Source organism: Xiphophorus hellerii, chromosome 18 (genome assembly GCF_003331165.1).
Source record: "Xiphophorus hellerii strain 12219 chromosome 18, Xiphophorus_hellerii-4.1, whole genome shotgun sequence".
NCBI classification, from domain to species: Eukaryota; Metazoa; Chordata; class Actinopteri; order Cyprinodontiformes; family Poeciliidae; genus Xiphophorus; species Xiphophorus hellerii.
Window position 1 is genome coordinate 12,754,264 of NC_045689.1, and position 124,402 is coordinate 12,878,665.

At 38.7% G+C, this 124,402-nt stretch overlaps 8 protein-coding genes across 15 annotated transcripts; 4 read left to right on the plus strand and 4 right to left on the minus strand.

Annotated features, from left to right (window-relative positions):
• Nucleotides 1-271: 271 nt before the first annotated feature.
• Nucleotides 272-4,953, minus strand: LOC116737575 (T-box transcription factor TBX1). The gene is made up of 7 exons (XM_032590802.1): nucleotides 3,586-4,953; nucleotides 3,299-3,400; nucleotides 2,762-2,933; nucleotides 2,485-2,640; nucleotides 2,297-2,364; nucleotides 1,906-2,009; nucleotides 272-1,320 (listed from the first exon to the last, which is right to left on the minus strand). Exons 1-7 carry the CDS (start codon nucleotides 3,792-3,794, stop codon nucleotides 1,154-1,156), a joined length of 978 nt encoding a protein of 325 aa, XP_032446693.1. The 5' UTR covers nucleotides 3,795-4,953; the 3' UTR covers nucleotides 272-1,153.
• A 66-nt stretch (nucleotides 4,954-5,019) lies between these two features.
• On the minus strand, nucleotides 5,020-7,055 carry LOC116737572 (apolipoprotein A-I). The gene is made up of 4 exons (XM_032590798.1): nucleotides 6,985-7,055; nucleotides 6,319-6,370; nucleotides 6,081-6,225; nucleotides 5,020-5,988 (listed from the first exon to the last, which is right to left on the minus strand). The coding sequence occupies exons 2-4, from the start codon at nucleotides 6,359-6,361 to the stop codon at nucleotides 5,385-5,387; spliced, it is 792 nt and encodes a 263-aa protein (XP_032446689.1). The 5' UTR covers nucleotides 6,362-6,370; nucleotides 6,985-7,055; the 3' UTR covers nucleotides 5,020-5,384.
• A 7,023-nt stretch (nucleotides 7,056-14,078) lies between these two features.
• On the plus strand, nucleotides 14,079-29,971 carry cep164 (centrosomal protein 164). Of its 2 annotated transcripts, none has more exons than XM_032590788.1 (28): nucleotides 14,079-14,281; nucleotides 14,666-14,749; nucleotides 15,829-15,940; nucleotides 16,488-16,713; nucleotides 16,945-17,109; nucleotides 17,196-17,312; nucleotides 17,395-17,475; nucleotides 17,583-17,687; nucleotides 19,426-20,472; nucleotides 20,912-20,965; nucleotides 21,071-21,204; nucleotides 22,685-23,218; nucleotides 23,318-23,449; nucleotides 23,854-24,049; nucleotides 24,286-24,363; nucleotides 24,490-24,612; nucleotides 24,762-24,905; nucleotides 24,999-25,082; nucleotides 25,840-25,908; nucleotides 25,984-26,243; nucleotides 26,655-26,825; nucleotides 26,905-27,082; nucleotides 27,193-27,309; nucleotides 27,531-27,630; nucleotides 28,566-28,931; nucleotides 29,017-29,089; nucleotides 29,174-29,293; nucleotides 29,473-29,971. In XM_032590788.1, exons 2-28 carry the CDS (start codon nucleotides 14,671-14,673, stop codon nucleotides 29,564-29,566), a joined length of 4,959 nt encoding a protein of 1,652 aa, XP_032446679.1. In that variant the 5' UTR covers nucleotides 14,079-14,281; nucleotides 14,666-14,670; the 3' UTR covers nucleotides 29,567-29,971. The 2 variants fall into 2 exon arrangements, with proteins under 2 accessions (XP_032446679.1, XP_032446680.1); XM_032590789.1 differs by having other exon boundaries at nucleotides 14,107-14,290.
• A 610-nt stretch (nucleotides 29,972-30,581) lies between these two features.
• sidt2 (SID1 transmembrane family, member 2) lies at nucleotides 30,582-44,137 on the minus strand. 3 transcript variants are annotated; one of them, XM_032590790.1, is made up of 27 exons: nucleotides 43,699-44,137; nucleotides 43,487-43,608; nucleotides 42,115-42,279; nucleotides 41,962-42,007; nucleotides 40,430-40,531; nucleotides 40,039-40,122; nucleotides 39,768-39,933; nucleotides 39,445-39,538; nucleotides 38,728-38,783; nucleotides 38,544-38,570; nucleotides 36,864-36,902; nucleotides 36,707-36,784; nucleotides 36,507-36,569; nucleotides 36,105-36,220; nucleotides 35,644-35,717; nucleotides 35,185-35,251; nucleotides 35,032-35,105; nucleotides 34,829-34,952; nucleotides 34,514-34,631; nucleotides 33,973-34,109; nucleotides 33,733-33,841; nucleotides 32,756-32,832; nucleotides 32,586-32,632; nucleotides 32,399-32,504; nucleotides 32,215-32,325; nucleotides 31,424-31,537; nucleotides 30,582-31,313 (listed from the first exon to the last, which is right to left on the minus strand). In XM_032590790.1, the coding sequence occupies exons 1-27, from the start codon at nucleotides 44,017-44,019 to the stop codon at nucleotides 31,251-31,253; spliced, it is 2,700 nt and encodes an 899-aa protein (XP_032446681.1). In that variant the 5' UTR covers nucleotides 44,020-44,137; the 3' UTR covers nucleotides 30,582-31,250. The 3 variants fall into 3 exon arrangements, with proteins under 3 accessions (XP_032446681.1, XP_032446682.1, XP_032446683.1); XM_032590791.1 differs by lacking the exon at nucleotides 38,544-38,570; XM_032590792.1 differs by lacking the exon at nucleotides 36,507-36,569.
• A 1,992-nt stretch (nucleotides 44,138-46,129) lies between these two features.
• On the plus strand, nucleotides 46,130-89,122 carry sik3 (SIK family kinase 3). Of its 3 annotated transcripts, none has more exons than XM_032590363.1 (26): nucleotides 46,130-46,453; nucleotides 64,343-64,459; nucleotides 64,840-64,903; nucleotides 65,582-65,743; nucleotides 65,870-65,994; nucleotides 66,078-66,201; nucleotides 67,935-68,053; nucleotides 68,227-68,337; nucleotides 68,427-68,561; nucleotides 69,461-69,541; nucleotides 69,984-70,093; nucleotides 70,926-71,082; nucleotides 71,174-71,323; nucleotides 71,406-71,479; nucleotides 72,475-72,609; nucleotides 74,720-74,861; nucleotides 76,455-76,574; nucleotides 77,603-77,661; nucleotides 77,779-77,888; nucleotides 79,742-79,911; nucleotides 79,991-80,118; nucleotides 82,044-82,810; nucleotides 82,924-83,078; nucleotides 84,617-84,746; nucleotides 84,838-84,964; nucleotides 86,027-89,122. In XM_032590363.1, the coding sequence occupies exons 1-25, from the start codon at nucleotides 46,163-46,165 to the stop codon at nucleotides 84,957-84,959; spliced, it is 3,858 nt and encodes a 1,285-aa protein (XP_032446254.1). In that variant the 5' UTR covers nucleotides 46,130-46,162; the 3' UTR covers nucleotides 84,960-84,964; nucleotides 86,027-89,122. The 3 variants fall into 3 exon arrangements, with proteins under 3 accessions (XP_032446254.1, XP_032446255.1, XP_032446256.1); XM_032590364.1 differs by having other exon boundaries at nucleotides 46,131-46,453; nucleotides 69,464-69,541; XM_032590365.1 differs by lacking the exon at nucleotides 72,475-72,609 and having other exon boundaries at nucleotides 46,131-46,453.
• A 1,291-nt stretch (nucleotides 89,123-90,413) lies between these two features.
• On the plus strand, nucleotides 90,414-97,295 carry tmem25 (transmembrane protein 25). Of its 2 annotated transcripts, none has more exons than XM_032590368.1 (9): nucleotides 90,414-90,922; nucleotides 92,631-92,747; nucleotides 93,339-93,683; nucleotides 93,766-94,056; nucleotides 94,855-94,986; nucleotides 95,097-95,130; nucleotides 95,554-95,663; nucleotides 96,502-96,588; nucleotides 96,707-97,295. In XM_032590368.1, the coding sequence occupies exons 2-9, from the start codon at nucleotides 92,669-92,671 to the stop codon at nucleotides 96,778-96,780; spliced, it is 1,152 nt and encodes a 383-aa protein (XP_032446259.1). In that variant the 5' UTR covers nucleotides 90,414-90,922; nucleotides 92,631-92,668; the 3' UTR covers nucleotides 96,781-97,295. The 2 variants fall into 2 exon arrangements, with proteins under 2 accessions (XP_032446259.1, XP_032446257.1); XM_032590366.1 differs by having other exon boundaries at nucleotides 92,634-92,747.
• Nucleotides 97,296-97,693: 398 nt separating this feature from the next.
• On the plus strand, nucleotides 97,694-104,779 carry LOC116737301 (T-cell surface glycoprotein CD3 gamma chain). 2 transcript variants are annotated; one of them, XM_032590370.1, is made up of 8 exons: nucleotides 97,694-97,833; nucleotides 98,192-98,265; nucleotides 98,602-98,663; nucleotides 100,729-100,755; nucleotides 100,880-101,053; nucleotides 101,217-101,360; nucleotides 102,683-102,738; nucleotides 103,751-104,779. In XM_032590370.1, the coding sequence occupies exons 3-8, from the start codon at nucleotides 98,627-98,629 to the stop codon at nucleotides 103,802-103,804; spliced, it is 492 nt and encodes a 163-aa protein (XP_032446261.1). In that variant the 5' UTR covers nucleotides 97,694-97,833; nucleotides 98,192-98,265; nucleotides 98,602-98,626; the 3' UTR covers nucleotides 103,805-104,779. The 2 variants fall into 2 exon arrangements, with proteins under 2 accessions (XP_032446261.1, XP_032446260.1); XM_032590369.1 differs by having other exon boundaries at nucleotides 97,703-97,833; nucleotides 100,877-101,053.
• Nucleotides 104,780-106,386: 1,607 nt separating this feature from the next.
• Nucleotides 106,387-114,916, minus strand: LOC116707969 (uncharacterized). The gene is made up of 9 exons (XM_032545675.1): nucleotides 114,740-114,916; nucleotides 114,319-114,519; nucleotides 114,092-114,235; nucleotides 113,920-113,982; nucleotides 110,551-110,625; nucleotides 109,884-110,108; nucleotides 109,655-109,798; nucleotides 109,519-109,571; nucleotides 106,387-107,305 (listed from the first exon to the last, which is right to left on the minus strand). Exons 1-9 carry the CDS (start codon nucleotides 114,801-114,803, stop codon nucleotides 107,228-107,230), a joined length of 1,047 nt encoding a protein of 348 aa, XP_032401566.1. The 5' UTR covers nucleotides 114,804-114,916; the 3' UTR covers nucleotides 106,387-107,227.
• Nucleotides 114,917-124,402: the final 9,486 nt, after the last annotated feature.

Here is a 124,402-nt window from a genome sequence, read left to right on the forward strand (position 1 = left end):
TTGTTTTTATTACACACACATATTAATACTGATGTCTTTCTCCTCTCACAGTGATGACGAGCATAATTTAAATGAACTTGGTGTCAGCCCTTTACTGATAAATTAAACCTAAAAATAAATAAAAAATTTAATACAGTATAGTAATCCAGAATATTTATATGTTGTTATTTTGATTTAGATACACAGACTCAAGGAAAAATATGGAATTAGCAAAAATTGTAGAGAAACTGTAGAGAATGTGTCATGGGGTCCTGAAAAAACAACACAGCACTTCACCAAAATAACACTTCGCTACCCTGCGGTGAAATATGCAGGGTAGTAACATGCTCTGGTTACTTTTTATTCAGATGGAACAGAAATCTTTCATCAGGATGGATGAAAACAGTTTCAGTCAGGCTTTGGCCAAAATACTGGTCAGGTTTAGCCCAAAACCTTCAGGTGTCTGCTATAAAGCTTTAGTTTTTAGCATTGCTGTGAGCATAAACATATATCCAAATCAACAAAGTAACAATTTAGGAAAGGAAAATAAAAGCTTTGAATTGGCCTAGTCAAAGTCCAGAGTTAATTTGGACAAGAGATGACATAATGTGAAACTGAATCAAAAGGTGCTTCAGCAACAGTTCAGTTTCAGGATGTACACATTTACAACCATGATATTGTGCCTTTATTTATTTACTCATTCCTACATTTTTAATAGATTTGTTTCTTGTTTTGTTTCTTTCTCACTTAAAAAATAATAATAATAAATTAGGTGTGGAAAGGCATTTGGAATCATTTATGGCAATCCCTGTTTTTAACATAACAAAAAAGTTGTAATTTAAGAGGTGGGATACTCTTGAGAAGCACTGTATTAGCTGATTTTAATGTCTGTTTTAATGTCATTGTTATTATGAAGTAAACCTCTGTTCTGTGGCTCCTGAGTAACATGTCTCCTTTCAGTGACATCATTAATAATGTATGTCACAATGCCACCCTTGACATCCTGTTTTCAAAGGATTTAATAAGTAATTTAAAGGGTCTGTCATGGAGGCCAGTAAATACAACTACCGCAAGTATACTATATCCATAAATTTAAGAAGGAAAGAAGCCAGATGTTAAGGGGCTAATTGGAACAATTGTTTTTTGTTTGCTTGCTTTGCAACAGGTTGACTTTCTAGTGAGATGATCCAGTGCAATCCCAGTACACAGGGATATGGAGGAAATGTGCAGATGTTGTTAAACTGTTCCCATCTTTGCTCTCCATGGTGACTTCCACAGAGTCCTCCTTTTGGTAAGGCAGCTCACACTCCTGTAGCAGCACAGAGGATGAACTGGTCTGTCCTGTAAATGAAGAGAAAAATGCTTAAATGGGTTCTGTTTAGCCCTGTTTTGTTGTTCAATATTTTGTATGTTAATTACAATTCTTGAGCAAACAGACATTTATTAACAAGGCTTTATAACTTGCGATAGAAATATTCTTTATTGTCCCACAGCTGGGAAATTTCTGTGCAACAGCAGCACAGAAATTGCCAGAGGCAACCACAGCAAGTAGATTCACACAAAGATAGAAGTATGCAATGTATTAAAACAAATAAAGAAGAAAAAATGCTGTAATGTAAGGACAAAATTTCAACTTAAATACCGTGAAACTATATATTAAAAAAAAAAAATACTCTGGTCCAAAGGAATGTGCAACTGAGAAGGTAAATTTAAAAATGTACACAATGTGTATGTTCATTTGAGAATTAAAAATACAGACTCTAAACTGCAACAGCAAAGATGTTATTCAAAATCAGTAAAGTTGTGCAAACACAATAAGACTAGTAAATTATAACTAAGAGTCTTAGTACTGCTAGATGAATCATACGACTTTAAATAATTCAACTCTGCACTGAGCTGAAAAGTAATATGTTGTAAAATACTCACTGGGTGAAGGCTTTAAACGACCCTGATCTTTAGGTTTAATGACGAGGGGCTCTGTACCGCCATCTGGTGGACAGGATACTGCAAGGGAGCTTGCAGTACTTTCCCTGCATGCAAATGTAAGAACACAGCTGTTACATGCAATTACGCAGTCCTTTCTAGAAAGCTGTATACGTGCCTTTACACACATTTGTGATCAATCTACTGTATCTGAAGCAAACCCCTCCCTGACATGGGAGACTGTACGAATGAAAGACAGAACAAAGGTGAAAGATTAGCTGTGATCAGGCCTGCAGCCTTATCATTTAGCAGCTGATAACAGTGGAAAAAGACGATCATGTTAGGATTCTGCTGCTAGTCAAGGACAAAAGCTGAATTTAGGGCGGACACTCACCATGCCTGTGGGTCTGTGGTCCTGAAGCCTTTAGCAAATGGGTTGCTTGCAATTTTCAACTGAGTTATCTAAAAGAATAGAAAAATTCTAATATTGAACATTTTCTTTTCTCTTAAATCATTTACTTCATCTATATGGGAATGGTTGGGCCCATTCAGTATTTAGGCTACTGAAGGTCCAGTTCTTACCCTGTGATTCTGATAGGCGGTGACAGCCAAGAACCGTGTCTCAGGGAAGGAGAAAGAGCAAAAGTTCTTGTAGGCGTTTAAATGACTGTTGGGTGCTGGGTCCACATACACTACATGGAAGCGTGGCTGATAACGGTGCATGGAGTTCAGAATCATCTTACAAACAGAAAGCAGGAGAAAACAAAGAGTCAGTTTAAATAAACATTTCAGCGGCATGTTAATGACATTTCATGTCATTAATGCATGGAGTAAAAAGCAATAAGAACATCCAACTGACATGTCCGTTGTCATCCAGCAGGTTGTTGGTGAGCTTGAGAGTGTCAAACGACACTGTCTGCTTCATCCACTGGGCTCCGGGGGCCGGTGAGTCTGGGTGGAAATGCATCCTGCTCGGGGCTGCAACATCCGCTCGCCCTGCTACCAACCATGAGGAGTTGTGGAATGCATATCTGAAACACACACATTATTATTTCCTTTTTTCATTGATATGAATTTAAGGATGCAGATGATCAACATGTTAAGTTAGTTTTTCTGTAGTGAAATCTAGGCAAAGTTAATTTATATACCACCTTACACAGATAGAGTATAAACAGTAAAACATAATTAAATTAAAGCATAATTAAAAAGATATAGAGTACGTTAAACTATAGACCTTATTAAAAACAAACAGAAATATTATAAACAGAACATATTTGAATTAGAATGTCTTGAGCTTCTTTTTTAATTAATCAAAACTTTCAATATAGTGTAAAAATAAAGGAAGCTCAATCTGCAACAGTCTTCATATTTATGAATTAAATCAATATTGATTAACCTGTATCTCTTGTCATCGACAGGGATGAAGTCCATGAGCAGTACATACTCGGCTGAAGGATCCATTCCAGAGATTCTCACCTGAAATGTTGGAAACATCCTCCTACCGTGTTATGAATATAAAGGAACAAATAGATAAAGAAACACATTAGACAATACAAAAAAACCACAGCAAAGAGAGCTAGTGGATGAACATAGTGTAGGCTGTTTTGTAGTTAGACAGTTTCAGCTACTGGGACAGTCTAACTACAGAACACACTACAAGATGTTGTATGAAGCATTTGTCACCTTCCAGATTTTGTAACTATCATTTCTGTGCCCAGCTGGTCAAACTGCCGCCACAGTGCCTGCATCTCAAGTTGAACTCTGACCCCACAGACTTGGGGGGCCTTGGTGATGAATAGTGCCCCTCCATCTGTGCAGCCAGGCAATGAAAGTTCACAGCTCTGGGACAGTGCAAGACCTAAGAGGAAAAAAAGGCAAACATCCATGTACATTGTTACATTTTTCCAAATTCTCCAAGCAGCTCAAGGTCAGCTCCCCACTTCACCAGTTTGTCCCTGGTGAAGTGGGGAGCTGAGTGTAAAATAATGAGCACAGATCATGTCATCAGTACAATACGTAGAAAAAACTTACCGTTCATCCTTTCGGTGTCTACAAGTGTCTACTAATGTGTCTGTTCACTCCTATTAGTTTTTGCAAATCTGGCTGCTAGCTGCTGCCCAGCAGTGAGTTAAACCCACAAGTTTAGTGTGTAACATAAAAGTAGCAGCCTGTAAAAGTTTTCTCCCTCCGGTTTCTGTAGATGTGTACAATCAGGTTTTCTGAGTGGTCGTTTGTGGCTGGGGGAACAGCGTGGTTTTATAGAGCACAGAACTCTCACTGGGGACCTCAAAGCTGGCCTCATCCATTATAATACTCATAGCGGCATTGACACCAACTAATCAAAGCTGGAAGCACTTCGTTGCATTCAGCTGCAAGAGCGGTGAAGACCTGAATGCAATTCTTTGGGAAGAAGCAAAGATCTCATTGTGACTTGTAGCCTGAAGCCCAAGTTGGATTAACATTTTGCACATAACAGTTTGATGTTACTTGGTGTGAACAGATGAGAACAGAAACAATCTGTTTTTATTATTCATAGGGCCAGATTTTCAACACCATGTTAATTGGAGATTCACTTACACAAGATGTCTACCTTAAAGTTCTGGTTTTCCTTAAAGGTTGAATTCCACCATACCAGTTAGCATGACTAGAGCAAGCTTGTATTGCTAATTTAAATAAACGTCACAGAAAACGTGATAAGTAGTTTGCAGGACTTTAACAATACGATTCTGCTTGAGAGGCTTTTGCTTCCACGTTTAGCTTCATGTGGCACTTCGATGGGACGGTGTTGATTGTTCCAGCCTGAGGGATCCCAAGCTGTAAAGACTTTCCCCTAATTAATCACAGCATGATTCTGGTTTGTCAATAGGCCGGTTCCCTCTCTGAGCGACTCATTAATCATTGCTTTTAATACAGCAGACAGGAACACCTCATATGCAGCTGAATGGCAGTCTTAACTACAACTGATTGTTTTAATATTGTTCTTTTCAGGTGGTCTTGGTGATCAATGTTGACCTGTTAAAATCCTGATCTTGCCCCTTTTGCCTTGAGGGGCTGAAAAGGTTAGTGTGATGTATTTTTAACAAGCAGTTTAAAGGAAAATGACTCCAGAGAACACAGTTGTATAAACAGTCAGATGTTTATTGAGCTGTATTTTTCATCAAAGCACAGTTACCATAGTTACACAGAGATTCAAACCTGTGTGGTAATTCACAAACACTTCATACACAATATGTTAGCAAATGGCATGTAAAGATGAAGACGTGTGCTAGGTGTGTATGTGTCTTTGTGTGCATGCTTGCATTTATGCATGAAATTGCGTGCTCGGAGGGAAGGAAGTTCCGCCATTTTTGTTCATAAGTTAGACACTTGCTTCACTTCTGAGGTGGTCTGTTTGTGAGGGGGAAGAAAGAACATAGAGACAGCTTCAATATATCTAAGACAGACAGCAAGGTTAGGTTAGTTAAAAGAAAGATACAGAGGATTTAGTTTTTGTTGAAGGTGTCTTTGATGATGGTAACCATGGCATGGAGCTTCTCCTTGATTTCCTCTCCAAGAGGAGTCAGCTTCTCCCTCAGGCTAGTGATCTGCTCAGCGTTGACGCCCTGTGCCTGGCTGTAGGCCTGTCTCAGCTGCTCTTTGTATTCTTCCACATAAGGGGTAGCCATCTCCTTCAGGGCCTCCAGGCGCTCGACAAGCTTGGTGCGCACAGACTCAACAATGGGCATCAGGGCAGCTCTGGTCTCATCCACATTGGTAGCTACCTTCTGACGCAGCTCCGTCATAACGGGCTCCATCTTGGCCCTCAGAGCCTCCATCTCAGCGTTCTGCTTAGCTTGGTACTCTCTGACGTAGGGCTCCAAGTGGGTGCGGTACTCCTCCAAGTGCTTTTCGAGGACCTCCCTCAGCTTGGCACGCTTGGGCTCTAGTTCAACTCTGAGAGCCTCAATGTCAGCTGCAATAGAGGCACGCAAATCAGCAGTGGCATCAGAGATGCTGGTAACAACAGTGTCAGTCATAGGGGACACATGGGCCTGCAGCTGCTTAATGTTGTTGTGGATATCCTCCAGGCGCTGAGCCAGGGTAGCCCTGGAACAATACAAAGGTTGAAGGGCTCATGACTAAATAATTGCAGCACTGAAGGAATCGTGAGAGAGGCATCAACTAAAACATTTTCTTACTTCAGTTCCTGGTATGGAGTGTCATCAAGCTGGTCCAGAGCTTTGATGGCACTTTCCTTTGCCTGTGTCATGTAGACATCCGCAGCAGCCCTGATATGGGCGAGCTGGGAGGGGGCATCAGCCTGCAGGGAAGCGGCTTGGGAGCCTGAGGTGAGAGGTGCGAAGACAAAAAGTTGAACATGTGCAACAGATCTTCTGAGACATCACAGATTCAGGAAAGAATGTGTCTTCTACTCACCGACTGCCAGGAGAACTGCAAGAGCAAGAGCCACGAATTTCATGGTGGTGGTCTAAAGTCAAAAAACACACAGGATGTTAAAGAGGAATGGTGAAAATACACAAATGAATATGGTAATGTATCCACTACAGCAGTGTTAAATCTGCCTAAAGCAGATTTATAGGTCTCAAAATTAAGAATGCTTTGCAAAACACTCATCCCCAAACTGACCTAAATTAGCTGGCAGCCAACATATGGCTGTCTATTGGGACAACGTGTAATCTGAGTAGATTAGCAAAGCAGTTTAAGTCGATAAAATCCGAACTGTTTCATAATCTTGTTTTAGGGTTTAGCAAGTCAGCTGTCCGGGCTAGAAGACGATCTCAATCCGGATGAATAAATGAGTTTAGAGACATCTTTAAATGGAAATATCAGCTGTAATATCTCCTGAGACCCAACAGCTTCAACCTGAAGCTGTAATGACAAGAAAGAAAAGTCCTAATGCTACCATAAGAAAACACTTATCTTTCCACAATTGTATGTTTTAGCCTCTCATTCAGTAGATGAGGTCTCACAGAAAAGCAAGACTGCAAGATTTTGGAAATTTTAAAAAGTTGTGATTTTTGTTTTCTGATCCCCAGCCTGAAGACCAAATTACAGTCCTATCCCAGTTGCTGCTTGCCTTACCTGGTGGAGTTGGTGACGAGACTGAACAACTCTAGCCACAGCAGGGTTTTTATAGTCCCCGGATGAGGGACGAGTCCTTTGCAGAGGAGGGGGCAGAGAGGAGGAGTGGAGCAGTGAAGGCTGCGTGTCTCTGTGGAGGTGGACCTCACCCCTGAGCTGTCTTCCTCAGCAGGGGGATCGGGTTGAGGGTTCAACGGTCACATGCTGCTAGGAGATCAGGAACACACGTCAACAGATCTGGCAAAATATGCCCTAAATACTGTACATTATCACTGTTCCATACACATGGTAACTTTTACAGAATTTATTCTTTCCAAGAAGTTTTTTTTTTTTTTGCTGCTTTTCTTGTGTCTGAGATATCATATGAAAACAAAACTATGCAGACTAAGCCAAGAAACCTAGGATAATAAGGGAAGTGTGATTATTAAGCACTTTTAATTACATATTTTTTTAACTTTAGTAGTGGAGATGTTGGAAAGGTGAGGAGGAGGCTAGGAAAGAGTAGGGGAAAAGAGTGAATACAAAGAATTTCACACAAGCAGAAAAAGTTATTCAAATGTGTTTGCCAGAAAGCCACATTATTTTTACTCGTTGTACTTCTAAAAATGCTGCCAAGTAAAACAATGACGAGTACAGAGAGCACATGGACTTGATACCGTCAGCTTTCTGAAATGCAACAGCATTCAATAAAAAGTTGTGTGTTGAAGATACCAAACACAAAAGCACACACACCACCCCACAAACAATATCATGTATAAAGTATCAAAACAGAATTATCTCAGCATTTAGATAACAAAATTTGTCACTGGTTGAGTGCGCGGGGGTGTGTGTGGGTGTGTGCGTGTGTGTGTGTGTGTGTTTGCGTGATGATTAATAGGTCAAAGAGTTGTGTACTCTGCCCTGTTGTTTGTTGTCCTGTCACCTGTGGACTTTGTCACTCTGGCTTTATGTGATTTGTGGATTTGGAGTGTTCACATTATATAATTATACATGTACATGTGTAGTGCATTCTGATAGCTCTACCTTGTGAGGTTGAAATGAAACTTCTGGAAAAGAAAGTGAATAACAGCCAAGTGTTTTTAGCAGTGGTATCCTTGCAGAGTGGAAGCTGTAGTGTCAGCATGGCAACCAGTTGCAGGATAATCATCAATCATAAGCACTGGAACTACTTTTCATGCATAATGTCAGGCCTATATGGTCGATGCATGTCTTTGTGAATGCTGTTTCTTTCAAATCGTTTTTTCTCTGACTTCTCCCTCTGTTCTATTGCAACATCTCCACAGTATGTCTTATGCAACACTGATCGTTATAGCACAAAACTAAATACTGCTAAATACTATTTGGTTCCATTAAATAACTAGCTTTTACAAGTTGAAATAAGATTCTGTTTGGAAAATAATAATGTTGCCATTTAAATAGGTCTGAAGCCCATTTTGAGTGACATGAGTGTCACTATCTTCTACTGTAGTTTGTGAGATTAAGAAACTAAAGGTATGATGAGTTTTGATGGATTTATAACTCAGTAATGTTTCTTGCCAAACTGTTTCTCCCCAAATCTATATTTTAAATTTATTTGTTGATCATTTGCTTCTTTCCAGTAAGCTAATTGGTTAGCAGGTGTTGTTTAGACCTAATTTTAAGTCACCTTTGCAATTCATAGATTGTCTGTTCTCTGTCTTCTATCTCTTCCCCTGATTGCATTATTGAACCAACATTTCACAGAGGCCTAGCTAGTTTGATAACTAGGCCAACGAGTCGACCCCCTTTTCCCTCCCTCCCTGTCGTGAAACTTTCACCATGCTGTTATCAGCTGTGGTGATTTGTCTGAAACTGATTAACAAAATGCTCCAGACAAGCTGAAAACTGTGACAACGGTAGGTGAGGACAGATCACATGGAAACATTTGCATGGAAAGACTTAGTTTATTTATTTTTTATCTAATCAGAAATGCCGAGATGTTTCCATCTTCTTCATCTGAAAAGAAAACCACATTTTGCTATCTCTCTGTCTCTGTTGTTTTTCTGCATCTACTATAAAAAATGCCATCAGGTCTTGAAGGAGTGTAAATGCACAAAGGGACATAAGAGAAAAAATGTGGATTTTTGCACAGTCTTGAAAAACCTTTATCGGCTCATTCAAAAGTTGCTCGGGATTTCATTAACCTTTTGCAGGATCATACAATTTTTTGAGTAACTCTGAATCTTGCAAAACTTTAGCAAAGTCATACAAAAACTAATCTTAAAGATAGTCTCTTAGAAGCAACATAATGCTCTGTGACATTTTGCCAAAACATTTTCAGAATCAATCCAGCTGACTGAGAATTTTGCTAAACCCTTGTAGGTCATGCAAAAGAGATTAGAGGTCTTGTAAAAGTAACTCTGAATCTTGAGCCTTGCAAGACATTTGCAGGCTCTAACATATTGTAGATTTCACCAAAGTATCTTGGTGTCTCAGAAAGTGTTTTATTATCATCTTGGAAAACTTGTTTGGTATGTTGCAAAAGTATCATGAGTGAAACAGGCTGTGTCAGAGAGGAAACTTATCTGGAACAATAACCTTTGAGACTACTTGCATTGCTGTGCATTGATTCAGCATTCCAGGCCGATCTGTGTCTGCAGATTACTGCTGTCGGTAGTGTTGCTGGCAGAAGAGTTGCTGAACTCCTAATGTGTCAGAAGTGGAAGAAGGTTTGAAAACTTTGATCTGTTTAAAGCAATTCTTCTGTGATTTTGATTAGATCTTGTTTAGAACATACATTTTTCTCCTGATACAAACTACTTCCATGAACAGATTAAACGATTGGTTTGCTAAATATTTGATCAGAAAATCCAACATTTGATCATGTGCTAGCTGAGGGTCAAAGGTCATTGTTCCAGCTGCATCCTTGGTGGAGCGCTGCTCTCAGACCAGCAGGGGTGGTTATCTCAGCTGTAAGCAACAACTTGCTTGCACTTATTTTTCTCCAAAGCACACACCGTTGTAAATCGCTATACCCACGCCATTTTAACTGTATAGTGTGATTTTGCAATATCACATCTGCTAAGGTCACTTCTTCTTTAATACAGACATTTGTGACAAAGTCTCTCTAGCAGAGCAGCACTGTTGGTTGTAATGTCCTGAGGGCTGGAAAGCTTGACAGCAAAGCAAGACAATCCACCCTGAACTCAGATAACCGGGGCAAACAGAGTTAAGGAAACGCAAAAGAGTTGCGTCACAAATGGGTTTATGATTATTTAATCATAAACTCATTTACCCCTTCATCGCACATATTAAGCAAAATGTTTTTGTTTTTTTTCATTTCTAGAGCTTTTATTAAAAATATCCAGATATAAAAAGGTGATCTTCCATTCAGAGACTTTAGATGTGTAGTGGCCACAAAACAGTTTCATAATCTTTAACCCTTTTATATTTGTTACATTTAAAACATTAACTTTGATACATTTTAATAATGAAGTTTTGTGTGATAGATCAGCACAAAGTAGTAGTTACTTGTGCAGTTTCAGAAAATACTGTAGACACATGCTTTTATCAATAAAACCCATATATGTGACAAGTCATATCTTTTTAGTCCCTTTACTTTAATACCTCTGTACAAAATCCAGTGCAGTCACTTCCTTTTGTCCCCTATTTAATGAATGAAGTTCATATGAGTATGCATAATTTAATTATAGTATTAATTTTAATCCAGCCCAGAGGAGAAGGGAGATGGATAGGAAACAGTACATGGCAGTTAAAAGAAATCTAATAAATACAAATCTTAAAATGTGCTGTGTTTTTGGATTTCCACTCTGCCCAGGTCTAATGTCATTGGCGACCTCTCACAGGTTATCTTCTGCCCTGTATTTAGTGGCATGCATCTTCGTGTCAGTTATGACCAACTTCCATGTCTCTGCTAAGCACAGCTGCCACCTCCATGTTTCAATGTGGGGGTTTGTGGGTTCAGGGCAATCTATAGTTAATTTTATCTTGCGCTTTCCATGGAGTTACTTCTTTTGTTTGTTTACTATTTATCCCAAAATACTTTTGGCAAACAGCAAGCATGACTCTTGTGGTTTTCTTTCAACAATTGCCTCTGATCTGTATAGGAGAGATTTATGGAGTGTTTTTTTTTTTTTTTTTGTCCAGCTGAAAGATACTTCCACCTGAGCTGTTGATCTTTTAAGCTCCTCCAGAGTTACTGTCAGTCTCCTCTGTTAAGAAAAGAAACATTTCTATAATCACAAAAGCTGGCAGGACAACTTATGTCTTTAAACTTGCATCTGAACCAGATTAAATTAGTGACAATCCAATCTGGTTAGGATTTTAGTTCTTGTGTACTGAGAGTTTACTTTCTTTTTTCACATGGTGGTATGCTGACAAAAGCAATCGAAGAAAATTGAGGACATACCTGGGCAAGTTCTATGGAAAGCAGCAATCAGTGAGTTGGCTCTTTGATCAGTGATAGGGAACATTATCTTATCTGTTTATGAGTTTCTAGTGCCATTTGCTGTTCTAGATTCTGTTCCTTAGATAATCGAGTTTATTGACATGGACAGTAAACGTTGGGACTTACTGAAATGGGTACATCATAACCTCGTTAGAACATTTCACTCTTCAAAGTTTGAAGTCTTTCCTGTTCCACAGATCCAAGAGACCAGATTAAAAACATTGTCAATGACATTTTTTGTATGGAAAGAGTTACAAAGCTGTTCCTGGGGTTTTGGCAAACTACAATAAGAATGCATTATCCACAAGTGGAGAAAACATGCTTGCTGGACACTCAAAGATGTGGCCAGTCTATCACAATTGCTGAGAGAGTTCACCCAGAAAGTCATGAAAGGTCATGAAAGACCAGAGAAACATGGTTAAATCACTACATGCCTAACTGTTTTTAATTAAAATCATAGTTTGCCAGCAGCTAACACTTTTAGAAAACTATTCTGAGAACTGGAGAGACAAAAGGGAAACTTTTTGGAAAGTGCGCTTCTCACTACATGATGCATAACACCAGAACAACATTTTAGAACTGCAACAGACCTGCAGTAGAAATATGAAGGAATCGCTGGTGACTGACGACTCCGATAGAGACATTACTAAACCAGTTTTACCGTAACGTCTATCATGTAATTTGCTTAGAAATGAATGTGTTACAAAGTGCAACCTCACACTGGGATTGTGTGCTTTGCGTAGGTGTTGGTCATCAAAGTTTCAAGGCCTGTTTGTGATTCTAAAGCATTGCTCAAGATGAAGAGGCCATTCACCCTGATACTTAAATAAAACACACACGATAGGGATGATTTGCTGTCCACCCGTGCATGTGGGCAAGTTGGAGCAGATTTTTGGAAACCACTGAATTTTTTCTTGTCATTTTACATCCACTGTGATTCAGGAGGATATTTGCATTTACTGTTCACAAAAGCAGAAATAGTGTAATAAAAACAAGGAAATATATATTTTTAAATGCAATAAATCACTTGCACCCCATTAAGACAAACTAACTACCTTTTGCAGAATTACATTTACAATTTAGTTTCAGGGTCAATTATCATTTATAAAGAGCTTCAAAAACTTTTTGTTCATCCACCCACCCATCCATATTCCATTCCCATTTTATCACACTTCTGAATTTATATTCTCGGCTGCCCTCTAGTGGTCAAATCTTGGAATACCATAAAATGTTTGTACATTTGAAGCCGCAATTTTGCCATTATCTGTGGACAAGTGCTGTGCTGATAATAATGATAAAAATTATTTTGTATCAGTGGGAATCATACTGTATTCTTAAAGCCAGAAACTGACTTGATTAGAACCATTCATACCTAAGGCAAATTTAGATGTAACTCTTTTCAATCATCCAAGACGTTCTTTTCTGACAAGAAAGAAAACAAGCACCTCTCAAAAGATGAAAAAGCGATTGACTTTCTTTATTTTTATTTTATTTTTTTTCAAAATTCGTACTTCTTTTTTATAATTTATTATCTTTTGAGAGATGCCTGTCTCATTTCTTTCCAGAAACAAATGTTTCTGTATACGTTCTTCCAAATTGATTTAACTTGATTTTCTTCTGTTAATTCATATCCACAAAAATTGTTTGCATCACTTTAAATTTCATGATATTCCAGCCTACATTGCACACTATTAGAATAACAGTTATAAATAAACTGAGCTGGGAAGAGTGGCTAAAATTAAACTCAAGTATGAGCAGCACTACTTCAAAAATAACTCAAATAAAATGAAAGTATTTCACAAAAAGGCTATATTCTGAGAAACTGATCTTAATATCTGATTAAAAATTTAAAGGAGATGGAATCAGACAAGCAAAAAATGCAAAGTAATGTGCAAATTTGGTGTTTTAAAAACTAAAATTAAAACAATACAGATAAATAACATATTAACAAAATAACAAATTCAAGCAGAAGAAACATTTTTCCAAATCAAATTTTTTCAGCATAAAACCAGCAAAACTACTGCTTACAGTAGATAATGTGTATACAGTATATGCTAAAACAAGTTAACGTACTTCCAGTGGCAATATCTAGTTTTTATTGTAGCCTCTCTTTACCCCCAAATGGCACAGCAGACTAAATATCTGAACAAGGTACAAACAAAAAGTCTCACGTTAACATTTCATATTTTTGATTAAAATATGATTGAAGTTACTCACAGTGGGAAGAGCATAAACATGAATACGGGATAGAGTATCAAAATTGTACTCAAGTTAGAGTAATGGTACTTCATACTAATATTACTTTAGTAAAAGCAAAAGTACGATGCAGTAAAACTAAAAATGAATTTTTCCAAAAATGTACTAAAATAAATGTAACTCAGTAAATTACTACGCACATGTGTAAATAAATAAATAAATAAACTTCAGGTTTGAGGAATTTATCAAGACCACTTTAAAGGGTGTAAGAAAATCTACCTTCATGTTTATAAAATACAAAAAAGGATGCTTTATTCCCATAACAATTTTCTATACTTCCTATGTGACAAGTAAACGTTATTTTGCGTAATATTCTTTGATATAAATATGATTAAATTTTTTTTTAGCAGAATCTATTGTTATGTTATTCCAGTCATTGACACTGACATATGGAAATTCACAGACCTTCTTGGTGAAACCACAATATCCGAGTTTACATGAAGGCGTCACGTGGCTCAGCCAGTCGGAGCCACAGGAAACAAGAAAAGCGTCCATGGAGATGATGTTTACATCGTAACTGTTCGTCCAGTATTGCTTTCTGATAATACCACGGCTTTCACGAAGAGCTGGAAACTTCTCGGAACTGTTGAAAGTCCTGATGAAGAAGCGGTTCAGGTAAGGAAGGTGAACTGACCGCTACGAACCTGTTTTTCTTCAACTACTAAGCCTGCTGAGCTAACGTTAAGCTAACATCGAAGCTCTTCCAACACTCCAAATTCTACGCAATACAATATCTCATAAAATGTTTTCTTTCGAAGTTGCTGTTCTGTAGTTGCTAAAGCTGGCGGTTTGGACTCGGGTTGCCTATTTATATGGTGCTGGTTTTTCTATTTGCCGACATGTGAACTTATCTCATTCTGTAATCCTATTATTAGCGCAGCGGGGTGAGGGAGACTGCCTTAAAGATATTTTAGTGAGCGCGGTTCCATCTTCACCATGTTATTCTACGTTAGCATCAGATCTTTGCTCTGTGAACCAGCTTTCCTCTTCTCTCTGCAGTAACCATGACAGCGGCTGCTCTCATAGGAGACCAGCTGATCCTTGAGGAGGAGTACGATGAGAGCTACATCCCCTCTGAACAAGGTACACACTATAACCTGATTAAATTGACCGCGTTGGAGTGTTGGAAAACACAAGACTATAAAATCTGCAGCAGTTGTAATGTTTATTTGTTTGTTTAAGGATCCCCATTAGTTTCCACCGTAGTAGAGACTGTCTTCCTGTGGTCCACACCAAACGTTACTATAAAAATTATTTACAAACATTACAAAAAAGATAGAATAATAATCCTTGAGACACCAACAAAAATAAATTAAACTTAGAATTCAAATCGACTGCTTCAGTGACCTTACTCCTTCAGGACTCCATCATGTATAATTCATTCATCAAATCAGTGTATTATTTCATTGTATATCTAATGTTGTTTCTCTGGATCTCCGTCTGGTCAGTTTGGAAAATTGTCAAATTGCATGGACAGATATCACTAGAATCACTAGAATAATTTTTAAATTCACAATCCTAACAATTGAGCCAAGGAGAGTTGGGAAAAAGAATGAACTGAAAAAGGAAATAAAGTGTTGATAAATATTTGATTTATTATTATTTTATTTATATTATAAGTTATATTTCCTCTCCAACTGTCTAAAACTGATTTCCATCTGTGTACCCATTTTCCCCATAATCCATGATTCTTTTTTCCTTTCTTCCTATGTTTGTTTCTTCTTTTATCCTTCTATCATTCATCAACACCTTGCTTTTTTTTCTTCCTTCCTGATGAATGTTCAACATCTAATTGGATAAAATGTTCTCTTGATATGCTAGATATCAAGGATGACCAGATTTGTTCTCTCAGATTATCTCTGAAATCACATTTACAAAAACAAATTCATTATTAAAATGACTTGTTTGATAATTGTAGGTTTCTGAAGTTTACTTCTGCTTGATTCGTCATTCCCATGATTGATCTGGTGTTCGCAATGTGTGGATGCACATTCCTGTTCATCAAAACTCACTGTTTATCTTTTGACTATGATAGTTTATCTCGTTCAGTGATAATAAAGAAACATATAACGATGTTTATAGTCTTGTACCACAGAAATGTTTAAAAATTTGATAATCTCCTGTTCATTGTTCCCCATGTTCTTCTCACTCCCTGTGGTCAGAGTTCCATGAGTACGCGAGAGAGATTGGCATTGATCCCGACAATGAGCCTGAACTTCTGTGGCTGGCCAGAGAGGGCATAGTCGCCCCTCTGCCTCCTGAGTGGAAACCATGGTGAGTAAAGAAGAAAGATCTTCCCCATTAGGGGAAGTTCAACAGGAAGTTAGTACAGTAGTACGGGGTGTTTGTTTTTTTTTATTTGTTTGTTTGTTTATTCGGAATTGAATAAATGTTGTTAATGCGTGAAGAATAAGACAACCTTCAGTGTGTTAGTGATTGATTTATTCAACAGACTCGTGGTCCACAAAGAGATGATACACAACAACACGACATATAAAAAACAAGAAAAAATCAAATAAAATCTACATTACATTGGGTCTTTCATAGCTGAGCACACCTCTACTTTAAACCTCTCCACATTAATCAATACCATCCTGTTGTGTGTTCCTTAAGGGAACAAGTTGTGTTTGTTCACTAATTATCTAAGGGCATCAAAGTAAAGAGGGCAAAATTTAAATGCTCTCTAGACTTTACCTCATAGTTTTCCAGTACATTATGCTGGTTTACTACAACACATCCCTAGTTTAATTTGTTACTAATAGATTATGTGCTTCCAGCATTTTCAGCTCAAAGTGATTTTTCCTCTCCTCTTTCGTGGCAGCCAGGACGTGACGGGGGACATCTACTACTTCAACTTCTCTACGGGTCAGTCCACCTGGGACCACCCCTGTGATGAGCACTACCGGCGCCTGGTGGTGCAGGAGCGCAAGCGCACCCCGCTCACAGGCGCTGCTGGGGGGGGAGGAGCTAAGAAGGACAAGAAGAAGAAGAAGGAGAAGAAGGAAAAAAAAGAAAAGAGGAAGAAAGTGCCACTGAAGACTCCAGCAGTTAGTGACTCCACTGGATTTTATGTTGTGCATTTTTAACAATTAAAAGATTTATGTTTAGACATTTTTTAGGGTCTCGATAATAAGAGACTCACCATTCCTTTTCAACTAAATAAAACTTTAAAACATGAATCCTCTCATCTGATTTGATAAATCTTTGGGGGACAAGGTTTCATTTAAAACAGTGGGAAGCCTGTCGTTTCTTCACTGACTCTCCATCTTTTTCTGTAGGCAGTGAGTTCACCTGTAGGGCTGTTACCGTCCCCGCTGCGTACTCTGGCTCCTCTTAGAGGTTTAGACATCTTGGGGCAAGGCCCTCTTTCTGGGTCTGTCACATCTGCCAGGGGGTCCCTCGGCAGCTCAGGGGGGCTGGAACCTCTCAAGACGTCCCTTCCAGTAAAACCTTACCCAGAATACATCTCTGTATTTACGTGTTGACATTATGTTTGGTTTAATATAGTTTTTATGTTTTTTTTCTTCAGGGTCCTCGAAGCAGTGGGGCAGCGAGTGTTTTAGGCTCCAGGAAGGAGGAGAGAGTTTCACTGAGTTTGCACGGTTTACATTATGATGATGATAATGATAAAATTTCTGATAATGAGGTTGGTTTCATTTTTTTTCCCGATGCTTTCAGAAATTGTTTATTTTTTTCTCTATACAAACCAGACGTGGTCTTATTTCCAGCTGAGTCCCCGTGGATCAGACAGACTGCTGAAGAACCTTCATTTAGACCTGGATGCTCTTGGAGGAGGGCTGCAGTACGAGGTAGACAGCTTAAGCTTGAGTAACTCTTCAGCAAATGATGTAAAGCTTTTTAAAACTCTTTCCTGAAGTCCTCAAGCGCTTGGTTTCTGTGTGCTCATTTTGATCAGGAGAGCGAGACCAGCGGTGCGACTCCAGCTGAGGAGAGGACGGAGCCGGAGCTGCAGGATTTGGCTCTGTCTGGGGACCACAGCCCCGAACCACCGTCCCATCAGGTAAACACATCATCAAGCTTTCTGCTCCCTCCGGTTTGCTGTGAAGTGTTTTATTCATTCAGGTTGTTAGCTTAACTATGTTTAGTTGCTATTTATGCATTATAGTAATTATAATAAATGTTAACATTGAGGATTTTTTCTTGTTTGAAAATCCAAAATATTCTGACAGCACCTGAATGCTGTGCTTAGAAAACTTGTTTTTGATCATTTATCATGTTTTTTTCCCTCCATTTGTTTGAATCATGTGTCACTCCTTGTCTTTCGTCTCTATAACGTTAAAATCTCTCAACCTTTCCCGGACCCACACATGTTCCTGCAGCTGCTGTGCTGCTGGGATCTGTCCTACCAGCGCGGCTTTTACTGTGCCTTCCTCTTTGTCCTCCTGTCCTCCTACTGCCATTGTTACTGCTTTGCTGTCTGAGCCGAAGCAACCCTGGCTTGTTTGTTTTATCACCATGTATCAGAGTCATTTGTGAATATACGTTTGGCTATAATGAGCCCTATTTCCACCAATGCCATCTATATTAGAGGTGCACAATATAAGAAAACCTGATGCAACTTGGATTGATTTTATTTTATTGGCTATAATAAAGGTTTGGAAGCGAGATTGTAATGTATAAAAGCTGGCCAATGCACATTAAGCTCTTTGTGCCTCACTGAAGTAGAACTGGCAATCATAGTACACCACCAACAAGGATCATGAGTTTTGTTTACTGTTTTCTCGAAGACTCAGAATAAACATTTAAATTGAATTAAGTTGAATTCTATTCTATTCTATTCTATTCTATTCTAAAAAGGCTGTGATCAGGACATCTCTGCAACCAACATAATGAATTAGGGAGAGGTTGTGAGCAGCAGTTACACGAGGGTGATTAACAGAGCTAAAACCCACTTTTTGATTGGTTGTTTCTGACTGAGCATGTATTTCTGCAGCTTGCAGTAGGACCACTGACAGAAGGCAGAGGAGCTTGATTTTTTTCACATCATTCTGATTGTCCTGACAGAATAATATGTCTCATATTATTCTGTCAGATATTATTATGTCTCAATATGAGACAGAATAATATGTCACATATTATTCTGTCAGGACACAGTGGCAGTTTTAATAAATATGTAAAAACATATATTCTTTATAAAAGTTACATACAACAGTTTTAATAAAGTCAGATTAGGATTACTGTCCCTTCATTTCATCCGAACCGCTGTCTGAAGAAATCCCCCGCAGGCTCAATTCAGTCCTGAAATGAAAAGTTCATTCTTGTAAATGACTTACTCTGACCTTTCTTGTTTATGTGAAAAATATGTACAGCCTCAGTTAAGCCCAAAAATATTAATTCCTCCTGAAGATTTAAATTTTAAGTTATCATTTAATTTGCTCAGCATCTTTCTTCTGACTGAGTCTTAATCTAACCAAATATATGTTGTGGAATATGGAAAAAGCTCAGTTTGATTTGTTTGGCTCTAACAGTTTAAGTTTTAGATTTGAAAGAGGGTCTACTTTATTTTTTACCATGCTTTCTTTAGTTACATCAGTGTCCATGGGAATTTCTTCATGTTGAAATTGTGTCCATCAGTTTTGCATGCTGTTGTTTAAGGAACATCACAACCTGTGGGGGTCACAATCTTTTTGTCTGCCTGATTCCCTCTCCTGCCCCCGTGTCTGCCCCTTTGTGTCTCTGCATGCCTTCCTTTATGTTTTGGGATGGATGGACTGGTCTTCTTCTGCCCCTCCAACAAGGACTCTTTAAAGGGCCGCCACATCCAGCTCTCTGCCAAGACGGGCAGCAGGAGCCGAGCCAGTGAAGAGGGAACTGAACACTTAGCTGAGTGGTCAGAACAGGAGGTGGAGGAAGGGGAAGATGTCCAGAAAGTGGATGGAGATGATGGAAAAGAAGGAATAGTGAAGAAGGCAGAGGAAGACAAGGCAAGGAATGAGAATAACGAGGGAACAAAGAGAGAGAAGCAAGATAATCTAAGCCAAGAAAAGGAAAGGGAAGAAGTAGAAGAGCTTCATAGTGGAAGTAAAGAGAGAGAACGCGAGGAGTTGGAGGAGGGAGTCTGTGTGGGCAAAGATGAAGCAAAGCAAGTTTCAGAGAGCATGGGTCGCAGCAGTGGACAGGATGAAAAGAAGAGTAATGAGGCATTAGAAGGAGATGTTGAGACCCAGAATGGCGAAGGCAGGAACAGAGAGGAGAAAACTGAAAGCAATAAGAGTGAGAAGAATGTAGAGGAGGAAAATAGAGGAGAGAAAGAAGCAGAACAGCCTGAAAGTGCAGATGAAATTGTTGAAGAATGCTTCGGTGCTTTGGATGGGAATGGTAGTGGAAGCGAGAAGCTGAGGAAATCAGATGGAAATAGAGGTGAGATTGAGAGAAACATTGATGATGATGATGATGATGATGATGATGATGATGATGATGATGATGATGATGATGAATCCCAGAGTGAGTGTGAGAAGGAAGAAGAGAAGAATCACAAAAGAGGGCAGGAAGGGGATGAAGACGAGGAGGAGGATGAGGGTGAGAGTGACGGAGCTCTGGGGGGTTGCTCCATAAGCCACAGAAAACTGACAGAGACCCCGGAGGAGGAGTTAGAAATGTTTGTACAGAGCGAAGGAGAGGGAACCTCGAAGGAAGGAGTGGAGATAGAAGACGAGTCAGAGGGCCGAGCTCCAGCAAGAGCATCTGAAAGTGAGGAAGAAGTGGTTGAGGTGTTTAGAGCAGGCCCGTCTCCAGCCCAGCCGGCCGGGCGAGGACAGAAGATTCCCTCCTCCCTTCCTGCAGAGGTAGGGTTCGGTGTCGCCTCTGTCCTCCTCCAGGCTCCCAGCACTGCAAGCATGTAGCTCCCCAAGTCCAACTCCAGCACCTTAGGGGCTGAGTTGTGTTGCTGTGATTCTCTGTCTGGGTGTCATCGTGCATGCAAGGAGATTAACCTCATCAAAGGATAATCTGCTTGTGTCCTTGAAGATTGGATTAGAAAGTTTTGGTTCCTGAACCCCATTGGTGATACAGACTGCTTTTGTGAGCTGTTCAGTCAGAAATTGGACCTCCATTTCCTGCCACCACCTCCCATTTTAAAGCTTTCACTTTGCTGTTAGAAATCTTCAGAGTGCTTGCTTGCATCTTTGTCCTGCATTAGTCTTGGTTCGGTGTTTGTCTGCGTGCTTCTGTTCATGCATGCTCAGAGCCGTTGCTCTTCCACTGAGCGTGTTTGTGTTGTTGCAGGAGTCTGAGGCCAATAAGAACATGGCAGAGGTTTTTTCTTCCTTGGACCTGAAGGTAATCTGATCGCCTTCTGTAAAACTCATCACACATAAACCCAGCTGTTTGATTTCTGAAAGTCTCGGAAATGTTCTGGATTTTTTTTTTTCTTCTGTCTTTTAGCTGTCACAGAAGGTTCTAGACGTCAAAGATTTGTCTGGCACAATCGGTCTGCTGGAGAAAGATGAGAGGGAGGAAACGGGAGATGTAGAGGGGAAAGAGAGCGGAGGAAAGACAAAGACTGAGGCCACCAAGAGGTTATTTGTGAATGAAGTTTGAATATTAATGCTGATCTTAGTGAGAAGTCGCTACAAAGGTTTTTAATCTCATGCTCCCAGTATTCATGGTACAAATGATCATCACCCTCCTTATACAGAGAAGGTTGCCCCTCCTCTGCTAAAATACTTCTTAACAATTAGGCCATGACCTTAATTACACCTTCATGGGTCTGCTGTGATCCCTGACATCATGCTGTTGATATCCGTTTTCTTAAGATCATTGGTTCTGTTGGTTATTAGGTGTAGGGTGTATAAAGAGAGTAGTTTTTTTTCTTTTACATCCAGGTTAACCGCAGATTGTTAGTTGGAATAAAGTGAGAAGGAGAAGTTGATCCCAGGATTTATCTTGCAGTGAAAAATGTTTCCAATTGGGGTGTACTCAATCAGCAAAAATAAAGCATTATTAACATCAATGCCTGTTTTCCAAGCAAAACATTTAACATTTGCCTCATAGGCTATGTTCACACAGCAGGCAGATTTCACCCAAATCCGCTTTTCACTGCTGGCTCAGGCTTCTGATTACAATCTTTTTACCAAAAACAAAGTCCAATTTGTGCCACTGCCATGTGTGGTACTAATTCTGAGACATGATGGATTGTTTGTAAAGCGTCTGCCGTCTGAACAATCGCACGATCAGGGAACCAGAGTGAACATTTTTCATCCATGTTACCAGTCTCCCTTGGTCAACTTATTCAGGCTTCCTGAATGCCACAGCCTGGAAATGTCCCACAATAGTTGTGGTTGTGGAGAATCAGTCGTCATTGCTTACTAGAACAGTGTTGTCAGACAGACTTTAAAATCTTGGTACAGGTTTCTATGATCACATTGATTAAAAAATACCGCAGTATTCTTGCGTCTTAGCGCTTACACAAATTATTGCACTGAGATCATTTTCACTCTTAGCTGTTGATGGTCATAATGTTTTGGCTGGTGAGTGCATTCTTATTATGGCAAACCTTTTTTAAATATTAAGATACAAACTAGGAGTGAGCATTTATAGTATCGTTTATTATTTAGCATAAAAAATGTATCATAAGAATTTAAATTCTTATAATATGATATGATAAATTTCAGGCAACGATGTTTTAAAAAACTGAACATATTATCAAAAAATTTTAATTTGTACTATTTTCTCGCCTGTTCCACAAATATCAGCGAATTTGAAACTAAAATATGATTAAATGCAACTTCTTTAACTAAGTGGCGTCCTTTTAGAAACCTATTTCAAATGGGAATGCTTCTCAGCAGTATTTGTTTGAGGTGCTAAAAAAGTAGTAATATATTTTTTTAACCATAATTTTTATTATGATGAAATTCTAAGCCCATATCACCCACCCCAACAAAATACCAACAAAAGAAGCTGCCATTTTTGTAAAGTGAGCATAACTTTTGTTGCATCATACTTGAAAGACAAACTGTAGAATGACCGTAACTCCGTCCTCTCCTGATGTCTCTTTAGTCCGGCGCTGTCTGAAGACAAAGTTGAGCCAACAGCTCATAAAGTTGATCGGCTTGTCCTCCACCAGTCCAGCCATTCGCTATCCAGCTCCTCCGACCTTGAACTAAAATCCCCCAAACATCCCAAAACACAAAACCTCGCTGTGACTTTGGGGCTGCAGAGACCCGAAACCTCTAGAGGTCGGCCTGGCAGGACGGTAGACGCCCCGGTTGAAAATACGGAACCGTCCTCAAAAAAACAGGAAAGTTCTCTGGAAGAAGAGCCAAACTGGAAAGCACGGACGGAGAGAGGAAGAGAGGAAGAGGGGGAGAAGATGAAGACAGAGAGAGAGGAGAGGAGCATGAGGCTGAAGAGGGAGGAGATGGAGAGGGAACAGGAGAGGCTGAGAAGAGAGTTTGAACAAGGGCTGGAGGAGGAGAGGGAGCGTTTGTTGAAGGAAAAGGAGGCAAGGATGCGTCTCCTTCAGGAGGAACTGAGGAGGGAGGAGGAGGAGGAGGAAGGAAAACTGAGAGAGGAAAGCGAGAATAAACTGAGGTAGGTGTTTGTTGAATTTACCTAACAGTTTAATCACAAACTTACTTGAACTTTAAAACCTGTGTTGCTCTGCTTTTCTTTTTGTCTGTGTATTTCCAGGGAGCTGCGGCAGAATCTTCTGTCTGAGAGGAGAAAAGAGGAGGACAAGCTGAAGGAGGAGGCTGATAAAACTCTGGAGGAGCTACGAGAGTCTGTCAGGGAGGAGAGGGAGTGGCAGCAGCAGAAACTCAGGTCAGACATACATGAAGGAAATACGGAGCACTGAGGACTTCCTCACTGAATGCCATATTACAAGCAAAAAGCTTAGAATAGAATAGAAATAGCCTTTATTGTCCCACTGCAGGGAAATTCAGGTGTAAAAGCAGCATAGGTTCACACAAGTGGTTCCAAAAGTGATAATAATATAAAAAGATAAGATGAACAATAATTAAAATAATAGTAATAATATACATATGTACAATTTTATGTTACATAATGTGTTTTAGTGGAAATGATAAAGGTATAATTGTTACCTTTTAAAAAGAAAAAAATTCTCCAGAAAAACATGAAATGTTTGGTGCACAACTACAAAACCTTAGGGTTTTTGAGCATCTTTAACTCCACCGTCAACATTAAGACTAATTTCATATTTTCAGGGAAGAGAGTGAGGCGATTTTAAAGGAGACGCACGTCGCCCTCGAGGAGGAGCGAGCGGCGACACGCGACAGGCTGGAGGCGCAGAAGAAGCAGGACGTGGAGCGACTCAAGGCGGACTCAGAGGAGAAGCTGGAGGCCATGAAGAAGAGGCTGGAGCGGGAGAGAGAGGAGAAAATGAATACACTGAAAGAGGAGGTGACCGAGCATGGAGAGCAGTTTAGATAAGCTGTATTTGAAACTAGCATTACCGCACTACTAACAGATTTACTCACCATACAACTGCATGCGACAGTTTTAATGATCAAATGTCAAAAAATCTTCTTTTTTTTTATAAATCCACCGCAAAATTTCCATTTGGTCTGTTTTGGTGGATTTTTCTAGCAAAATAAAGAAAGATCAGTTTGTGTTTAAAACTTTTTGTCTGTACAAAGGTCAACAGTTCTGAGAGAAGGAGGGAGCTGATAGTAAGTCCCCGACCTGAACAGCAGCTGGCAGAGTACCACAGAGAGGTTAGGGAACACACACACACACACACACACACCCACCCACACACACACACACACACACACCTAATGTCATCAGCATAATCTAAGTAAGCTTTGTGCTGTTTGTGATCGTTTGTGCACCTGGCCCAGCTGAGCGATGTGCTGCAGGAAGTGCGGGACGAGGTGCAGCGCGAACATGAGAGGAAGCTGGAGCAGCTGAAGGACGACCACCGGAGAGAGATGAACGGCATCAGAGAGAAATATCTGGATGAGGTCAGACTTCGGAACAACTTCTGATTTAAAACAGAGGCAAATTCTGACATATAACTAAGAAATGTTTGCAAATATCCTGGAGAAAAATAAAATCCTCATGTTTGCTTCCAGATGATTCTTGATGGTACGTCTACATGCTTGTGTTGTAGGAGACCGCTCAGAGGGAGCGCTTGTTGCATACGCTACAGGAGGACAGGGCGCGCCTTCAGGCGTCACACGACCTCCAGCTGGACAGACTCCGCCTGCAGCTCGATGGACAGATACAGAAGACGCAGCTGGCTCATTCCCGCAAGGTTAGTCGAGATGCAGGCACAGGTTTCTGCCGGGATTTATCATGCTGTTCAAACGATTTCCAAACAATTCAATCATCTTATTTTCTCCTGCAGGAATCAGAGCTGAGGGATCTAGCTGATAAATTGGAGCTGAGAGAGAAAGAGCTGCAGAGCCTGGAAGTCTTGCTGCAGACTAAGGTTTTCCTCTAGTAAAACGCAGAGCTCTGCAGACACATTCAGGCCTGTTGATCTCTCCCAAAACATGCTGTGTTACTTTACAGCCACTAATGTCTTTGTGTTTTCTGTGATTTTATGTGATAAACATTGCAAAAATACAAAATCTTGCTTATTTAAATTAACTTTTCAGGATGATATAGGAGCTTGTTTTCAGTCAGTAATTCTTCTGTATTTAATTTTTGGGAAAAATCTGTTATAAAGGCAAAAATCTGCCAGTGGAGCTAGTATTTTATAAAATCAATATTCATAAATTATTTACTTAAACTCCCATTTCTTGCTGAAAAGTTACTTGTTAGTTTTGTCTCATTTTAGTGTGCTAAGATATTTGCACTAGAAACTTAACAAAAAATACTTTTGTAAGATTTTGAATTTTTCAGTGAACTAACAAAAACAGTGGATAATTGTAATATGGACAGAATATAAGACATAGCTTTCAAAAGGCTACAGATCCCCAGTTGGATTCAGATCTGGACTTTGACTAGACCATTTTAACACATGGTCTGTAAGACAACACAATTGGTTGCTTTTGTGGATAAAAATAAGCAGTCATCCTCTGAAGTTTGTTAGACTTGAAGTAAAAACCTGAAGTTGGTGGTTGTGATGACACAAAATGTTTAAAAGTTACAGGGTATGAATACTTTTGCAAAGCACTGTGTGTTCTCTTAACACAAATCCTAAATCCTAGCTACATGAGCTGATCATATCCTCCTCCTGTCAGGCTGCAGATCTTAATCGGAGGAGGAAGAAACTCGGCGAAGACGAGGAAGACTTAGACAGGCAGTTAGAGGTGCGAGTTTTTCTCACTAATTTCTTTCGCTTTTTGTGCCGTCCACCGACTTTGCATTCGCGCATGTCTTTCCAGGCTTTCCCTCGGCTGGTCCGGGAAAGAGACCAGCTGAGTGAGGAGCTGCAGAGGCTGAGGGAGGAGGTGGCACAAGCCCGAGAGCTCTCACACAGAGCCAGGGAGGAGAGGGATGAGGCCAAGGACCAGAGGGACAGGATGAGAGAAGAGCGGGACAAAGCCAGGGAGGAGAACAGGGTGGCCCGGGAGGACAGGGAGCAGCTGGAGCGCAAGGTTGTGCTGCTGCAGGAGAGATGTGACCATCTCACCTGCAGAGTCAGGTACGGTACAGATCAGGGTGTCAAACCCATTTCCATTTCAGGGCACATGAAAATGATGAATGTCCTCAAAGAGCCGTTTATGGCAGAATGTATTGATACACACGTTTTCACATCGGCGTTATTTGATACTATACAAATAAAAACTGATTTGATTTGACTGATAAAATAACATTTAAGCACATATCAGTTATCTTCAAGTTCTACTTATGCGCCCCTCTAGAGTCTTGAATGACACATAAATAGCTTTGGTGGGCCGGATTTGGTCCGCGGGCCTTGAGTTTGAGACACGTGTTGGTGCAAAACTACAACTGCTGGTTTATACGAAAGAAATTCAAAAAAATTAAAAAAACAACATCTAAAAAGTAACTCCTTAAAACAAAATCTCAACATTAAAAATGCTTTATTTTTCAGAGAGCTGGAACAAACTCAAGATAGAAGCACTTTGCCCCAATCAGAGCAGAACAGGAAGAAAGAAGAGAAAGCAACAGCGCCCTCTGATGACAGGATAGACTCATCGCTCCAGGTGGAGGAGTTGGACTCGCCTCTCTCCCCCGTAGCCGACAGCCAGTGCAGCATCAACGAGTAAGGAGGAACGAAACTCAGAGCATCAAACTGATGATTTGCTGAAAGCGTAAAACAACCGTGATCAAATTGTTCCCAGGCTGCGTCAGTACGTCTCCTCACACGGCGCCTCAATCCAGAAGACCAAGCAGTTCCTGGAGCGGGAGAGCAGCCGACTGATGGAGAGGCAGGCAGCTCTGCGGGCAGCCCAGACGAGCAGCAGCCAGGACCCCGGCTTTAGAGAACCCATTGAGGAGAGGATGAGGCGCATCCAGCAGGTGCAGGCTGGAGTGCAACCCTCCCACTCCTCTTGTAAACACCTCAAACAACGGGCTGATTTTTGAGAAATGCGCCACTGAATACCGACTGGTGTCTCTGGTTCTGTCAGGAGGCCAGAGATGTGGCGGAGCTTCAGCAGACGGTTCAGAGAGGAAACTCCCTCCTGCGGAGGAAAGAGGAGCAGCTGCAGCAGCTGCAGCAGCTGGAGAGCTCCATGGTTGACGAGGTCAGGAAAAAAAAAAAAAAACACAAAACAAATCTCCTCCTTTGCTTATTATATACATAATTCTTCTTAGCTGATTCAATGAAAGATTGAAAATGAAACATTTGGGACATAAATCTCTGTTTTTAATCTGGAAAATCTTGCACATTTTGTCATCTAGTAGCATTAGTGTGTGTCCAATTACATATTCAACAGCAGCCGTGTTTGTTGCCGTGTTCCTTCAGGCCATGTTTGAGGATTCATCTCAGCTTCCTGACAAGAAGGTGATGTTTGACGTGACCGGGTCAGACATCAGCAGCGCCGTGGAGCCACAGGATGGGACAGGTAACACACACATCGCAACACTTCACAATGACAACGCACTTCAGAATAGTTTACATCATGAAAACATAAAAACCTTATAAACACATCATACAGTCAACAATTGTGACCGTATGACCGTCGTTAAAATCATCAATGCACCTCAGGAAGGAGCGAGGCTTTGTTCTCCAGTTCAAAATCCATTAATCAATTGATCGCATAATAAAACCAGTGATGAAAAGGATGAGTGATGTCATATGAAATACTGCAGTTCTGAACTTCCAAAATTCATATTTTTTCCCTCCGTTACTCTCATTGTCTGCCTTGATTGACGGTCTTACTGCAGCATGAGCGAGACAACTTGAATTAAATCCACATGTTTCGTGTGTATGCAACTGATCCAGGCGGACAGCACATATGTATAAATATACCCATATATTAATTAGTATAATGAATATTTCCAGTAAATACAGTCGGTCTTGGTGAATTATTTTGAAAATATGGAGGCTGTGCTCGTATAACTTCCTGTTGAAGTGGTGCGATATTTGAATATCGATGTGTCCAGGACGGATCTCTGGTTTGTTCACCTCCAGGGGTGGAGCGTTAATTTGCTCTTTTCTTTATGCTTTAATATGAATCGTGAATTCTAGTAGTTTGTTTTCATGAGTTCAGTTCAGAGCGGAGGTCACCTCCGGTCGATTTAAAAGACAAACGGATTTGATTTATATATAGAAATGTATCATTTATAATTAAAACAGATTCAAATTCAGTCACTGGTGCAAAGTTTTCTGTCTAAGGAAACCCAAAAGTTTGCAACAGCCAACAGCGCTGCTGGAATAAAAAGATGTCTGAGCTAGAAAAAAACAATAACAATCAGCTTATTGTTTTATTTCTGTCCTGTGTGTTACCATGCTAATAGAGCTTCTGCTTCATCCCTTCATCTCTCCTCCCCTCATCAGGAGATCAACCCACCGTGCCAGCCAAAGTCCAGGAGTTAGCCGAGTCGCTGCAGCACATCTCAACCCAGCTGGACAGCGTTCTGACCGCTCTGGGCTCGTTGACCCAGAGGGAGAGCAGCCCACTCTACCCCTCCTTCTCCATGCCGCTGCCTCAGCGGTTTGGGACAGAGGCGTGGGGGCCCTCTCCCGCCTCAGCTCCAGTCTTCCCACAAGGGCCTGGCCTGGCCCCCAGCTCTCTAGCGCCGCCTCTATCCGAGAGGCTGTGGAGCGGCTCTGCAGCGCCCCCTCTGTTCAGCACCCCCATCAGCAGCGGGCTGATTGCCCCAGGAGACTTCATGAACAGCAGGTGGAGCCAGATATTCCCTGGTAGGTCAAAGGTCAAATTAAAAGCTGGACATCTGGGCTCGGTTCGTCCCTCCTGCTGGTTCTGAGCAGTTCTTCTGTTCTGCAGGAGCAGCTGCTGACCCGGTCCCCTCCAGCACTGTGAAAACCGTCCCGTCTTATCCATCATACACTCCCGTCAGGTAGAGAGGCCTTTTGCTTTTGGTCAAACGGTTGATTATTACTGCCTGACAGTGAGCTAAAGTGTGTGTTTCCATGTGTGTTAGTCAGCACAGCCGCAGCCATCAGGTGATGCAGAAATCAGTGGAGCTGGATGGTCAGAGGCTGCAGGGGCTGATTGACAGTAACAAGAAGTGGCTGAACATGCGGAGGAAAGACCCCAGCATGTATCCTTCCTGCAGAAAACTGAGACACAAACACTTCGCTTTTTAGTGGTCGAATATCTTTACCTGAAATCAATTTTTAAAGAGAAACAGATCAAAGAGCTTTTAACATTTTCAGATTCCCATTAAGTAAGAAAAACGTGTTATCATCTTCACCTGTTGTCTTTAACTCCGCCCTCCAGACCTCTGTTCACTCGCTATCGAGCTGCTTCCTCTAACAGACTGGTCCAGCTGGGCCTGGACGACAACAACCAGATCAGAGTCTATCACTACTGAGGTGGTAACCAGCAGTTCTCTGGACTTTGGGTCATTAATGACATTGTGACAGGTCAGCAAGTGATGTTTACAAGGACTTTTAAGCTTTCAGCATAAAGATCTTCAGGGATGCAACTCCTTCTCCGGATGGTGAAAACTCAGGCCGGTTTACTAAGTCAGGTCCAGACATGATTTCTTCTAAAACCATGTGCAGGTTACACCTGTCTTTATACCACTGGTTTTTGTAAAGCACTTATATAAAAATTTTAAGCTACATTTACTATCGCTCTTCAGTGTTTCCAGACCAGTAACTGCTGCAAACCCATATTTTGTGCACGTCTTGTTTTGTATTGCATTTTTTAATAATGTAATTTTTATACATTTTCTGTTTGCCCACGCCTATAAAAATGATTCATACTCCTTGAACGTCTTCACATTACAACTAAAAACTTCAAGAAAATGTATTGGAATAAACCCAGAAACAGCAAAAACCAGAGACGGAATGGTGTCTCTGGAGGAGCTGCCACAGGTCCATGGCTCAGGTGAGAGTCTGATAGGAGACCTATTAATGGGGCACTTAACACATTTATCCTTTGAAAAAAAACCTCAAAATTATGTTTGCGGTTCATCCAACACTTAACATGCAGCTAGAGTTGCAATGGACTGATTTAGATCAAAGTATAGTTGTATTAAAATGGCTTAGTCAAAGTCCAGAGCAATATTAAATGGGAGAGAAAATTGCTGTTATGTGATTAAATCGGACAGCTATTGCTGTTTGAAAAGAACATATTTTTCAGTCTGTATACGTGCAAAGTTGATGGACTTGAATACATAGATGCTCCACACATTTTAAGAGTTTTATCTTTAAGGCATTATGGAAATCTTGGACCATTTTCCATCTACTTATGTTCTACTTTGTGTTGCTCCATCACATAAATTCCCAATATAGTACATTAAAGTTTGTGGTTGCAATGAGAAAATATGGGTAAATTCAAAGAGAAGGAATAGTTAATTAAGGCAATAGATGAAAACAGTCCCATTTGTGAAAAAGAACCTTTTATTTAGTAACCACTCATTGCAATCCTGGACAATAAAATCTACTTTTCGTACAGAACAGTGCAAAAAACTGGCTCCGCAGTCACACATACACACAAGGGCAGTCAAATAGTAAATACAATCATTTTAAGGACGGCTAGTTTTAACAAGCTGACCAATCGGAGCACAGTGTGTGACTGACGTGATTAGAAACACGGAAGGCCACTGGCAGATTGGATGTGACTCACGCTCCCCCGGTTTGTAAACACACAACCTTGCAGAACCACACACAGCATACAAAATGCATCGATCTCTGCTGTTTTGACCATAACGAGGACCATATATAAAAAGAATGGAGAAAAGAGTTCAGTGTTTGCATTGTTGTCTTCATCAGCAGCAGTACGTAAACACGCAGAGCGACAGTAACATCGATGATAGCAGCAGGAGGACAAAACGCTTCAGGACCACTCCATGTTGACCCAGCTGTGGATTGGCACGCGAGTGTCCCCAGCCTGGCTCCGACAGGCGGAGACATGCTCACTGACCGCCTGAGGAGCATCAGGCTACCGGCTGTTTCTTTTTTCCAAACATGGACAAGATGCCAACAGAGAGAAAACAGGTGATAAGGCAGAGAGGATGAGCTGAGCTTTTCAAGGAAGACCCGACAGATTCAGAAGACGTAAATCTTGTCCCTCTGAACAGTGTCAAGGTCGTCGTCCATGGTCAGGAGGACCTACGAGGGGAAGACAAGAGGGATTCCAACTCCAAAATGTGTCGAGTGCTGCACTGGCTTTAAACAATCACCATTTTGTCCTGATTAGAAACAAGAAACAACAACCATACCAGGAAGGATCCAAACATAGCAATGGAGGACAGGAAATGCCAAATGTCGTGGTCGTCAAAGAACGACAGCAGGATGCAGTCTCTGTTGTGCTCGCGAGACTCTGCTGGAGTTTTCTGCGTCGGGAAAGAAAGGGATTTGGGTTGGTGAATCGATTATGAAAATAATTGTCAACTAAATGAGCAATCGATTAATCATTAACTGGTGAATACAGACTCAAAAAAGGCTATTGGCTGAAAAAACAACATATTCGGAGGAGAAATTAATCCAAAACTGGATTTAATATTTAAAAACTCTCCTTTGTCTGTAAATATGTTTTACTCAGAATTAAAGTAGCATAGTTTCAGTTTTATGTAGTTCGAGTTCTGTCGGAAAAAAAAAACCTTTCAGCGTTGGATATAAATTATTAATCAGTTTATCCAAACGATAGTCAACATTTCAGCTCTGCACTGTACCGATGCTGAGTTGAGCAGCATCACTACGATGATGGAAGCATTTTTCCTTTGCTACAAATAATCAAGCGTACAACAGGATTTTAGCCAATAAAATGTTATTTTTTTTATTTTCTAAAAGGAACTGAATTTTTTGTTTATTTGTATTTTTAATATATTTCTAATATTGTATAAAAAAATCTGAAGTGCTAATTTTTTTACGATTGAGAATATCTGACAGAATAATCGATTTCTAAAATAATCATTAGTCGCAGCCCTAAAAAAATTTTGACATTTATAGCCCTTTCTAGTGTACATCTTATTCAATCATACATAAATAATCTGATCAGTGTGTCGCTGACCTGCCAGGTGCTGAGTCCCTGGAAAAAGAAGTAGAGTGCAAAGCCCCAGACCACCGCCGTGAAGAGAATACACACCAATGGCAGACACTTGATTCTCTCACCACTCCGGAGCTGAAGCAACACAAAAAGGACAATAATCAAATATAATTTTGATATCTGATGCTGGTTGCGTTAATACACACACCTTCATAATGATGTAGAAGGCAAAGTAGAGCAGCAGGTTGCAAATGGCAATGGCCAGCAGGTATGAGGCAAAGTCACTGGGTCGCTCTATGAGGCCGTAGGCAGCGCTGTGGAGAGCAAACAGCCAATCCAGATGAAGCTCCAGATTATAGCGCTTAATCAAAGTCAGACACGGTGTGTTTACTTACAGAGACCAGTTGACTATATTGCCCATAACAAGTAGCACCATACGGTCCTGAAAGGCAAAGAGAGGGGGGGAAGGTGCCAACATTTATTAGTCAGTCCAGAGGTCATTAATAAATCTATCTTTAATTGTTAATGTAAATTTTTGCTGCAAAGTCTTTAGATCTCAACTCACAATGTACATGGGTCCACTGCACTGTCTGATGCAATCTGTGTAGATCACATAGACAATCCGGCGCATGACACCAGCATCTAGTGGACAAAATTACAAAAAGAGAATGAAAAAAAAAAAGGACTTTTACTGTGTTTAGTTGAGAAAAATTACTGATTACTGGGTGAGAATTTTCAATGTTTAGTTTGCTGAAGAAAAAAAACCCCAGCTGTGTATTATGCAATGCAAACACATTAGAACTAATCAAATGACCTTTGATTACTTTAACTGTCAGAATAAAACCTTTGCCCGACCTCAACGTAATCCTACATGTGGCTCACAAAGTGTGGCACAGGGACTTTGATATGGTTGGATCACAAACTTCAGTGAGATCATCGATCAGAGGCATTCAAAAGGGCAAAGGTAACTTTGGAGGAGCTGCAAAGAGCCATGGCTCAGGTAAAAAAAAAATCTGTTAGCACCTGCTAGTTGTTCACTCCACAAATCTGTTTTTTATGGAAGAGTGTAAGACAGAAAGCAAATGCTGGAAGAAAGCTACAAATCCCACTTGACACAGTGTCACAGAACTGTGTCGAGTGGCACAGGGAACATGAATGAAGATGCTGAAGTCAGATGAGAGCAAAACTGGCATGAGAAAATGGAATAGATGGATTCAAGTAAACCAGCTAGAGACTGTTAAAGACAAGTAAAACAGAGGTTCAACTTCCAACAACTGCAATCACATGAAATCTCAATAAAATGCTCTGAAGTTTATGATGGAGTGATAAAATGTGAAGTTATAGGAATAAATATTGTCATTGAAAGCAGCAGTGTCAAGCAACCCTTTACTTAAAACATTAATTCTGCTGTCGCACTTTTTACCTGAAAGTATTTAATGTTTGAACATTTTAAATAAAAATAAAACCTAAAACTGCTTGTGATTCTTTTAAACAGACTAAATTTCATTGATCTTGATTCAGTGTTTTTTGCTGTGATCCTACCGAGTCGCCATCGGCCCATGTAGTAGAGCTGTGTGCTGAGGAGCAGAGTGGCCAGAATGTGGATCACAGAAAAAACGATCCAGAACGCCATGTTTCCTCTCCCAAACACCTGCAAAACAAAAACAAAATCAATTCTACAACAACCCACAATCATCAAACAGTGCTGCACACAATTAACAAGAGCTTGACTGCAACTTGTGTGAGGTGTGTGGGGGTGTGTTGGCGTGTGTGTGAGCATACCACTCCCAGCACAGAGAAAAAGATGACAGCAGCCAGGCAGGCGTAGGCGGTGTAGGCACTGGCGTTGATGTCGGGGTGTCTCTTCTGGTAGAGCTTCAGCATGCACAGCCCAGCGATCATGTACATGAACGATGTGTCTGTAGGGCAGCAGAATGACTACAGGTATTGTTCTGGAAAATATTGACACTGTTTTGTTTTTTTTTAATCAATTAAAATACTGGAAATGGCTTAAAATGCAACTGATTGTTCAAATGTTTTCTTAAAGTAAACTGACAGACTTAATCTTCCTGATAAACTGTGACTAAACCCCAAATCAACCATTTTTTTGCCGATAAGCTGTATAAATCCATCTCACTCAGACACACACCCATGGCAAGTCAGGAATTAGAACTGGTAATGTTTCTACATCAGACTTAGTTCCACTTATTGTCAACTTTCAATGATTTGCAGCTATCGTGTGTGGCGGGATCTAGAGAAAACAAACATGACATAGCAACAAATAAATCCTCATGTGACTGGAGAGCAAAGATGCATGTCTCACCAAACTGGAAGTTAGTGTAGTTGGGACAGACATGATAGCACGCACTGAGCAAGCCCTCCATCATCAGAGCAGTTCCCATGGCATAATACACACCGAAATGCTTCGGGATGCCGCACTCCTGCAGAAGAAACAGAAAACGTGTTGAAACGACTATTTCAGCTCAGATATTACCTGTTTAATAAGAAGTGACCATAATAACATGTCACCTTTTGTGCTACAATATTAAACAGAACCTCAGGATGGAGGAATGTACAGCTTATAGCATCAACACACAGTTTCCTGCATCTAGCATCAGTTTGGGGGCAGGAGCCTCACCAGAGCGTTGAGGTCGTTGCGAATCATCGCTCGATTGTGTGTGACGTCTCTCTTGAGGACAATGAGGAGGAAGAGGAGTCCCAGCATCACGTATCCAAGGTTACTGAGGATGTTGTTGAACGCACTGCACACACAAGGTTTAACACAGCCAGCTGAGCATGTGTATTACTGCTGCAATAGCGGAAGCATGAATAAACACACACCTTAGAGCTCCCAAAGGATGAGCACACAGGAAGTTGTAGTAGCAGATGTCCTGGTTTCCTGTCACATTTACAACCTGAAGACCAAACATGAAATCGCCATGAGAATGTTTCGAAGGCCGTTTGAGCAGCCATGTTTGTTTATCACCAACGCACCGTTTGATATGTGATGACCAGCTGGATGACTGGCAGCGCGTAGAACACCGCGATAGTGGCAATATTCCTGAGGAAAGAATAATTATTAGAATGTGATGCTAATTATCAGTCTACATTTTGAGTTATAAAATGTTAATGAGGTAGCCATGGTGACCAAAGTGTCATGGATGAAATAGTTAAATAATTGTCTCTTGGGACAATTTGTTTATTGCATCTTTTAATATGTTTCTAATGTATGAGAAAGGCTTAAGTAGTGAAATGAAAAATCTGCAGAATTGGTCAATGTTTATATCAAAAAAATCAATTAATAGTCACAAAAAGTTATTACTGAAATAATTGTTAGTAATATCAACATGTGCCAGATCCTCTCTAAGGGTTCTTGCCATGTGAAAATGTCCTGAGGATGTCCATAGTGTAAGAAGCCTTTGTTTCATAACAATGAACTTCTGGTGAACTCACCAGAAGTAGATTTGGTATTTCTTGCTGAGGATCCTTTTGTCTTTGCGAGCCAGGTCAGACACACACAGGTACTTCTGTGATAAGGAGAATGAATCAGAATTCATGAGGAGGGAAAAGAGGCAACACAGAAAGATGAACTCAGCCAGATTTGATGGTGAATATCAGTTATCAGTTTTAAGTCTTACAAAGTTTTAACTGAATTCAGATCTGGGCTATGAACATGCTTTAATCTAATTAATTCAATCCATCGTTCTGTACTCCAACAAACTAGTGTAAAAGAATTGCATTCCTACTGATTATTCTTTCTTTGGTTAAATTTTAAAGGTAAATTTCTGCACTGGATTTACTTAAGAGTATTAGAGTAAAGAGGGGTTGAAATGAAAAAAATAAAGCCATGTATTTTTTTTCCTTCCACACTACTTTCTGTTGATCTACAGCATGTTCGTGTTGATGATGTGCACCTTGGTGCGGACAATGTTTTTATCCGAGTCGATATCCTCCAGAGTGTCGTAGTCGTCCTCCTCCACAGAACTTAAAGACTCCTGCCTGCTTCGTGCGACGCTGTCCAATGATCGCTCTGAACAGAAGAGTGACAGAGAGATGGCTTAGCCGATTGGATGCAGACTGTGAGCAATTTGGTGATTGGATACCTAAAGGTATCGTCAAACTGATGTATGAGTGCTTAAATGCATCACAAATTTTTCAAAAAAAGAATTTGCAACTGAATCACTTCACATTTAATTTGGGTTGCATGGCATAATATCTGGAATAAAATATGAAATCTGGTGTGCGATTAGTACAGTGCTGATTGGTTTGGAGCAAATCTGGGGAGTGATTTGGGAAACTGCGTGGCAGGGTGTCACCAATGTGGATGGCTAAGTGGTGAAGGTGATTGAGGAATGGTCGGCGTTTGAAAGGCTCCTGTCCTGATGAACAAACACAGAACAGCAGTGAGGGACCCGAGGTGCTCAGGGAAGCCGGCCACTCGGTGTGCCACAACAAAATGCTTCAGGGTGAGAATGGTGAGGTGAAAAATAACAGCTGTGTCTGTTGGAGCTCATACCCAAGTAGCCATAGTTGTTGTCCGTTGATGTGGCGCTGTCAGTGATGGCCTCGGAGCTCAGGGTGCTGCCGTTGTCAGCTGGCAGAAGAAAATGTGTTGATTAAACAACCTCCAACAAAGCTAAGAGATTAGTAACAGATATCAGCCCCCAACTCACCAAAGGAGCCATATTCATACGGAGAGGCTGGAGCTTTGCCTGTGACAAAGATAAACACATTTAAAAAGCCAGAAGAGACTATTTTAAAACAAATCTCACACATTAAACACACTGGCACTACTACGTTTCTCCATATCCCTCACTACTAAACACATGGCACATGAGCTGTTAGCCCAAAACACCCAAGATACAACAGATGTACAAACACATACAGAAGTCTGGACACAGAATTATTGTCGAGATTTGTTTAAAAGGGTCAAAAGTCTACAAATATCAGCATAGTTAAAAAAAGAAGAAGAATGCATTGCAAAGTATTTATATTGCAACCACAAAACTTTAAAGGGTTTCTTTGGGGATTTTCTGGGACACACCAACACAAAATGGCACATAATGGAGAAGAGGTAGATGAAGCAAACATGAATATAATGGTTTCTATTATTCAATATCTGAAAACATGTGGCGTGTGTCTGTCTTAAGTCACAGATTCTTAACACAGTTTAGATCTGGACGACTATGACATTCTAACACACTTTTATCTAGCCTCATGTGCCTCTTTAGACCCTCCACTGTGGCCTTCAATAACTTTGGTCATAAAATGCTGATGAATTGAACAATATTTTAAAATCTAGGTAATTTTAAAAGATGCTAACCATAGCAATTCTCCAAAGAATGACAAAAATAGTGTAAGGAATAGTGTTCTTTACAAAGTTTTGCTTTGTCTTTTGGTTTCAAACCATGTGGCTTTAATGCATTTTTCCATGAAAAATTAACTTTCCATTGAAGGAAATTAATTAATTCATTGTATATGCAAGTTTGATCATTTTCTTTAACATGACCTCAAAAACACAATAAAATTGTCGTTTCATTAGAAATAAGATAATTTGTAGCTTTTGTAGCTCTGAACAAATTCTGTTTAGCTGGACTGGGTTTCTGGGTCTTAAACCATTCAATTCTTACTCTAAAAACTGGTTTCTCCCTTCTGATTTGTGTATCATGTTGCTTTTCTTCTCCCATCTCACATTTAGGTGCGAGACTGTGTCAGTGTGTCGCATACAATTTTAATAAAATTCTCTCAAGTATCAGATTTGTGCCTGAAACATGACGTGAAAAAAATTTATGAGGTTTTGTTAAGTTCTGATTAGTGTTAGTTACTACAAACAAACTACTGGAGGGCACTTTATGTGTGACAGATGGCACAAAGAAAGTACAGTTTATGCTGTGTTGACTATGAACTGCAGGAATTGTGAGCTTTCTCATGAAAATCATGCCAGCAACACTAGTGAACCAAACAGAAACCCACTGAGAGGCAGTTCTGAACTCCAGGCATGCATCAGCGTGAATCCTTTATCTCAACTGTAGTGTCCATAAATCTGCAGCATCGTCATAATTTTAATAGCTCCTGATAATGTGCATTAGCCATCGGTCAAACCTGTAAAGCACCGAGGAGAGCTTGCATCCTTATCTGTTTGAGGTCATAAAATGAAACTCTTGGAACTGTGCTGCAGTCATGCTAATGCACAGTTCACAGAGCTCAGCAACCAATCAGGCACTTTCTTTCAATAGAGGATGCTTAAACTCTGTTGAGGTTAGGTATGCAAGCTAATGCATGCAGAGCAACTGCAGACAAGCCAAACAAGTGTGAGAAAGAGCAGCAAGTGCACAAGAAGAGTGACGTTATACCGTCGCCGTTCTTCCCAAGAAGAGAGGCTGAACCGCACAGGGAGAGAAGGTCAAAGACACAATGAGTAATAATCACATTTAGAGCTGTATTTTAAAAAAAATGTAGAAATTGGATATTCCAGATAATTATCAATTTGTAAGATAAATAAAAATAAAAAATGAAATCAGCTAGCTGCTTGGCTACCTGTCTCAGCAGGCGACATGTCAGGAGGGTTCGGAAACATTTCTCTCCTTTTCATTCTGCAGAAAAACAAAAATTATTAATTACACACATAGTTTCCTTCATTGTGTGCAGATTCACAGTCATCGATAAGTGATGACTGGAGACTTTCAGGTAATAATTCAACTCTTTGATCAGGTTTATCTCAGTGCAACAGCTAATCTCTGTATTTAGAGAGATACAACTCATGACAATTGTGAAAAAAAAACTGTACACACTTCCTGGCTATCTAGGGAAATAGAGGAGTTAGATTATTAGAGCTAAGAAAACAGACACCAAAATCTAGAAAGAAACATATAGTTGTCAGACATCACCCAGTGTTTTCTGATTTTCTTATTAAAGTCAACTAAATGAATGTTGACTTTGTTTTCCAGATGTTATTGAAAAGCAAATCTTTCAGGTAGCCTTCATTACTGCAGTTCAGCGAGTACATGCTGAGGAAGCTGAGTAATTATGATTTAGTCAGTACACTTATGTATGTTTATGCCACTTACATTCGTGAGTTAAAATAAGGCATTCAAATGTTATTAAGTAGCAATAATTAATAAACTATGAATTACTTCTTCATGGGATTGAGCCAAAAATATATTTCAAATTTAAAATGCGATTTAGATCTCCATGAACTTATCAAGCAGTTGATTAACAGATGCTTCTGGAGCTGGAACAAGTAAAAAATGTTACCGTTTGTTTTCCACGCAGGAAACCAGCAGAGTCAACACGTAGAACGACAGGAAGATCCCAAGACAGAACAGCATGCCTATCACATATTTCTCAGCTGTGAGGGAAAACACACACTCATTTTAAAGCCAATGAGGCATTTGATTTTCTTGTCACACTTCCAACTATTATTTAGCAAAGCTCAGTATTTTGTCTAACAAATATAAAAGATGAAGATCTTGAATGTAGTTTACATGATGTATCTTAATATGTTGCTGTTCCATTAAGAATGGAGCGATTGTGTGCAACAAAATCTATAAATTGCTTTATTAATATATGTGGCTTACAGTTAATGGCAGGTGAGACCACCACGTTGATGTCCTTGGTGCGGTTACCAGCATCAATTAGTTTATCAGGTTGCAGGGGGTAGAAACGCAGCGGGCCACCGCATGCCTCATCCTCCGTTTTCACCACTACTACTACATAGAAACTGTTGCTAGGAAAATCCTTTCTCTGGATTAAAAATAAAGCGACACACGGAGATATTACATGTGATCTTTGTCACAATGATTGAGGAAAAATGATGTTGAATTTAGTGTAATGTTAAAAAGCAAATACCTGCACGGTGATGGCACCTTTTTTTGTCATAGTCTGATACATCCCAATAAAGGCCACATTGTTGTCCAGGTCATAGACTGGACACTATAAGGAGAGGAATGAGAAAATAAAATGCTTCCTGCATTCAAAGTTGCATTAAAAAAAAGATAATTTCATTTAAACAACAACAAAAAAAAAACATTTTTCACTGTTTCGATAACATAAAATTAATGTTAAAACAGTGAAACAAAATTATGCAGGTGCCTCTGTGGTGACCTCAGTGGTCTAAAATGCTACAACTGTCAAAAAACACAAATGGAAAACATTGGGGGGAGGCATCTGCTGTGAAAAGGAAAATATAGAAAGGAGGTAGAGAAAATACGCAGAACGCATGGCAGCCCCAACTATATACCTGGATGTCCTGGACAGACATGACGGAGCAGGGGAAGTTCACGTCTGAGTTGACTTTGACGATGACAGTATCCACCCCGTCAGGAAAAACATATTTAAAAAACTGGGAGAAAAGAAGGAGAGGTAATCAGGAATTAGAGAGCAGATGAATGGAGTCACTCTGTGGTAATCTGATATAAGAGCTGTAGCATGATCCATGCTGGTAAGATTACATTTTATAATGTGGGACTCTGACTTTTTACAAGTGTTGCATCAATGAATAATAGACCTCCTGAATGCCATCATACAAAAACATTTTAACAGTTTTAACATGACTTTGAAAAAGAGAATAAGTCTTCTTATCCAACCATGTCTGGTTGAAGATGCAGCTTAATTATGTCTTACACTTAAACCCAGAACCTGAAATGTTCAGGTTTCAGAACAGATATTTAATTTTTAAGTTCCACTAAAGATTGGATTTTAAAATGGGAAAGTCACAGAAAACTGGTGGTTAGATTCACATGTTAGAGAACGTCAGGATTCACCTGGGAGCAAATTGCCAATTCAGGATTGACTTAAAAAAATAAAAGTCTAATGAAAATGAATAGAAATATATTTTAAATATTATGACATGTTCAAGCATTTTGCATGCATCTGTAATGTATGCTTAAATGTTGTGGAGGTTGAGACTATTCAACAAAGACATATATAATACATTTTGGTCAACAGGACAAGCAATTAAAAATGTGTAAAGCAGTGGTCCCCAACCCCCGGACCGGTACCGGTCCGTGGACCAATTGGTACCGGGCCGCGCAAGAAATAATTAAATACTTCCGTTTTATGTGTTGAGTCTGGAGGATCTTTTATTTTGAAAATCCTTCGACCGGATTCTGTCGGTTACGTCTTGTGCGCCAACATTGAGCAAACAAGCAGCAGAATGAGTTAGAAACAGCAGCAAAAGCATCGGTGTTGGTCGTCTCGACGCGCACCCCAACCCCTCCCCTCCCCCCCGGTCCCGCAAATTAGATAGATAGATAGATAAATCTTTATTGTCATTGTCACAAGGACAACGAAATTTAAAAGGTGTATTACCGAAGTATTGCGCGTACATTTTTACAGTTAACTTTAGCGACATGAGGGAGTGATGTATTGGTGACGTGTGGTTTATGTGCTCATCATTTCAGAAAAGAGTAAGGAGATATAGATTTAATTTACATTTCAGACATTTGCTTAGATAAAAAAATCACTACACTGAAGCTGCTCAGTGTTTTAGTCTTCTTAATGTATTTTTACTTCTTATGGTAGAGATTACCATTCCCCCTTGACCATAAATTTAACTTTTTCAAGTTTTTTTGTGTGCCAAAAACTCTAAATTTTTCACACACAAGGACAGACACTTACATTGGGAAATGTAAGTTCCTGTCTTTTGTTTTTATTTGTCTTACATTCACTCTACCCATGCCGATACTTTATCTGTTGAGGACATTGCTATGACTGCAATGAATATAATTTTGGAGAGCAACAGTCATTATTCCAAACGTAAAGCTGGGTTACCTGAGGTTGGGAAGGTGATGCCGTGAAGCTGAATTTCTTGTCTGTCCTGTAATCGAGTTAAATATAGCATGTCAGGCATACCAGAAGCTGTTTGTTGACACTGAGACATAAATGCCATATCCATAGAGCTAAGATCTAAGTCATATAACTTACTGCAGGGTGAAACTTTCCACACGGCTCACTCGCAACTGGTAGTTTGTCTGCTGGCTCGACAGGGTGGACACGTCCACAAAGAAGTACTGGGTCTCGGACGCGGCTCGGGTTGGAGGCTGGCACAAGGTTCTGCCCACGTGTTTGTACGGGTACTTCCTCTGATAGCTGACACACAGGAACACATGCTGATAAACACAGAGGATAACAGGGCTTCTATTTACCACAAAGTTCAGCTTTGAGGTAAATATAAATGTCTTTTATTTTACAAAATGATGAGACATTTTAAATGACGCGTAAAGAATATTTTCCAATAGTAGATCTTTAAGTTCTATAATATATGGATAAATAATTGACAACCAAAACCACCTTTGTTGCAAATTCCCATACAACACACAAACCACATTGTACAATGTGATGACAGATAGGGAAATATTCTAAAGTTTCTCATTTCCAATAACAGAGGTTCCTCATATCTGTCCTGGTGGCTCCAAAAGGAGGAACTGAAAGTTCAAGGTTTGTTAATGAACTTTCAGTTCAAGGCTCATTAACAAACCTTGTTGCGCCCTCGTGGAACTTTTCTGTCCCCGAGGGCGCAACAGCAAGAGGGCGACAAGGCAATTCTGAAGTTGCACAACCAAAAGACACAAGACAAAGATCTTGTGAACATAAAGAAACTGCTGAGGGAAGCATAAAAACTCCCCCGATTACATGAAACTACATGAGTGCCCTCTAATGTTTGTCCAAAATGTTTGACGTGGTTACACTGAAGTTCTTAAAATAAAAATCAGTGTATCCAAATGCCTTCAGAAATCACCTTACTTGTAAACAGAGTAGAGACATTTAGGAAACAAACTGCAACATGAAGACCAATAAACAGCAGACAGATCAAGGGTGACTTTGTGAATTGTTTACAGCAGAGCTATGATATGAAACAATATCCCAGAATCTGAACAACTTCAACAGGAAAATGTATGACACAACTGCAGACATCATTTGGTATGGGTTCTGGATTGATTGATATATCCAACATACAACTTTGAATGTATGTTGGATATCCAATATACAGTCAGAGTTACAATGGAATGGTCTAGATAAAAGCATATTCATACATTAGAACGGCCTAATGTACAGACCTGAATACTAAAGAGAATCGGTTATGAAGACTTTTGGAAAAACATTTATGAGAGGCACAGGTAGCGTTTACAGTGTTCTATCATATGACCTGAAGACATAATTATTTACAGAGATGATCTCTGTAAATAAAGTGGACGTCCTTAAAGAGTGCACTGTCTTTAAATCATTTTTGTTTTGGTGAAAACAAATCATCTTAGAGTTAACATTAAATAAACTTCGAAAAGTGAGAATTACTCACAGGCCTCTGAGAATGAGGGGAACTTGAAAAGACATCACAGCTTGCTTTTGCCGAATAACAAACAGAATAGGACTCTCCAGATACTGCTGCAACACATCTACGGTCACACGCACCCCCTCTGTCTGAAAGTCAAAGAAAGGAACAAGGAAACAATTAAATCACCAAATCATTACCTGGACACCATATTCTAAGATGTAAAGAAGGAAACTCACCTTATTTCTGGAGATGGTGTGATTGAACGCATAGATGGTCTGGTTTTCGCTTGTAACCGTGTCATTATAGGTCATATCAAACTCTGCATCCTTGTGTATCACAAATTTAGCCTCTTCAAGTGCCCCAGCGCCACACACTAACTGGGTCACACAGAACCAGAACAAAGCTGCCAGCCCTGGTCGGATCCAGCGAGGCGCAGGAAAACAGCTGCTTTTAAGACGACATTTCCAGTAGCTCCTTAACACCATTTTGTCTGACACCGTCTTCCTCAACCGAAAACCGACAACTAAGCTTATTGCAGCCTGTATGGCAAAGCACATAAATAACCCCACCCCATTAAGGAGCAGTTAAACCGAGATGTCCTGATGAACTGGGCCACTTCCACACTGACAAAGAGCAGAAGCACCAGCTGCTGCAAGCTACTTGACAAACTAAACACACAGCGAAATGTTCAAGCGACAGGCTTGTGCTCAGTCAGTTCGGCACCGACAACAACTTCTGAACTAGCAGCTGTACCACCAGAAACACAAAACTCAAAGACGACGACGACGACGCAACCTCCTCTATCTGGAGAGCTGTGCTAACAGCTCGCAAGTTAGGACGCCAGGATAGAATCTCCGCGGATTCCAAGTCGGTTAGAAAGAGAGTGGGAATACGGACCCGCGCATTACCGCTAACTAATTCTGCCCTCCTTCTTAACTCGTATTCACGTCCACGTTAAACGACGCCAGCACCAGGTGAAAATATTTGTCGTCTAAAAGCTGTACACACTACGAAAAATCCGTTCCATTAGCTCGCCCCCCTCCTCCACGCTCTAACAGTAAACAAAACGCCACGCGACGTAATGACGTCACTGTGGAACACCTTCACGATTGGAAATTGACATGCCAACACTTTAATTTAATTCAACTTAATTTAATTGAAGAATAAATATATTTAAGCTTATGCAAATTAAATTAAACAACGCCGAATAACAAGGCACATAAAGTAATGAATCAGGATAACCAACAACAAAAATCCACCAGTCATAAATAAACTTAAAAAATTAACACGTAAATTTGTATCTTGTTTATTTGCAGTGATGGCATCAATTCAAATTCTAGATCAAAGAATTTCATTAAACTACGAAATATGCATAGGGGGTATTCTATGATAGAAGGTCTGAATGACAAAACTGATTTAAGAAATCTGTCTGCTCCAGTTCTTTGCTTTATGCATGTGATATTCGTCTTTGTGAAAAGATTGAACGGAAAAGTGTTTCTGACTGCCAGTTGTTGTTTTGTAACAATAACTCATTAGCAGTTAGCAGCACATCCTTACATAGAAATGTCCTTGTTTAGGTTTGGTTAATGGCAAATGGCTGCTTTGTGCAGTCAAAATTGTTGCAAGAACCCATATCTACCAATAGATGGCGGTGTCTACAACTTGGTTAGGGAGTCATGAACTACAACAGGTTAAAACTGCAACAAGAAATGAATGCTTATAAATGTTATTTGTACATATAATATAAATGTATATAAATGTTGTCCTTTTATTTATTTTAATTTATTTTACATCGATGAAGTGCTTGATTTCCTGGTATCAGAATTCTTTCTTTCTTTCTTTCTTTCTTTCTTTCTTTCTTTCTTTCTTTCTTTCTTTCTTTCTTTCTTTCTATCTATCTATCTATCTATCTATCTATCTATCTATCTATCTATCTATCTATCTATCTATCTATCTATCTATCTATCTATCTATCTATCTATCTATCTATCTATCTATCTATCTATCTATCTATCTATCTATCTATCTATCTATCTATCTATCTATCTATCATCTACTAAATGCCAAAACATTCAACAAAGCACCATTGAAAAGATCCCCTCCTCTCCCTCCCCACGAATGTCAAGGCCTTCTCTTTGCACACTAGTCACGTTTGCCTCCAAAGCGAAGGTTTTGAAGATATAGTCCGCATATTCGTGGTTCTATAAGTATCAATAAAACTGTATTTGTTCCGTATTATCTAATTTATCTGTGTGTAAACGCATGGATTACTGATTTGTCCCACAATAGTCGTGTTGAACTGACCGCCTTAGTCTGTGAACACTTCCTTGTTTAAATACTTCTTTTGTCTCAATGGAGTTGAATATTTTCATTAGCAACATTGATTAATTTAGTCTTTGTGGCGTTAACATGGCGTATACCTTTAAAGCTTCAGGAAGCCCTCTGATCGCACATAGCGCAGCACTTTTGTAAGGAATCACTGAATCATGGGAACCAAAGTGATAATGCGCACTTCTCTGTCTCCACGGCAACCAAAATACGTTTTTGTGGATGAAGTCATTTGTTACGCCGATCGTTGCCATGGCTACAACCTAGAGAGGGCGCTGCGGAGGAGCCCTTCACGTAAAATGACGCAGGGCGGGGGCGTGCCCGATGCGCGCTGCGCAGGGCTGCTTGTTGTTCCCGCAGAGAGGCGAGAAGATGGCGGCCGTGTCTAGCGGAGGTGCTGCTGGGTCCGCGGCGGCTGCAATTACGCACCCTGCCCGACAGACCCAAGCAGGAATGGTCTCCCAGAACCGGGCCCCGCCGTCCTCTGGGATCAACCCCAATGGCCGTACCACCACGGCCACCGGGTGCATCACTAATCCCGGGCACACTTCGGCCACCAGGCCCCCTCCAGCCCGAGTGGGCCACTACGAAATCGAGCGGACCATCGGCAAGGGAAATTTTGCGGTTGTTAAACTAGCCACACACATCATCACTAAAGCAAAGGTAAGACGAGTCCCTTATCTACGCTATAGAAAAACAATTAGAAGTTGTCAGTGATTTATTTAAAGCTTTTCAAACATGAACTCGGAATGACGCTTGGGCCTCCATACTCCGGAGACTGAACAACCAGTGTTCGCTCTGGTGCCGCCGCAGCTCGGAGTACTGGGGGTCCGTTGGACCCGGGCATCACCTTCAGCTGATGGATATGTAGACACTCACGACCTAATATAATATCTCGAGTACGTTAATGCTTTATTTGTATTATCAACTTAGAGCCGAAAAGGCCTATGTTTTAAGAGAACAGACAGAAGGGTATTAACGAAGGAGGATAAAGAGGAGAGAGATATTTTGATGTTACTAGCTTTAGCTCAAATGCTTAATTAGCAATTTTGAAATATTTTGGATGTTAACAAAACCTAACTACAACAAGAAAGAAGGCAAATATGTATGAAAAAGTACTACTGCAGAACTATAGACTAACAATTATATTAAGTTAGTGTTGCTCAAATATGGACACCCAATCCCTGTAAGCTTTGTCGGGAAATTCAGAAAACTAAACTTCTATACCTATAGCTGAGTCAAATGTCGGGAAATTCAGAAAACTAAACTCCTATACCTATAGCTGAGTCAAATGCCGTAGACTTGTGCTGCAGATTTCTTCACTCGGTATGATTACTTGTTTTCATCCGGTGTTTCGCGTCTGGAAAGTTTCTTACGCCTTTTTTCATCGAAACGCAACCGGTTTGTCAGAGCTACTCTCCATCTCCGTGTATCAAGTTTTGTGGTATTTAGATTTCTTTGTTAATAACTGCATGGCATTTCCAATGACCCCCTCCTACTCCCCACTCGGACAAGAAAACACCGACAGTGACAAAAAAAATAGTGGTTTTCAAAAGAAACAGCATACATAGATGCTTCTGCGAATATGTGGGCGCTGCTTAGCATACTTCTTACACTGGATGATTGCCACATTGACAGAATCGTACTACTGTAAACAAATGAAAGCCATGAGAGGTAAAAAAAAAACAACAACAAAAAAACAGTCACTGCTCTGGAAGATTCCATTGAGCTTCAGATCAGCCCCCCTTTTTTAAGTGAATTGTTTTTATTTTGTGGTTCAAGGAATGTATTGATTTGAAACCAGTAATTGTTGTTTCACAAGAGGAACGTTCACAAACTCTGAAGCTTTGTTTGCCCAATTGATTATGTTGTGACCAAGCCATCTGTTTGAGTTGCAGAATCATTTAAATTTGGCACAATAAAACAGAAGCACCGATAAAATATCTTATAATAGCCACTTTAGTTTGCTGCATCTTCAAGTGTTTTTCCTTACCAAGTAAGTAAGCTTTGTTTATAGGAGTGTAATAATGAAATACAGAAGAATTTAGCAAGACGCTTGGAAAAATTTAGAAATAAACCATATATTTTTAGATTATGTGTTAAAGATCCATAATTAATGTAGAGTTCAACAAAAATCTGCTTTATTTGCATAAGTGAGGATAATCTTATAAATCCTTTATTTTTTCTTTGATTTAAAACTACTACCTCTATCAAAGATCTGGCTGCTCATGTTTTCTAGGTGTTTGAGTAAAAAAGTCTGAATCACACAAAGTGACCAGGTAAACTTAAAAGAAGGCCACTAATCTGCATCAATCACATTATCATTACATCTCGTATAAACAAAACAAAACAAAATCTGAAATACAATAGCATAAACCACAAGATGCCTGAGTGAACATGTTCGTTCTGCTTCTTGAACAAGATCATTAAATCTTAGAATGTAGGTGGAATGAATTTTGGGACTACAAACCTACAACTCTGTGCCCTTTACTCTTTATCTTTGATAACATGCCCCAAATATATTATCTCCAGGTCCTGGTGGTGACTTACTGGCCAAAACCTGAAATGTTTGATGCTGCATGACCATGCAGTGCTTTAAAAGTTTAAACTGGAACCTCAGATTCTATTCTGTCTTGTACAGGGAACCAGTGCAGAGAGTTGACATAGCTTGTAGGATCTTGTCAAAAGCTCATCAGCTGCAATTTGGAAAAGTTGCAGTTGACCCAGGGAAATGTCAATCAGACAAGTAAAGAACTACATTAATCTTTCCATTAAGTTAAGGCATGTTGATATTGGTTAAGAGCTCTCAGTTTATTTGACATTTTTATGTGTGAATCAAACAATAAAAGTCAGCAGTCTGTAGAAACCACCATAGGTTTTCAGTAATAATGAGTGACAATCTATCTTTTTGTAGCACAAAAAAAGAGGCTCAGGTTCCTCATCAGTGAACAGCCAGGATTTATTTCTGTAGAATTCAACTTTAATGATCCACAGTGTTTACATTTAGAAAACGTTGGGTATCATCAGCATAGCAGTGAGAGGATACTTATCCCAAAGGGAAATTAAATGTCGTAACTCAAGTTTTCCAAGTTTCTTCAAACAATTGTTGCAGATGCTGATAGATGTGTGCAGGGATGATGTTCTGCAGTAGTCCGTATTACTGCAGATCTGAAGTAGCTTCTGAATAAGACACTCTGTTGTTGTAATAAACTGATGAAGAGAATGCTCAGAGTTGTCTGTATTTTTTTTCCTTTTTCATTGAATGATGTGAAAAGATTATGTAAGACAAGCAAATAAATGAAAATAGTATGCTAGTATGCGTTCCGCTTGCTTATAAAAGATTCTTTTGATCAGTGTGTACGTCCCCTATCATGGCTGACCATTACAGGGGACATGGTTGACCATGTGCTTCACTGCTTCATTACCAGTCAAGCACATGGGAACAGTTGAGGTATCTTTTGTGTCTTTCTTTTATTTAAGCAATGTGGAGGCTTTTACTCAGATGGAATAAATAAAGGTGTGTTCCTGCCGCTGAGTTCGTACCTATACTTCGATGTTCCTTGTTCATATACACACAGACGGGCTGACACGGGTCATTTGGATGTTTTCCACGACACAGCTGAGAGCCTTCAGTTCAGTTTCGTGAGGCCAAAATAAACCTGGACCAGTGAGCCGTGAAGAGACTCTTAAAAGTGGAAAAAAAGACGCCGTTTGACAGACCTGGATTTGATACGACTGCGGTATAATTTAAAGCGTAGTAGGTGTGCCAGAAGGGTTCTCAAAATCCCGTAAGAGCAATCCAGTGACAGCGGTGACGTGTTCTGTTCTTGCCTGCCTTGATGTGTGCCGTCTGTGTGGATCTATGACAGGCGGAGGACAAAATGACACTGACAGAATGAAAGAGGGGCCTTGTTTGTTGATGGGTGCCACAGACGGAGCCAGTCAGCTCAGGATTTACATGAACACGCACAGGGGTTTCTGCGTCCCCAGTTTCTCATGAATATCAGAAGAATGAGTGTGCTTTTACGTGCCTGTGGATATCATGAATATGGATATGATGATCAGTCATGAGATGAGATGGAGCCTTATTTTATGGCCTAGGGTTTCTAAATGCTGACTCGTCAAAAATAGCCTAGTAGCTCTTCTCCGCTGTTGGATGGAGGTGGATAATATCCTGCAGTGCAGTCACACCGAGGAGGACCCTATGTTTATGCTTGAAGGCTTAGAGGCATATAATGGGATGGCCTGCCTTTTTCCTGCTTCCTTACATTTTTTTAGGTAAATCTATTTTTTAAAAAGTACAGTAATTAATCTCAAACGGATACAGTTGGTTTTTCAACTTGCCTTCTAAGACGACACAAATCTGACACAAAGTGTCTGAAAACTACCATTGTAATAGTGAAAGTTGATCTCATCCAGATGAAGATAAGGTACTGAAGTGAAGTCAAAACAAGAGTTTTAAAATTGTCAGGACAGATAAAGCTGTGCAGCGCCTACATGTGATCTCATTTAAATTGACATTTTAGAGCTCAGGTGATCCTTGAACATAGTTGTCAGCCAACTTAAGAAGATTTCTTTTTTAAATTGTTACAAGTCAGTAAAATTATCCTTTTTAAATCATTATCAGCATGGTAATCAGAATAGCCATGTGAATGTTTTTGATTTTATTTTTGTAACCAGTTATGAGTCAGTAACGTATTCTTAGGGTATGATAATATTTAGTATAAAATGTCATCATTTCACAGTAGAATATATGCACTTTTAATCTAAAATGTTTAATATTATTTTATTATTTCATCTTAAAACAGGAAAGCAACTATTCTTCCTACTCCTGCTAAAATATTACATGATATTAAAGTTATAATAATAATAATGTTATATATTATGATAGTTTATTTTGATTCCAAATGAGAGAATATAATCTATTTTTGCAGTACTACTCTTTACAGAGTAACAAAAGTTTAACAATTTGATTAATCAATCAGGCTATCTGCTCGTGTAGTCATCCTTCAGTCAGCTGCTTAAAGTATTATTGGAACGGTTTGATGACAATTTATTTTTAGCCTTCAAACCGTTTAAATCTAGAAATACATGGCTGATACGGTAATTGACTCAAGTTAATGTCAAATTTATTTCTATAACTTGTTCAAAAACATCCGTTGATCAAAGTTCTTTGCAGTTACATCCACAATTATTAAACGGTCAATAGAATAAAAAGAGTAAAACATGTAAATGCAATACAAAGGTAAGATTAAAAGTAAGTGTTAAGCATCTTATGTACAGTCAGTCATAGGTCAGAGAAAAGCGATGAGTTTTTACCATAGATCTAAATGATAGTAGAGTTTGAGCAGTTTGAACAGGTCAAAAAGTGGATTGCACTTCTGAAGACAAAGAAATATTGAGCTTTAAGATCGTTTCACTTTTTTTTTTAACAGTTTCTAAATGTGTATCAGAGGGCATGTGTTAGGATTTATTTTTAATGCAAACAGAAAACGGAGCTTAGATCAACAGTTGGTAAATGTTAAAATGACAATGGTTCTCCCATCTGCAGTTCACCGATGTATAGATAATGAGTCTGGGCTTTTGGGGAGTTTTTTTAAGCCACAGGCTTGTGGTGAAGTCACGTTTTGAACCAGCTTAGAAAATTCTGTAGGTTGAAATGCTGAGAAGCTGATGTGTTTACAGTGTTGATGATACGGTTGCTGTCCTTTTCCAATGGTTACATATTGATTCTATAAATATCAAGATTTTTGTTTTTTTCTATTTCTTATCTAGCATCGAAACTAAAATAGATACATTTTAACATGGATTTTGTTTCTGCCAACAAAATTTCTTGAGTTAACTGGATTTCCCATGAAGATACTGGGATGACAGTAGTTTTACCAGAGGTTTTACCAGTAGTGCTGTGTTCTCCCTCCCCTACCTGTTGCTATATGCTGCCTTTGAGCTGACAAGAGAAGACAAAATTAAAATACTAATGAATAAATCTAACACTGTAATAAGGAATATGTTTTGTTGCTTTACCAGCAGTTGGAGAGAACAACATATTTCTGTTTAAGACCCAGTGATTTTTTCTTATTTTACAATTGCCTATAAATATTGTACAACTCAAGTATTTTTACTCTTGGTTATTATGCAATTAGAATCTCCTACTGGCCTGTTCCTAGTTTTCTTCCATAAACGGTGCATCCCAGAGTTTTTTCCAAACTCTAATCCTGGAGGCACACATGCTTTAGATATACTGTATATCAGCATGAACCATTCAAATTAGTTGATCACTAACAAGCTTTTGAAGGTAACTGATTGCTTTGACTTCTGGTTCCCTTTGAAGCTCCGAAAGAATAATTTTGTCTTTCTAATCAGAATATAACTCATGATGCTGTCATATTATTATCTGATTATCTGTCATATTTTTCTTCAAATGGAAATGTTTATGAACCTAAATGGAGTTGATGTCAAATGAAGGAAAGAGAGTCATCATTAACAGTTCCTAATTTAAAATTGTAGTGAATGTAGTGTCTCTTGATGTAACGGCGGATTTGAGATAAAGATGAGAAGGCTGGATTTGTTTCACTCTTATTATTATTAAGATGTCACATTAATTGAAATAATATTAGCATTTTTTTTCTAATGCCGCCTTCTGGCTTTTTTTAAATTCAGAGTTGATAACATCAGATCCCACAAAACCTTTAATCTCCATTCGTTGCAGCTCTGACCTTTGCAGCTATATTGTCTTGGCTGGCCTCTAGGTAAAGGGTCAGTGCTTACACTCTCTGATGGAACCAAAACGTCTCAGATTTCCCTTTGCAATAAATAACATGGCTTAATCTTCTAAGTAAAGGAACATGCTCAGTAAAAATTAATGCAGCAGACTGCTCAGTGTTTGTGAATGTGTATTTGATTCCATAAGGAGCCTTCTGGCAGGTTAAAGTCAGTTTACATTGGCTGAAACTCATCCAGAGCTTCTTGGATTTAAAGGTGAAATGTGTGTTGTCAAGGCTCCTTGTCGGAGAAATGTCTCTCCATTGAAGTCTTTGCGGTTGCCATGGTTTCAGTCGTGATAGTGGGTGTGATTGACTTTAGCCAACAATTTTGAATGGAAGTTGCTTGCCATTGGCTGAGCTCGTTTTTCTATCATCTGTTTTCCTACCTTGCAGATCAAAGCGACTGCTCGGACTCGTGTGTGGTCAGTGGGACTGTTTGACACGTCCTGACCCGTGTGGTGGTAGGGAAGGTAGACCTTTCCCCTTGTTGTTCTCCCTTACGCTTCCCGTATTTTCCCTCTTCCTCCTAAGTGTTTTGGGCGAGAAAGGGAAAGGCAAGAGGAAGAGGACAGACAGGATGGTAAGCAGTGGGTAACAGGCAGAGCACACTGACTAATAACATCACTCCCTCCCTCTGACACACTCACAGGAGGCTCATAAACAGCAGCTCTTCTCTGGTTCTCAAAGACACGCACTTACTTGCACATGGCCAAATGCGATTTCATTTGAGTGAGTAATATGACAAATGTTGGGTTTCTGCTTGACATATCGCCTTGTCCTTGTCCGCTGCATCTCAGTTTCTGCAGTCCCTCGGGGTCAGAAGAAGACAGAAGTGTCTCAGTTTCTGACATGAGTTTAGTAGGCTTTGTCAAGATGGTAGAACTCATGTCAGCAGTTATATGCACGTGTGTGTGTTGTACAGATTTTTATAGAAAAACTTTCACGTCTCACTTGTCTTCTTAGTCATGAGAAAAAATACACGGGCAATCAGTGTTATTACAGTACTAACTTAGTGAAGATAAAAGGTGAAATTCCTCAAGTAGTATTTACATTTTTTAAATAGTGAACTCGGCAGAGGCCTGTTATTGATATAAGGTGTTAAAAAGTCATGCTTTTATACTGAGACATTGTGCATCATACTCATCTTATGGTTAAAAGTCATTAATGAGATGCCATAGTGTCCTCCATTGTTATGGAACATTAAGCAATTCAGCGTCAGCCCTTCCCCATTTGTCTCTGTGCACTGCAGGTCAGCTGGCTTAAAGACAGCTGCTACAAGTTTATTTTAAGTCACAAAAAATCTGACTCATATTAACTTACTTAGCTACAAGCAGGCTGACTAAATTAAACCAACTAATGTCAGTATCTCTTTTGTTTATCTAAGGAATAACCTAAGTATATATTCTGTGTACAAAGCATATATAATTGCTATTGAATATAGTTATACGTATTCAATAGAACATTGTTTGTTGTATTGATTTTATGACATGTTTGAAATAATCTAACAATGCCTCCTTTTAATAAAGAAAGGCCCCCTCTCTGATATAAGTGATGGTTTAAGCGCCCACATGAGTATTTTTTTTATTTTATCTAGCCTCCATTGTTGAATGTCGGTATAGAGAGAGCTAGCCCCTCAGAGCCAGCATGCTGATTGCTGTGACTCAGCTCTCTGATCTTGATCTTGTGAGGATTCATCTGCCTCACAGGGTAACCCCAAGTGTACAGCAGATTGCATGTCAAAGAAATGAAATATACAGCAGGTGTTTGGCAGAAGACCTGCAGAGGAAATAGACTCACTTACTCTACTCTTTCTGCTGTTATAGGAATTAAGATACATTAAATATACAACAGTGAGGTTCTACAGATCAACAGATCAAACTGAACCTTGACCAAAACTGCTTAATACAACAGGATAATAGTCTTAAGCAGTTGCAAATGTGCAACAGACTGGAAGACGAAAAGGCTTAAAATCCAGATCTTAGCACAACTAAAAGTCACTGGTGGAGATTGAAGACAAAGTAGTAATGAGACAGCATATTTTTCTCTCTCTTGTAGAACATTATGTAACACAAATTATTCATAAAAGAAGTGGCCTGAATAGATCTCCTTAGTAGAAAGGTTTGATGAAACCTTTCTTCTAAGTAGAAAGGTTTCTACTTAGTAGAAACCTTGATGAAACTTCAAGGTTTCATCAACCAGTGCAGATGTCCTGGAGACATGGATGTGAAAAACTTCAAAATGCTAAATAAATATAGAAATGCATGATAAAATTGAGCTCTCTAATGTTTTCACAGTGCTTAACAATGCATTAAACCTCTTGGTATTCATGGGAGTTAGAACCACATCAGCCCAAGAATAGCTGAAATCCTGGAATATTTGAGGCCCCCTATAAAAACACATATAACCTTCTATTCTATTTGGTTAAACACCACACATAGTTTATTACGCATTAATTCTACAGCTGGAACTTCACCATGTTAATTTTGATGAAGTAATAGATTTTAACACAATAAAAATTTTAACACAGTTAATCAAATTATTTGTTCTGGCTGGAACCTTTGTATTCAGGTGTTTCTGGTACACCAGTTGATGTGATACGCAAATGACATTTACAAACAAAACAATGGACGACAAAGCTGCTTCTGTTGGCTGTATTTCTCTTCCTTGTAGGCATGGGAAAAGTATTACCTTTATGCTCCGTACGGTATTAGAAACCTCCAGCATTTCATTGTGAACACTTAAGCCATAGAAACAGATTCAGCGGTTTGGAAACCACAACTTCTTGAAAATCTTGGTACAGCTTTATTCTGGTAACCAGCTATGCCTGTTGGGCAACAAAACTAGCAAATCAGAATGTATGTTGTCCAGTCTATTGAAAGTACATTGGTCTGCCTTCTACTTTCACTTTGAAACACTCATCCGAGTCATTCTCACCATGTGAAACACACAAGCTGAATCCCTATAAGGACTTTGACTCATTGATCACATCAACCCTCGTGCTTCCCATGGTGCAATTTTTCTTTTGCTGTTTGTATTCACCTGACACGACCTTACCACCTGCTTGATCTTTTGTTGTGTAGAAAAATACTTTCCACACATAAAAGCCCCAGTTTTAGTCTCATACAGTCAGCTAAGAGTCCTGCTGTGGAGAGTCACAACTGGGAAGGGTGCTTGTGAGCGTGTGTATGAGTCAAACCCCATCACTCGCCGGTACAGGTCAAGCCTGAGCATTACACCTTCTCAGGGCGTTGTAATCTGTGTCTTATGTTGATGAAGGTTAACCTCATCCATTATATCGCCTTACCACAGTGTGTGAACGTAGATGAGTGTGCAAAATGCACTTTCCTATCTCCCCGGCACAAACTATATGCTCGGAGTAACAAGTTGAGTCACGGATGACTGTTTTCAAAGTCCCAAAGAGGACTCGAAGGCTTTGTTGCCCATACAGGATCTTGACAAAAGTATTTATACCTCCTGAATGTTTTCAACAGTTTTGTTATGTTGCAACAACAACTTTTAATATACTTAATTGGGATTCTGTGTGATTGAAGGATTAAATAATTGTGAAATGAAGGAAACGTTCTGCAAATAAACAGCAAAAAGGTGTAGCATGCATTTATATTCAGCTCCTCCTCAATGCTTTTTAGAACCGACTTTCACTGTTACAGATGGACGTATTCTGCACATGTCTACAGGTACAGACTGAGATGTCTGCCTGTTGTTCCTTGGATAATACCTCAAGCAGGCAATTTGGATTGAGAGCATCTGTGAACATCAGTTTTTAGGTTTAGCTGTGGATAAAATCCAAGTTTTGTTGATAATTGTCCTGTTTACAGGTTCTTCTGCTCCTTCAGAATGAGCTGGCCATGTTTTAAATATGAAACCTCTGAATAATGCACTCCTCAACTGGTCTGTCAGTTTACATTGACAGATGGGTTTCAGTAAGATATAGTTACACCTGTGTGGACTTTGTTTACTCATCATGTGACCTCTGAAGGCAGTTGGTTACTCTGACGCTGGATAGGAGGATTTCAGAGTAGAGGGGGTGGAATAGAAATGCATCCCACCATTTTCAGATTTTTATCATTTTCTGCTTAAGTAATAAAATATCAGTATTAAATCCTAATGAAATAGACTCAAGTTTTTGATTGTAATGATGCAAAAACAGGAAGAAGTTCAAGTTGTACGAGTACTTTTGGAACAATACATGTTTACAAGAACACATTCATGGTAAAATAATTTGGAAAATATCAAAGCTTGTTTGTATGTAGGGCTGAAAGATTAACCGCGATTAATCGATTCTTGAAATAATTGTCAACTTATTAATCGATTAATGGTTGACTAGTGTTCACACTCAAAAAAGGCAATTTGCTGGGAAAAAAAATACTCAACAGTAGTTAAGGCAAAACTTTACAAAATCATATACATTTTCCATTTAAGATTTGTCAGTAAACCTGTTCTTTCCAGAACTCCTCAAGTGGTATCGTTTCAGCCTCAACTGGATCAAATTTTGTAAAAAGGTCAAGCAAAAAGGGCCCTGCTTTTTAGATGTTGATATTAGAAGTATTTTTATTTTTTAGCTGCAGACACATTCTTTGATACAAATGATCAAGCATACACTACTATAGTCTTCCATTTTAGGCAATGAAATGTTGGTTTTCATATTTTTAAAAAATGAAATATTTATTTGCATGTTCTAATATAAAAAAAGCCTTAAATGGTTAAATAATAAATTTGCCATTTTTAAAATTCAATTAATCATCAATATAATTGATAGAATAATCAATTACTAAAGTAATTGTTAGTTGCAGCCCTGTTTAATATTGTTTAAGAGTACAATTTTATGTTTTGGGGATCAAAACCAATTGGTTTTGGGGATCAAAACCAATTGATCAATCTCAAATATATGTGACGTATATTGAACATCATACGCATGCTTTCATTAAGCTGTAATAGGTCATTAGTAATATTTTACTTTCTACACCCCTAATCTATTATTGTGCTAATGAACCGGAGGAAGTTCTGACACACTCGTTGCGTATCTAAAAAGTCACTTGAAATGAAGATAAGGTCACACATTTTTCAACACTTTCTCCAGGGTGAAGTTGAGAGTGTTGAATTGTCCAAATGATATGTGTCAGAAGACACCGAGTGACAAATGGCGAGTGGGAATGTTAAATCGTCAGTTACAAGAAGTAACAGGATAGAATGTGTGGCCCAGAAACTGTTTACCTAAAGGACGGACTCGTATATTACTGAGGCTTTGACAGGTACGATGGTTCACACAGACTATAAATCAAACTTCCTGCAGTTAATTCAACATATGACATTTGTCAAGGGACAGACTGCTAATATTTAGAGAAGTCACTAGGAGTTGCATAATTTGGAAAAAGTAACTTTACTATGTAAATAGTTTCTTAGAAAAGAAAAGCAAGTCATAGGTCATATACCAGATCCGGTCTGCAGCTGCTGTAGATTAGAGAGAAGTGGTTTTTGTAAACAAAGGAAGAGCTAGTGTTGTTATTATTGTCTCATCCAGAGATAAATGCGTCAGAGTGTGTTGATACAGCACAATTTGTTTACTATGTTCTTGTAGAAGGACATGCAAGTGCTGCTGTGTGTCATTAACCTGCTTCTAAGCTGCTGACAAGCTCCCAGTAATCCCAGCCCTACTGGCCTCTATTCTGTTGTTGGTCACCCTGTCTTCTCTTGTAAGCTATCTGCAGTCTAACTTAGCAGTATTTCAATAAAAATTACTTCATAAAAACATGACATGGACACGATCCATTCTTTCTTAGCTACAACTCACAATCTTTCAGTGTCGAGAAGAGATGCACCACGTTTTACTAAAAAGAGGAACAACTCCAATAGAGACATGATAAATTTTGACATTTTATTACGGGCTTTATTATCTGGTACTGCCAATTTTTGTATTACAAGTCCACTTATCATCATCATCTGTCAACAAATGAGGAGTACTTCCTTAAGAATAGACACTCCTCTATGTGTAAAGCTATCAAACAGCAGTTCATTTAACTTTATAGTTTTTTTGTTGTTGTTATTTAAACCTATAATACAGCATGCATGTTGCTTTGTAATTGTGGATATTATGCAAATTATTTATTTTGTATACTAATTGAGTCTAAAAAACTTAGTCAGCAAAAATTGATCTGGCTGGACTTCCTCCTCCGGCATATTGACCAAACAAACCTGGAGTGGGAAATAACAAATTAATGAACATTATAATATGCACATATTCTAGCTAGAAGAAATACTACAGTCATAGAATCTAGTACTGGCCATCTGAATTACAGCATACAGCCATTTACAGTATGGCTAAAAATTGAAACTCAACTTTTGGGATTCAGACTGACCTAGGGCTCATAATTTATTCTGTCAGTCCTTCCCCCCCCTTCTGTCCTTCCTGCCACCCTTATTCTTTTCTTCCTTCTGTCCTCGTGTCTTACCTTCCCTTGCTTCTTGTTCTTTTTTTCCCCACTTCTGACTTTTTCTGGCCTCTCTTTTTTCCTTTGTGTGTCCTCTCTTCTTTGTCCCTGTTCCTTTTGTTACTTTTATCCCTACTTTCTTGTTTCCTTCTTTCCTTGTCTGTTTCCTTGCCTGTTCTCTGTTCCTTATTCATTTCTTTTTTTTCTGTCCCTTCCCCTTTGCGTACTACCATTTTTGCATCCCTCTCTTTTTTGTGCCCTTATTTTCTTGCTTCCCTGTACCCTTCTTTTCTATCCCATCTGTCTTTCCTTTCTTCCTGTCAGTTTTTGCTTTTCCAAATTCCACATTTAAAGCCTAACTTCTGTAGAAATGGATCTCTTGTATTACATGTATGTATTTTATATTTTAAAACCAAGGTTAAGGTTTCAGGTCTCTGCAAATAGAGGATTTACCTATAAAATGTGTTGGAACCTCACGGATGGTGTGAAGTTGTTGTTATGAATATTTAAAGCCAATGCGGGGCTTTTAATTTTCAAAAATGGTTTAAGACTTTCTCTTAAATTGTTGCTCAGAGTATTAGCAGGTATTCAATGTCTCATCTTAAGTTTTCTGGATGCAAAACTACAGCCTGGTTTCTGTCATGTTTGTGTTTTGTGGATGATCAGTCTCCACACAACTGAAACTTATTGTCTTTCAGACAACGCTTGAAATTTAGGAATCGCTGTTTCAGCAGGAAATAATATTATGCTTCAGCTTTAAAACATAAATTATGTTAAAATCCTGCCCTCCACACAATAGCATCAGGCTGCAAAAATTTAGCTGTGAAACATGCCAGTGCTTTAGTTACTCAGTTCCCCGAGATTATTCACAGGCGAGGAAGCTGAAGTGTTTTCTTCTCTAACTTTATTTCCCCATGCTGTCAATCAATAACTCTTCTGTAGATGAGCCAACGTGTTGGACGGTTGCTGCTGGTACCAGCAATATGTTGCAGTATTTGCACACCAACGTTTGCTCAATGCTGTCTTTAAATAGTGAATAGATGAACTTGAAAGTTGCTGGTAGCTTTTATTCTGTGGCAAGCAGCAAAGACAACATACGTCACAGTCAGTCCTGCGCATCAGATCGCCATGGCAACTAGTTATTTGGATAGAGTGTCATAGCATATTATTTACTCAGAACTGAACAGACAGGAGATGTCCTAGAGTCTTCCATCGCTACGCGGGACTGACCTGTTTGTGGATTACGTCAGGTGTAGCTCACTTCATTTTCCTCTCACTATGTGTTGTCACAGGCTCCCTTAGGTTTTTCCCTCTAGATATACAACCGTCATTTACCTGATTTGGATTTTTTGTGTTTTTACGTCTCCCACCATTCAGAAGAGGCACATCATGCATGTGTGTGAAGATCCGTGCTTGAGTGTTTGTTTGATCCATGTGTCTGAATATTATTTTCTAGTAGAAACACAGATAGTTGGTATCTCTATGAGCTGCTTTTCTCTCCCTCAATATGTCAGCTAAAGTTATTTCTTGTTTTTTCTGCATCCTGAACAAATGTTTTGCTCATTCTATCTGGACTCTGATCCAGAACCGCATGACATTCTGGGGATGTATACTGAGGAAAAACTGCAGCTGCACAACCTCTCATAGCCCAGCTCAGTAAGGCTGTTGGGACTAACTAACTAACTAACCAACTAACTAACTAACTAACTAACTAAATTTGGTTACCTAGCAACAATTTGTTGAGTGCGCACCTACATACTCTGGGATACTTCAGTCCTTGGAGGTCCACATGTACCCAATGCGGTCCATCAGACACATCAGCACAGAGGTCAGTTTTTACAATCTCGCATACTCCATGCACTGACTCGCATGGGAAACTGCTTGGCAGGAAATAATGTTCGCATCGAGCAGTTCTGTATGCATCACCGAACTGATAATATTGAGAGTCAATGTAACCAATGGTAAAGATGCATATTGTGACTGCCACTCTGTGCAGCAGCGACAGGTGTGGAGTGGCAGCCCTGATGGAGAAGAAACTGGACAAGGCGCCCAACTAGCTCAAACTTGCTAGTAACCTTTTGTATTGTGGGAAATTAAGGAATTTGTCATGAGAAATGTAGGAAATCGGTATGTTGATTATAAAATATCAACTGTCCACCGACAGTTCACACAAGATCTGCACATTTCATAGAATACACTAAGTACATCTGAGTATGGGAACAGTTTCACATTTTGTGAATGTGCCCCATAAATGCTTAAAAATAAAAAAAAGATTGAGGTGGAGTAAAAGGAGAAAAACAGTTCAAGAGGAAATTGTGGATAAAAGAGAAAAGGTTACATCACCAGTTTGGAAGTATTTTTGATATTTAAAACAAAAAACTAATCAATAGATATTGACAGACTGATTTGAAGCTCTTATATTGTGCTTTCAATTATAGTTATTTTCAATTGGCTGGTTTTCTGGCACGGACCCATTCTATTTTGTCAGGATGGAGATCAGGGATCAGGGAAATCCTGTAGAAAGTCTTCTAAACCAGTTTTTTGTGTTTGGGATCGTTATGCTTCCAGTTGTGCCCTTGTTTTGACCACCTGACTCAAATTGTCACCTGCAGATGAAAGAAAATAGTTTAAATGAATTTGGCAATTTGAATGAATAATGGACAACCAAATACCTTTTTTTTGCCACAGTGACAAGAAGTACCTTTGGAGGTGTCAAGGTGAAGATTTTAGAACAAGAACAATGTAATTGTTATCAAGCATGTTGGTAGCATCATGCCAAGGATTTGGTTTTGGTTCTTGTAGCCGTGATGAATTGCATGAAGAGGGTGGAATACTGAAGATAGAGGTCACAATTTTTTTGTCATTTCTTGTTTTAAAATGATTGAAATTGTTCAAATATTTTTCCTTTAGAGGAGCATGTAATTAACACATTGAAAGCCCATAATTAGCGACTTTCATGTCCAGGATACAGGCAGGCAAACTTCTGACCATATCTTTGATTTTTCTGCCATTCCTGTTCATTTTCTGAACAGATAATCAGAACAGGATCCAGTCTCGCTGCGAAACAAACTGATCAAAACCCAGACATTGTTGTTTGGACAAAGCTACGTGTGCAGAAGACATTCTCTCCACTGGGGCAGATGTTTTCCACAATTTGTACAATACCCTTGAAGGGAAACTTGCACAATGAGCCGGGGTAATGTCACTGTTACTGTTCTGTTCTCTCTCAGGAGCCCCCTGATCACTCTTCCTCACTTCCCCTTCCTGTCTCCATGGGAAGTTGGCCTTGACGGTCCCCAAATGGCCTCATCTTCTTCATGGTTTTTTTTTTTTTTTGGAAATGGAGGCCTTGGTGTGGCACCAAGCAGAACTAGAGGGGATGAGGGTGTGTGAGTGTGTAAATACTGCATGCTTTTCATGTTTTTCTGTCCTCGCCCATCTATTCTTGGCAGAAGCTTGTGTTTTGGGGCATCCCCATTACCCCTGCTTGATTAAGTCATTAAAGTCATCCACCCATTCCTAAGTGGCAGAGCAAAGCTCCTGTCACACACCATCACCGTTCACCCTGCTGGAGCTATTGTCCAGTGCTCAGCGGTTACGCAACAGTTGTGTTCGCAGGCAAAGGTCGTGCCATTGGCTGGCTCTCAGAGAAAACCTTTGCACTTAGGCCAATTATCTCCTCAGTTCTTGTTCACCCAATCAGTGGCAGGCAACGGGTCTTGTGCTAATGCATAACACGTCTTCATGTTGGTGAACAACGACTCGCACTCCTCCTGATTGTTTTATCTGGGCTGTAATACACAGGCAACAGAGATGTGTTTTGATGTTTTAAAACTATTAGATATGAATCTAAAGTGGTGCTCATAAGTTTACATACCCTGGCTGTTCTAAGTGTTTGACAGTTTTTTTTGTTTGTTTTTTTTTTTTTCAGAAAAGGTGAATATTATATAAACTTTCCAAAAGTTTATTGAACTTTGAAGTTTTGGGTTGTAATTAGTTGTGTGTGTGAATCAGAAGTCTGCATTTCAGGGCCCTAGGCAGATCCCTGCACGTATCATTCAATTCCGCACTGATGCTGATTGTTTAAGAACCAAGCAAGAAAAATTTACAAAGCATCTGCAAGAGAAAGTAGTTCAAGTTTACAATGGAGGAAAAGATAATCAGTTGTTTTCAAATGTGAATTAAGAAGTGGAAAAAGAGGGATCATGTTGAAACCAAGCCAAGGTCAGGTTGGCTTGTTTGAAAGTAAAACCAGGTAGGTTTATAAAACTTTCAGCCACAGCTGCCAGAAAAGTTGTTCAGGATGCAGAAAACCCCAGAAATAACTTTAGCCAATGCACTGAAAAAAAAAAAGAAAAAAAAAGCAGTTCATAGAGACAAGTCTAAACACTTGAGACCAAAATTGACACTATGTGGCCACAACCATCAATGCTACATTTGGAGGGAAGTCCAAAAGGTGAATGATGGAGAGCGCCTGTAAAACCCAGAGGTGGTTTGCTTATTGTCTGGGGATTTATGAGCTACAATGGCTCGGGGAGCTTGGTCTAAACCAGGGGTTAGCAACCTTTTCAATTGAAAGAGCCACTTCTGCCTCTGCTGCTACCAAATGAAATTTGTCTAGAGCCACAGAAACATTATGTAAGCAAACACATACCAAAATTACATTTGGTAGTAAACTAAAATTAAAAATTAATTTCCATTTACAAATTTCACAGCAAAATGAAAATCAAAAAAAGTCTATATTTAGCTGAGTGAGTTTTTTTTCCCCCATTACTGTGGAAAATAAAAAGTAGCCCACTTAAAAATATAACTCCTAGTTTGAAAGTAAAAATTATTTAAATTGTTAGTATTTTAAAAACCTTTTAGCATTTATGCGCTTCCATTGTAGTTAATCTGTGCAGATACTGCACAAAGCCATACCGAAGAACTTCTTGACACACTTATTATTGTCTTTATAATTTAAAAAATTGTTACAGATTAAAAAAAAAAAGATTTCCTGGAGCCAGAAGTTGCAAACTCCTGGTAACACAAATACAGCTTGTTATCAGAAATTATACTAAAGGTGGAAATACACAGTATTAAGAAGTAGGTTGTGTTTTAACTTGAGGTTCATTTTGATAGTTTGTCAATATGGCTTAAAAATATTCATACTGTGGCTTCACTCAACCACTAAACTAAAAGATAGTTTGTATTATTCGTATACTGTAAAAAATAGTTAGGTTTTGCCTGTGTATGTAAACATGTGAACTCAACTAAAGCATTTCAGAATAAGGTAGGTGTACTGTGTGGTAAATTCCTCCTCACTCTTCATCCCTCCATCTCCGTCTTGTCCGTTTCTCCAGGTGGCTATAAAAATTGTGGATAAGACCCAGCTGGATGACGAAAACCTGAAAAAGATCTTCAGAGAGGTGCAAATCATGAAGTTGCTGAAGCACCCCCACATCATCCGCCTCTATCAGGTACACACAGCTCCAAACACACTCGGCTACCATCTTACAGCTCAGACCTGTGTTCTGGCAGGAGAACCCCAGCTGCCCCAAACGTAACACAGCTGAGGTTTTATCAGTGAACTTTGTCATCGCTGCTATATTTCACCTCCAAAACCTCAGACGTTTAAAAACCTTCCAGTGTTTTTCCCTCAAAACTTGATCCTGGAGGTCTCAAACACAGATTGAACACCACAGTGCACGGCAGGTCTTTTTCTATTTTAAATCTCTTGTTTATATGCCAAACTGTGCTTACTCATACTGTTGTGTAACCGGTGAACCGCCCATCACTGGATGTTGGCCTGTCAGACGGTCTGTCGGTCCCTCTAGTTCTGATACGCTTGTATCTTTAGGTGATGGAGACGGAGAAGATGATCTATCTGGTAACAGAGTACGCCAGTGGGGGAGAGATATTCGGTAAGGGATTTCCAGTCTTAACGTTGATTGGTTTTGTTATCGTCTTTCCCTTCACTGTTTTCATTTTCCTTTTCTTTATATTCTTAGCATTTCTTTCATGAAGATGCAGTTGTTTGGTTTAAACATATTTTTTATATTAATAAAACCCCTAAGCTCTTAATAAATGTAGTACTTAATCAGGGTTGACTCAAGTTGAATAAACACAAAAAGGTCAAATTGTGCCCTCTTAATTCCTGGCGGTACATTTTACAACCTAAAAGTATTAGAATGCAACTTATGCAAAAATAGAATGCAAAAATATGTACATTGTACAGTGATGTAACCTTCCTAGATTGATGCAAAGTGTCAATTCCTTTCTTTAAATCTGTGATGAGATATTTCCTTCTTTTTATTCTGGTAGCACAGACCTGATTGCTGTAGAGCAGCATAAACAGATTTTGGCAACTAACTGTAAAGATTTCTTGTTATATGAAAGGTTCTCTTAGTTGTTGATGATCATGTAACAAAGTGCATGGATTTGTGTGATCTGGAGTAGGGTATTACTGCCCTGTTGCATAAAACCTATGAGCTAAAACACTCTGTTCTCATATTTTATTTATTTGTTTTACTTTTTCCACAACGGTAACAAATGAGTTGTCCTTATGGTGTAAATTTCCTAACTCTTTCTTGTTCTCACAGACCACCTGGTGGCCCACGGGCGCATGGCAGAAAAGGACGCCAGGAAGAAGTTTAAGCAGATTGTGGCAGCAGTCCACTTCTGTCACTGCCGCAACATCGTCCACAGAGACTTGAAAGCTGAGAATCTGTTACTGGACCACAACCTAAACATTAAAATCGCAGGTTTGTGCATTTCTGTAAAGGGGTTTGTTTGGCAGGGTCATGTTCTTTTGGATAATTTTCCTGTTTTTATGAAGTTCCTATTTTACAGTACAGTGCTATAATTTTTATTGTTCCCTGTGCGATCAGATTTTGGCTTCAGCAACATATTTTCCCGAGGTCAGCTGTTGAAGACGTGGTGTGGCAGCCCTCCCTATGCTGCTCCAGAGCTTTTTGAGGGTAAAGAGTACGATGGACCCAAAGTAGATATATGGGTAAGAGCATGAACTAAAATCTAATGTAAAAATCCAGAATCAATTGTTTGTGCTCATACTTATTTTGCGTTTATCCTGCACAGAGCTTAGGTGTGGTGTTATATGTGCTGGTGTGTGGCGCCTTACCCTTTGATGGCAGCACTCTCCAAAATTTGCGAGCGCGTGTCCTCAGTGGAAAGTTCCGCATCCCCTTCTTCATGTCCACAGGTAGGGATGCATTTCCACCTGGGGACTGAACAAATAAATAAAAGCAAACATATACAATGTTTGTTTTAACAGTGAAAGCACATCACAATGTACGACGTCCATCCAAAGTATTCAGTTTCCCTTGAACTTTCACATTATCTTCTATGTATTTTAATAGCATTTTTTGTGTTAGACAAACATAAAGCAGAGCATGACTAAGATTCAGGGACCAGGTTTATTCAAGTCCTAAAAGTAAATAATGTTTCAGCAAGTAGAAATAAAAAAAAAAAGACAAAAACTAAGATATACAATCAAATATGGAAAGAAAAGTGATTAGATATTTAACATGAAAAAAAGGTAGCTTTTTCAGTTTGTCCCGTTTACTGTGAATACACCTATATAAAATCCCTACTTTGAGCTACTGAACACAAATAGGGTGCTACTTGAGTTCAGTAGCTCGAAGTAGAATTGATGAGTATAATTTCAATTGAATTCAGATAACTTCATCATCTACCCAGTTGTCCTGCAAAAGCATCAAAAGTTTTAGAGAACAAACAGCATCATGAAGACCAGGAGACAAAGCAGAAACGTCAGGGGAAAAGTTGTGGAGAGGTTTAACCCCTTAACTGTCACATCAAATTCGAGTATATGTTACCCAACAGGTCCATGTGGATGCCAATGTCCTCATGACAGAGGCCTCAAGCAGAGTTAGGTTCCACAACATAATCTCAACCTTTAACTATCTTTCCGATTTATCATCTAAAATTCAAAGCAGTATGACAGAACTGTGAACTTACAGAGTCACATGGCTTCAGAGGTTCATGCTCACAGCACAACAATGAGCCTAAAACTACAAGGTTTAGAGGAGTCCAGTCCTCAAGAGCTACTGCCCTGCAACTTTTAAACTCACAACAAATCAAATGACTCGTTATCAGGTCACTGCAGAGCTGAATGGCGCATGATGAGGGATTTTAGCTATTTGATCCAGGTGTGTTGGAGAAGAGATGCACCTAAAAATTGTTCCCCAGCTCTGCTCCTCAGAGTTTTCTGTCCTCATGTTTTATATATTTCCCCACTCCAGCACAGCTGATTCAAATGATTACAGAAGCTGTTTAATTGCCCATTCATTTAAGCCAGGTGTGCAGCAGCAGGGAAACTCCTAAAAACTGCAGAACAGCAGGACCTGAGGAGCAGGTCAAATCATACGTGTGTGAGAGAATGGTCAAGTCAAACTTCTGCATCGCACATTTCAGAAACAAGGAAGTTCAAAGTGCTTTACGCCATAAAAAAAGAATACAGTCACCAATTATGAAACGAGAAATAAATATTGCATTTTGTCAAACACTATCATCAAAATCATCAAGGAAATACAGCTCAAATAAGTTGATCAATGTTTTACATACTATTAATCAAAGGCAACTCTAAGCAGGTTGTCTAGAGTCAAGACATAAATAAACTCCAATATCCGTTCACAGATGTTCTGATTGAGGTTGAGTCATTTGCAGAGAAAATTTGACAGAAATTTTAGTTTTTCGATGCAAGACTGGCAGAGACTTTCCCAATATGACTTAATTTTAGTGAAAGATGCAAATTATTGACTCAGGGAGGCTAAAAACCAATGAATTTCACAGTTAGACTTATCTTCTAGGTGGTTTAACAGTCATTCAATAATTCTGGAGTTGGTGTGTGTTTTGGTTTCAGCCTCTCTTGTCTCACGTTGGATGGACTCTGTTTGTTTGGTTGTGTCATTACAGACTGTGAGTACTTAATTAGACACATGTTAGTTCTGGAGCCCAGCAGACGGTTGAGTATGGAGCAGATCTGTAAGAACAAGTGGATGAGACAAGGAGACCCAGACCCAGACTTCGACAGGGTGAGATCCTTTTATGAAATATACAACCAAACTTATTACACTCAGTGTTTTCTTCTGGATCATATAAACAACCATCACCAATGATTAAACAATGTTTGTCGTAACCCAAAAACGTTTCCTTTGATCCTTCTCTGAAAGCTAATTAGCTTCACGCTGCCCGTCTCTCCTTTCAGTTGATAGCGGAGTGTGAGCAGGTGAAGACGGAGAGAGAGATAGAGCTAATCAATGAGCAGGTGCTGATGGCCATGTCTGAGACGGGCTTGGACCGAGAGCGCACAATTCAGGTTGGACAGAACTCGCTTACATTGATACATCTCAGTTTGTAGCACCAATTTCTGACAGTTAATTCTCGGACCCTATTGGTTTATTCCAGTCCCTGCAAACAGATGCATACGATCACTACAGTGCCATCTACAGCCTGCTCGCGGAACGCCTCAAGAAACACAAGACGCTGCGTGTCGCACCGCCCCCGCCACGTTCCATTAGCTACCCTCTAAATGCCGTTCAGGTGAACCATTTTCTGTCTCTCTGTTTGTGTCTATAAATGCTGATCACTCGTGATTGCACTCATCTTCCATTCCAGAGGAATCCTGAACTTCAACGGTTGTTTTAATGCTTCTGCAATTTATGCATTTGATTCTTCTTCCTCTCAAAATGGATTGAGTCACAAACAGATGTAGTGATAAAATCTGATTATCATAACACCTTTCCTTTTAGAAATGTTAATCTGCCTTTATGGAGACAATGGTGAGGTTTGACCTGCATTAATATTAAGGACAAGAAAGGAATGCTGCAGATTTTTTTGATGTTGATTATGAAACCACTTTATTGAAAATTAAATGTCAGATTTATGAATGTATTTTCTAATTATTATGTATAATAATTGAAGATTTGTATGAAATCTTCAATTTAATGAGCTGTTTTGTGAACGTGAACATAGAGTATGCAAGTCTTTAGTTTTACAAAAGTAATATTTCACTTTTACGAATAAAATGTATATTATGGTTTGACTAGAATATTGAAAGTTAACTAATTAGTAGTACCAAATAGTCTGGAGAAGAACCAATTTTTTTGGTGTCTTTTAATTATGGATATTTTGTTACTTATTACCTTTTGATGATAAATATGTGTGGGAACACAGAAAGAATATTTCTCTCGTCTTTCAGATTTTTTTTTTATTTAAGCAGAAATTGGCTTTTTGGTCATAAAATGTCTCTATGGAAGGCATCGGGGTTTCCATGACTTTGATGGGTTAATCTTATGGTAGTCATGTATGTATGTACTCCACTGAATGGAGTCCATAGGTTTTAACCCACATCTGTCAATCACACTGCTCTAAGTAGATTGCGGTGAGAGCTGCACAATGCTCCACATAACTTGTGTGTGTGTGTGTGTGTCCATGCCCAGCAGACAGACCAACCAGGTAATCCTGTTGGCATGACCGTGCCCCATGTCCAGCTCATCAACCCAGAGAACCAAATTGTAGAGGTGAGTCAATTTTGAACTCTTCGTGGGTTGTTGTCAACATATCTTTGTGAAGGAATCTGAAAGAAGTCAGAGATGAGCTACTTTCATTTTTTTTTTCTCAAAGTCAGACCTGAAGAACTATTGACTTCCTGTCGAGAATTTCTGCTACTGTTACTTTTGTTTACTATGTCTGTGTTGACTCAAACCCTCCCAGACTGTTATCGGTCACAATCACACACACATGCACACGCAGACATAACACAGAGAACGTCTGACTCACATTCGCTAAACCAAGAGTGTCAAATTACTGCATTGGAGCAGAGATTTTAATGAAAGACTCAAAGAGTTTTTATATAATTCTAGTGAAATTTATCTTAGTCTGTTTTTGTATTTTACTTGAGCCACTTAAAGTACAAGCGTGGATTCCTAATATTTAACTCTGTGTGTTTGTGTGTGTGTTTAGCCTGATGGTAACATGGCCCTAGACAGTGACGAAGGGGAGGAGCCGTCTCCAGAGGCAATGGCTCGCTACCTTTCAATGAGGCGGCACACTGTGGGAGTACCAGACCAAAGGTAACATATCAACTTTTCACTCTGATGTTGTTTTCAATCTGTTTCTCTTGTTTGTTTAAAACGTAATACTAACACTGATATGTAAAAGTTTCGATACCCCTTGAACTTTGTCCTGTTACAACCACAGACACCTACGAATTTTATGTGCAGTATAAACCTATAAAAGGGAAAGGTTATGCCTAATTTTTCAACTTATTTACAAATAAAAATCTGGCATGCCACCCTTTGAGCCACCCTTACATAGATGCATCCAAATGAAGCTGTGAAATTAAGAAAACCTGTCTTACATTAGAAAGATGTAAGAGCATCTTACATAATGATTTGGGTTAGATTAAAGAATGACCCAGTCAAAGTCCAGACCTAAATCCCTGAGATTAAAAGAGATTTCAGTTTCTAGATGTGAGAGAACTAAAGCAAAAGGTGGTTCTATAAAGCATGTCAGACTTTTCAGGTATGAGTTTGTATAGATAAAAAAAAAACTCCCAGAAATAACTTCACAATTTTACTATTTTTTTATTACATTGATGTCTTGATACAATGCATTGAAAGAAAATGTGGTGAAATGGAAGGGGTGTGAATACTTTAGTGGGATATCATATGTTTTAGATGTTAGAGTTTTTCTACCACTGTTTTTTAGATAATACTGAATGAAATTAACAAAATAATTGAAATATAAAAACCTTCAACTGTTCATTGAGGCTAATAGAAAAAAACTGTGAAAGTCCTGGATAGCAAGTGTGTTTCTGGACACATGGGGGCAGTTTGGGTTAGTGGGATGGAAACGTAAACATCTGCTAACTAACGTCTGATGATGCCCCTGCTTCCATCACAGGACAGAGATGCAGGAAGAACTCCAAAAGCTTCCACCAGGTTTCCCTCGTGGTGTGATCCCTCAACCCCCCTTCCCCCAACTTGCCCCCACTATGGCCCAAATGCACACTCTCATGCCCACACAGAGCTTGCAGCCTACACAGCAGCTGGAGTACAAGGTACCGTCACCGGGGTTACACCGGATTGTTTTTGTTTTATGTGCGGGAACCATCATGATTTATTTTCCCTGTGCGACCGCCGATGCCGCAGGAGCAATCGCTGCTGCAGCCGCCTACCCTGCAGCTGCTCAACGGCATGGGGCCCCTGGGCCGAAGAGCTTCCGATGGCGGGGCCAACATCCAGCTGCACGCTCAGCTCCTGAAGAGGCCCCGAGGGCCTTCGCCACTCGTCACCAGCCCGGTGAGGGTCTGGATCTTTTCACTTTGTGTGCTTGCCCGTGTCCCCACGTTGCTTTGACCAGTGAACTCTTTGCCTCTCTCAGCATCCTAACACCGCTGTAGCTCCGGTGGATGAGGAGGGTTCAGATGGAGAGCCAGACCAAGAGGCGGTGCAGAGGTAACCCATGGTGACGGGTTTTTGTGCTAATGGTTTTCGTTATAGAGCTGCTATCTGAACAGGGAAGTGCTGAAATCTCATGGCCTTTGAGGGAAAGTTAGAGATAGTGGATCCTTGTTAAAACAAGAATTTTGACCATTTGTAAAACATATTTAGTTTCAGTATTAGTTAAAGATGAAATAGCTGCATAGAAAGGGCTTAAAATATTGGATCCAATCTTCTTTAGGACTAAAGGCGCCCAACATACTTCATCCAAAGTGCCAAAACAGTCTCTGTGACTGAAAGATGTTTGCAAACTGCGTGTCGACTTTGGATGAAGTATGTTGGAGCCTTAATTATGAAGCAAATTGTGGGATACTAGGCTGAAAAGAGTGCGCTAAGGTGTTTCAGCTGCTCCTCTTCAGACTGCAGCTTCTATTCTCCTTGCCGGTGTCCTGGGTTGCTGGGAGTGAGTGCCTTCAGGCTGCTCTGCTTCTTTTCCCCCTCGGGAGGTGGCCACTGTGCTGTGGTGCTTATCCCATCTTTTCCTCTTTCTCCATCGCGCAAGTGCCTTCTGCCACCATCCCGAAGCGATTCTGCCATCCGTTCTCTCAAACTCTCTGAGCCAGAGCTTCTTTATCTTTCTCATCTGCGTAAGTGCCAAATGACTCTGTGGACTTCTTTCACCCTTTCTCACACAGCTTTGCTAACTCCTGAAGCTTGCCAAAGCGGCGACTGTCTAAAAGAACAAATAGCAACCAGCCCAATCCTTTAATTGGAAGCTGGGTGGTTGTTTAACTCCCATGAAGCCTTAACATCCATCTGTGGTGTCATTTTATTTGATGTTTCCTGATTGGCTAAGATGATATGAATGATGGCACCTATTGGCAGAGGAGGGAAGGGCAGGGCCTTCCCCCGCCCCCATCCCTGTTAGCCAATGAGGACAGAGAGCTGACCAGCGCTGCTTCCTGTCTCCCACCCTCACCCCGTCCTCCTCCCCCCTTCCTGCGGCCCAGGTACCTGGCGAACCGCTCCAAGCGGCACACGACGCACGTGCTCCCAAGCACATCGCATGGCGAGCCCTCGACAGAGTCACAGCGGCCCCAGGGCCCCCGCCAGAGGGCCGGCTGGGTGCCTGACACATACGCCCGGTGAGGGGACACGCCCACTCTGAGCTGTATACACACCAACACACTCCCACGCACAGAGCACTCTGGTTTTTTAACGCAGTCACGTGGATGAAAGAAGCACCTGGCCCTTCCAGGCAGGGCCATAGTTACAGATGCTCCGATCACAGCTGTGTTGTTGTAAAGGTCGGACCTGCCCTGCTGATTTTTAACTGACTCTGAGCTCTGTAGCCTTCTGGCTGCTAGCAGACATTAATTATTTATATTGGGAGTAGAAGCAACATTTTATAATGGAACAGATGTTCTATTTTATCATAAAATAAGTACAAACTTGAAATTTTTCATCTTACACTAAAGATTTCTAATTATTTCACAAGCTGTAGAGAGCAGTCTGTTTTCTATGCATTAGGGCTGGAACTAACAATTATTTTGGTAATTGATTATTCTGACAATTAATAGAATTAAAAAATGTTCACACTGCAGATTTTTCGCTTAACTGCTCAAGACTTTTTATGGAGTATTACAAATATATTAAATTATGGAACTGAACAGTTCAATTTCTTCTTAAATAAGAACATTTTTGTTGCCAAAAATGCTGAAATAGCATTCCTGTCGTGCACGCTTTTTAATCTTTTTGTGCTAAATTCAAAGTGTAAATATTTTTTGTATAGTTTTGACTTAACTATAGTATAGACTCAAATTGTCTTTTTGAGTCTGTATTCTCCAGTTAATGATTACTATTACTAAATTAATGATTAATATTACTAATACTACTAAATTAGTTGACAATTATTTCTAGAATCAGTTTATAACAATTAATCAGATTAATCATTTCAACTCTACTTTATACACTGACTAAATGACTAACATAAGAACTGAAACTGAGAAGCTGAACCAGCTCATTTAAAACGACAGTCTTCTCCCACTTTTAATAACACTTGCCTGAATCACTACCAATCAGAAAACTAATGATTTCCCAGCCTGGCAGTAACTAGTGAGGGGAGGCAGCACAACATGGAAACATTTAACAGAATAGAATATTTACTTTTATTCGTTTAATTATTTAATTACAGAAGAGCCTTTTACCGGAAAACGTTTACCGTAAAAATAAACTTAAAGGATTGTTTTGAGTGAAACGTTATTTATGAAAAAGAAATTTAATAAAGTTTTTTTGAATACTTTTTGCTGTTTGATAGCAAAACATTTGATTAAATGGCTGAACAAAAAAGATTAATATTCCATTATGTCATTTGTGTCCCTTTGTTCTATGCAAATATGGAAACAAAACATTTTAAGCCTTTTATAATACCACTACGTTTAAACTCACTGCTCAGTTCTATTTCTTTTTTTTCACCTATATTGTGTGTGTAAGAGCCACAGGTTGCACTAAGCCATCTCTAAGATTTCCAGAAGTTTTCCAAAATTCACAGTTCAGCATATTCTGTGAAAGACATCGGTGAAAAACTTTGAAAGATAAAAGAGCAAATTTTCTGTCAAAATGAGACTTCCTGCTGTCTGCTGAAGTCTTCCTCTGACTCGAACTTGTAATGAATATCCAGCACACCTTTCAAGAAATAGTTTGTCTTTAAATCCACATTAAGTCTTCTTCACCTCATCAAAGACATTTTTTTTTACATTTTCAACAAGCTGGGTGTTGATCAAGCTGAAATTCTCAACAAACAATTTAATGTTGCATTTTTGGAAGCAGGCCTTGTAAATAATGATAGAAAAAGTGAAAGTTTACAGTAGTTATTCGCGTGTCTAATGTTAATCAACAAAAAAACAAAGAAAAAAAAGCTTTCTGTTTATTATTACAAACCCTCACCGGTCACTATTTGTATGACAAAGAAAATCATTTACATGAAACCTTTACCTGTTTTGTTTTTAAATCTGTCAATTCTGGGAATTCTGAAGTATTTTTGCACATTTTTACTGCATTATGACAACTGGAAGCAAAGGTTGGAAGATCTTACTTGTGTGTTTCTGTGTCTCTGACTGTGTGTGTCCGTGTGTGTCACTGTGCCTGTGTTATGTGTCATGTCGTGTCACCTTTTACGTGGATGTGTGTGTGTATGTGTGTATATGCGTACACCTGTTTGTGTGTGTGCTCCCTGCGGCTCCCACCTTTTTTCAGATCCACCTATAAAGACTGTAACACCCTCCACCTCCCCATGGAGCGCTTCTCTCCTGTCAGACGCTTCTCTGATGGCGCCGCTTCCATCCAGGCTTTCAAGGCTCACCTGGAGAACAGCAGCCTCATTAAGCAGCTCAAGCAGGTGCGTCACTTGATTTGGTGAGAGGAGGTGGGGGTCAAACTGAATTTACCAAACTAGTGAATCTTCATTTTTCTCAACATCACTGTTTATTATAAAATGACATTATTTTTGTTGAGTTCCGATTTATTTTTTTCATGTCATACGTCTCATCTGAAGCATAAATATTCTTTACTTTAGGCTTTTTAAGGAGGCAGTATTGTGTAAGAAATTTTTTGGGAGCTTTGCGTCATGTTATAATATTATTTCCTTTTTAAAAATTGTACTTAGAGTGTTGCATTGATTCTTTCATGTATGTTTGAGAAATCGTTGAATTTCCCATGGCAACCATTCATATGTGCAAAATGTTTAGGGGTACCGAGTGGCGCCTTTGAGACGCAACTTCTCGTCTGGTCTGCGGTCTCCAAGCACCTCTGTGCAGCGACTCCTCCAGACTAGTGACAGCAGCAAATAGCTAACACGTGTTGGAGCTGCGCATCTGCTGAGCTCAACATATGAGCTACTTCTCAGTATAACATTCCTAGGAACATCATAAACGTCATAATGAGGAACATTATTCTGATGACATGATGAAGGCAAAGTGTTGGAAAGATTAGGAGCTTCTTAAAGGGGCAGAGGCCCAGTTTCAAGACATCAAGACATGTTTGAAATGCACAGCATTTTTATAACAACTCAAAGTTATAGGTACTTGATAGTGAAATAAAATGGTATCATTTTATTTACTGCCCCTTTAAAAACAAACTGTTTGTAAAATCAGTAATTTCCACATTCCACACACATCATGAGGAGTTGTAGGTAAGATATGCTGAGGCTCGGACTCCGGTTAATGGTAGGAATGGAACAGGATCATGTTGTCCCAGCACAGCATATAAACAAAGAACCTTTGTAATTTACAGAGGCCATTTATCTAACAGGATTGCTCCTGTTTGATATTTTTGTTCTTTTCTCTGCTCCGCTCACTCTTGTGGCCTTATTGGGAATGTGACACTCAGCAGTATTTGGAAAAGATTAGATCAGGCCGAGGCTCTGACCTGGGAAAACCCACAAGCTGCTTTCTGAGACATTACATCATCCGCAGTGAGCCCGCAGTAGGATTACATCTCAGGGAAGTAGGCAGGGAAAGGGATAATCATCATGGTAGCAGCAGGTGTGCCATCTTTGGCCTGTACTGATGTGCTGGGATTATCATTACTTAAGTGTCCCAGGGGTTAATAGGCTAGAGGACATACGGTAGTTATGTTAACTCCTCCTCTAGCCAACTAGAGGGTCATGTGCTCCATATGCAGATTGTAGGGCAGAGTCAGGTTAAGACCTTACAGAAGACTGTTTTCACGCACATAAACCGTAGTTTAAAGTATCAAGATCCAGATATGAATTTAGTTTGAGTCCACAGTAGTGACTTTTACCACATTTCGATTAACATTGCAGATTAAAAAGTGGTGCTGCCTTTAAAAACTTTCCAAAATCTACATACAATCACAATCCTTCAAGCCAGTCTGGCAATGGTTCATCAAGGTGGCGGCAAACCTTTCTGGAATCTGTACTGTCTGTTCTGGTATTAATATAAAATATTTCTCATGTCTGCGTATGAAATAGGAGTGTGAGCAGCTCCAGAAGAAGTATGCTGCCCAGCAGGATGAACGCTTCCTTGAGCACACCCAGCAGCAGCACATCCTGTACCAGCAAGAGCAACAAATCCTTCACCAGCAAATCCAGGTACCTGTTGATCACATTAAATATTCTGATTGAGTTCACAAAGTATACCAAGATGCAGCAATAAAACCAAAAGCCCCGTGGGGGAATACTTCAAACAATTTCCCACTGACTGAGGTCAACTCATGTTGTCAGCACTATAAACAGATGGCTTTTGTTTGATAGTGGAGATTTTTACGTATAATTTCAGAAGACATGAAGCCTAATACAGTCTGTGTTTTTTTTTATATGTTATTATCAGACATTTAAACATATTGAAATTTTAGGTGACAAACCAACAGACACTGGAGCATTGAATTAGAGTTGGGTAATGAATCAGTAATCTATACATATAAGTAATCAATATCAATAGAATATTCAATAATTTTATTTAAATTTTGTATGTATTTATATATACGTAGCTTTTTCACGGCCAGATAAGCATCAACTTACTCACTCTTTGGTTACCTAGCAACAACCTGTTGAGTAACTAGCGCAGCAGCAGTTTCTGGTTTCACCACTTCAGAAAAGTTTAAAAATAATAAAAAGAGGTCACACCAGTTTGGCAGTATTTCAAATACTTAAAAGAAAAAAAGAATCAAGAATTATCTATCAACTGATAGATAACCTTTATATCATAAATTATTTAACCATGTTCCAGCCCTACATTGAATTCACCAAACTGTTTTTTAAAGTTATGACTTTTTGAAGCAGGGTTAGAATATGAAGCCATATTCCTAGCTTTGAACACTCAGCCCTGTTCAATTCATCATCTTAAAATAGAAAGGTAGGACACAACAGCTAACCTGACACCATTAGTAGTACCTTTAGCTTTGGAGGAGCTGCAGAATTTAATATTCGAATGTAGGAATTTGTCGACTATGTTGCTTTTTTGGGCGAACAGCAAATCGAAAACACTTTTGAAAAATCTAATTGAAGTCCCATTTGTTGCTTGGATAAAAAGGACAGAAAGTGTGGTCATAAAAACCAAAATGTAACTCACTGTAAGATACTATGTAGGTGACATGTTTTGTTTTGCATTTTGCCAACAGGGTCTGTCTTTAGGCCATGGAGAGAGCCAGCCCAGCCACTTAACCCACCAGCTCCAGAGGTGAACAAACACACATTACTCATCAGCTATTGAATGGTGAACAATGATGCTGTGGTGCAGCAATATCGACTGAAGTGTTACATCACTGCTATCTCTCTCTGGCCCGTCCTCCTTCAGGTTGCACATCCAGCCCTCCAGCCCTCCGCCAACTCATCCCAGCAACCACCTCTTCAGACAGCCCAATCAGAGTTCTCCGCCTGGCTCTGCAGGCCTAATGCAAGGGCATGGTTAGTAATGGTGCTCTTTCTTTTTTTTTTTGGTTTCGACACAAAAATTTGGTGTAGGTGCAGTGACTAAGCAGAAATGCTGTGATCACTGCAGATCACTTACAAGAACCAGAGGGCTGGCTGATTTAACATTCCACTGCTCCGCTTTAACTGTCCTGTTATATTTTAGCCGCACATCTATTAATGGGTAATTACCCTTTAGGTAATTACATTCTGTTTGTTTTTTAAAACATTAATTAGAAGTAGGATTAAAATGAGGTGGGATGCATCAAGGTTTTAAAGAGGTCCGCTTTACTACTTTTTGTTTTTATTGTCCTTATATAAACATTTTCGTGTGGTAATTCTTCACATTATCATTAGTAATGCATGAGGCATGAAGGCAAAGTTTTTGCTTACTTAATAAAATTTTCAAACTGCGAAAACAGACAAAAAAACACCAGATGTTAATGTAATAACCTCTTATGGCAATGTTGAAATTATATTCCAGCGCTATGATGCCAGTCTTCACAAGAACATTCTGTTACATTAAGTGGGGAAACAAATATCTCAGATAATCAAAAGTTCTTCTTGAACATGCCCTGGGTATATTTTGTCTTCTTGAAATAATACCCAAAAAAATTTAAAGTTTTCTTTATCTCCATTTGCACCACTTTCCCTGCTTAGTTCTGTCTTGAAATTAAGGAAAAAAGATATTTGATATTTGGAAGCACTCTGTGGAAAGCCCATTCTGCTCAGCTGCTTTTTAAAGAAATAGTCAAAAGTAACAGAACGAAATCAGGAGTCATTTGGCTAAATGTAATTTACAGTACGTACTTTCCTCTCTTTGTATTTGCTGAGTGTTCATATATAACATGGCAGAGGCTGCTGGTTTCACTTTTCTTTACTGTTAATTGGTAATTTATTCATGATGGTTTAGCAGCAGTACTGTAAGGTAGCTGTAAAGATGTTAATCTTAGGTCACAGGTGGCTCCTTCACTGAGTGTTTGTCTCTTTGCATACGGCAGGCCATTTTAACATAAAATTGCTTCAGTTCCATCTGACTATTCGTAATTACATTCCTGATATCTAAAATTAGGTTTTGACTGGACACAACTACATTTGACAATCCTGAATGGTTATTTAAGGTATCTGCATTCACATTCTGACTAGTATGAAGAACAGCTCAAGATATATTCAAATACATTCATCATTTGAAGGGTCTGACATTCATAAACACAATTCAAGATATCACAGATGTAACTATGACTTGCCAAAATTCTGCTTTTTTAGAACTGACCAAACAGTTGCCTGCAGGATTTTGGATGTCCTTTCTCATTGAAATTTCAAAGTTCTATGAAAATCTGGGATGTTTTGACTAGACAGAATAATTATTGACTATATCAGTAATGTTATTCTAGTCAGAATGTTAATTCAAGATATCTGAAATAGAAAAACCATCTATGTTTAAGATATCTCTAATTTATTTAGGTATATCTTAGAAGAAATTCTGACAAGTTAAAATTACAGTTCTAGATGTCACTTAATTTTGCCTATTCATTATTTCCTTTCAAGATATCTGCACTTTAATTTGCACTAGTTGAATCCATATATCTCATATCAAAAAATACGTTTAAAGTACGCCATACATATAGTAGAATAGAAAAGAATTGGACACTTAAAATAAAATAAAATCAGCTGTCAAATTATATTTTTAATATCTTTCACCCAAAGAGAGCTCATGTTGCCTCATGAACTTGTTGTATAGTTTTAAGATTTTAGGAGTCCTTGCGCTAAAATCTAATTTTTACTCTTACTGACAATGTCAGATGCGCTCACACGGTGCTTTTATTCTCACCGATTGCGTTCTCTCTCAGGGGCTCAGTCATCGGTGCAGTACCAACACGGTGCTCCAGCGCTGTACCAGGGACAAAGTGGCAGCCCGCCCCCTACAGGCCTGCCTCGAGTCACTCTCCCAGCCAATTCGCAGACAGCACCCGGCCGCCCTGCCGTCCCACTGGCACCGGGCGTACCGCAACAGCAGCAGGTATCTACCAACAGCTAAACCAGTCACTGAAGGTTGAATCCAATGTGCCGGGAGGCCTCACTCTCTGCTGCTGCTGCAGGTGACCATTCAGGTGCAGGATGTGGAGCTGGGAGGAGGGGCACAGAGACCAGGCAGTTTCCTGTCCACACCGGGTGGACACAGAGTCCTCGGGAAGCAGCTCAGTGCAGACAACGCCGAGACGCACAGGTGACCCCTCTGAACAGCCAGTCAGCGCGCCCCCTGGTGGCTACCAACATTACCCAATGGACTGTTACAGTGTCTTCTTCTGCAGCCTTACAGTTTTTTTTATTTTCTTTGAGACAGATCTGATTGTTAAAAAATTGTAATTACTCTGTTCTTTTATGAATTTAATGAATTTTTTTTTCTTGGTTATTGACATTGTGGACACAGTTACTGTTTTTTTAATACTTGGATTTTAACATTTGAAGTATCCATCATGTTTCTCAGAGGTTTTAAGATGTGTGTATGTGAGAATGGGCATCATGTTTGTTACCATTTTAAAAAAATGCATGTAAATCTTCATCATCATTGATTGCTGAGAGATCATCAACTAACTCTCCACATCAGTGTGTCTGGGTGAGTGTTCAGATATGAGTGCGACCTAACCAGTGGATTAGATCAGTTACCTTGTGAGCTCCTTAAACTCTCTATTATTGGCAGGACTGTCTTCACTGAGAGACTGTATTAACCAGTTAAAATGTTTGCTTTGTTTTTACACTCCTCAGTGAAAACTTGTACTCTGGCCAGACTGAAGTGTTTGCTAGGTTGTGTGTGTTGACGTTTTGTAGATTATTGTAAAAGGTTTCCACTAGGCATGGGCCAGTTGCAAATCTCAAGGTAAATCAAGGTCTTAAACAGATATTCTTCTAAGGTGTTAAATTTTTTTGTCATACTGTGCTATGGTTCAAAAACCTATTAAAGAAATGCCAGAGAATGCACCAATGTGAGTTTCCTCCTGCCATGGAGCAGAGAGCATCACAGCGCTGCACACTGCCAATCAACTGGCTGAAAGAAGCCTACTTCACTTTTCTCTTATTCACATGAAAGACAGATTTTGTCTGAACTAAAATCTGGTACACACCCGACCAGTTAACTAGCTATTATCAGCTTTAATGCTTCCAGTGTTTAATGCCATATCAAAGCAAATGGCTACAATGGAAAACAATAGCATCATTCTTACATTGGGTAATTGAAGGTGCTTTAAAGAAAAATGGAGCAGAGAAAATTAAATACAGAGTGAATTCAAAGAAAAAAAAGTCATTTAAATTAAAATTTAAAACAAACTAATAAATTAAGACATGAAGTGATTAAACAGTTTTTGACTTTTAAAAAGTAAAACAGTAAATGGCGCCCACAGTTCGTTTGAAAAGTTACAAGGTTTTCATTGAGTTGACTTGGAAACTGAGGATGAGACGTGGCTCACATCTGACAATCAAATGTACTAAAGTGAATATTCTGCGCACACAGCTTCAGTCACTGCAGTGGTCTGTGGTGAGATGGTAACACAGAAATATAAAGAGATATTAAGAGATGTAGTGGAGCATAATCTGGGCTAAGGAGAGCCTGTAGATGCTAAATAAAAGTGGTTCAAAAGGATCCCCACCTGTCATTTTTGTTTGCACTGATTTATCACTTTTCAGGTCACTCAAAAACGCTTTATATGAAATGAGTCATTCTCATTCACGCAACCATTCAAATGCTGATTATGGCATTTGAATGGATTATAGCCACAGCTGCACTGGGGCATGATTACCAAAGGATGCAAAATAGTCCAAGTCTGCCAAATAAAAGTTGAGCCAAGCTCCTGTTGATTGCTGATAATTATCAGTATTAGATATTTTTTCAGCAACATTCAATATATTATTTTTTAAATAAATCAATTAAATCATATTGTGTTAATATGGTAAAACTGGGGTATTTTTATGTAAAATCCAAATTCAAAAATACTTTATTGATCCACAAAGGGAAATTAAAAATAAACTGAAACTAAATAAATCTAAAAATAAAAACCGATGAGAATGTGATCCTGGCCCATGCCTTGTGTCCATTCTGTGTGAAAACTGGAAGATGTTGTTTGTCGCTAACCTTCCTGTTCCTTCCTTCCTGTTCAGCCGCAGCCTCGGCCGTTTCACCTCCGCCTACGACCAGGCCCATTTCAATCCACACCTCTTCTCCGGCGACGCTGCCTCTCGGGGCGCCTCCGGAGTCGTTGGCTCCTACAACCCCTACCTGCAGGCTGCCTCCCTGAAAGTCCCTGGCCTGGAGGGCTACCAGGCTGTGGGGACCGGCAGCTACGGGACCCCCTCCACACTACAGCAGGCCCTGCTCTCCCCGACTCCTTTGGACTACCGCCCCCCGCAGCAGCACGTCACTCCCACCCTGCAGGGCCTCCTGTCTCCTCGGCATTCTCTGACGGGCCACGCGGATCCCAGGTTGCCCCCGCAGGACTTGGCTGCCCTCCTGAAGAGACAAAACCTCCGGCAGTGCCCTGCGCCCCAAACCCCACCCAGCGGTGCAGCACAGGAGTTTGGAGAAATGCTGCTCCTCCGCCAGCTGAGCCCGGGAGACACCCTGGAGCCCCCCGTGGCTCAGCCTGCCTCAGGGGGTCAACATTACCACCATCTCCTCCAAATACAGCCCCCAGAGGTTCAACAGCAGCCGCAGCACGTGACGCAGGCACCATGTCCCAGTTTACCACACTCGGAGAGCATGGAAGAGGACGAGGCCCCTGCTGGATACCACCACCCTCATGAAGGCTTGCTGGCTAAAGCAGGAGACCCGCATGAGCTCCTGGGCCCCCCCCGAGGTGGCACCCCACCTTACAACTCCCCTACACACAGGCACGGTGCTTACATAAGGAGTCCTCCTGCTTCAAGAGGTCAGACTGGTTCTTCAAAAGCGACATCTGTTCAATCAACAATTCAACTCTTAAACGAGCGGCAGTTTTCACTTTTGTGTCAAAATGTCTTCATATGAACTCTTCTGTTTTAGAGTCTGAGCATGTAGAGTGCCGGCCCCAAGGACAGGCCATGGAAGTGCCTGATCACAACGGGCTGAACTATCAGCGAGGCCCCCAAAGCGAAGTCTATAGATCTAGAGGGCAGCTTCAGCGTCACCACACCATTCAGACTTGTGACGATGCCTACGTGAGTAAAAGTCCGCTCAGATTCCTCCGGTTGCATAGGAAACAAACCAATTTGTTTGTTCCTTTGGTAAAGATGTCCAAAACCTCTTAAAATAAATGTGCTTCTATTTTAAGATGCATAATGTTACACTGAAGCATTTTTTGAAACTGTAGCCTCTTATACAGATTTATGCAGTGTTATGAAAAAATATTTAAAATTCGTAAGCACCCCTGCTGCCAATCTTTTTACAACCCCTATTAGGACTCCATTTACTGTCACTTAGTTTTGTCCTTTCACTTTTACTGTAACAGCAAAAAAAAATTACCAAGTATTTTGGTCTACATAGTATCTAGTTCAGATATCAAAGTTTGGATCTTTTAATTTTTCTTCACACAACCCATCCAGATCCTCCTGATTCCTCTCTTCAGCTCACCAAAAGAGAACTGTAGGATTTAGTTCTGGAGACTGTGATGGGCATGGAAGAAGGTTGATTTATGAGTTGATTTTCCATATTTTTTTATTTTTTTATTATTCTATTAAAAAGCCCTTTGGCAACCCATTTAGGTGGGGTCCTTGTAGACAGAATCTACATGGATTTCATTTAAAATTTATTGTGGAAGAGAAACAGGCCTGTAGCATCATTGGTCTTCTACCGTACAATAACCTAAAAAAAGTGAAATTTCAATAAGAGAAATGCTCCTCTTACCTTTCTTTTGAAGAGATGTTTTATTGAAGAAAACGGTAAACCACAGATGGCAAAATTCTTGGCACCATTATTTCTCAAAATGCACTAAAATTAATAGTAGGATCTCTCTTAGATTTTCAGTATGAGATTATGCTACTGCAGTAAAAGAGGGATTTATTTGATTCAAATATTTACCAGCAAATTTCTCCATATCTGCAGCTCCTGACAGCAAATAGTTTTTAATCTTGTTTTAGGAGGGTCAAATAATGATGTGGGTTTTTTTGTTGTTGGATAAGATGTGTTTTTTTTAGCAGATCATAATTTAATTAGTGCTGCATACATATTATTTTCTCACTTACGCTGAGAGAATTATCAAAGGGATTCATGATTCGCGAGTGATGTCATGTAAATAAGTTGGCAGGAACAGTCTCCCTCTGTGTGGTTCGTTAGAAGTGCTGTGGTGCACGTCCGACTGTTTGCGGCTCATCTTCTTTATAAATCTCTCATCGAGCCAACTTTACTGAAGAATGGCCGGGAGGAAGAAATTAAATATGCAAATTGAATCAGACTTTATATGTATCATTAGTGAAAAGAGTGGAACATAATCAGAACTTCTTTGCTCGCTAAGAAAGTTGCTGCCGTTTTGTCTCTCTGACTGTATTTTCTGCTAATAGCTCACAGAATCACCTTTACGTCATTGTTGTTTCTCATCTGTTTGCCACCTTCTCTCTTATTAAATCCAATGGAAGCAAATCCTTAGCCTTTCTAGTTTTCCACACCAATTGTGATGGATTATTTTTGTCTTATCTATATAAGAAAAACATGTTAAATTATCTTTCTGCTTCTGTATCTGTCATTCCCTCTTTCTGCTCAGGATCAGGTAGATCCCATGTCTGGTATGAGCCTCTTGGCAGGAAAGGCGCTCAGCTCGGCTCGCATGTCCGACATTCTCAGCCAGACGTCTCTGACTGGAAGCCAGCAGCTTCACCAGCGAGAGGAGTCAGGTCGGTAGAGGAGCAAACACCTCTAGCGTTGTGCAGATGTTCAATTTTTTTGACAAACCCAGTAAATTAGCTGTTTTTTTTCCCCTCCCAGTTTGCGATGTAGAAGGGGAGCTCCATGCTGCAGCCTGTTACCCATCGTCCTGCACCAGTGACATGCTCCTCAGCTACAAACCCCCAGATCTGCAGTACAGCATGGAGCAGGCTGGGGTCTAGCACAGGTATGTGTACATAGTAATAGAAAAACAATATTTGTGAGTAGTGTGTTGTTGAACCTTTCAAAATGAAATTCGCACCAAAAGCCTCCAGCCTTTTGAACAAGAATCCTATTTTACACCCTTGTCCCTGGCTGCTCTAGCCTTTGTTATTTTTTATTTTTCCTGATTCAAACACTTTAAATGTTTCAATTTTGTCACATTAGTGTGGGCTTCTCACACTAATGTAGCAAACAGTTGTGGAGTTAAAAGAAAACCGACAAGCTTTTCAAATCAATCTAAGTTGTTTTGATCCTTAACAAGTTAATTTTCTGAAACACCACCTTTTGCTGCAGCTACAACTGACTGTGTGTGTAGTTCAGTGTAGTGTTAGCCTCAAGTCCTTCACAGCATTTTTTTTTACAACTCTGACCAGCTTCCCTGTCACTGTCAGGCCTCTCCACAGTATGATGATGTCACCTCTGTGTTTCACCATGGCGACGGGGACAAAAGTTTAACTTGTCTCTCATTTGACCAGGGAACCTTCTTCCATAATTGGTTCTGCTCCTTAAATACGGAAGAGGATTAGGGCCACCGAAAAAAAAAAGAATTCTGACTTTAATCTCAGAATTCTTTTTTTTTTTTTTTTCGGTGGCCCTAATCCTCTTCCGTACTTAAATGATAGTTAACATACCGAAATTGATTTCTAACAACTTTCAATTTGCCATACAGGTTACATATTGAATTACATATGGCTATTAGACATATTAATAGAGGCATGGAATCTATGGGTATTGGAGTAAACAGGGCTGAAGATGAATACATCAGTTAAAATACATCAGTTTTTATCAGGGGTACAAACTGAAAACTGTTTCCTTTTTCCTGCCTCTTATTGAATATCCAAATAAAACACACCACAGGAGTTTGATTGTAACGTAAAAACAGAGTTTTGGAGCTGGAGTGAATAATCAGTGCAGCTCCTTATTATTCCTGTCAAAACTCCATGATTTCAGCTGCACATGTTTCCTTCAATTTAAGGTGGAATTTTCAATGAAAGCTTCTGTCTTTTGTCCCTCTGTCTTCCCGTAGGAGCCCTGTGTGCGTCGTCCATATCAGCCACCCTGAGTTGTTGACTTGAGTTGAGCAGCATCACGCCAAACCACCGCTGTCTGTTCAAGCAGGGGGCGCTCTATGTCCATCTGTCTGTTTCCATCTGTCCCTTCGGAGGGAGGGAGTGGGTGGGTTGGGCCAAAGGTGGGGTCCTTGGGGTTCAAAGGTCAAAGTGCCAGCATTTTCTACACAGACATCCAGCATTGTTCTGTTGCAGGTCGTCTCCTCTTCTCACCTCTCATCTTGGGTAGCTGGAGGTCTCACTCTCCACCCCCCCAGCCCCCTCCCTTTCGACTCGCCGAGCTCACCTCCTCCGATCGGCAACCCGGCCCGCTTCAAGCTCACCTGCAGCTCTGACCCGAACCTCCGTTCTTCCTTCACCCCCCCACCCCCGGCAACTGTAACGGCATACATTCATTACGTGCCTGACTGGCCAGTGCATTTACACAGCGACACAATCAAACACACACACTGCTGCCACAAACCCAAAGTATTCCCATTCGGAGTGAGTGTGTGTGTTTGTGTGCATATGAGCAAGGCGAAGGCAACGGGGCGAGGAACGTCGGGGCTGAAACCTTAGCAACGAAGGCCCCTTTCAGGTGTTTTAGGCCGGGCTCTGAATGGGCACCAAAAACCGCTCCATCCAGCGGCGGAGCGCTTCGAAATCGCACAGGACAAAAACAGCTCTGTTCTTCTTTCTTTTCAGGCATTCTGTTTTGTTTTTTTGTTTGTTTTTTTTTATTATTATTATTATTATTTTAAGACTCATTTTACAGTTAATGTAGGCATTATGGTCAATATGGTTACTCATGTTTTTCTGTAAAGGATGTTTATTATATGAATTATTATTATTATTAAAGGAGAATAGTTATGTGTTGCGAGGAGGACAACAAAGTTCTTTGACTTAATTCTGCACTTTCGGTTCATTCTGTCCCTCTGGGCTTCCTGTCCTCTCCTTCATGCTTCACCTGCTTTTTACCCCCTCACCCCTCTCCTTTTCCCTACCTTCTCCATCTCTATAACACCCCCCCACCTCTATGTTCTCATCCTCCTCTCCCACCATGTCAGTGACTGTTGTATTGCATTGTGGGTAGTTTTACCAGACATTTCCTCCTTTCCTTGTACAGTGATGCCATGTATAGAACGCTATTACAGTTTCTGTATCAAATCATATTTTTTCTTCCATTTTATTTAGTTTTTTGATGTCGTTGGGGAAGCTTTTATTTTTTATTTTTATTGGTATTGTTTATTGTTTGTATTTTTGGAGTCTTTTAATATGTTTTCCTTTCTGTTTTTATTTTTTATTTTCTTTGCTTTATGAATCTTGAGATTTCTATCCAAAAGAGGACAGAGAAGAGGGCTCTGCTCTGTCTGTCGTAAAAAGCGATTGTTATTATTTTAATATTATTATATTGAGACACTTGAATAAGAGAAGAGCAATTATTTTATGTTGCTTTTTAAGGTATCATTTCAATCGATGTTGTTGTGACTGTCATTCTAGTTGATGTTGGGCCTGTTTTCTGTTACCAGGGTCGTCGTGGCGGGCTATACAGGGTCAGGCTTGGGGCTTTGTCTGGGTTGGTTTGGGTGCTACAGAGACTCTTAAAATAAAAAAGACAAATAAACAAGGGAATAACTTGTAAAATAGCTGACATATCATCCTAAACATCCCAAGCCTGGAGACAGATAAACCTACTTCTCCCCACCGCCCCTTCCTGCTGTGATCCTCCCACCATCCTCGACTACACTGACTTCTGACAAGATGGCGCCTTATGGACTCGGCCCTTCTTTCTGAGCTAATTTTGCTACAACCACAGAGGAAAACTACAGCTTCAGTTACCCGTCTGTATATTTTTCTTTCCCTTTTATTCATGTTACTTGGTTCCTGCACCGGTTTGTTCAACCCTAAACCAGAAGCGAGGACGGGAGGTGAGAGCTGCGTCTCGTGAACCATTAAAGGTTCCTGTCGTTGGAGGACGCCAGCGAACTGTGAAAGGGAATAATTTCAGGAGTCATCTGAAGTCTTCTACAGTAAATCCAAGATTGTATTCAGACATGACTCTGAAGTTCGGTCAAATTCAAGCTGCAGCACATTGGGGACCATCATCAATGAATGATACCTTCACCGTTATCCTTTATTTTTTTTATATGTCTGAGCTCACTCTGTCCTCCCAATATATTGAACATGGAAACAAAGTTTGACCATCAAAGAGACTGCTTTAGAGAAAACAAATCTCCACTCATGTTTGTACAGGTCAGATATCCTAGTAACTGGCTGCACGGTTGACATACTGTATGCTATAATCGCCTGAGAGAGCTGCTTCTGTCCAATCGGCTTGTTTTTAACCAAAGCTCGCCCAAAAGGACCCATTGTGATTGGTTTGTCCTCTAAAACAAAGGGAGGGCTCTCATCTCATAGGAGCTCTGCCATTACAGATTCAGTGTTCACTTCAGCTCTGTTTCTCTTTCATATCTGTCCTCGTTTTTTTCTTCCTCTGTTTACGCCAAACCAAAGGAGGTCTGGAAGAGAAAGGAGCGTTTTATCTGAATACTGGAGCACGGTTCTGACAGCATGGCAGCAAAAGAATCCAACCAGGAACTTCACATCTGATTTAATGTTGTGACTGGCCTGTGTTGTGGCCTGTGTTGGGTGTGTGTGTGCGTGTGGGGGTGTGTGTGTGGAGGTGGGAGCAGATGCATGGCAGAAGGGACCACTTATGGGAATTTAAAAGACTGCAGAGAATTATGAAGCAAGCTGCCTCGCATAGACACATTCAGCCTGATCAGACTGACCATTGTTCTCTCCACCTCTTTTTTTTTTAACTCTGTCGACGCCGACTGTCGTCCTTTCTCTCCATCCCTGCAAGCCGACTCTCTCTGCTCCTCCCCATTTTCCTTAGATTCATTTGTTTTTCTATCAGTTCATTTTATGATTTTTTTTCCCCCCTGTTGTCTTTGTTTCTGTTCATTTCTGTTGGGTACAAAAATACTAAAGTGCAACAACAATGGTTCAAAAGAATATCAACCAAACTGAGATGAATAAATAAATATATATAAATAAATAATTTAAAAGTGTTGATGTGTGTGGGGTATTTTTTATTCTTACTTGCAGTCTCCTCTTTTGCAGTTTATAAAAACATAGTGTTTAGCCTGTCAGTTCCTAAGTGTCCAATATTATATTAATTGTGTTGAGACCACATGTATCCAAGCAACCAAACTGAGATCAATTTTTGTACATAAATAACTAAAGCAGACAGGATTTCCCATGGCTTTCCTTCAACAATAGTTCTCTTCCTCCTACTAAACTGCCTGGCACCAAAATTCATTAAGGATCTGTTGTATCAACCTTCCAGATCACTCAGGTTTTAATCTGTTCTGCATCCCCAGAACCAAATATGGAAAGGCAGTATTCAGTTTTTATGCTCCACTAATCTGGAACAAACGTCCATAAAACTGCGAAACAGCCGAAATACTGAGTTCCTTTAAATTAAGGCAAAACCCCCACCTGCTTAAGAGTTGCTTTTGATTTATAATAACTGGAACATTGATCAATATATTTGGCTTGATGGTTATATTTTGCTCTCGTTTGACCAGATCGGTGTCTTTCACATGGTTTTTGTCCCCAACATGGTTTGTGGCCAGTTTTAAATTAGACTTCTTAAGGCTTTTCTTATACCACTCTTTCTTAAAAGCCAGATTTGTGATTCATACTTGTTCTGTTGGCAGATTCTTTCATCCAAACTGTGGATTTCTGCATCTCCTCCAGAGTTAACAAGGTCCTTTTACCTCCTTTTGTCATTCTAGATGGTCGTCACGTTTTGGTAAGTTTGCAGCCCTTTATAGTCTTTTCATCCAGATGATGCACTGAACCAAAGGTTGGGGTTTTCACCTAGCTCTTCTTTGAACTTCTCCACAACTTTTTACCTGACCTGCTGGGTTTCTTGGTCTTTTTGATGCTTTATTTTTTCTCTCTTGGTCTCTGACATTCTTTGCAAAACATCTGAATTTTAACAGATTATATTAGGCACAAGTGGAGTCTCTTTCTCTGCAACTTCTGGAGGCATTTTAACTTGAATGTGCAATTAAGCATCACACTTTGCAGCTCTGTCACATTAAATCACATTAAACTTTCATTTGCAGCTTGAGAAAATGTGAAAAACCAGTCTCCATTGATTAGTTTTGAATGGTTTTTCCTTTAAGCCACAGCTTTCTGCTTGTGTAGCGTTGCTCTGCATGCTGCTGCTCTGGTCTGTACAGCTGCACTGCAGAGGCTTTTCAGTCTGAATTAGCTGAGCTCAGACCAGGTGAATCATGTTCTGTATAAGTGCCCATCATGGCGTGACCACACTATTCAGCTGGTGTATGTTTGGAGCGATGAATTATAAGATTTATGGGAAACCTTTAGAGCTGACAGCTTAGTATCCACACCAAATATTTTCTGACAGTTTCAAACTGATCCTGTGCATGAAGCTCATTTCTCTCACCTCCCTATCCTCCTCCACACCAGTTGTTGTCCCTCTCTCACATCTTCCTATCCTTCCTCTCTTTGTATATCCTTTGCTTGTTTTCCTTCCTTCTGCTTTCTGTTTCCCAGTTCTCTCTCTCCTCTCTACCTCAAAGTGGCGACAACACAACTGCCTGCATCAGCCAGTGAAAGCTGCTGCTGGAGGTTGCCGTATCTTGCAGAGAGCCAAATGTGTGTGCGTGTGTGTGTAATAGTATGAGCGTACGCAGATGGGAGAGCAAGTGAGTCAGGAAGGGCTGCTTCTCATCCCTCTGCTGTCATCACCATATTTCCCTCTGCCTCCTCTCCTTCTCCTCTGACATGGAGCTCCGGTGGACTGAATCCAGACGGGATCTGCACCAACGACAAAGGTAGTAACGTCTGTTTGTTGCACAAGGCGGGTTTTTTTTGTGTGTGCACCCCGACTGTTTGTGTCTCGGTGTATTTGTGTGTGCAGGTGTGAACTGATGTGTGTATCCCTCCTCTACCCCCGACTGTCAGCTCAAAGCATTAAGCATCCTTACCCACAGCGCAGAGAGCTGTCAGCTCCTGTCTTGCACTCGTATTAGTGGATTATTCCTGGTGATCACTGTATTGATTATGCAGATTATGTGTGCATCTTTAACAGCTCAGTTTCTGCTATTACTCCTACAGATCACATGACCCCACACAGCACGCCAGCTCTGGAGACCGCTAGCTCTGCCCCCTTTTACTGTAGATGTGTGTGTGTGTGTATTGATCTAAGCCGGCATGAGGATGTTTGGTTTTGCAGTGATGGAAGAGTACTCTGCAGATCAAAGCTACAAAGGCAGTGAATTATTGAACAGAGCCATGTCACTGTGAGGACAGACCTGTGTTGGCTTTGCTATTGTCTTTAATACATTGTGATCTTATTTTCAGAAGGTGTGTTTCTTCTTTGAGGCATGTTTCCTTTCAGAACCTATTTGTCTATTAGAGATTTATACCCACTTATTTACCCAAGCCCTCATCTTAATGTGTAGCACACTGCAAAGATATTAATAGCTCTTGAACTTTACCAAATTTTGTCATGTTACAGCTAGTCCTGAAGCGATTAATTGGGTTAATTGTTGTGAATCGATCATTGAAATAATTGCCAACTAATTTAGTAATCAATTAATTGTTAACTGGAGTATATAGACTCCTAATAAAGGCTATTTACTGAAATATCAACACACTCAAGAGTAGAAATTAAGTTAAAGTGTACAAAGAATAAATATATATATATATATAAACTTTCTTTCTTGTAAATATGTTCTATCCAAAACTTCTCAACTAACATAGTTTTAGCTTCACCTGGTTCAAATTCTGTAAAGAAACAAAAAGAATCTAAGCACCTTTTGCTATCCAATTATTAATGGATTGATCTTAAACAAAATCAACAGATCAGCCCTACACCGTATTGATGTAATTCAAGTCAAGCAGTACATCAAGTATTGAAGTAAGTTAAGCAGGAAGATCTGAGCTTTTCACATGTTGATGATAGAAGTGTTTCTTTTTAGCTGCAGATGCATCCTTTGCTGAAAGTGATCCAGCGTACAACAAAGGAACGCTCTATAACTGCATTTTATCGAAATGCAGTGTTATTTTCTTATTTAAAAAAGAATATGTATATATTTTTAATTTGCATGTTTTTAAAAAAAATGCTTAGCGGTTTTAAAAAAAATCCTTAAGCGGTTAAATAAAAAATCTGCAAAATCAGCCAATTTTTAAAACTGATTAAGTTGGGCTGATTCATTGTCAGATTAATTGACATGATATTTTATTACTAAAATAATCTTTAATTGCAGCCCTAATTACAACCACAAGTTATGAAGTGGAACTAAAACAATACATACTTTGAGAATTCTGTTATTATTATTATTATTATTATTATTATTATTATTGTTGTTTATTTATTTAACAAATAAAAATCTGAAAATTTTAGATTCCATTTGTACTCAATGCCCTTTGCTTGGATACCAAAGTGTAACTTGTGTAACATTTGTCACTGCACTGTTGTGATTTGATTTATATGAATTGCTTTCCTCACTCTAAGAGTAATGTAAATCCTTGTCTAAGCAGGTAGATGCATTTGAGTGTGTGGCGGTTCGGCCAGGATGGAGAGTGTGTGGCTGAGGACATGGACATCAGGCTCTGCTGTTGTGTTCTTCAATACACTGGCCTTGTCCTGGACAGGTAGCACACACTCCAACACAAACACTTTAAACTGCACACAAGCAAATAATGAATCCCGTTAAAAATCACAGTCCTTTTGTGCAGTGAGAATGCTGACAGTCAGAAAAAGAGAATGGTTTTATTAATATTTTGATGACCTAGTTTGGGCCAAGCTTTAGGTGTACAAAATACCTAACATTTGACACTTTGGTATCCATAAAAATTCATAGTCAGCTCCGGGACTGCGTTTCTGCATTTATTTTCAATTCCAACAGGAATTTCTGACGTTAGTAGTTCTAATTGATAATCATGTGAAGCTCACCTCTCGAAGTTATATTAATTTGGAGCTTCCTGATACCTTTACTGTAATCTATTTGCCAATCTGACAGCAAGGTGTTTATAAGGTATTTCAGACAGAAAGAAAAGTGTTCATAGTTCAACTAAAAGCTCCTCTTAGAAAATAATGAGTCTGTAATGAAACAATATTGATATCTTTTACTACTGTCTAACACAGGTCCAAATTACCCTTTAACATTTTAGGAGTCTAAAGCGTTAATATTTCCATTCACTATACTTGGTTCTGCTATAATATTTTGTTGTGTTGTACCTCAGGTGCTATTGAACCCGCTCTTAAAATTGATGGGCGGCAGCAAGCGGCTGTGACACTTCAGGAGAACATGACTCACAGGTTCAACTGCCAATCAGACAGCTGGGATCCTCGAGCGCCCCCGTTACTGACCTGGTACCTCAACGGAGAACAGCAGAAGGAGCCATCGCCAAACCGAGGCCGTCTGGTGATGACGTCACAAAAGGATTCTGAGGTCTTAAGACCGGGGACCAATCACAACAGTACCTTCTCTTTGCGGGCCAGAAAGTGGGACAAGGAGCTGGTGTGTGTCGCATCAAACCCCAGGACAGGACAAAGCTACAATGCAACGGTCACTCTCAATGTCCAATGTGAGTCATTGTTAAATATCTCATGGATTAAAAGTCTGTTTCAGTTGACATTGTCAAGCCATTCCTCTCCTCTGTGCCCCAGTCCAGCCAGAAATCCTCAGGGTCAACGCTCACTACAGTGAAACCTCAGACCCCGGCCTCTCCCTGGTCCTGTTCGCCTTGGTGCGCTCTAACCCTCCTGCCACCATCACCTTCGTAGACCAGTCGGGCCAGCTGGTGGCCAATACCTCGGACTTCCTCATCCTGGATTCACGGAGCTATCCGTGGCTGACCAATCACACGCTGAGGGTCACACTGAGCAGTCTGTCAGGGAACTTAACGGTGAATGCCACCAACAGTGTGGGAATGGCTCAGAGCAACCTCACATTGGCAGGTTAGTGATTGTTTCCATGAAAGAAAAGACTTTTGTCCATTCATTTTGTTGCATTTCTAATGCCACAATTTTCTCATTTGTGCCACTAGTGTGTGATTTAGGATGTGATTCTTTCATAAATAACCAACCATTTGATTATTTGGGGTGCATCCTTTCTACAAATGTATTCATCCATACAAAAAATTGCTTCAAAGGTTTATTATTTATATACATTTATATAAGAAAATGAAAATAACTATTTCAGTTCCCAAATGGGACTTTTGGCAAATGCTCTGGTAACTCAATAATAATAATTTCTGACCCAGTCTGGCAGAACTAATTGTTTGAAATATAATATATACCTTGAATTCCTTGATAAAGTAGCTGAATTAAACTGCACAGCATCTTCTTCCAATGATACTACTGCAGTGATAAAGTCCATTTAGCCATGCTCAGAGCCGAGGTTTTTGGCGATTCGTAAAACCCTTTAACTTAGTGTAATTGTAGAAAACCCCAGGTTTCAGATTACATGTGTGTGTTCCCTTAGGCAGCACAATACGAGCTCTCCATAAGGGTTCCAGAATCAGGTGTAACAGTCTGATTACGTAGAAAATCATCTCAGGAAATCCTTGTCATTTAAGCTTCTCTAAATGTATTTAAATATGTCTTCATTCTGGGATATCTTAAACTCTCATTATTTGTTTTAGACCCTTCTGACACTAATTGTGGTAAAACTATTTTTGTTAGCTAGTAGACAGTAGCTGTATTGCAAAACGTTCTCTAAAACTTTCCTTTAAATTCCTCTCCTCTGCCCTCCAGAGTTCCTGCAGTCTCGTGTCGAGGTTCCCATGCTGGGTATCGTGACTGGAGGAGCCATGGCCTTCATGGCCCTCCTCATCCTCAGTTTAATTGTTCTCTGCCTTATGCAAAAAAACAAAAGCAAGATTATTGGTGAGAATAATGTATGCCTGTGTATTTTTTGAGCAGGAAAATGTTTGTGGCATGGAGCTTTGAGTGAGGTGCAGCACGTGATCATCCATTTTCTCTGTGTTTTGTTATAGATGAACCAGTGGAGATTCTGATGACCAAGAAAAGGTAAAAGGATTTTGGGTTAGCAAGAAAAGAGCTTAATCTATATTTATAAAATTTTGTCTTGATTCTGTTAGCGTCTCAACATAATTTCACTTTTCACACACATTGCACATACTTCTTAAAAACATGTGTATTAAGTAATGTTCTATAATAAGTATACTTTATACCCAACATTATTTATAATAAAATGTAACTGCAGTCTCACCAGTCTCCTTGTGTTACACTAAGGACATCTGGCCTTTTGCCACTGTCTATGTCTCTATATTTTGGCTCACCTTTATGCCATGTCATGTCTTCCTCCATTAGCTCAATGGAAGGGAACACTGATGAAAGCATATTTTTCTGCTCTTAAGAAAAGTACGTCCACCCAGGAGATCGATAACACCTCTGATTCAAGTTTGACACCTCCCCATGTTATCCCCGCAGTGAATCAGCAAACCTGAAGACAGACAGAGCAGATAAGACCAACATTCCCAGAGAGAACATGTCTCTGCCTTCCAACATGCAGCTCCATGACCTCAGCACTCTGAGGAAAGGTAAGAGCTTCCTCCAGCGCAAGAATGTTCAAACATATTTTGAAAAGGCCCATTTGGCTAGAGGTTATAAGTTATTATTGTCTGTATTGTTACACCTTCCTGGGAAAAAAGAGTGGTTTAAATAGATAGAAATAGGTTCAGTGTGACTCTTCCTAAGGAATAATGTGTAACTGCAGAGACAGATATCAATTGTAAGAGAAAAATGTTCCACAAAGTGTTAACGCAGGGAACCTAAATACAAAGACACTTTTTACATTTTTACTGAAGAGGAAACAAAGCATGTGTCACAATTATGTATCAGCTTGTGTTGGTCCCAATGATATACATTGAAATTTGTGGAGATATGATTCATTTTGCATGGTACTGCACATGTTAGTTCAGCTCATGAAATTCTGTATGTGACTTAGATCACATGCACATAAATTTTAGATAACCTAACTTTTACATAACTAAAAGTACAGTGAATATAACAATTAATATATGACTGTACAAGGCAGCAGAAACCAAGTCTGGCAATTTATTGAGTTATTTACATGTACATACTTTCCTCGTAGTGGACTAACCAGCTAGCACACTTTAGCACACACTTAAACACTGACAGATCTCCATACAGCTTTCCCACTTTCAAGTGTATGTGCATGTATTTCATAGATCAGCATGACATAAATATAAAAGTTTGAATTTTATCTGTAGCTATAAATATAATATAATGCACAATACACTGCAAAATAAACAACATTCATTGTATAGTCACTGTTTTCTACATGAAATCATTTCTTCAAACTACTAACGCATGTTTTTGTTTTTCTGTGTCTCTCTCTGCATGCCCTTCTTATAGCTCGAGAAGCCGCCCAGCAGAACAGTGTGGGAGAGGAAAAGAAAGAGGAAGAGGAGGAAGATCTGTCTTTAGCCTACGCAGCAAGAGGTCAACAAAATGCCCTCTGAACCTCTGCTGTTTTTTTAACTATTTATACCTGGAGTCTTGGCTTATTTATGTGTTTTGTTGTTTTCTTTTTTAAACTTTTTTTCTGTGGTGCTTCCAGGTTTTGCCAGGTATCCAATGGTGGGCTACATCTATAAGGTGAACAGCACAAGCAGCGAGGAAATCTGGCTCTGATGGAGATTTCAGTTCAAATTCAACTGTTTGTTGCATGCATACCTACATCTAAGAATGCAGCTGTTTGGGAAGAAACCCAGAGCTGCACCAATCAGCGAGTCAAGCACCGTTCAGTCACCTTCAAGCTGGAAATAAAGTTCAGAGACCACCTACATTTTTGAGACTATTCTTCAAATCTGTAAAACATACCTGTGAATGTTTGTCATCCAGTAAATCAGGTACTCAGGCGTCTGTGCTGCTGTTGTCTCATCAAGTCAAAGTTGTCATATGATTTTCTGTAAACACTTTATCATGATGCTCTTTCTTGTTGCATTAATGGGATGCATTTAATGTTCTCTGCTGAAACCAGAATGTGTATTTGGACAAATATAATCTGAATATGATGGTGCAGATTTACATAGAACTGTTTATGGACTTGCCACATGTTCCGCCCTGTATATTTGTATGCATATGTGTATAAAAATGTAAAAGTCTAATAAAGGTATTATTGAGATTGTATCAAAGTAAATGATGAACATGCTGTGCTTTTACTGTGTAATCACCAGGGGGCGCTATGAAGTGGTGTAGAAGATGGTAACTGAGTTGTGCACAGTAAGAGGAATGTAAATTCTTCTAACAGTCTATTAGCAGAAAGTGTCAGTTTTGTTTGGTAAAATGAAATGATCCACTTTGTTTTTCTAACACAGGTGCAAGAGAGGATGATACTGATGATTGTGTGTGTGGTGGGGGGAGGGAAGGGGGGTGTATCTGTGTGTGTTTATAAAGACACACTGTGTGTGTGTATGTGCCAGGTGTTAGCTCTTGGGTCACAGGTTGCTGTGGTTTTTTTTACAAACAGGAAGCAGAATTATGTTGTGGGAGCGTAAATTTGCTCTCTATGTGTCTGCTAGAGCTCCTGTGTTGAACAGGGAAGGCAGAAAGTCACTCATGAGGGAAACATTACCAAAATACAGGAGATTTGAAATATTCATATAAACTGTGTGTCTGTGTTAGATTCTTTGTTTCGCCAGATGTAGAGACTTATTGCACCAGGTTACTGTGTGCAATTAGCAAGTTAGTATCTTTTTTTACTTTATCCGATTGTTAAAAATAATTATGTGTGGAGGATAAAACAAGTGCTTGCAAGACTTAGTTTTATTATGCCTCATGAATATCTCTCTAATTAATTTCTGAATGAATTATCAATACCTTAATGATTTTTGCTGTTGATTTTATTCAAATTAACAGCAACAACCAAAACAATCTGCTAAACAGTACCAATATCATTTGCCACAAAACCTTTTCCAGTGTTTCATGTGCCGATTTTGATGGTAAATGCATGCAGACGTGATGGAGTGTTTCTGATAAAATCAACAAAGCCTGATGAAGCTGACAAACCAATCACAGCGACTTCCTTCTCCCTCTCAAACAGGCAGACTGGAGACGTTCTGACTTCAGGCAGAAACTAAATCCTTCAGCAGAGTCCCAGAACTTCATTAGATTAAGGTTAGTATTTTTGTTTCAATTTCAAATTCAAATTCAGAATTACGCAACATTTTATATTCATCTCATGTTTTGAGTACTTTTGTTAAAACTCCAAAAGTGTGTTGATTTATTACTTCTATTAATTTATCTTTGTCTAAATCCAGCTCACTCTAAAGCAAAGTAAGGCTTTGTGGATCAATTGGAATATTAATATGATGACAGCAGCAATAAGTTGTTTATCTTCTGTTACTCGTTAAGTTAAGCAAAATAAAATGGTCGACGAGAGTGAGAAAATGGCAGCCTTCCGGGTTTCTGAAAAGGGTTTGCTGATGCCTCTGTGTTTCCTTCTGTCTTTAGAAAAGCAGCCAGCAGGTACAACACAATGAAATATCAGCTGCTGCTTCTTTCTCTTCTGGCAGGTATGTTTTTCTTATTGTTTTTGCTCCTAATGAACCAAAAAAACACCTAACTTTGTTTATTAGAGTAAGAAGTTCTGACCATAATTTATTGCAGTCTTTTATTACAATCTGTCTCAAGTATTTTCTTACTGATCATCTAAAATCAGTAAGGCACTTTAGACCACACAGTTAAGCTCAAAATGGTTAAAACCATAAAATATTTCTTCCTCCATCAAAAAGTTTGTTATTGATAGAAAATGAGGCAGATATCTCTCAAAGGAAGAGAAAGCTATGTATATAAAGCTCTACATAATGCTGTCTTGTTCTGCGTGTATACTTTTATGTACATAATATTAATTATAATAGTCACCACTCTAACTCAGAAGGAGAAATAAGTCTTGAATTTGTCAGAATTATAGTGGCTCTGTATGCAAACTCAATGCATTTAATAAGTAATATTTTATGACTCATATCATTTGATGAATAGTTATCACATTTGATAAAGTTTTAAAAAATTGTATTACTCAAATAAACAACAGGAATGGTGTGTGGAAAGGATTGTGGATCAGCTTGCTTCTTTATTAACTCTTATAGTCAAATCAAAAACATGCCATTTTGATAATTTCTTCTTCCCTTTCGTATCCTCTAGCCAATTAATTTAATATACCTGTGTACTTCATTACAGACTCTGTCGCTAAGTACTCTCTTACAAGTGTGAATGTCCAGAAAAATACTCAACTCTTATATATAATTTTTATTATAAAAATAATTGAGGACTTTTTATGACACCCTATTTTCATTGATTGTAGTCCACTTTAGACCACACAGTTAAGCTCCAAATTGTTTAAACCATAACAATTTTGGTTTTAATTGGTCAACTAAAACCCTAAACATTTTAGGGTTTTAGTTGACCCTAAAATTCCTGACCAAATTAAAATAGGTCTGAGTAATTTTCCCTGCTGGCAGACTGCAGCCACAAAATTATGCGTTCAGTTATATTAAATTTTCTCAAATCACATCTTTTGACATTGGAAACTTTTCTACTGTACCTAATATTTTCCATCTACAGAAGATTTCAGTTCATCAGTACAAACATGGCTTTAGTAATAATAACAAAATTCTCATCTACCTACATGAATTGCCTCTGCTTGCCGAGTAAATATGTATCAGTCATTTGAGAACCACACAGAATCTCCATAGGGGCTTCAAATGTCCCTTTCTCACCTCCTAAAATTTAGAGTCTCTGGAACACTCAAGAATACTTCTCTTATCCTCTATGCAATTAATTTAATTTAGAATTGCTAACAATTTTTTCAAGTCCTGTGAAAAAATTCCTCACACCATAATACTGCCACCACCATACTTCAGCCGTAGTAGAAAAAGGAAATTTTGTAGCACTACCCAAAAAAGTGGTTGCATTAACAACAGCAACAACAAAAAATCTATGTTAGAATAGAATAGAATAGAATAGAATAGAATAGAATAGAATAGACTTACTTTATTCATCCCAGCAGGGAAATTATTTTTATTGTTTTTTGGTCTCGTGTCACTGTTTTGGCTTGTTCTACATGTTTAAGAAATTTAATAGATAATTGTTGTAAAAAATATTTATATGTTGTTTTTTTTATCCTTGTACACAACTGCATATCATTGTGTAGTCTCTAACTGGCTGTAAATTTTAATTATGTAAACAGACTTATTTACAATTACAGTTCGCTTGAGTATTTGTCTGATAAATGTGTGAGTCAGATTAGTCTGGGGTGGTCATTTCTTTTTTAATACCAGTAGTTGAGCTCCAATGGAAAGTATGTTAAAAGCACTTGATGCATAAGGTTTGTATACCTTGAAGTTTTTGCTTAGTTTAGTTTAGAACTATTTCTTGCACATTTAACAGCAAGGTCTTTATTACAACTATCTCTTCATTGCCTAAAATATTTAAAATACAGGACCATAAAAAAGACCAGATTGAGTTTTTATTTTTAGTGGAGCTTTAAATTCTTGTTGAGTTTTTCATTATCATTTTGAAATATAATTGGTCAGGTTCATTCAATATTTATTTATGTTTCTTTTCATCTTTTTCTTTCAGCAATTAGCTTTGATCATGCTACAGGAGGTAAGAACACAATTATGCGTAAAAATACAAAATTATTTCAAAATCATGTGCATCTGAAAACATTTCTACAAATACTGATTGACCAAGATTGTGTTTAACTGAAAGTTTCTTTTTTAAACAGCAGATAATAAGATAAAAGTTCAGGAGACTGCAGATGGAATCAAGCTGTCTTGTGATGGCAATTTTATTGTTAAAGGAAATGGCAAGAACGGGACAGAAATGACATTGTATTACCGTGATGATGAATCTGGAGAATACACTTGTGATGTCGACTCACAAATCTACGTAAAATTTCGGAGTAAGTTCTACATAAAGAGTTTCTCCCAAAAGGTTTTGTGGGATGAAAGTGATTTCAAATATAAGAATATGCAATTTTATATAGATATGTAATTTACATTTTATTATGCTTGGAAAATCAGTGAAGACACCACTGTTTAATAGATTACTTTGCTTATTTTCAGCGTGTGACAACTGTATAGAACTTGATACCTCCTCTATTGTGGGCCTGGCAGTAGGAGACATTGTGGCTACTGTTGTGGTTGGAGTGGCTGTCTATCTCATTGCTTCTCAAGCTCGGACTGGTCAAGTTAAACCCACCAAGAAAAGTAAAAGTCTACCTGTCTGTCTTTTATTTTCCATTTGTAGTACCATACACACATTACCGGAACAAGATACTGATCCAGTTTTTTTTTCTCTATCTTTTTTTCTCCGAGGGGCTTTTTCTCTACGTACAACTAGTAAAACTTACTTGTGCAAGGTTAAAATAGTTAAGTCCAATTAATTCTTAGTGAAACTGTCATTGAGACAAAGCATTCTTCAGTGGTACTAGATTTAAACTCTGATGAAAGTGATACACCAAGATTAACCCTCTGTATGGCTTGATATGAAAATAAGTTACTTATGCAGACAACACAAAATGGTAAGTGAAGAATTTGGTAGCATGTTGGGATAATCAAGAGGCTGAGTTGTGGTGCAACTCAGCCTCTTGAGTTTTTTATTTTTTTTCTAAATTCTGAAAATGGTAACATTTTCTCACAAAAACCCCCAATAGTTTTTAAAAGAAAGTGGACTGTTACATTATATACCAACGTAACAGCCCATTGCAAACTCATTCCAACATCAGCTTTCAGGCTGATGTTGGAATGAGCAGGTGCTTTGGGTCTTTACATGTCATTTACACCAGTTTGCAGAGAATGAGCCACAAATGTATTATTATAGCACAATAAGACTGAAAAAGCTTCAAGTCATATAAAAACATGAAAGAACAAGTTTTTCTCCTCTTCTGGCATTTTGTCCTCAAGTCAATAAATTCTGATTTCAGCACATTTTCATGTAATAGACGTTAATTAGATATGCCACTTTCAGGTCTTGCAGTTGTGACTATTGGGCTAATCAGAAACTTTCTTTTCTGTTTACCTTTTTAAACACAAAACTCTTTTGACTGAAAAAGAAAGACATTTAAAATAGTTAGTTGCCATAACAGCCATGTAGAAATAGAACACGGCGATTTATGTAAGTTTAGCAGAAGTGAAATAGTTTAAGGTACAGTTAATCGGCACCCACTCCACAGAATTATGAAACTCATATTATATGGCCCACCTACAATAATATGTATCTGGAACACCAAGTAGTCACAGAATCTAATATGTTTGTTACATTCACAATTTTTCCTCAGTGCATCAGAATCAGGAAAATCTAACTAAAAAGTTCACTTGAGTTGCTCTTTAAGAATTACAAGAGCTTCAAACTCTCTCTACTTTGTTGATGACACACCTAATTCTGAAGAAAGCACTAGGGGAAAAAATCTGACTGTTGCTCATCACATTGACCCAAGAAAACAAAGTTAAGTGTCTGCTGAAATCAGCCTGCTTGCTTGCATTTGAGCTTCTTTGTCATGTTTTATCACCATTATAATTTTCCTCCTCAGGGTCTGACAAACAAAATCTGATTCATAATGAAGCGCCCAATGACCCCAGCTACCAGGTGAGCTAATCAAAACACCTATCAAAAGCTTTTTTTTATTGTACAGTTTTTTCAGGTGCTTTTGGTGCATTTCTCAAAACAATTAGTACAAAGTGCAAGACCTGGTTGATAACCTGCAAATGTTTGTCACTTACTCACAATGGATAATGCAATTTTGAAAAGTAAGTACTGTATGTGTCAATGAAAGTATCATTATCAATAAAATTAAAAGTCAGACACCATGTTTCTGAACAAGACTGGCAAATGTCAATATTATGACATCTCACATTTTGTTTTCCAATGCAAAACTATTTGGTAACAATACCTGAAATGCTCAGTACAGCGCCAGAGCTTATTTGCATATTCATTTGAAATCTAGCTTTATGGTATTTTGTTAACTGAGTACAAGACACTGAATAGATGCTTCACATTTTAAAGCATATACTCTAGGTAGTAACAGAAACAATGAGATTGCAGATACAATCAGCCCAATTGAGTTCCTCCGCAGGGTGTCTATGCTCTCCTTTAAAGATGCGGTGATGTGAACTGCAGCTCCTCCACTTTGAGAGCAGACTTTGGCATCTAGTTAGATGCCTCCACATTGTCTCTGTGATGATGAAGTGTTTAAGGTACGTCCCACTGGGACGACCTAGGAAGACCCAGGACATGCTGGAGGGACAGTGTTTCTCTGCTGGCCTAAGATTTCTCCAGAGGAGCTGGCCCAAGCGGCCAGGTATAGGGGAGTATAGTTGGCTTTGACAGAGATAACATATGCAGTTGAGAAAGTGCAAAAACAGTAGAGAAGTGTATGGACACAATTGATGGATGTGCAAAAACATGCAATTTCTTTGAATGAATGACAAACTGCTTCTGTGATGAGCACAAATGACTAAATGCTGTAGAGGTTGAGCTAACAGCTGTGAGAACTTCTGATTAGAGAAATGCCCCAAAGCACATTAAAAAAAACCCTGTAATTATCCTCCTATCATTGATCTCGCTGTCCCCAAATTCACTGTGGCCATTACTGTTTCAGCCACTGAAGTACAAGAGAGGAAGAGATGAATATGATGTACTCAACAGAAAGTAGAACGGAGGTCCATGCTAACTCTCGACTGCAAGCAAACTTCTACTGTAGGAAACATCCGGCTCTGCTTCCTGAGTCTCCATCAGGACAGTGTGATATGTGTACAGCCTGTTCTGTCCTCAACTGATGTAATTTGCTGTGTTTGGCATTGTCTTTGAAAACAATTTCTATTTGTCATTTATGACGCTATGAACATGAGTCTATTTCTGACCCTTTGTATGAACTCAGTATGTCAGCTAATGTAAAATATTTCATTCCATGTTGATTTTTGTAACTGATGTAAAGCTTCTTAAGTTACGTTCATGTTTGAAAGGTGAAAAGTTGATAAATTGGAACATTTGAAATCAAGTAAATATTTGTTGCTGGCCAAAGAAAGTGTACTATTATTGCTTTGTTTTAAACATATTTCAGTTGTTTATTATTAGACTGAAAGTTTTAAACTGGCTCATTTATGTTACATTTTCTATTCTTGTTTTATTGCATGTTTTACAATACTTTGTTTTTTCACATTTTTGTTTCCTCATGAAAGATCAACAAAAATAATGCATGATTGTGGAAGGAAAATTATTGATGATTTTCAAAAATATTTTTACAAATAAAAATGTGTATTTGTATTCAGTCTTGCTGAGTCCATACTTTGTAGAATTATCTTATCCTGAGGTTTTATCTACAAATGTATTTTGGTATGTCTCCACCAGCTAGAAAGTAAAGTGGTTTGTCATGTCGTGGAAGGTTTACTGATGGGTTGAAATCATCCAGTTCTTGTATGATGGATTGAAAATGTTCTTTAAAATTGTGAAAGCTTGGTTTTTTTAATGAGACTTTTCCAAAACTTTATCCCTGATCTGTCTGCTTCCCAATCCCTCCCTCAATTAGGATATTTTTTCATTGTATTGAAGAAACAAACTGCAAATTGTTGAATCTATTCCTTTTATCTGCATATATAGTGTATTAAACCATAGTGCTTCAAACTATGAACATTTTAGTGTTGTTTTTCTGAAATGTTAATTGTGTTGTCATGGAGATTCTTCTAATTTATAATAATTTTCTTCTAACTTTGATCAAATGTGGAAAAAGTGGTGAGTCACGACCGATCTTTCCTTTTGAACACTTCTGCACTCAACCAATAAAGACTCTTAATGGAGTGATGTTCAAATTGATGCTAACTGAATTTTTCAAACTTGAATGCTTTAAATTTAAATGCTTTCCACCCTTGTCCAGTGTGTTTTAAAGTTGTTTACATTTTTAAGACACCATGATCACAAAACAATTAGGGAAAAACTACTTGTGTATTTTAAACAGCTTTAAGACACATGGTTCAGTGCTAGAGCAGGCGCACCATATACATTAGGTTACAGTCCTTAACATAGCTTTCAACAGTTTGAATCCTGGCCCTGGGCTATTTATTGCATGTCTTCTCCTTCTTCCTGTTTAACTACTAATGAATAAAGGCTACTAGAGCCACAAAAACATTTTTATGAAAAAAGATAAATGGCATCTGATCAGAAAGCCTTGTTTAGGTTTTGGGTTTGCATTTAGAGAAATAAGGGAGATATAGAACACGTGTTAATAGAAGAACAATAGTAAATGTTAATAAGTAGACTGTACTACTACAACAAGGACAGGAAACTGAAGAGAGGACTTTACCAACTAGCTGATTTCAGAAGAAGCTTCTGAAAACAATAAATTAACGTCATTATAGGGTTAATTCAGTATTCTGGTAGGAGGAAACCAGAGTCTATGAGGAGGATAAAATAAAGCATGTTAGCTTCCAGCCTGGTAACAAATGCGTCTTTTTTTCTTCATATTTAACCGGAAGTGAGAGACTGCTTCATACAGCTGGGCTGAGTAAACCAAACCCTAATCATCCCCCACACTCATACTGAACCAACTTCTACCTGAAAGCATGCACACACACACGCCCCCACCAGCACACACACACACACACGCACACACACACACTTTAATGATTCAGCGCACATATACTTTGAACACGAGAATCTACACTGGTGCGCGGATGTTCTGTCACACAGGCAGATGAGCAGATGTAGGTCTGTGTGTGGGAGCGGTTTGACTTGACACCGTCTCACAGAAGAAACCATCATTTAGATTTCTACATTGTCACACAAAACACAGCAGATGTAAATGAAGATAACTGAGCAGTAAGAGGTGGAGTGTTTCCACAAAGCGATGCAACATGGTCTGCTTTACAATAAATGTGATCAATAAAAATCTACATTTCAGAGAACTATTGCGTCACATTTCATGCTTTCATTTCCATTTAGCATAACTGCTCTCTGTCACTGCTGGGAAGAACAAACAGAAAGCAGAAACATTATGTGACACAACCTTTCCATCCTATCTCTGATAATGTGAAATATACAGAGACTTGTTGAATGTTTCCATCACGTCTGTCTTACATGAGACATGAAGGGAGACAACGAGACACCAGTGGTGATTGTGTTCTTTAGGTGGTGTACTGCGGATATGACATGCGGATTTGAAACCGCCTCATGAATCACACAGTTTATCTGTTGAGCCATCGCGGTATCATTTCTAACCGTACACAGAAAGAAAAATGAAAAGAGGTTTACCCATGTTTATTTCAATTAGAGACACTTAATACAGAGAAAAATATAAAAACAAAAAGAAAAAAAGAGAATGAAAGAAAACAGCTGACAAAACTTGCTGCTTGTATAATATAAACATCAGTAAAAGCACAAATACAGTTAGAAAAAACAATAAAGCAAATAACTGAGTTTGATCATACAGGTGTGATATTTATTGAATCTAATAAAAAGTTTGAATATTCAAAGCATAATATACATATAGAGCAGCAAGATGCCCTTAATTGGTAAAACTGAAAGTTCTAATTAGTGGTAAAAATTAAACCAGTCCACCTTCGTTCTTGCTAAGGTTTACATATATAAACTTTCTGTTCTTTGCTAGTTTGAAACATATTCTAAATTTACCTTAAGCTGTTTTTTCCTTTGTAAATTTCTTTGAGACATGAGTTGTGCCATGTAAATAAACTGAATGTAAATGAAAAGAAAAAACCCCTATAAAACCCCAGATACATAAAAATAAAGATGTACTTTTTAAAATCATTACTATATAACATATTAACTTCATTTTTAACACATCTGCCATAAATTATTCTTTCACTTATGCTGTATAAGCTGTTTTAATAGACAAGTAGAACAAAATGGTTTGTGTCAACTGTCAACAATGTTTATTGCTTTTGTTTTAATGTTTTAAGGCTGCATACCATAAAATGACTTCAAGCTGGCATAATGTACAAGAACTGCACATTTCTACTTTTCAGTATGAAGCTACACCATTATTAAATTTGGGATTTGCAGTAAAGAAAAATTAAAATATGTGAGGATGTATGTAAGGAGTTTTATAATTGTAGAGGAGATGTCTCTATCCAGTCCTGTTCACCATACCACTGTTCACAACAGTAGAGTAGGTGTCCTGTGATCGAGTGTTAGGGTTGAGTGTCTGTAAAAAACAAACAGAAAACATTTTGTAACATGGTTGAATCACAGTGACTTTCAAATTAAATGTATTAATCTGACAGAGACGATGTGCAACAAAAAACAAACATTAATGAAAGATGCTAAAATGTGTGCTCTCGAATTATGGCAGAAAAATTCCCCCATAAACTAGCCCCTTGTTCTGCGCTTAGCGAGAATTGAATCGAACGGAATAGCGCAGGAGGGCAATGGTACTGTGCACCAAATTTAGCTTAAAATAGCTTCTATCTATAATTCCTGAGCACATAAGTTAATAATATCTGGATAATAATATTTACATGCAAAAAGAGGCAGAAAGTATCACTAAAACAAAGGCTGGATAAATACCTAATGGTACGTTAAGCTACACAACAATCACACTCCACTCTGTCAATAACAACTGGGAAATCTCATACAGCAGACCATGCATAATGCAAGAACTGTCCTGAGGTTTGAAGAGAAGAAAACAAATCAGAAAATGAAAAATCCGATGATTGAATTTGAGGCAAAATCTAAAACTCACATGAAGCCTTTTTAAAACAAAATTTAATCTTTGAAGTTGTCTTTAAAGTAATATAAAAATCTATTTCCGTCTCGTTCCCATAAAATCTTTCATGCCTCATCTCGTGAGTTTTAGGTATTGTTACAACCCAAGTAATTAATCTTAGAAAAGGCTTCCAAATACATTTTGCAGTGTCATAATTCTGTGTATTTCAAATGCGCCTAAAAACAAACTGTATTTTAAAGTATAAAAAAATGCATCAATATGATTTTTAAACATAAATGTTGGCTCCAAAACTAGTTCTAACTATTCTTTGACAATGGTCTACATAAATGGGAGGGACAGACTTCTGCTTTCTAGTTATTGTGAAATACATTGCCACTGTTTTATTTACATCTCTGTGACACTAGACAGAGCCATAGAGATAGTATTCTATCCCATATTGATAGAAGAGAAGCAGTAAATGTTTTGCAGACAGATAGTAATTGCTGAGTTTCTTCTGTACCACCAACCAGCTGACCGTGTCAAATGCCCTGTGTGTGTCCAAAAACACACAACTACAACCTTTGTCCGGCTACGTCTTTACCTTTTCCTATTTCCGACTACATTGGAAAACAGCAACTTCTAGTAACATTGGTAGACTTGCTCCTAATCTTGGAACCTATTTATGTTTTAAATGTGAGTCATTTCTAAAATATGTAACATGAAGCCAAACCATTCATCTTAGCCATTTAACACTACATTTAACAGATAATCCAGTTGTAACGAGTTAAATCAAATAAACTTTTCTGACGTTAGAACTGAAGCCCATGGCGTACATAAGATACACTTTAAATTAGATGGGTGAGCAAGAGATAAATCTTACAATGGTGGTTTGATTTGCTGATATTGGACTGTAAGATTGGCCCAAGAGAATGTGGGACCCAAAACAGAACTGTGTTTGGGCCCCAAGCAGAGTTGAGAACAACACTCTCTCCAGCATTATTTATATTTCTTTTAAATTTGCCATTCTCAATTGCTTGCCCAGCTTACATTTAACACAACATTTTTTTAGTGAGCTAGTGAGCTTGAAATAAACTCCCTAAATCCAATGAGTTACGGTACTTGATATTATTAATCAAATAAACACTTTTATAAAGGCTGTAGTTAAAAGCCATATGTACATTCTGATTTAAGTAGGTATCGTTTTATAATATGTTGTCCTTGTCAGAATTAAAGTACTCTTAAATAATGGTAACGGTGATTTATGCAGTTTGGCGTGCTTATACCTTTGTGTAAGATCCAAGTAAAGATTTGATTGGTTTGTCTGCCAAGAACATATAAATACTTTACATCGTCTTAAATAACAAAGAACACTCGTATATACATTAATTTGGAAAGTAAAAAACTATTTTTCCTATTTTCTGTCCTTTAGATAAGGTAAACATTTCTTTCCTGAAGTGACCACCATGTTAGGGACTCTGTGGTGAACAAAATATTATTTTCCATTTGTCAAACTGAACAACAAAAAAGTTTCACAAGATTGAATCATCTTATTTGGGTATGAATTTTTAAATTTAAGCATAATAAAAAATCACTGCATATATGACTTAAAGTGAAGCGCAATGATAATATTTGTGTAACGTAATAAGTAATTATTAAACAAAAAAATAAATTAATTAATCAGTCTGTCTTGAAAGGTTTTTGACAATACTTACCTCATACTCAGCAGATGGACCATGTGGAGCCCGGTGCCCAGCTCTCGGAGTCGCTGGAGGACATAAAGAGATTCAACGCATTGATTTTTAAACTTTCTACTCCACTTTAATCAAGGGACATGCAGTACAGCCTTACGTTTAATAGAGGGGCTTGGTCCATCTGAGCTTTTCTTCTTGGAGCACCTGTAGATTATCATCATCACAATAGCGGTCCCAATCACATTCGCAACAATGATCCCCAGAAAGATCTTTGGATCCAGTTCAAAGCAGTTCTTACAGGCTGATGGGGAAACAACAACAATGGCACATGAGTTAGTCCTGTAATTAACACAGGTGGCAAAGAATGAAAATATGTTTTTACTTACCTTTTCCTTTGACATAGAAATAATAATTCACTGTGTCAGTTGCAGATCCATCTTTCGCGTATTGACATTTGTATTGGACTTGGCGCTCATATGTGAATGTAAATGAATTTGCTGAATTTTCTGTAGTTTCTGGAGTTGTTGATTTTTCCTTGTACCAGGTTACACTATCACTCTCAGGACAGGTTAGTGTGACTTCCTTTTTCCAGAATGTTGCTCCTCCTTTAACTAGTTGTACAATTATAAAGTTACTTTTTTGCATGAGTTTTAGTTTATAACCTTATAATAAACCAAAGTTTTCATCCTCTTAGTACTTCTCACACAGAACCAGAAAGTTCTCACAGCTGATAAAGGCTTTCATATAAATGTTTATGCATGTCAGATTTTTTCTCAGTTTCTTTAAAGCACACAATGATCATTTTATAGAGCTGTACTCAAACGTGTTTCAATCAACACCTTATAATTAAAAAAAAGTATTATCAGAATCTGTCGATAAATAGTAAGAAGGAACAAGGTTGTAAGCAGTTAAGGAACATTAACACAGGAAATGGAGTTGATGCTAACAAATACCATGTCTAGAGACAATATCTGCTTTAGTCTTCAGTCGAAAGAGACTGAAATGCTCCAACTCTACAGTGTAAAGCAACATCAGGTAATGTGCCATATTTACCAGTTTCAGCCTTCACGGAAGTTGCAAACATGAAGATGACAGCGAACACAGCCTGAACAGCCATCCTAAATAATCCTTATTGTCTGATTCTGAATGTTTTTTAGGTTTAGGTCAAATCTGTAAAACTCTCTAAAAGGATATGCTTTACATCAAACTGTCTTTTCAGAAAACCAGAGCGATTCAAAATGGAGCTGATGGTTCTCTCCCTGACACTGTCTCTAGTGAAGATCCACTCTCACACATACACACTCATGCACACAGGAAGTGTTTCATTTTTTTCAAGATGAATTCGCAAACCATAAAACAAAGTCTACCTGCAGTACCTTGTGCAGAGAAAAACTCATGTTTTGTTGTTGTCCATTCACTGTAAAATAATTGCATTAAGTTTATTATATATATCATAAACATATGAATGTAAGAGATCCCTTTATGTTAAAATCTTGTGTTGTTAAATATTCTCTTCCTGTTCTTAAGTGTGCCTTCTATTTATATAATTTTGTTTGCTCCTTTGTCCCATTTGTTTGAGTCATCTGGTTGTTCTCTTGTTGCTACACCTCAAAATCTCCTGTTTGGCCAGGAGATTTTTCAAAGTTAAAATATGTACATGTTTTTTTCATTTTATCAACCTCATTCTAGACAAGCACACTGTTTAGGGACACATCTCACCCACTAAGCAAACCCTCTACCTAAAATGCAACAAACAGATGCATTTTACCAAAGTTTTTTCTGGTTTTCTTTCATTTTTCTCTCTCTCCAGACTTACAAAATATACTCCTATTGCCTTTGCAAAAAACTAAAATATAATGTATAAAATTGGCAGTTAAGTATTTGGAAGAGTTTTGTGCAAGTTAGTGTACAAATGTAATCTCTGGATCCTCATAAAATATACAAATAAAGCTTATTGGTGTATCCTTTAGTACACGTCTGCCACCTAGTGGTTTAACTCAACAAAAATACTTCCGTCTTTCAATGTAAAACAAATAATCCTTTATTTCTAAGAGAGAAAAGCAGAATAACCAACTTCATATAGGAAAAAGGAAAAGTAGATAAAGACTGATGTTCAGTAAATATGTGAATTTATTACTTTTACATAGATTACAAGCAATGATATCGTGAAGCCATAAAAGGATATGTAAAAACCTACAGTCGTTACATGGCTATGAATTATAAAATATACTGAGTTGCAATTCAAAGTCAAAATAAAAAGGAAAATAATATTTCAATCAAACAGTTTAAACATGATCCTTAATAAAAGAAAGTAGTTTTCTTTGAAGGATTCCTCTGTACCACGCTTACTAAGTGGTCTTCTAGCTTTTGTTTCACAGCATTGAAAAGTAGAAGATGTCTGCAAAATGACTCCTCTATCTAGTCACTGATTTGACTATTGCATCCCACTCAATCATTTTTGGATAGGTTCAGGTCATCCTTCAGCACACACACTCCATCATTTATCAGGAATAGATCTGATCATTTTCAACTAATATTTTTATTAGCTCTGAAATTAGCAGATTCCAAAAATTATCCTGGGAGTCTTACATCTTAATTCTTCGTCTTTGGAAAATTCTTTTATTTGAATAATTTTATGTTTGGTCCTATTTTTTGAGTAACAAGTTTTACCAGATGTGCATTAAGGTGCTGTATTTTATTTATTTTTTTGTTGTTTAAAAGGATTATAGCAAACATCTTTTTAAAATTTCCATATTGCTTTTTTACATAAATAAATGTCTTATGCATATGGAATAACATTGCTGTTCATGAAAACATAAAAATAATCCAAGGCTGAGTGTGGAGCTCTTCATTATAACATTTTTTTAAGGGGCTTCTCAATAACTAATTATGTGTGTCATTACCCTGACACTATAAAATACTTTCTTACTCTCAATGAATGTTTTTTAGTTGAATAAAAACAAAATAAAACATACACGTATTAAAAACTAAATACAGAAATACATACAATAAAATGCATATGCATGAACAAATTAGAAATTTGTACTTTCAGTCCTGCTTTTGAAATTCTAACATTTATTTGCTGCACAATCTTTGAACAGCTGGAATTTAACATTAAAACACACAAATGATTACTAATCATTTTAAACTAATTTTACAATGTTCAGTTTTAATGAAGTTAAATTTAATATAAGGTCTGGTAATTCCTTACTATTTCATGCTATCATTTTATAAATGTTTGCCTTCTTCTGACCTTCCTGATGATGGACATCTACCCCGTCCTGTGCACCACAGTGGAGTAAGTTTCCGTTGATTGAGTGTTGGGGTTCAGTGACTGACGAGACATAATCCAAAATCAAACGTTTTAAAATGGATGTGTTACAATGTGCAAATAAAACAATAAATTACAGTAACATACATACAAACAACAAATAAATGATTAAAACGAAGTAATTAATTGTTCACAAATCACCCAATACATAAATATAAATGTGAATAAAACAAACAAATAAATAAATATCCTCAAGAAGGTCATCCAGTACACATAAATGACCCACTAAATAAAATAAAATAAAACATTTCACTACAAAATCCCCATGTATTAAGGGGTGTTAGTTGTAAGGTATATACTTCAGTGCTTTCCCAATGTGTTTTTTTGAAGAACAATGGATCCTCAGTAAATTTTCAAGTGTCGTAACTGATCACAATTATTTTCAAATAGAGGAAACACTCAGACCATACTAGAATTTTGAAATGTGCTCAATAATAAATTACCGAAGGGTTAAAGGCATTATTAATGATGGCTTCTTACAAAAATACTATCTTTGTTATGCTCCAACTAAATATTATTTGTTTCATATATAATAGTTTAATTCAAAAAAGGTTGGTGTTAATAGAAATAATTGCTTCTCCACGTAAAATCTGAGCTTGGTGCTGACTCAGCTCATTTATCATACATTTTCCATTTTCTGAATAATCTGCTTTCTGCTAAATGGAGGGATTTTACTAAATAGGCACACTTTGCATAATCCTATTTAAAGAAACTATGCCTTTAAGCAAATGGTTACGCTAAATAAACGTTTCTTTTGATTGTATATGTAACTTTAAATCACATCTACAGTAAGTAAGAGAGTTAATAAAAATTCTCTCATCAAACACCAAACAACAAAGTATGTTTCTCACAACATGACTTCAGTAACACTGCTGTGATCTTGCATTAGTCTCACATAATATAATAATCCTTTTGATGCTGTGGGTGCATAAAGTGTGGGTGCAAAAGTGTATATATTTATATACACTTTTTGTACAAAAGAAGCTTTAGATTGGAGGATTTGATTAGACCACAACATATTACTATAATGATGCTTCTTTTAGTTCAACAAGAAGAGAAAAATGCCAGACAAAACAGACTTTTTGTAATACTGTTCCTGACAATACCCACCTCATAGGCAGAAGATTGGTCCGCTTGAGGCCGGGTTCTACGTGCTTAAATAAATAAAGATAATAAATATTCATTAATTCCAAGGATTTTATGAGTATCCTTGAAATTGGCCAAGGGCCAGAAATTGGGATAAGATCTTAAGTTCATTCCTACCTCTTGGGGGTTGAAGCGGTACATTTGGGTGTTTCCTCTTGGTGCAAACGTAGATTATCCTCATCATCACCGCAGTCCCGATCACATCCACGAGAATCACCAGCAAGAACAGCAATCCGTCCACCTCAAAGCAGTTTTCACAGGCTGGAGAAGAAAAGTGGTCCGTCAAACAACAGTTAGGTCTGTACGAGCGTAAAGACCTTAAAATTAAATCTGGTTTTACTCACCCTTCCCTTTTACGAAGAAGTAGTATTTTATCTTCTCCCCTTCATTACTGTCATATTCACAATAATATTGGGCCTGGCCTTTAAAGTGGAATTCATGAGTTTCACCAGGTTCTAAAGCATTTTTATTTTCCATGTTATTCTTCCATGTTCCGTTTTGTGGACAGGTCAGAGTAACTTTGTCTCTCCAGAATGAGACTCCTCCTTCAACCACAAACACAATTAATCAATAACTTTGTAATTATTTAAGCCCATAATGTTTACATTCATTTCTGTTAAAACTGCGATCGATCAAAGACGCTAAAGGGTTTGCATATGGTAATTTAGAGCTGAAATATGTATTTGTTCAACCACCAGACAAATAAATGAAATATTTCAACTTCACAGTAAAAATACAGATGTTGCAGGACTAGTGGGTGCTTACCTTTTTGAGATTCCACTGTGGCTAAAAACATGAAAAGGACGACGAACATGACCTGAACACCCATTCTGCGTGTTTCTTTATCCGTCTGGAGTTTGGATCAAATCTGTGAAGTCTAAATTAAACTCAGCAGTCTGGTTAATGACAGACTGAGACTCTCTCTCTCTCTCTGTGCTCTCTCACTTGTACGCACTAATAAATTCACAAAAGACACACACATTTAGCTCTACAGGAAGTGTGTAGTTTTTCAAGAGGATTTCACTGTTCATTGAAGTCAAACTGAAGTGAAGCTTCTAGAAAGAAACATTCTGATTCCTGACTTGTTCCAGATCAAAAAATCTGGAGAAGAAGCAGAAATAAAAAAGTAACGATTTAGGCAAATAATACAGTAGAACTTCTAGATGTGAATTATGTGATCAAATAGGCAATTTGAATATGAAAACAAGTTTTCCCAGAAAAAAATCAAGACCCTATCCACCACAATTAGAAAGTACTGTAATGCTCACTATTGTCTACAGCAACTGTGCTAGATGTATTGTATCATGATGACATTTTAATGAAAGAGTAAATAAAAAAGTAAGAGAGCAAGATTTCTGTGGGGCACCTTCCTGTTTAGTGTGATGGAGACAACTGGTGGATTGGATTATTAGAAGAGTTTATTTTATTTTATCTCTCATTTTGACTTAAGAGAGAACATTATCTGTCTTTTACCTTCAGGAATTATGTTCTGGGTCATTAAACCAGCACAACATCAAATTTTATGGTTGAAGGTAATAATTTCAGCAGCATTGGCACCCTTTATGTTACTCCACTGCGATCTATTGGGTCACTGTCTCCAGTGCTAGTCTCGACACTTTATATGTTCATAGTGTCCAAACATTAATGTTGCCCAACTGAATACTATTCTGCTTATTTATATAGCACTTCAAAATTATTGTCATATCAAAGAACTATACAAGAAAAAAAAACAGGTCAATTTTATTTATAAAGAAATTATATGATTATAAAAGAAAAATACAATAATTTCATACCAATTTGACTGATCAGATTTAATGACCCAGTCCAGTCTAATATAATTTATAATGACAATTTGGTCAGCTGGAGTCTATTAGAAGAAGGTAACACTGAGGCGACTTTGCAGCGATCTACTATAATGAGCAAGCATGTGGTGACAGTAGAAACAACCGGCTCCATTTTAACAGCACAGAGTTTTATTGTCTGAGACGCTATTAGCTGTGTTTGGGTGATGCTTCACTGTTATCCTTTGCTGTATTTTCTACAGCTAAATACCACAAAATGCCCAGTAAAACTACCATAAGACATCTTTACAAGTAGTTACTGTAATTTGCATTGCATTATGGGTATAGTACATAGTATTACAGTAACTTACTGTATGTTTTGAATTTGCAGTAATTTACTGTTTACACATTACAGTAGTGGTGCTGTACTTATAATATACAGTAAGAATTATATTTGATTCCCAACGGTCATCATACACTGTTAGCCTTTGCTGTATTTTTTACAGTTAAATACCACAAAATGCCCAGTAAAACTACCATAAATAGGGTGACCATATTTTCAGTTGGGAAAACCAGGACACGTTGTAGCGAGGGGGGTGGGGGGGTCTGAAAACGGGGAAACTCTTTTGTAAATAGTAGGTAAACATACATTTGCGCTTTCGTATGTTGTTTTCGTACTGACAGCCACGCTATCTATCTTCTGATTAAGAACAGGGCTGCCCGCACTGACGCGGCTCAGGGATTACGTCACACGCAGGGCCGTGCGCAGTGCCCTAGTGCCTGTAAATATAATGGTCCAATGAAGGTAATTTAAAAAACAGGACATTTCCTCACTTTCTAAAAAAAAACCCGGGACGCCCGGGACAGGACGTGAAATACGGACATGTCCCGGGAAATACGGACGTTTGGTCACCCTATAAGACATCTTTACAAGTAGTTACTGTAGTTTGCATTGCATTATGGGTAAAGTACATAGTATTACAGTAATTTACTGTATGTTTTGAATTTGCAGTAATTTACTGTTTACACATTACAGTAGTGGTACTGTACTTATAATATACAGTAAGAATTATATTTGATTTCCAACGGTCATCATAGCTGCTTCATCATGGTTCCCTGTTTCTGTATTTTTACTCCTTTAGTGGTTAACATATTTTTAAGGCAGAAAGAGAGCATGTACTTTTGTTTTTTTCACATCCTAGCTAACATTAACATGCAGTTTATCTAGCTACGTCATCAAGCGTGGCTTCGCTTCCAACTGTTTTCTGATGACGTTTGTTTTAAACTCCGAAGCTTTTTCTCTCCAAGTGCAAGTGCAGCTCTGTCTCCGTGCTGTGGGCTCACACTGCTTCAGCTCTTCAAGACAGGTAAAAAACCACTTCTTAGAAAACTGTTTGAAGCCAAAGCCTAGTCTGGAAATGTACATTTTAGATGGAGTTAACGTAACTTATAGCATCATGCTATAATGCTATAACTTAGCATTATAGCATGAGCTCGTTTGTGCTGGTTAGCCTGGTAAAATAACGTTACCTTTACTAACTCTGGTGTTTTATATAACTGGCATATTGCAACCTTATAAGTTACGTGTCTGTAAATGAGGTGAAAGATAGGAAAATATGATGGTGTTACTTTTTGAGCTGGTTCGGAATTAACGTTAGCAAAGGTGCTAATTTTACCGCTGAAGGTTTTAGCTTGACTTTTACCGCTTAATCTTCCTCGGGCGGCTTTGGGTTGAGATGAGCTCAGTGCTGAGTGTCTGTTAGCATTGTTGTTACATCCTTTGTCGAACAATATAACCTTAACTGATAATTGATCCCCCCCCTTCTCTTTTTTTTTTTACATCTAATGACTGTTCATTTGTTTAAACCATGATCTTGCAAATGTTAAAAGTGCAGATTAGCTACGTAGGTCAGCAAGGATGAATTTCTAACTTTGTTCTTTTTTTTCTTTTCTTCAGATGACCTTTTTTTTAACTCCTAAGCTTTTTCCCTCCAAGTGGCTGTGCAGTTCTGTCCTGCTGACTGCTAACATAGCTTCAACTCTTCAAAAGACAAGACAACAGGTAAAAAGACAGCTCTTCAAACATATTTGAAGCCACAAAATAGTCTGGAAATGTAGAGGAGCAGCTAACCTAATCTATAACTTTGAGCTTGCTACAGCTGGTTAGCCTGCTAAAGTACCATTACATCTCCAACATAGTGTATAAGAGTCTGTAAATGAGGACAAAGGTGAAAAACATTAAAGTAGTTTCTGTTATTTTTTGAGTTGGTTCAGCCACAGTGGCAGGTGGACAAAAAAGTTAATTTCCAACCCTGGTTACATATAAGGACTGTTCACATGTTTAAACCATGCTCCTGTAAATTTAAAGTTAAGTCAGTACTAACAGGTGCAACTATGTACAGGTGTAAATTCTGCAGCATTTGTACTTCAGAATTTACAGAATTTTGTAGTCATGTGAAGAAACATCAACACACAGCTAATTATCGGTTTGCATGTGGAATAGAGCAATGTCCTGCTTCCTTCAGAACATTTTCTGCATTCAGGTCCTACATGCACAGGAGTCACCGCCATAGCAGAAGTCAGACTGAACACTTGTGGAATGTAATGCTTTAAAAAATGCATTTAGCCCCACAAACTGGCATTCACATCCGCTGTTTCAGAGTGGTAGCAGGATGTAGGAGTAAAATCTAGTCTAGTCTCCGGGATGAGGTTCTCAAAGACCTGTTGTAATCTGAGTGAACTGGCCCTTTAAATATAAATTACTACCAGTAATTCATATTTAAGAGAGTTTTCCTTTTATGTTTTAAAGGTATCTTCCACCAAGATGTCTGTTGAAATGGAAATGACCTTACCCACTACACCAAGGGTAATCATGCTTGGTAAGAGGAATATTTTCTATCACTATAATTTTTTCGTAGCAATGTATGTAATTGTTATGGTAGTCTGTACTTTTACTCACTAGCGTTAGCCTGACAAGGGTTTGTCTATTTTAGAAAATAGCTTGATGTCTGCAACCCGGTGGATGGTCAGTATGGAGGAGAAGGTATTTTTCCAGCCTGAGCAACTACATGACTTTGCCAGCGTCCTTGCTGTCTTTTTTGGGTCATATTCTGTCTTCAATCTGGAGTATCAGGAGTCAGCATCCACCACGCTGGAGATGATACAATGGCAAGTACTCTACACCAAGCCATTTATGAATTAAATTTAATGACAGTTTGACTGATGATGAAGAACCATAGCTGATTGCTGTATTGTACGTCTTCATTAAAAATTACAATTAATATATTTTATTTCTGTTAAAAGATTCTTTGTGAGGATCAATCCAGATGTTGGTACCAAATGCACAGCCAAAGTCGGTACAAGCCGCAAGACGGGAAGTCTTGTCAAGAAGAAAGTAGTCAGTGTCAACTCCCAGATCACCACCTTCTTCCAACAACTTGCTGAATTTGAATGGAGGACTTCCAACTAGGTAAGTATTTTACCAAATGTAAATGTTTATTATTTTGTTGTCTTTTCCTCCTATCTTGCATGCTCTGACTTTACTTTAGCCTTTTTAATATGATTTTAATGATTATTTATAAATGCCATGTGATTCCTACACAATAGCCCTTTAGAGTAGCCTACATCTTTTCTGTGTCCGTGGTAAAAAGTGGATGTCGCTGCATCTCTTAATAAATCACAGAAATGTATAAGTGTGTAGTCGTTTAAGTGTGGTATGCAGTTTTCAGTTTATTAGGCACACCTTTGCAGTAATCCGTCAGCACCAACAAAATGACTAAAAAGATTGTTGTACTTCATCGTCCCCTTGGGGACATTTGTAGTACGCAATCTTTTGAATTACTGAAGACTGACTGACTGCTTTTGCCATAAACAATCCAAAAACCTGAAGTGAAGCCAGTCCTGCTCATTCTTTATGCAGCTTCTATTATCACTTCAGTCCAATTGATTTTTTTTTAAAACAAATTATCAACTTAATGCTGCTTTATGACAAATATTTTATGCATGTGAACATTGTCACTTCAGCTTAATTTGTCAACTTCCTGTCGATTTGAAAATGTAGATAACTTCCTGACCATCTCATGACCTCCCACATTGTCTGTCTTATTCTTTACAGTTCAGCTTCCACAAGATGGATCCCACTGATTTTGTTTGACGAATGGAATAAAAGTTCTTCTGATGTAGGAAATGTGTTCTATGGTTTTGTTGTTTTACAGCACATTATATTGTATTGTGACATTGTTTTTTATGACATTGCGAATATGTAAATGGATTTTATTTCTACAAATCTGCTGAAAATAAATACCTGTTATTCACAGTACTTGGACTAACATTTCTTTTATGAAATTTTTCGGTTTATGGTAAAATATTCTTATCTTAAAGAAATGTAAACTTTAATTTACAGTAAAACTCTGACATTATGTTGTGAAACAAGTTTACAGTAGACCAGCTTTACTATAAAATACAATTACTGTATTATACTAGAAACTACATTTACAGTAATGCAGTTATAACTGTAAAGCACACTCACAGTAAAAATTAACTGTGAAATATCATAACAGTAAAGGTACTGTAGAATGGTAATTACAGTAACTTACTGGCAACACTGTTGCCAGTAAGGGTACTGTTGCCTTACTGGCAACAGTGTTGCCAGTAAGAGTACTGTAGAATGGTAATTACAGTAACTTACTGGCAACAGTGTTGCCAGTAAGGGTACTGTAGAATGGTAATTACAGTAACTTACTGGCAACACTGTTGCCAGTAAAGGTACTGTAGAATGGTAATTACAGTAACTTGCTGGCAACACTGTTGCCAGTAAAGGTACTGTAGAATGGTAATTACAGTAACTTACTGGCAACACTGTTGCCAGTAAAGGTACTGTAGAATGGTAATTACAGTAACTTGCTGGCAACAGTGTTGCCAGTAAGTTACTGTAAAATTACAATAAAAGGTCTAACAGTGTTGTTAGAGATTTTTATGTATTATCATTTTATTATTCCTTTAGATTACATTCAGTCTAAAGAACATTGTGATTTTCTTTTAAAGTGATTCTCTTCCTTATGTGTGTATGAACTGACCTGGAAGTCACTACTGTCTGTTTATCTTCATGTGAAACAGTTAACAATGTGTTTCTCAGACCTTTGATTAGTTATCACACCTAGGAAGTGGGTTGCTAGTTGATTATATCAGAAGTTTTACGACCTTTGTTGTTTTTCCTGACTGTCCCCTAGGTAGAAATTCCTTAGTCGTAAAACTGTGTTTGATTGTGTTCGTTTCGGGGGCTTCTAATCTTATCAGCACCAGCCCCCTTTGCTTTTGTCTTGTGTTAATAAAAAGACAAGCTCTACTGCAGAGTTTCAGAACTCATGGTGAACTGGTCAGAGGAGCAGTTCTCTGTGTTTTCTCCTTTTGCAAAAGCTTGGCTATAAAATTCATAATACGTTGTCTGTGGTTCTTTATTTTATATAGGTTCGAAAGGAAAAATACCTATCAATGCTGTTAATCCTACTAGCAAATCAAAGTCAGGGTTTCAAGAGGTGTTTCAGCTCCGGCTATGAAAATTTATGTCTGGAACCTTCATATGCTGTTCATCTTTTGAGTAAAAAAAATATTCACTGTATTTATATTCAAAGATTGCATTAAATAGTTTATTAATAATAATATTTAGTATTTTCTTATTGAAGGATTTTGGAAAAAGAAGCTTTGTGTGATTTAAGAGAAAAGCTCCTCTGTTTTGTTGCATGCTGTTAGGTTCACAATGAAAGAACAATGTATTTCTGTGCAATATACATTACATGTAAGGAGTCATTGGTGATTTATAGTATTCATAACTGTCAAAATAGAGAGAATATTCTGGGTTTAATGTCAATTATTTTACCAGTGCATGATGCATCGATAAGCTCCTGTATACGACAGCTGACAGAGGGTAACAGATAACTGGCATCAGTGTAAAGAAATAGAAAAGCTAATGGTTTAGCAAATGTGTCTATCAGAGTTTAGTAGGTTCTACTTTCTGTGTCTCATTTTTTTTGTGTGTTTTGGGTCTGATATCATTTACTGTAAATTTCTCCCTGGTTAGTGAGCGTAGTCTTTGTCTCATTTTGTTTATCGCTTTGGGTTTTGATAACAATCATTTTGGGTTTTGTCTTTAATAGCTCTTGTCACATTTCCTGTTTCTGCTCTCTGGTCTGTTTCCGTTCTCTTTGCTTTCTGCCCTCACACACAGCCTGCGAATAATTACAAAAGCTTTCATGCATCTTGACATTTACTTTCGCAGCGAATTTTATTTTTAGGCTTTCGGTTGCTCCTTTGTCTGTGCTGCCTTGTGTATTCTTCTTTATGTGTAGCAGATACATTCTTGCTGCTACACCTCTATTGTATTGTGTTCAGCTGTTGTATCCTCCTCCTTGAAGATTACTTTATAACACCCATCACTTTCCATCCCAAGAAAAGCTATAAAAAACATTTGCTATTAATTTTTGATTGTCAAAATTGCAATATGTGTTATATTGCTGGGTATTAAACAGGTAAAACCCCAATTTAATCAGGCAATAGTACAAATGCACTAATTTACACTTTGACATAATGTTTTTATCATAACTAAAAAGAAATAAGTATAATTGACTATTTATGTTACAGTGAAATACATTTTGTTATGTAAATTTGACTATTTGCTATTAAAGGTGCTGTAAATGGACTGGTGTAACATTTGTGACATAGATCTATGTTATGGTTGACAGCCTAACCCAGTATGCATGGGGTCACACCTGTAATCCAACCCTGTTGTCCACATTTGACCAGGAAGCAGCTGACAAAATAACCCACAAAGTCAGTTTTTAATCTTGCAGATTTTAGACATAAGCTTTCTGATCATTTTTAAGAGTTCATGTAGAATTTAGTAACCGCTGTATGCTGGATGTTACTGTTCAGTTAGAAGACAACTTTTTTCTAAGCTTTAACTCCCTGGTTGATGTCTTTGGATATCTATCCATCTATTCTAGGAAGTGCACCAGTTCCTCTGGCAGCAAAACAAAATGAGGCTGCCACCTCCATACTTCACAGCTTGGCATGGTCTTCCCAGGTTTACAAGTGTTCCCCTTTTTGATTCAAATGTGATGATGGTTTTTATGGCTTTCTTGTGTTTCTTTTGAAGTAATGGCTTTCAGCCCATGTCTGTTTAAGGCACATTTTACTGTGAAAAATGACCCTTCAAGGCAGCATCTTTGTTCTGGAGTCTATTGGTACATTTTGGACCAATAAGCATTCATCTGTGGGACATATAACCAGTCTCCTTCTTGAGTGGTATGACTGTTGGACAGTCCTATCATTTCTATACTTGGATATAATTGTTTTAACAGATGAATGCGGCACCTTCAAATGTCTGAAAATTGCTTCTAGTGACTTTTTTCACTTTCCAATCATGTCAAACAAGGAAACCTTGTGTTCCTGTCATTTCTCTTCTATTAGTGGACTTCTTCTTTTGTTGTTTTCTTGTATATATTTTTTTATTTTCATTGTATTTCTTTCAGCTTGGTCATACGTGTGTTTTGGAATTGTTTTGCACTTATCTTATTCTAGTTTATTCCTTCTCTTAGTTTAGTTTCTCTTGGATTAATTTTGTTAGATTTGGTCATTATTCATCTTATTATTTAGTTTCTCCCCTTTCTAGTTTCATCTTTGTTTTACCCTAGTCACTTTGCCATTTACTCTTCTTCTTCTCCCCTTTCCCAGCTGCTAATCATTTTCTCATCTAGTCTCATTTGCCACCTTCCCAGCTGCAGTCAGTTTCTCTCTGACTGTATATCTACCTCCTGGACTCATTGCTTGCCACTGGTTCCTTCCCTTTGCTGTGGGTGCGCCATGCCACTGTTGCTCAGTGTTTCCCAACCCTGGAACTCAAGACACACTGCGGTGCATGTTTTAGATGTTTCCCTGATTTAAGACACCTGATTCAGATGACTGCAGTTCCACAAAAGCCTGTTATTCAGTCATCAGTTGAAATTATGTGTGCTTGAAGCAGGGAGATGGCTAAAACATGTAAGGAACTGTCTTGAGGACCAGGATTGGAAACACTCTGTCACATATTCTGCATTTCCAGTTTTTGTAAGCATTTTTGGACTTATTTAATTAGCCATGGCTCATGAACATTCCGTTCTCCTGTCTGCACTTTGGTCCTACTCCCATTCCTGCACCCTCCATGACAGTTCCAGGCGTGGTCTTAAAACACATCGACAGGTGTAACTCCAATTATCTCAAATGTGTCATTTAATCTCTCAGAGGTCTAAAAAGCCATGATATAATTGTCTGGACTTTCCCCAATCTGCTCTTAAAGAGCTTAGTAAATAGATATCTGACCTATCCTTTAATTAAAATGGCAATTAGCAAATAGAAATAATTATAATTACTTTCATTGCCCTGAAATAAGAGAAATTTCTGATTTAACTTCAGATACAGACGAATTTTTTTTAAATTTAGAGTATTTAAACTTCAACAGCAAAAGCATGGGCACATTTGAAAGTTAGTGGATATTGTGGTGCTTCTCTGCCCCCATGTGGCTAAACGATGCCAAATGATGCTTTCCAAAATAAGTTGTGACAAACATTATCTTCTATTGTTTGAGGGATATTCTTGTTTTTTATGTTCAATGCAA

Bases quoted from the DNA above. Each gene is read 5' to 3' on its own strand.
- sidt2 (XM_032590790.1), bottom strand. From the start codon at position 44,019: ATGTGCTTTGCCATACAGGCTGCAATAAGCTTAGTTGTCGGTTTTCGG. The intron at 32,833-33,732 runs GTAGGATCACAG...TTTGTCCACTAG, and splicing joins CATGGGCCGATGGCGACTCG to ATGCTGGTGTCATGCGCCGG. The intron at 32,505-32,585 runs GTAAGTAAACAC...TGCTCTCCACAG, and splicing joins AATATAGTCAACTGGTCTCT to CGCTGCCTACGGCCTCATAG.
- tmem25 (XM_032590368.1), top strand. From the start codon at position 92,669: ATGGAGAGTGTGTGGCTGAGGACATGGACATCAGGCTCTGCTGTTGTG. The intron at 95,131-95,553 runs GTAAAAGGATTT...TTATCCCCGCAG, and splicing joins ATTCTGATGACCAAGAAAAG to TGAATCAGCAAACCTGAAGA. The intron at 95,664-96,501 runs GTAAGAGCTTCC...CCCTTCTTATAG, and splicing joins CCTCAGCACTCTGAGGAAAG to CTCGAGAAGCCGCCCAGCAG.
- LOC116737301 (XM_032590369.1), top strand. From the start codon at position 98,627: ATGAAATATCAGCTGCTGCTTCTTTCTCTTCTGGCAG. The intron at 98,664-100,728 runs GTATGTTTTTCT...TTTTTCTTTCAG, and splicing joins GCTTCTTTCTCTTCTGGCAG to CAATTAGCTTTGATCATGCT. The intron at 101,361-102,682 runs GTAAAAGTCTAC...TTTCCTCCTCAG, and splicing joins AGTTAAACCCACCAAGAAAA to GGTCTGACAAACAAAATCTG.
- sik3 (XM_032590363.1), top strand. From the start codon at position 46,163: ATGGCGGCCGTGTCTAGCGGAGGTGCTGCTGGGTCCGCGGCGGCTGCA. The intron at 71,324-71,405 runs GTGAGGGTCTGG...TGCCTCTCTCAG, and splicing joins CGCCACTCGTCACCAGCCCG to CATCCTAACACCGCTGTAGC. The intron at 76,575-77,602 runs GTACCTGTTGAT...TTTTGCCAACAG, and splicing joins TCCTTCACCAGCAAATCCAG to GGTCTGTCTTTAGGCCATGG.
- LOC116707969 (XM_032545675.1), bottom strand. From the start codon at position 114,803: ATGGGTGTTCAGGTCATGTTCGTCGTCCTTTTCATGTTTTTAGCCACA. The intron at 114,520-114,739 runs GTAAGCACCCAC...TTGTGGTTGAAG, and splicing joins CACAGTGGAATCTCAAAAAG to GAGGAGTCTCATTCTGGAGA. The intron at 113,983-114,091 runs GTAGGAATGAAC...TATTTATTTAAG, and splicing joins ACCGCTTCAACCCCCAAGAG to CACGTAGAACCCGGCCTCAA.
- LOC116737572 (XM_032590798.1), bottom strand. From the start codon at position 6,361: ATGAAATTCGTGGCTCTTGCTCTTGCAGTTCTCCTGGCAGTCG. The intron at 6,226-6,318 runs GTGAGTAGAAGA...CTCTCACCTCAG, and splicing joins TGCAGTTCTCCTGGCAGTCG to GCTCCCAAGCCGCTTCCCTG. The intron at 5,989-6,080 runs GTAAGAAAATGT...GTATTGTTCCAG, and splicing joins ACTCCATACCAGGAACTGAA to GGCTACCCTGGCTCAGCGCC.
- cep164 (XM_032590788.1), top strand. From the start codon at position 14,671: ATGACAGCGGCTGCTCTCATAGGAGACCAGCTGATCCTTGAGGAGGAG. The intron at 16,714-16,944 runs GTTAGTGACTCC...CTTTTTCTGTAG, and splicing joins TGCCACTGAAGACTCCAGCA to GCAGTGAGTTCACCTGTAGG. The intron at 24,364-24,489 runs GTTAGGGAACAC...CACCTGGCCCAG, and splicing joins TGGCAGAGTACCACAGAGAG to CTGAGCGATGTGCTGCAGGA.
- LOC116737575 (XM_032590802.1), bottom strand. From the start codon at position 3,794: ATGTACATGGATGTTTGCCTTTTTTTCCTCTTAGGTCTTGCACTGTCC. The intron at 2,641-2,761 runs GTCAGTTGGATG...TCTGTTTGTAAG, and splicing joins TGCTGGATGACAACGGACAT to ATGATTCTGAACTCCATGCA. The intron at 2,010-2,296 runs GTGAGTGTCCGC...ATTTGCATGCAG, and splicing joins ACCACAGACCCACAGGCATG to GGAAAGTACTGCAAGCTCCC.